Source organism: Larus michahellis, chromosome 13 (assembly GCF_964199755.1).
Source record: "Larus michahellis chromosome 13, bLarMic1.1, whole genome shotgun sequence".
In the NCBI taxonomy this organism is placed as follows: domain Eukaryota; kingdom Metazoa; phylum Chordata; class Aves; order Charadriiformes; family Laridae; genus Larus; species Larus michahellis.
The window spans coordinates 14,065,661-14,189,614 of NC_133908.1; the positions used below are offsets into that span (position 1 = coordinate 14,065,661).

At 46.5% G+C, this 123,954-nt stretch overlaps 3 protein-coding genes across 14 annotated transcripts; all 3 read left to right on the top strand.

The window, feature by feature from the left end:
- Positions 1–367: 367 nt before the first annotated feature.
- On the top strand, positions 368–88,279 carry KIAA1671 (KIAA1671 ortholog). Of its 11 annotated transcripts, none has more exons than XM_074606111.1 (13): positions 368–561; positions 22,547–22,682; positions 23,240–24,899; positions 26,094–26,187; positions 28,029–31,235; positions 31,965–32,087; positions 74,120–74,238; positions 80,308–80,563; positions 82,636–82,810; positions 84,173–84,300; positions 84,767–84,900; positions 85,076–85,158; positions 85,678–88,279. In XM_074606111.1, exons 3-12 carry the CDS (start codon positions 23,293–23,295, stop codon positions 85,152–85,154), a joined length of 5,922 nt encoding a protein of 1,973 aa, XP_074462212.1. In that variant the 5' UTR covers positions 368–561; positions 22,547–22,682; positions 23,240–23,292; the 3' UTR covers positions 85,155–85,158; positions 85,678–88,279. The 11 variants fall into 11 exon arrangements, with proteins under 11 accessions (XP_074462212.1, XP_074462214.1, XP_074462215.1 ...); XM_074606113.1 differs by having other exon boundaries at positions 85,865–86,817; XM_074606112.1 differs by lacking the exons at positions 368–561; positions 22,547–22,682 and having other exon boundaries at positions 23,150–24,899.
- Positions 88,280–93,435: 5,156 nt separating this feature from the next.
- On the top strand, positions 93,436–97,269 carry CRYBB3 (crystallin beta B3). Its single transcript, XM_074606159.1, has 6 exons — positions 93,436–93,549; positions 94,375–94,454; positions 95,818–95,936; positions 96,069–96,201; positions 96,321–96,463; positions 97,037–97,269. The coding sequence occupies exons 2-6, from the start codon at positions 94,380–94,382 to the stop codon at positions 97,200–97,202; spliced, it is 636 nt and encodes a 211-aa protein (XP_074462260.1). The 5' UTR covers positions 93,436–93,549; positions 94,375–94,379; the 3' UTR covers positions 97,203–97,269.
- Positions 97,270–99,851: 2,582 nt separating this feature from the next.
- On the top strand, positions 99,852–103,920 carry CRYBB2 (crystallin beta B2). 2 transcript variants are annotated; one of them, XM_074606158.1, is made up of 6 exons: positions 99,852–100,094; positions 100,941–101,016; positions 101,780–101,898; positions 102,753–102,885; positions 103,327–103,469; positions 103,606–103,914. In XM_074606158.1, the coding sequence occupies exons 2-6, from the start codon at positions 100,960–100,962 to the stop codon at positions 103,772–103,774; spliced, it is 621 nt and encodes a 206-aa protein (XP_074462259.1). In that variant the 5' UTR covers positions 99,852–100,094; positions 100,941–100,959; the 3' UTR covers positions 103,775–103,914. The 2 variants fall into 2 exon arrangements, with proteins under 2 accessions (XP_074462259.1, XP_074462258.1); XM_074606157.1 differs by having other exon boundaries at positions 99,868–100,094; positions 102,753–102,927; positions 103,606–103,920.
- Positions 103,921–123,954: the final 20,034 nt, after the last annotated feature.

The window sequence follows — 123,954 nt, forward strand, 5'->3', positions numbered from 1 at the left end:
GCGGAGGGGCAGGTGGAGAGGGGGGCGGTGCCTCCGCTGAAGGGCTGCTGGGCGGCAGGCCCCGCCCCACCCCGGCGGAGCCGCGCGGTCGCCATGGCAACAGAGGCGCTTCCCCGCCGGGCCCGGGGCCGGGCTGGCTGCGCGCGCGCCCGCGGCCCGGCGGCTCCTGGCGCCGGGGCGAAGGGCCGGGCCCGGCGCCGCAGGGCCGGCGGCTCCCGCAAGCCCGGGACGCGGCGGGACCGGGGCGGAACCGCGGCGGAACCCTCCCTTCCTTCTCCCACCCGCTGCCCGCTCCCTCCGCCCAAGCAGCCCCTCGCCCCCGGGGAGCGCGGAGGGGGCGGCCCCCCGCTCCGCCCCGTGCCGCCCCGCCCCCGTGGTGGGGGTGTCCGGTCGTAGCCGGGCGCCGATCACCTCAGGCGGGCAGGCCGCTGGGCTCTGCCGTCCTCAAACTTCAGTTAGCAACTTCCCCCCCCCACCTCCGCCCCCGCCCGGCGTTGCGGCGGGAGACGGCGCCGTCCCGCGTCGGTTCCCCTTGAGGGACGAGCCCGGTGCCTCGGTGGGGTAAGTGCCGGTGGTGGGCTCTGGTGAGGGGCGCGGAACAAAGGCGGCCCGGCCCGGTGAGGCACCGGGTGGGTCCGGTTCACTCAGCCTGAGGGGAGAACCGCCCCGGCGCCCCCCCACCCCCCTTCTCCTTCTCCCTCTCCCCCTTCTGAGGCGAAGCCCTCGGAGCCGGCCCGGGGGAAGGAAGGGGGGGGCCCGGGGCGGCGTTGCCCGTGGTGCCCCCAGGTCCCCGGCACCGTGTCGGGGGGACACATGGGGGTCTTGGGGTCCGTCAGGGCGGTGTTGGGCTGGCCTGGCTTCTTGTTTTTCACTGCGTCAGCGGCAAGGGCGAGGGGAGAAGTTGGGTCTTGGTGTGGGGTGGGTTAAAAAGACCCTCAAAAAATAATTTAAAAAAAAAAAAAAGTGCGCCCTTCGCACTTTTAATATTGGGGTCTGTGAGGGTTTATAGGTGGTTTGGCAGTGATTTTGGTGGCTCATGGGTCTAATGTTGTGCTGGTGAGCACTGCAGATTAGAGCCTTATTTTGTAATCCAAGATGACTTTTTGTAAGCGCTGCAATTATCTGTTCCCCTCTGGATTAGCGATGATAATGTGCTTGACGTTCTTAAACGTACAAATAAAGATGCTTCCCCCGCCTCTGCCCCCACCCCCCCACCCCGGAGAGTTTACAGCCGTGCCGACTACTACTTGGGCTAACAGCAGCCTGCAGAAGGGACACGGGCATTTCAGAAGTGCGGTATGTGACTCTCTTGTGCCTCGGACTTTAGGAAACGTATCTGCTCTCTAGAGTCAGGTCTAAGTGCCAGTGTAAGGTCATCACGCTGGTTCTTTTTAATTGCGGATGCACATACCGCTGCTTGTTGGCATATCAGCCCATGCGTGTGTATGTTTTTATTTTAGAAGCATGTCTGACATTTAGGTGAGCAGATTTGTATTGCCCTCTTGTGTTATGCAACTCACTTGTCCGTTTTTCTTCCGAACTCCAAATGTAAGTGATTTATCTGTGGACGGAGGGGTGTGGAGTTCTACTTAGGGGTGGAATTGGCCGATCCAAAAGATCCCATGGAGGTCAGTTCCCTGAATTTGCATGGAGTTCTGCGCTTGGACTTGGGAGGGAGCAAAATCGGGATTCTGAAAGGGTGAAGCTAATCTGTGAAATCACTTTATTTCCTGTGTGGTATTGTGTCGAGTCGTGTAAAAAGCTCTGCCTTTGTGAGTCTGTTTGCAGCATTGTTACCGTTCTTGCATTTCTCCCGTCTGAAGGTAGGAGATTAATCTTGTGGATTCAGGTATTGGCTTGACTTCTATTTCTGTGGCGTAATCCGTGTGATTTTGATTTGTGTGTGAGGAATGGGATTAAGGGAAATCACACTTGGCAGATGGCAGAGCTCTTCTATACCATTATGAGATATCGTAACCTTTTATTATACCTACAGCTTTGATTTTTCAGAGTGTAGTAATATCATTCTATTCAAGATAAAGTATTGCTTATGATAAAGTACTGGTGCTGCATTAAAGCAATTGCAGCATATAGCAATTGATGTTTTGTCAAAACTGATGCTTTATTCCATTGTGGTAATTACAGGCAATTTTCATGGTAGGCTGAAGAGGTAAACTATGTTTCCAGGGTAACCGTGAAGTTGTTTAGTTGCTTCAGAGGTACTTTTTGCCAGAATTGAAGGTTTTTGGTATTTTCTTCTCCTTGTCTCTCTTCCATAAAGTAGAAGGCTTTGCATCTTTTTAACAACCACATGAAAATACTGTTTTTCTTTGTTTTCCTGTGACGTTTTTAGGGTGTGGTAGGGAAGCAGACGATGTGTGGCAGAAACTCTAATAAAATTGCCAGGCAGTTTAATCCAGGTAAAGACTTTTTCAAAAAGAACTTTCAAGAATTTATAAACTTTTTCTTGGTAAGATTTTCTTCACTCTATGCTATGCCTGTTTCTGTAAAAATTGTCAAGGATATATATTAGCAAGTAAATCTATAAAGCCTTTCTACTTTAGAATAATTAAAGAGGTAGGAATCCTATTTAAATAGAAGATGTATCCTGTAATTCACTTTTGATAGGTGTATAGTTTGCTGAAAATATAAACTTCAGTCTGTTCTCTTTCAGATGATGCTCTGAATTTAATTCTAAGCTAAAAGTTTCTTTTCCAATATAGGTAAAGACCTAGAACCAAGCGACGCTACAGTGTCATAGTATGGAAAGTCCCTAAGAGTCAAAGTCAAAATCTAGGGCTATTTTCTAGTTCAAATGCTTGGCGTTTGTCACTTTATCCTGTCTCATTTTATATATGGTAGTAAACGACATGAATGACACCAATCCAAGATTTGTGCTCACGCTGCAATTCTAGAGGAGAAAGGGCAGAGTACCCATCTACGTTTCTCCTGACCTGGGCTCTGCATGGACTAGATACCAATGTATTAGGAAAAGTCTAATGTCTGATGACAAAACAGTTTATTACCTCTGATCATTGCCATAGTGAGAGCTATGTGTAGTGTTGATAGTGTTGTTTGTTGTTTTTTTTTTTTTTTTTAATACTGTTTCTAATCATGTGTAGCACTGTCACCTTAGATGCTAATTAAGCCCCTTTTGTGTCTGCAGACTCCTCTGACGGTAGTAATAAGCTTCCTGGATGCCTGATTTCTCCCAAAGGGAGAAAGAATTTCAGGGTCTAAAGACTAGGTTTGAAAAGTTTGCCAGCTCTTACTGGTCTCTGGATTAAATGTAAAATTCAGACCACGTGTGATGAAGCAAGTCCTGACCAGCAGGTGCCAGGTGGAAGGTAGATGGAGAGCTTGGGTATTCCACCTCCTGGGATTCTTTGCACAGCTCTGTGATTTTGCTTGGGTGTTGTCCTGGACTCTGCTCCATTCAGTGCTTCTGTTTCTCTGGCTACTAGATAATTTTGAAACCAGTCCTGTCACCTTCCTTCTCTTTCACGTGTGCCTGGTTGCTGTAAAGTAAAAAGTGAACTCGCTCTCCTTGGTGAAGAACATGTTGCTGGATTCGCTGCTTAGCCCTTTCCTCGGGATTAGTCTTTGTTTGATCTTCGGTCATGGAGCTTTCTCTCTTCTGGTAGCTTTTCCAAGTATCAGTAGAATCAAGTTGATAGAACTCCTGGTGATATTTTCCTCTTGTCCTTGAGTTTTCAATTATTGGTATGAAAACCTCCCATAGTCTTGAAAATTTCATTGTAGCGGTGCTTGTGGGGAGTACTCTGCAGATCGGGGACAGAGGACTCGGAATCATATTTGAGAGGATTACTTTGAGCATGTCGGTTAAGGATGCGCTACAGTGTGTACAGTCTGTGGAAAGCTGCCTCTCTCATGCCTTTGGCTGCTCACGTGTTTAAAAATTGTACCGGTTTCTTACTGAGGAGTCTCACATATCAAGATTTTTCTCTAAGACTTGGTAGGTTTCCTCAGGCTTATATTCCACAGAAATTGATAACTTGGTGATGCTCACTAGCCAGGGGAAGTTTCCTTTGGCAAATGAGTAATGAGTTTGTCATGATGAGTTGTGTGCTGTGTAGTTGTTTAAAAATGGGACTAGTAAAAGAGGGGGGGGTGTATGCATGTACACCTAAGTGCAAGTTTTAGGTGTTCTGCATCCAGCTACATGTAATGTCACTGTTCTTTTCTTATTTTCAAGATATTTCTTTTTATAGGATGTTTTTCCTGCATAAGGATACGAATAATGCTAGTTGTAAGTCTTTCTTGCACTTTCATAACTTGCTAAATTTGCATGATGCGTTGGTTGTAGGGAGGTATTCAATGGCTTTTCTGCTAATTTATGTTATTAATTTACTTTTTTAACGACCGCATAGCCTTTTGGGGCTCATTGTTCCATTCTTAAGTAGCAGGCAGCTTATGGGAGGAAAGTGCTATGTCTATTCAATACTGTAAGGAGACATTCGTGGAATAGATCATGCTGTATTCAGTGGGCTGTTTGTAAAAGCGAGACTGAAGTAAACTCCTTGATCCTGCAAGCCCAGGCACGAACCTTGCAGTGATGCTGTGAGCACAATCTGTATCACTTCTTTGTGCTTGATGCACAAGGGTGACTAGAACCTGAGAATGTTGCAATGTGTTAGGTGTGTTTTTTGTTTTGTATGTAGGAATTGCCCGAAGACATCATATGGGAAAAGCTACAACCTTTTTGCTTTTGCCTCAGAAATCAATTTAAATGAAGACTCCCCCGTTGCAGTAGTAGCCTTTGCAGTGCAAACCACCGCGTGGCCGTCTTGAGTTTGCAGCCAAAGAGACTGGAATAATAGTGTCAGGAGAGCTGTGGAATTCCCTCCACAGCAAACTAGTCTTGAATCCTAATCGCAACCTTCTGAATGACCGCAGACCCAGTAGATTTAACAGTTTAACTGGAAGATGCCATGCTCGATGAACTCTAGATGCACCTGCCCTGTGCAGTTGAATGTATAGACTTTTCCTAAAAATATACAGGAATTTGCTGTTGAGTTGCCCGTATACGTGCTTCCAGTGAGACGTGACTGTACGGGGCAGACTCTGAGGAGATACTCTACTTGCTGGATTGAAAGAGGTGAAAGAAGGTGTCTCTGTTTTTTTCCCTTGATTGACTTTCAGTAAGTTTGAAAGACGTACATAAACTTTTCTCTGAACTCTCAGGCCTTTCTTTTGAAGCTGTATTCTAGTAATACCTTTTATAAAAAAAAAAAAAAATCAAAATCATAGCAAGTCAATTACTGTTTGCCTTGAATGGGCTTCTGTGGGTGAGGCAGTTTTATGCTCAGTGGACATTCCATATCTTAGGTTCTGTTAACTGTCAGGAAAAACAAATTCTTAGGAAAATGTGGGTATTGAGTTTTGGCAAAATGCACTAAATTTAGCATGATGACTGTTCTATCTTTTTGCAGCTATTGGTTAAAAAATTAGTAATGTTTCCTTTTTTTTTTTCTTCTCATGAGTGGATATCAATTTACGCTCGTATGACCTGAACATCTGATGAGAAAGGGCTGTGTAGGTCTACTGGATGATGATTTTTGTAAGGCCTAGGTTTAAATAATCCACACTCCTTAAAAGAAGTATACTTCTGTAAAGAGCTTAATCTTAGATTCTTAAATCAAGGTGGCTTATTTCCTTGCTTCCTGCTGTCTTTGGTTTGTTCTGGAAATACGTGATGCTGGATCTTCTCAGGCAAGAAAGCCTTCAAACGGCTTCCTGAGCTCTTTGGGGTTATTTTTCAATGCATCTATATAAATAGGAGACTTTTAATAGATATTTTCACAGTTCTGTATACCTTACAATTTTGTTGAAACAATGGGAGATGAATTTTCTTTTTATACTCTTCATCTCTAAAAAAAAATAATGCTTGAGGAGAGGAAATTAATTTTTTTTCTTAGGCTTGTATGGTTGCAGTGATGCAATTTGAGCAGTATAGGACTACAGAGAATTATTATCCAAAATGTGGCTTGTTTTTGATTTGAGTCGTGTCCTACAAACATGCAGTTAAACACCCGTGGAGGGAGTGGGGGCAGATCTTTAAGGGGGCTTCTTTAAAGCCACTTAACAGAGCTGTTCATTAGAAGTTCTTATCAGAATTAAGTGCCAAAACTTTCAGTTTTGGGCTCTACTAAAGCTGTTGCATGCCTGAAAGAAGATAAGGGTTGGACTTGCAGCAGTGTGAGAACTGAAAGCTTCTTACTGTTGTAGTAATTATGAGTCAGGATGGTCATTAGCCTGCTGTAACAAGTAGAAAAAGATAACCAAACCTTCAGCAATTGAATTGTTATCTACACAATTTCACTTAGAAAAAGCATTCATGTGTGTTACAGCAGTTTCTTTAAAGAGCGTATGTATGCAGCATATGGACGGCTCTAGTTTTGGTGCAATTTTTACTTGTCTTATTTTACAGAATTAGCGTAAGCTTTAGCATGGAGTGGTAGGAGATCTAAATCTTACCCCCCCCCCCCCGCGGTGAAAATACCCCTTTAATTTGGTTGGGGGCTGGGGAGAGAGTTGTCATGAGCTGAGTGGGCTGTTAACTCCAGCTACAGGCTTGACCCAGTTACAGTTGGGCAGCGAGGTCTGCGGAGCTGTGGCGCGGCTGGGAAGCGTGTGTGCTCTCCGAGCTGGGCCAGCCCGCGAACAGACAACTGTGACTCTGCTGCGGGAGCAGCACTGGGATGCAAATTAGATGGATGGCAAAATCAGAGGAAAAAGTTATCTGCATTTTGTTGTTTAAAATACATAGGTTTGGCACATTGGAGAAGAGGTGAAGAAGTGAAGATACCAATGCCTTGTTTTGCTAGTTTAATAGTTAAAAAAAATTTTACCCTTCATAGTTTCTAAGGGTAAAAAGCTGCCAGTATTTTAGAGAAAAGCATGAAAATATGAGTATTCGTGTGTGCTTTTGCTGATGCAAATAATGTTCTTGCCATACACATCAGCCCCTTCTATTTATATTTTCATAGTGACTGTTTTTTCTGGTCTTAGTATTGGTTAAAGACATGCTTTCTCTGTCTTTCAACAAGTGTTATTAATAATATGAAGTTCTAAAACTTGTTATTCCTACTGTTGTAAAACTAGAATGATTTTTATTTCACAGCGTTGGTACAAATTTGAAAGACATAAATAGGAATGGAATTTAAGTTTGTCTTTATTCTGCTCTTCTAATGAGCTCAGACTACAGCTTGGATTAAGTCTGGCAGCTTTTTCAATTCAGCCGTAGTATCAGTAACTCTTGGTAGGGAGTGAGTTGTGCCAAAATTTAAGAGGGATGTTTATCTGCTGCAAGGATATTCAGCCATACAAGGCTTTCGATGGACAAAGCTGTCTCATCCATAACGAAAGTATTCAGCCCAGCAAAGCTATGATACGTTCTAAACAGGGCTGGAATTTCTGGCCACCATAATTGTGTTTGATATTTCATGAGAACACTCGGAATTCTTCATTGAACGAAATGAGCACAGATGCCTTTCTAAAACGGGCATTTATGCTAAAGTTGTGCAGCTCAGCTGGCTCGTTCCTTTACTTAGAGACCTTACAAGAAGTGTCATTTTTAGTATTTGTTGTCAGACAGTGCTCTTGCTGTATTGGCACTATTAAATGTCAGATATTAGTATAATCTGCCCTTAGAATGTTTTAAGCAACGTGATGGTTGCAGGCTTACTTAAATATCATCCTATTCTTGCAGCACGCATGTACAATGATACAGGGCTCTTCTTTTGCATGTTTGAGCCTACAATAGCAATTACGCCCAAGAAAATAGATATCTTGTTTATGCAAATAATACTAAGTATTTCTAAAGCATGTTTGAATTTAGGTATCATGTAATTCTTACTAGTCATAATGTTCAGTTTACATTCTTCACAAAATGATTGTTTTGTTTTTTTTTAAAATAAATCACTGCAGCTCTCTCTGTTTACTGCTTGCGAAGGAGAGATTAAATGAATTGATTTGATTACAGTAGAGCTTCTAGCAAAACTTCAGATATTTTGTTACTCTCCTAAATACAACTTTACCTAGTAGGAAAGATGGTCCCTATTGCTACGTGGTGGTGTGAGGCTGCAGGAGAGCTTTCCGTGTGTCTGACCCATTCTCACTAAACTTGACAGGGCAACGGATGTTTTCTTGACTTCTTTCTTAATATAGATGAATCACAGTACACATAGGAAAGACTCATCAATAGTTACAGATCAGCATTTCAAGAAGGTCAGGGAAACTGGTTTCTGCGTGGTGAGCATTATGCTAATTCAGTCGTTAAACATATTGGAATTGCGCTTCCTTTTGCTTCTGCAGTGCTTGCAGATTCCATCAGAGCCTTTGCTCTGGGCTTGGAGCACAGAGGGTTAGTTTTGGACAGGGAGAAGCGTTCTTGTGCGCTGTATTGTAATCGCGTGCAAGAAACGTGTCTGCAGATCTTGGTTTGAATCGAGTTCTTTACATGGAGTACTTGCTTAAATAGTGTCACTGTTGTGTCGGTGCTTATGCCTGAAGATGAAATCTAAGCGGATAATACCACGATGGAGAGGTTGAAGCTTTGTTTAAGATGAAATACATATTTTCCTCTCCCAAAGGCACTTTATACTGGGCTAAAAAGTTAGGGTGGACTAGCAGCTGTAATGATTGAATTCATTGTTTATGTGCGTGCAAAAGTGAAATGAGAGTGTGTATTGAAGCAAATGTGTAATTTGGGCCCCGTTACTGACACCTCTTACAAACAGTACTAAGCCTTTTGTCTCATATTTGGTTTTGAATACTAAGAGTGTGTGTCAGTATTGTTTCCTAACCAGCATGTATATTATCTTTAGAGATTATTTGTGATGCGTTAAAGTGTATGTGATATAAGTGTAAAGTAATAATCACACAGAGTCTCATGTTTGTTGATATTGGACTGTTGCACGCAATGTAAAAAGTAGTAATTTTGAATCTAGGTTTTTTGTACTGTAGATGTAAGGTTGACTAAGATGGTTTTTGCACAAGCTCGGCTTTGTAAGGAGCAGGTTAGTATATTTTTCAAATTGTCTCCAAAAGTCTTGTCGCAGCTCGATTGAGGTTTTTTTTTCTTTAACGTAACAGCTTTAATTCCAGATTAGTACACTTTCAAAATGCTAAAAATGCTTACGTTGAGGTTAAAGATCTTGCCATCTTTCCTGCTCAGCTTGGCTCTAAAAATAATTGTACTCTTATGTCTGTTATGTCCTTTCTAATAACACTGGAAAGTTGAACTCGGTGGTATTGCTCCTGATGAACTGGAAGCATCATTATACCTCGGGTCAGTTGGAGCCTTCCCACAAGTTCTCGGGGCAGGGCGACTTCTGCTTTCCTGCCTACCTCCTGCTCAGGGCTGCTGTAGTCTGGATTTTTCTTACTGGTTTAAAACCCTTATAAATTGCGGCCTGCTCCATTTTCTGCTTATGTTGGCTCCTTCAAATACTGTGAGGCAACCCTGTTGTGGAGATCTGCATCTCAGCATCCTGTTAATTACACTGGTTCCACCAGGACTCAGTTGCTGATGGGAGTGTGGAAAAAAAACCTGTGAATGTGGGAGGAGCACCTAAATCCAGCAGTTTGAGAACGTCTTTGGGAGTGTGGAGAAGGAGGTAATGAAGCAGATGACAGGATAGCATCTGGAGAGCTTTAAAAGCTTGAAAACTGATAACAGCACATATTGGAAGGCAAAGGATGCCATTTGGACACTTGGCCATCTGGCAGCTTCCTGCTCAGCTGCTCCTGCCTGGGGGGGTCAGTCTGAGTCCCTGGCATTGCTTTGAGCGTGGTGGCCACTGCCAGTGCTTGATGGGCTCTGGCTGTGGAGCTGTCTGACGTGTTTGAGACCAGGGGTAGTAATTGCTGAGGAATCGGAGAGAGTCAATACCTGAACTTGTCTTCAAAGAGTAACTAGAGAATGGACTGTTGGCCAGATTCAATGGCTCTGCCCTGGGTTACATGGAGAGCGCACTTTTTGAGGCATGAGTGTGTTTTTAAAACTACATAATTAACAGAAGGTTGTTTATAACTATTTAACCGATATTGGCTTTCAACCAGTGTGCGAGGCAGTGTTTGTACTAAGTTGGACTGGCTTTTATTAGGCATCAAAATCTGTAGGGTTTATCATTTTGCAGCAAAACAAACAAGACCATGCACTGTCTGAACATCGGGCAGTTCTGGTCAGGTAGATCTCTTCTCCCATACTATGTATCTGTTTTTCACTAACCCTGATTTTTACCACTTTGGCTTTTGACCCGAAGACTTCTGTGGAGGGGAACTCAGGTTGATCGGTGCCGTTCCTGGGCAGAATTTGTGTCCCAGTAGCTCAGATGTATCTTTTGTCAACGGTTAGCAAACCATGTTTGGTTCGTACGTGATGAAACAAAAGAAAAAAAAATCACCAGATCTTCTTCACTGAACAGGTGCCTGGTCTTCTGTTGGCTCATCAAGTCTCTAAACTATACATTACTGGAAACTGAAAATAAATAGTATTTTGTGCCTATGTCACTTCTGAAGCATCCTCCACTGGCTGCTGTCTCATGAAAGACGCTGGGATGTGTGGATCCTTGATTTCGCTTGCCAAGTTTGCCACTGACTTGAGGAAGCTGAAGACATATTTGGCCTTAACATGCAGCTCCTTGGACTGGCATGGTTTGATTCAGATGGAATTCCTTCTGCAGAAATTCTGGATCCAGTGTCAGTTACCTGTTGTTTTCATGTCAATGTCATGTCACTATTTGAATTTTCAGATCTGCAACAAAAAGGCCAGTGAGGGAGTCAGCTCAGCAGTTTCCCCAGTAGCTGCAGGACTTATTGTGCCTCTTGAAGTTGGTGAACGTGTCTCATGCCTTCCAGAGGCATCCAGCGGTGATGCTGTGAAGCTAAACCCAGGATCAGTTAGTCATGCTTTGCTGTGTGGCTTTCTGGGGGCAGGAATGGACTGGGAGCTGGGAGAACTCAGCTATTCTGTTTTTGTTTTGGATCAGATTTCAGTCAAAGGAACCTTCTTTGTAATAACTTTGGAAAGATGGTGTTTCTAAGTTCACTGTGAGATCATTCCTGGGTTACTAAAATGCTGTTAAAATCCCATCTTTGGCTATGCCCTGAGAAATTTGGCTGAGGCTGCTGTAATCCTGGTGTGAGTGTGGTTAGGTGGGTGTGATTTGAGGGAAGCTTCTCCGTCTGGATGCTCCCAGGCAAGTGAGTGCTCATGCCTAGGTTCTCACGTCTAGGTGAACTGTTGGGAACGTATTTGTCATCTTTCACTCCTGCTAATTTTTGTGAGCTCTAAAATATGCCTGTGTCAGCTATTCATTATGATCCTGCCTTAAAATGTCTATGTTGTACCATGTATTCTTTGACAGTGTCTGCATTTAAGTGGGTTTTTTGTTACTTTTTTAGCATCATTTTAATGTGTTGAGTGGTTGATTTTGCTGAATAACATTGTGTTTCTTAACAACAAGGTAGTAAATAATGGCTAACATGCACATGCAGGCCTTGTGCTGTCAGAATTCTTGGTTTAAACGTGCTTTTGTTCAGAAAGGGGAAGAAACGTAGTGTCACTGCTTTGACTCCTCACAGTCATACAGAACTCTCTGATGCTCTGTTCAATTTGTCTCGCTTTTGGAGGAAGAGGGAACTCTTTTGTGGATTGCTGATAACAATAACCTGCTAGCAGGTAACAAAAGAAACATACATACAAATTAGCAAAACCAGCCAGTGTTTCTGAAATGGGTAATTGCATTGGTGAGGGGAAAAAACCTGAGACTATTTCCTGCATATGTGAAAAGCTAGATGTGACCACTGAAGGAAAAATGGGAGCCTTATCATCAAGGTAGCAGCAGTAGCTCCTTTGGCACATAAAACGTTCTTCACATAGCTGCTTTTTTATGGGTATGCAGCTTGGGGCAGATTATTGATGCCTGACAGGAGGCAGCACCCTGCTGCAGCAATGTGTCCTACCCAAATTAATGCTGTGTTGAGTATATACAAGGAAGAGATCAAAGAGCTGTCTGAAAATTGTTAACAACCTGAGAGGCCAAAAGATTAATTTCAAAGTATGTAATTGTTTGGTAGAGCAGAGGATGACATAAGGGATTTTGGCTCACAGAATGATAAATGCCACCAAGTATTTTGCTTTTATGACAATATTTTATTTGACTCAAACTAGATCCACCCATCTCTCGCTAGTCTAGTAATTTTTTCAGTATTTATGGGATGTGAGTGGAAATTGTGAATCTGATGGTCGTGTCCATTCAAATGAGTTTTAATGGCTCCATCTGTATACTGAAAGGCATAACTAGAGTAAAATTAATCCAGTTGAAGACTGTTAATAATTGGTTTGTTCAAAATTGGGTCATCTTTTATGGAAAGCATTTGAATTGCTGCTATAGGAGCGACAGCTTGGGCAAAGGAGGATTTTTATCAGATAACCTATCCTGCAACATACTGAGTGCTGGGTAAAGTGGCTGAGACCAGTATTTTCCATGGTGTTGGCCTACCAGAACTGGTGCTGAAGCCGGATTTTCAGTGTGGTCATGCCATTGCTGAGGGCACTGGAAAATTTCCCCCAGATGATGCCAATGACATGCAAATCCAAGTCCAATTTCAATTCTACTGTTCCCTCCGTTTTGCCTTAAATATTTTTGGGTTATGGGGACCATGCATAAAAAAAAAGGGTCAGTCATAAAAACTCCTCTGTATTCACACATCTGAGAGACGTGTCGGGATCTGCTCCTGCTGGCGCACAAAAGGAGGTTTGTCAGTGAAGCCGGGGTTTGTCTTGGCAGTGCCAGCCCGCCCTGAGCCTGCAGACCCGGGGCTCGGGACGGAGGTGATTTCCCCCTTTCTAGGCAATTCAGTGTTATTTGTGCTGCCACCGTTGGTATTGTCAGCTGTTAGGAATGTTGTTAGTCAAAATTTACTGGATAGTGCCGACGGCTTTTTTTCCAAATGTTTGTACCCAGTGCACTTAGCTGCATTCTGTGGTAATTCTGAGGTGGATCTTGGAGAAGCAAAGGTTTGTGGAAGGTGTTGTTTTAGTGTCAGCAGTCGGTGTCCCTGCTGGCACTGCCTCTGAAAGCTGCTCCCTGGGACCACCTGCCTGCCTTGGCATGGGAATGCGGGGAAGTGAGATCAAGTTGTGGCGTTTATTGATGCGAATCTGTCAGTCTGTTGTCATAGCGTTTGTCTTTTCCAACAGTAACAGGGAGATAGCATTATTCTCCACTTCAGATAGGTACCGCCATGGTGCAGATCCTTAAGATGAAGGGACAGGCGTATAAATTGTTCGTTTGTTCATGGAACAGAATAATTTGTTCCTGGGAATCATCTGGTCCGACCCCCTGGTTAGAGCAGGGCTGGTTCAGAGTGTGTTTCTCCCATTACGCTGTAGTTAATTTCTAGAGAAGTGTTTGGGACAAGTATTTTGGGCTTGAGTATAGTTTCTTGTTGACCGAGCTAGGCTACATGCTTCTGTTATGACTAACACAAATATTTGAAAGGTAGAATGGTGGACTGAGTGGAGAAATTGCTGCTAGACAGTATTGGCTGTCCGTATTCAAGAAAACATGTTGTTAGCAGCAAAATCCAAAGCTGTTGAATGGAGAGCTTTTTAGCGTATTATTTTTAAGAAAGGAAGTGGAAAATGAGCTATTGAAGACATCAAATAGTATAGCTGTAACAGCTGAAGCAGAACATAAACATTTGTAACGAGAATAGGCAATGACAAGTTTCTTTTTAGCTAGGTGAAAACTTAGAAGCAGCATAATCTATTACAGCATCTTTGCTCTAAGTATTTCGTCTGTAGGTGGCACATGCTTTTTGTGAATGAGTCTTTTAGTTAGTGATTATGTAGCTCAGAATCTATCCTTCAAGACAAGTGCAGCTGTAAAACTAATAAAAGAGACAGTTTCCCCGGGTCAGTTGGGTTTTGCTCTTTAATATATGTTGGCGGTAGCTGTATAGTGGCCTGAGACAGCTGGCTTTGATTGAACCTTTAGGGTGAGAACAAATTTTAAGGATTAAAACAGAAGGAAAGCTGTCTTCCTTATGGAAACTCTGCAGTTTAGCTTTGCCCACGTGTTCTGTCTTAGAGATGTGCATATATATACACACACACACATATATACACGTATAATTTTTAATCTGTCGTGATTCTTTTTGGTCTTCTGTCCCATCGCTCTGTTTCCTTTGTCCTCCATTTCATGCGTTTGGGTTTTCTTCAGATGATGAACCAGTTGAAGTGGTCTCCTAGTGTGTTGAAAGTAGTGCTGCAAGGCCGCTAGCCTCAGATTTTCTTGAAGTCCTGATGAAACTACTTTATTCTTTTCTCCCTACGGTAATACCTTAATTCCTTTTGCAGCAATCAGATGGTTGTATAAAAAACATAGCATTTAAAATTAGTATTGGAGATTCCAAGTCCATCACAGAAGAACGCGGGCTGGTTATGCTTTCTGAAGGTGGTTTACCAGGCCAGGTCACAAATGCATTTTCCAGCACTGGAAATCCTGTTAGAATTTGAAGAGGAAGATCAGAGGATTATGGGCTTTGTCCTTTCTTACAGTCCCTTCTGACACAAAAGCACCTGCCGCGCATAAAGGCAAGCAGGAAATGTCTTCTCACATCATGCTATTTCTGTAATATAGTGACCTTCGGAAGCTTGGTTTCTATGAAATGATCCGTTCCCTCTGATTCCTTCCTGGGTGCAGAGGGTGATGTGTCAGGTTTATTTCTCAAGGCTTCATAGCCTTTGCTTGCCAGCAGTAGTTCTGTGAAGACACTTGCCTATTTTTATAACAAGTAGGTGGATTTTTATTTTTTTTTAATAAACAAAAGCCCACAGATCTGTTTCACTCGATACTTTGACTTGCGTGCCACTTGGGGCAGAAGCAGAGCTGTCTCTCACGAGTCGTGGGAGTGTTGCACCATTGCAGTTTCCATTAGTGTTGCTGGTTTCCATACTGGCTGGCAACCTCAGCAAAGTTTTTCTCTGCAGGGATTTTCTGAGGGGTATTTTAACTTTGCATTTGGTCCATGAAGTAAATAGTTTCAATGTCAGTGTCTGTGTAGTTTTCACCAGTGTTTTGGGAGGAAACTGTCCCAATGATACCGTTGCTGCTTATAAAGCATTTGCAGCAGCTGGTACCTCTGAAAGCGAGCGAAACAAAAAATCCAGAGGCAATATCTGTATTCTGACAGCTCTGAGATCAGAGACAGTTGTCCTTTGTCTTCCCTCACTGCCAAGAGGTGCCTACGTACAATTACAGTAAATATTTTCAGGTGTGGGTGGTCTCTAACCTCCTTTTACTGTTGAAACACAGTATTGAGCATGGTATTCTGTAGGGGAGTATCAAATGGAAGAATGCCAAAGGCTTTTTTTTCAGTCCTGTATTTGTATCTGTGCTGCAGACAGCTGGCTCATCCATCTCCTTGCTCTCCTTCAGCCGTGTCCATGGCGTGCCTGCCAAATGAGAGCATTCATGCTCAGAGCCGGAGCCTCTGGAGAAAACGCAGCCCTGCCTGGCCTCCGCGGGCTTCAGCTGGAAAGGGCTGGTCCAAAGCGCTGCCTGCTCGAGGTCGGAGGGGTGAAGAGCTACTTGATGTATTTCTGAAACAATAATGAACCAAATTTCACCTCTTCTAAACTAAGGTCCATACACTCAAAGGAGGTATAAATAAATTAGTATGTGATTAATATCATCGTATTCGTGATGTACAGCATAAGAGTAGGAAAAAGACATAGCTGGGGATTTAGCCCTGTTCCTTTAGAATCTACACAGAAAAACGTATTCTAATCAAAAATTTATTTTAAATACAGTTAAAAGTGAAGTTAAGCTTCCTGCAACAAGATGACCTTGTTGTTGTTCCTACAAATTAATTGGGAGGGAGTTTAATAATGATTCTAAAAAGGTTTGAGGATAAATTTGTCAGGTTGAAAACTGAAGTATCCACCCTCCGTTGTGTCAGGGATGTAACCCTGTTGACCTTTGGGAACTGCATATAGAATAGTGTTCTACCTGAAACAACCGAGTATCTTCCTGTAAGAGCCTTAGTTTGACTTCTTTTTCTTTTTTCGGTTCCATAGTCAATTTTTCTTGCTTGCAGTCAAACCTGATCATTAATATTTCATCTGGCATGCAATGCAATTATTTCTGGAATGTCTTTTTTTTTTTCCACATTAAACTGTATATAATGGGGGGAAGTCATTTGCAGGCCTTGTTTGTGGGTGAAATGCTTTTACGAGGATGAAACCTAAAAGAATATTAACAGGAGTTGAAGCTGACCACAAAGGCAAATGTTTGATGACATAAGCAAACAAAACAGCGCTTTCTGAAGCCTGCTGGGAATACTGACCTTCCACACAAATGTGCTCTTAGCCTGACTTCAGCCTTATCCAGTAACGTGAGTGTCATCCTCTGTTGGCAGAAATCAAGATTTTGCTTTTGTTCGCTATTTCAACTGCTGAAAGAATTGGACTTTCTGAAAATACCCAGCCGCTAATGAGCCAGGTGGAATCCCTCGTGCAGAATGCTAGCTGGAAATAAAAGATGACTCACTCAGGAGGGTGAGGATGCACAGCATCTGGTACCAAAAAATGATGATTCACCAACATTTCAAAGCATTTTTCCTTTGGTTAGGGTTTGTTCTAGCTAAGTCTCACGAGGCTTTCAAAACAAATTAGACCCTCTGTGAAACTGGGAAGGGAAAAGAGTTTACTCTGAAACTGTCAATGAGAGGGTTGTGGAGAATGAAATTATGGAAGAATGAGATGTAATGAGATAGTTGTACGGGTCAGAGGAAATGCCTAACGTGCTCTTTCAGCCTCTGTGCTCTTGGTGGATCTCTTTCTGAGGAGAAGACACCGTCCATGAGGCACAAAGAGGAAAAACCCTAGCCAAGAGTCTGGTTTTGACAAAGTTTATCTTGACAGAGAAGTAGTTGCCCTTAATTGTCTGTAGAACAATGGGGATTGCCCCCAAAACTCACTGTGCAGAAATTCGTGGAGATCTTCTCAGAGCTGAAAACCCTGAAAATAGGTGAGGATTGATAATAATGGCCACGCAGGGGCAAGTATGGTCTCGGTTGGTGTTTGGAGGGATCTCTCTTTGCTGGGAAGAATGGAGGGGTGATGGGCACTGTGTCCATCAGTGCTGTGTGAGGGGGAAGAGCAACAGAACAAGCAGGCCGATAATCCAGAGTCAAACTGCACATTTTTAAAGGGTGAAATTCTGAAACTCTTCTCTAGAAAAAAACTTTTCTTTCTGAACAGAGTGCAGACATGCTGCCGGACAGACAGTCCCAGCCAGGGATGTTACTGCTCACTAGTGGTGACTGTGATTTTTTTTTTTTTTTTTTTTTGGTAGATTAATCCTGGTTGATTGCTTTTTATACGTGACACACAAACATTGTTATGAAAACTATAGGATTGACAGCTACAGAAGCAGACAATTGCATATAATTTTTTTCACAAGTCATTCCCTGCAGACCGGTCTTTGCCTCACAAATTCAAGGAAATGTGGAGGATGACTCCCTCTGCCCCGCAGCTGTCACAGTGTGTTTCCGGCTCGGTTACAGACAGTTGCATTTTGCTGTTGAATCCTATTTTAACGTCAGTTAATGTGTTTTCCTAAACGATTGTCTCAATCAATTGATTGTCCTGCTACATCAAGAATGTCATCTTAGATTTATGTTGTCCATTATGGGGACACGTCAGCCTATTTAACATTGAATTTTTGGTTTGCTATAAAGGTTATTGCCTGTGTGGGGCCAATTTGAATTACTGAAGCTACTTGCCTGTAGTGCTTTATAACTTGTTACGCTTTTAACTATTTTACCTTGTAACATGGGTTAGAATATTTAATTTATTAAAATAATGGGTATTAAAATAAAGGTGTAAAGTTTTCGCCCCAGTACGGAGATGCCAGCACAATGAAAAGGAGAGTTGAAAATACTTGTGTTCTTTAGTGCATGTCTAGATCTCCGTGAAGCTCTAACAAGTGATGATAGTTATGCAATTGTACTGGCAATAGCAATTAGAGATTTACAAGTGCTTGTAAATGCTGCTATTTATAGGATGGGCACTTTATTTAACGAAACGCTAATCTTTCTCTGCAGTGGGAGAAAATGTCAGAGTGGAGTATTTCATCCTTGTGATGGGACTGGACTATAATATCCAAAAGAACAGTACGTTGTCCTTTAAAAAAAAAAAAACCCCAACAAACTAAAGGCTTCAAATAGGCTTGCACATGGGGAAGGGAGAAAGAATATTTTAAGTTTTGCAGTGCTTTGGAACATTAGTATGAAAGATCTATGGGGCTTTGCAGGTCACAAGATAGCTGTCTTGTGAGATTTGGAATATGTGTTTTTAGTTCTTAATGGGTTAACTTTAATTATTGAGGAGCAGAACAAGGGCCTTGTTCTACTGATCTTTTCACTGTGAATCTGGGAAAAGGTGATTTAAATTTTATTCCTTGTTCTTAATTTGTTAATAAATTTGTCCATGAATATTATTAAAAATTAGAGCCAGTATAACAGTATTTTTAATCTTTCTCTTTGAGAGACCCTGTGTGTCCTCTTAAATACAACTGATGGGTCCCATTTCAGTGAATGATGGTACTAATAACATGAATCAGGCTTAAATCCAAGAATAGAAAAAGCCTTTTTTTTACTGAATTAGCTGCATGATCTATGTAGTTATAAAAGTTCCAGAAGAGGTGGGTTTTTTCCCCTTCACGTTATTTTGACTGTGTTATAGTAAGTCTTATGTTCATGGCAGTATTCACATGCATGGTTAAGTTATTCTTTTTTACGTATGTGCACAACGAGTGATTGGATTAAATAAGAATTAGCAGAGCAGATCCTATCAGCAGCTCTCCAAGCGTTGTGGGAAGCAGCAGAAGGATGATTGCTTAGGATAACTGACATGAATTGCTGTAGACTGATGCCAACGGGAAGGAAAAAAAGAAGAAAAAGAAACCCCCTTTTTTTTAAAGACTGAAACATTCAAGACACTGGGGAAACCTTTTGTAGAAGGAATGAAATAAGTCTTGTATTGTTTTGTATCAGTGCGACACGTCTGGTCATTGCATTTGTTTTCAGTAGCTCCTGTGATACTGGCTTGCTATACCGGTGAAAAACCTGTGAGGCAAATGGTTATGTAGTCATTGGCAAAGCTGCCGATATCTTCCTGTATTTGCACACTAAGGGAGAATTTTTTTTATTCTGGTAGCAGATTTGCTGGTAAAGTTGTGACTAAAGAAGGAAAACTGTGTGGTTATTTGGTAGTTTTCTACTGGAGTATTCTTAGTATAAACAGACATGGATATTCGCTGTTGGAGCGGTGCCTTCTGGTTGCTTCCAATTTTATAAACTGGATTTTTATTGTTTTGTTTGTTTTTGTTTTGGGTTTTTTTTTTTTACTAGCACAGAGATTTTTCTCTGTGGAATTTTTATGCTTTCCATCCTTACAAAAGACAGATGGACTTGTTTATCTGCTGTGAGGTTCAAGGACAGATTATAGATTATTTTGCTTTGTGTCATTTAAAACATTCTTATTTATGAGCAAGGAAGTTGGCAATAATCACGTGATTCATGGTGGAAAAATTGTCTGCAGGCTGCTGCTCCTGTTGTCCTAATAGGCTTAAAGGAATTACCACTGATGTAAATAATAATTCTGTGTGCTGCTGGTGGGCAAGGCAGGGCAGGCAAACGCTAAATAGAAAGGGTGTGTTTGGGGTAAAGCCCTTCCCGTATGATTTTTTGCAAAAATAACCCTGTGAAGTGAATAATCCATTTTGATTACTAATGAGTAATGTTAATAATCTTTGTAAAGATAGATTGTTTAATTAAAAATCCAGACAGCACCTCAAGACATTAAGATTTTAAGACTCAGTTTGAGCCTGGAGCGGTGTTTGCGTGTGCATCTCTGTGATGCCTTGCAGTTCAGCCTGGCCCAGGAGAAATCACAGATGCAGTTGTTTTGAAGCTGAGGAAGAAGAGCAGTGGAGGAAGAGTCAGGCCTTCATGCACCATTCTTTCCATTAAAAGCAGGAAGAATTTCAAAAGATGTTTCAGTGCCTTTTGTAATTTCCTATGTGCACGCAGAATGCACCCCAGAACAGCCGAGGGGAGCGTGACCGAAGCTTAGGGAGCACGAAGAGAAACAGTGCCCAGAAAAGGTGACAACGTGGCTTGGGTGCTTTGCGGAACGGAGTGGGGACACATAAAGGACAGAGTGGCAGCGCAGCCAGCTCGGCGGCCACTGCAGCATGTGCAACTTGGCCAACTGTCCCTGAACAGGAAAGGAATAACATATTGTATCTGACGATGAGGGATTTACAACTGTAATAGTACAATTACAGTAGTAATACTAAATATTAATAGCATCAAAAATTCTCATGCAATTTAGTTTACAGTTGACTTTTTAAAATTGCCCAAAATTCTGCACATTGCCAACTTGACTAGGTAGTATTTTATTAGAGAAGCCTGTCTACACCAAGGTTTGTATTTCAAAACCAAGACACCATGTCTAGTGTATGCTACATGGGGCATTGGTAGTACGATTCCTCTTTACCAAATGTACTTTTTGAAGTTCCAGGAGCTTTATAATTTTCAAAATTTATAATTTTCAGAATTTTTCCCCCCAGATACTTTGTTCTCCTTTTTTTGAATACTTGTCTGGCTTTGGCCACATACCTGTTGCAGAGTATATCTGAGCAATAAGAATTTAACACCTGAAAACTGACTTCAGTAGATCGTGTAGAAAAAATGGGATTCTGCAAAGCTGAAGTGTAGGGTAATAAAACTAAGGAACAAATATCATCAGAATGGGTAAACTGTGGTTTAGGAATGTTGGCTGGAGCAATGAGTTGTGCGCTGTTAGCAAGGATTATGTCCCGCATTGTATACTCACTGCCTTGCGTTCCGTTGAGGATCAAGTTTTATTCCATTTAAGAAGCTCTGTGCCCCCTTCTTCTTTTCCAAAGGAAAAAACCCTCCGGAATGATAGGAACAAACATATTCTCAAATACTGCAAGACAGATGCTGGTTTTGCAGCTTAATTTTTTGCTTTGTGGTATTTCCTGTGAGCATCACCCTTATTTCAGCAAGTGTTACTATTTTGCTTTTAGAGCATAACTGCTCTTCACAAAAACCTTTGCATCCTTGGAATGCGAGAGCGTTTTAATCGGATTTTGATGGCGTTTCTTAGAATAAGGAATGGGAGAGGGAGGAAGATTTCATTAAGATCTGTGAGATTGTGGGAGGGACAGATTGATTCTGATAAGCTGATTGGGTTAGTGACTATTTTGGAAAGGAGAGGTCGTGGACTTGAAGGGGACTAGCATAGCGTGTAAGTAGTTGAGACAGAATTTCAAGTGGATTGAGAGATGAAAGGGAACGGGCAAGGTGAACGGAGTTCATTAGCCTGCCTGAGAGAGGAAGGGACAGAAATAAATCTCTGCAGTTTATGGTGCCAGTGTGGTGTTAGTCTAGTCAAAGGAAGCTGAAGGTGAAATAACCATTTTTTCCAGGCTACGGACACAGGAAGGCAATATTCTGTTTTTTGGTTGTGGTTTTTTTTTATATTCACATGCAGGAGGCTCCATATTCCACAGAATCTACAAATAGGCATATTTGTAGGGTAAATATACACCAGATTGGGCGAGAGGAGTCCAAAGACCTGCCCCTTCAAAGGCCACCCAAAAGTAGACAAGAGGGTGGCAACACAAAATTGAGCCCCGGAGTGAACGGCTATAAAATACAGTATGAATTTCCTAAGAATTAAGAGTACGACAGCTTTTAAAGGAAAAATACAAATAACGCATCTAATCTTACACAGTCACCCGCATCTGCTACAAAGCTGAAATATACTTTTTATTTTAAAAAATTCAGGTTACTTCTTGTTGCTGAAATTCTAATTCCTGCTGGTTTTCCCTCATCTCTGCAGTAAGAATATAATTAAAGCCAAAGCTAATCTCCTGCCTTTGTTGGCGAGATATTGGGAAAACTGCTTTGTCATGGTAAAAGTCATATTTTGATTGAAAATCAGCCTTTTGAAGGTCAGCGTCTCAGGTAGCATTTCACATACTGTTGTCACAGAAAGGAGATTTACAGTAGAAAGTAAATTACAGTAATTGAGATCACAGTAATACAGAGCTCGGTGTTTAACCAGTGATTGACAACACTTGAATCTGCAAACAGTAGTCACTGAAATGTGGTTTTGACAATGTTCGAATTTGGTCTGTCTACCGTGCAGACCAAGTTATTTACCCTTCACCTTTCAGTTCCACCTTTCAGGCTTTAGGTAATTTCTTGCTGATCCTTTAATAACTGTCTGAAAAAAAACCCCGCATTCTTTTGCTTTATACAGTTAAGTCAGGTGGCTTTATGCTTCAAAATAGGAGCCAGCTTTTTTTTTTTCCTTAAAATGCTCAGGATTTTTGTCTCATGTGATATTACCTGTGTGGATCTGGGTATGTGCCATACCTGAATCCGAACACTCTCTGTTTATTTGCAGGAGAGGTCTGGTCGGTGTTGCTGAAGTGATCGCTTTCCCCTGTTCTTAATGTCATCTTGGTGACCGAGATCTTGGTTTCACTATGAGAAGTGAATCGGGTTGTATGGATTGGTTGCAGCAGAAAATGCAAATTATGGTAAGCGGTAGCAAAGCTTTTGGAGATTTGTAGAGCATGCATTTATTTCCATTGTTTAATTGTAGGCCTTAGCTAATAGCTAACAAATCACTTTCAGCCATACCAATCTTGATATTTTTGTTCGTTTGAAAGTACATACTGAATGTATCTGGCCAGCTATTTCTACTGTAAAAAGGAATTGATGTTTGTATGTCAATGTTGAAATGCCGGCTTCAAAAAAGAAATTAACTTCTTTATTTTTAAGTATCTCAACCTGTGGAAACTTAATTGACTAATGGGAACTTGGTGCTGTGCAGATGCTCTTGTAGATTTTGTGATGTACTCTCTGGTTGGTAGGCCTAATCAATGAGTAATGGTGTTTCTTGCTGTGTTTTTTCTTTTTTTTAGATGAGGAGGAACAGTATGTCTTTCATTATGTGATATACTCTGTAAACAGCACTGAAAGGCACCTTAATCTGAGTTTAGCTACCTTATGAATTTAAATTAGAATTATGTTATTTGATGTTCCTGCTGACTCTACATCAATACTGGCATTTTGTTTCTTTTTTTTTTTGCAGATTCTTTTTCCTTGTTGGAATCTTTCAGTTCTGTTGAATGTGTAATTACAACTATGGCAACAAGAGTAGAAATAAATTCTACTTTGGCGTCTTTGACGACAGTACCTGACTTAAATGAAATCAGAAATGAGGATAAAGCACAGCGCGTGTATGTAAGTGTGCTTTCAGATGCAAGTAACAAGACAAAGGATGCTACAGCATCACTAACTCTTGAAGAGAAGAACAAGTTTGGGAGTACTTTGAGATCTGCAACAATGCCGTCGCTAGGATCAAGGCCAAGACTCTTCCCAAAGCCTTTTTCTAAAGAGAAATCTTCAGATACTTTTGCAAATGTAAAACCACCTATTCCGGCTTTCAGATCAAGTAGTCTTATTAGAAAGGCCACTGAGGAAACATCATCTGTTAAGGTATTAAGTGGAAATGTTCCTCCATTAGTAGATCAGAAAGTAATTGAAAATGAAAATAAGACTGGCAGTGAAGTAGTCACAAACATGACTTTCTACGCTGGTCCCAGTGCAAATACTGTTATTCTTTTTGAGACGGCAGGCACAGAGCAATCAAAGGTAAGCCTGGCCCAAGAAAAAAGGGCTGCTGATGACCACAGAGTATTTAGTACTATGCAAACAAAAGAGCTTCAGTGCAATGCGAAGCTGGAGAAACCATCTCAGCCATCTGAGACATCCAGGAATCCTGAAGGGTCTCTTCATAGGCAGATATCGCTTTCCTCCAGTCTTCGACCGGTCTCTTGGAACTCCCTCAAAACTGGTGAAAAAAAAGATGCTTGTGAAGTTAATCCAGGGGAGAAAAACAATGATGATGCAAATAATATTAACAGTAAAGTTGATTTCTCTATTGATGTGCAGCAAAGGCCAAAACCTAGACCAGTATCCGCTATTTTTTTGGAATCATTACGAGATCAAAAGCATCGCACCGTGGAAGCTTCTGAGGAAAAATCTCCTACAGAGAAATCCTGGGTTAGAAAACCAAGGCCTTTGTCCATGGACCTGACAGCTAAGTTTGAACATAAAGATCTTTCTTCTTGCAAGAAGACTTGTTCATCTCACGAAAGCAAGGAGAATGTATCTCTAATTTCTTTTACTGACGTGGGCTGTCATGATCAGTCTGAAATGGGGCCAAAAACTGAAGAAACTGAATTTAATAAAGACAGTTCTTCTAAAACAAATTTGAAGTGCAGTAGTCAGGACATTGGCATCCTAAATAATGGAAAATACATATGGGAAACAAAGCTTAAATCTAAAAGCGAACAAATTGAGAAAAAACCAGAAACAACGACTAACTTGCACAGTTCTGAAAGAAGCCATGAAACCACTAGTGAAAGCAGAACTAATAAGGGGGAGAAAGGACCGGATCAAAAGGAAACGTATTTGTTTCTAGGATGTGAAAGTCCTGCAGCTTCCTCAGAAAAAGAGAATAGTATTGTAAGAGGTAGTGTTAAAAAACACATTAGTTTGTTCACTTCAGAAAATCCCGGTACCTCAATGGATACAGAGCCGCTCCCATCAACTGCTGAGAAGGAAAACAGATGTGTGAGCATCCAACAGCGAATCAAAGAACTGACAACAGAAAATACGGACACTAAGCCAGGAAATCTGCGCAGGTCACTTCTATCACGACCACTTTCTGCGGACTTAACAAAGATGTAGGTTGCAGAGAAATTCTGTTTAATCCTCTTAACTTCATCTCATTCAGTAAAACTTGCTCTCTCAGTACAGTACGATAACTGATCATTTTGGTTCCACTGAATGTAATTGTTCTTTATACTATTATTCTTGAGCCCCTTTTCCACCTTTTCCTACACCCCCCCCCCCCCCCCCCCCCAAAAAAAAAAAAGAAAATTTAATGAAATATATCCAGACAACAGCTGGGAAAAAAAAATAAATGCTATCAATATTGTGGCCTTTGCTTGTTACTGTAACTATATATCTAATATTAAAATTTCATGCATTTTGAAATCTTGAGGTGAGCATTGTAGACTGCAAGCTCTTACATTTGTGAGAAAGCAAAAGAATGGTTACCGTGTCTTTGACAGCGGTGTAGAGTATCAGGTTTTCAGTCAGACAGGAATCTTATTTCGCTGTCACATTAAAGCGCGAAGATCTGTGATGTGTATGCTGCCCAAGCTGTGGCAATGAGCAGTGTTGTTAGAGTAACAGGAGATCTGCTAAATTTTACATACCAAAAGAAAAAAAATCTTGTGCAGTAAAAAGAGATTTGGTCCAAGAGAAAATGTATTTTCTCAGTACAAAGTTGGGTAATTGATTATTTAAAATCAGAAATCTGTTTGTGACATGAATGTTTGTATGCTTTGCAATATTATCTGAGGCTGTACGGCAGGGCTTGGTACTGGCCTGGAGGGTTCGTGTTCTGTATGTGATGGCAAAGGGATAAGGAAAGAAAGATAAAGGTTTTTGCAAAGCACGCTTCCTTTACGCTACCAGAATGGCTGCAGGAGATGTTTGGCTAACAGGACCTGCTTTATGAACAGTGGGATGGTAGAATTTTTCAGCAAACCTTGGTTTCTCAACATTGTGATCAAAATAAAGAAATTTAACTGAGGCATGAGAATATTAGCATCTCTTTCACTGTGCCTTATTATGTGTCTCTGAATCTTATGCTATACAATAAGCTGCATAACAAACCACTTGTCAGGAAACAGCAATCCTTTGGTGTAGATAAAATTAAACCACCAAATACAGTTACTAACTATGAAATAGTGATGTTTCTCCTTTAAGAAATATAATTTATTAGACATTTTCTATCAGCGTGCTTTGGTAGGAACGTGTACCTGCTAACTAACTGGACTAAAAGAAGTAACAGAAGTCTTTTGTCTTAGGTTTTCAAGTCCAACATCAAGCAGTGAAGCAAAGCCTGAGAAACCTGCTGAAAGTAGAAATGACTCTATCAATGAAACGCAAGAAAATCAAAAAGTAAGAAAATGGCATCAGCCGATGTGGTCTCCAGCTAGGTTTGCAATCCAAAGGCAGAGAGCACTGTCCCGTGTCCTGTGTGTCTTTATCAATCTATGACTTTAAAATGGGCATTGAGAGTATTAAGAATGACATAATCCGAGTAGGTTTACTTGTGCCAGTCTATCTTTAGGACACAGTGATAAAGTATGGGAGTTTCATGTCTGTTGAGTATTTAAAAGTTAAATATGCATGCCGCTAAATGCGTGCAGTGGTATAGAGTGAAAAGTATTTTTATATACTATTTTAAAGGGACTTTTAATGCATGTAAATCCATCGTGAATGGGCTGTGGCTGTTGTGGGTTTGTGCAGTGGTTGTCCTTTGTTTTCTTTAAGTGCTGCATTAATGTAGGGCATTTTTACATCTGAGTCACAGCTCCTTATTAAATACATGCTATATGTTTCATTTAGTCTCCTAAATAACATTTAACTTAGCAGTTTTGACAGTAAAGTATTATACAGAAAGTTCTGATTTGCTGTAAAAGCTGTGAGGCTGTCTCTGTTCCTAAGCAACGCTTCGGTGTTGCAAAACAGAACTTCTCTGCTGACATTTCTTAGTATTGGAGATTTAATATAGCTTTAAGGGTATTTCTTGTGAGTTCTCATGGCTGTGCTTTTTTCCTGTCTAGGTTTAAGATAGGAATATATGGTAAGGAAACTAGCAGCTAGATATAAAGTTTCTGTTGTTTAATATTACTTTTAAAAAAAGATCGATCTGTTTTAAAATGAGAATCTTCCATTAATGGAAGTGCTGGTTTCAGAATCTGATAATAAAGTAGGATTAAAAAAATTCCTTTGAATTCCTAGAAGAACATAGAGCAGGTTTTAAAATCTTTCTTTACAAATGCTTTTAGTGTTAATTTTATGACCTTCTTCAGCTTTTTTTTTTAAGAGAAACTTAAGTCAATTCCAAGTTTTTAAATTTTAAAACTTGAACAAAAAATTGAACTCTTGTACGTCGAGTATTCTTTGATTCTGTTTATTATTTGCATGCTGTGCTTTTTCAATTAATGTTATTAAAAATAACAGCTGTCAGATGCTAGTTATATTTCTTGCAAGTAGATAATAGTAAAGAATTGGCAAGAGATATTAATTCCCACTCTCTTTCATTCAGCTCCTCCTTAATATTATTCTTAGCTGAGCAGGTCCAGCTGTAAAACTTACTCAGATCTTCATATTCCTTGTAATTACTGACCATGTAACTATTTAGTTAGTGAACAGCTATGTTTGAAAAGACAGTTTTGACGAAATACAGTACATTGGGTGGAGACACCCAGGAGTTTAGACTTCCACTGAAGATGCTTCCATCCCTGTGGTGCTGCTCCGTGCTTTGCTTTTGAACTTGAATTTCTGTAGGGCTTGCAATGTAAACATTCATAAGTGTTTCTGTGGTAGCTGGGGTTATGAACCTGCTAAAGTTTTGTACTGTTTTTGCGTGCGTTGCCTTCTCTGGAGTACGATGTGGGTATAAATTCACTGCAGATTAAAATGTCTTGTGAAATCTGAGCTCAGGAACTCAGTGTCATGCATATCTCATGTGTCGACACTTGATACATTTCTCCTTTTTTGTATTAAAAGTAAAAAATCAAGCTATGAGAATTCTCTTACAGTCAAGATTCAGGAGCTGGAGCTACATGTTTGCCTTGGTCTCTGGATTTTGTGTTCAGGGAACATGGGTGTGTTTAACTTGTGCAGGGTGTGTTGCGCAGAGTAGGTACAAGCAAGTCTTAACATAAAATTTGTTATACCTCTCTTAAATAAACTTTAAATAAAATCTTAACTGTTGGAATTTCTTGTTCCAGAGCAAGGAGATCAAGCTTTCACATGGCACAGAGTTCACTGAAGCACCCGCTACTGGGAACCGTTGGAAACCCCGGCAGATTTTAAAAATAACAAATAAAGCGGATCAGATAGAGAGGAAAGGAAGCTTCCTTGGAGATGGTCAGCATTTTTCTCAGCAAAGTGAAAATCCTCTCTCTTTCACAAGCAACTTGGAAAAAAAATTAAAACCAACCACACCTGTGGAAAAGACCTACCTTAAAACTGTCCGAGCCACCATGTTTGACCATAATGTTCAGAGGCATAATGTTGCTGCCGACCACCCTGGAACTGATTCTGCACTTAGAATTAATAACGAGCTTGAGGGAAAGCATGATGTGGTGACTTCAGGGCACAACAGGCGATCATGGATGGGAGAAGCGGAGGAAACCACTGGCATAAAGAAGGAGTATCACAAGTTATCTGAGTCATTAAAACATACAGCAGATGTAGAAAAAAGTGGAAAACCAGCTTCTTCAAGTGAAGACAAGAAAATGACTCTGGGAATTTGCTTAGAAAAATCTTTGGTTGAGAAAAGTGAAAAACCCACTCCTAAAAATGCAGAAGACTCTCTAATTTACCAAAGAATAGAGCCGAGATACGAAATCTTTCATACATGTGGTGAAAGAGCTCTTAGTGAAGCCATTACAATGGCTCCTGAAAAAAAGGCCATGACACTCCGAACTAGAAAATCATCTGTGAAAGAGAATAAAAATGATGAGGATGTTCTACATGCTGGTCAGTCAGCTAGGACAAATAGTAAAACTCTCTACTTGAAAGAAGATAACATCGCTTCAGAAGCTAGAGACACAAAAGTTTTTACAAGCAGGTATGTGTCGAGAGAAACTACTGATTTTTTCTCCAGTGAATGCACTTTACCTGAACAGAAAAAGGACTCTAATAAAACTGAAGTGGAACCGATATTAATAGCTGAGAAAATACCTTATTCTACAACCAAAAGTAAATCTTGGGGAATGCATGAAAAAGTAAGCAAACTACATTCTGAAATTAAAAGTGATAAGAGCGAAGTCTCTTCCATGGATAAGACAGAGGTGTCTAATACGATGAAATGCTCTTCTGAGAAAAGGAGTTTCAGACCAGGTGGGACAGACAGCTATGAATTCAGAACCGACTTTGATCGTGAAGTTATTTCGACAAGTGCAAATAAACATGGGGCCCAGTCCTCTTCAGTGCTTTCAAGCGGACAATTTTGTGAATCTTCCAGTAGCTACCATCCTGATACAAAAGTACTAACCATTAATAAAGAGGAATCTAGGGCCTTTGGGTTAAGGAAAAGTCTAGACGTGAATTGCAAAGAACAAGACTTTAGCTTAGATATTACAGCTCGTGAGAACAACGAAAAAACCAGAGTAATAGATCCAGAAGAAAAAGTCAGGAGAACCAGAAGCAGCGTTTCTGACTTGAAGATTTCTGAAAGGTGGAGGAGGAGGACCTTGCCTCAGGATTCTGTCAAGACAGAGGAAGTCCTCTGGCTCATGCCTGAAAATATCAAAAGGCTGAGTCGGACAGATTCTTTGCAATTGGATGAAGGTTCAGTTAAAAAGAGAAGCAAAAAAGGGGTGGAAGGGAACGAGACAAACCAAACTGTTCTTGGCAGTCCTGATAATTACTTGAAAAATCAGAGTTCTGCCTTTGAGCCAAAGGCAACTTATTTTGCAGTGACTTATCAGATTCCTGGTAACAAAAAAGAGAAAAGCTTTGTTGGTACTCCTAGTGCTAGTGAAACTAAGACAATTTCTAGCTCAAGGGAGGGAGCAACAATTAATCTGGATCCTGTTTTTCCTGAAAAGTCCAAACCTTTATTGCAGCAACCAAATAAAAGTTTGACAAGTACAAATTGTAGAGAAGACTCGCAGGAAGTGCGTATCAACAAGGACTGGGTCAAAGAAGATGACAAAGATGATGTTTTTTCCAAAAATATTGCATTTGGTAATTTTCATGTATCTAGGAAAGATAACCAACAGTATCATGAAAGAGGCCTGGATCATTCTAAAGAGAAAATTATAGATGTTGATGCTTTCCTGTTAAAACAGGATCTGGAAAATACAGCTCAAACTGATCTCAAAAGTAGCAGAAGAAGTGTTTCTTCTTACCATGAACCCAGATCTCCCTTGCGTTCTGCACAGTTCCATAAAGACAGTGAACCAGGCCCCCAGAAAAGGAGTGAAAATAATTATGAGTTATCTGGAAGGAAGGCTGAGGACAGTTACAGATCCCAAATTCTTGATATTGATGCGCTTATGGCAGAATATAAAGAAGAATCGGCGAAGGCCAGCAGTGTTCCAGACAAGCTCTCTGAAGATCACAGTTCATTTAGTAGGGAGAAATCAAAGAACAAAAGAAATGTGTCAGATAGGACGACTTCTTCCTATAGCTGGAAAGAGTGGAAGGGATCAGATCACTATTCTGTTAATAACAAACAAGGTGACTGTGCAGAAGAGTACCACAGGTCAGAGAAATTAATTCTAAATGAAAAGAGCAAAGAGAAACTGGAATCCTGTAGCCCTGAATTTGATAAACAAAAATCCAAAGACAGAAAGTTCAGCCCTCCTTACTGGGGAAATCCTAGCAGCTTTTTTTCAGATAAATTTATAAATTCACCCGTGGAGTTCAGTAGGAAGAAAACGTTCATCGTTGATGAGGATGAAGAAGTGAACTTAACTTCCAGGAACCGAAGTCCAAAATTTGTAGTTGATAAGGTACAGCCTGTAAATACAGTTGGTACAGACCAAAGGCTGGAAGTTAATTTTACTTCTAAGTTGTCCATAAAGGCAGATGATGGCCTCTTACAGAAGAAGGTGGTCACAAAAGAACAGTTCTTGGAGGTGTCTCCGGAAGGTGACTGGAGCAAAAATGTAGCAAGGAGCTCTGTAACAAGGAATAAAGACACTGCGAATAAGACGACGTGTGAGAATGACTCTTCTAATCTGAAAAGTAAAACTGATTGGAAGAACTATACATCTGGTTTAGCAAGTGCACCCCCAGACTTAAGACGATCTTATTCAGAAAAGAGCCGCCAAGGAAAAGACAATCTACCGCTGATGCAGGAAGTGAGGGGAAGGAAGGACCTGTACCGAGCCAGGCAAAGCTTCCCCTTGGAAAGCGCGGATAACGGGTGGAAACAGAAGATGTCATCTCAGTCAGAGTCATTCTTCCATGAGGAGAAAAAGGTATTACCAAATGGTATCTAAGTGTGTCCTGTAACTAAAATTGAAAGTGAGGAGAAGCTTTTATTAGTCTCTACGTACTGATTTTCAGCATTAGCTGTGACTTTGCAGCAAGTGAGCAGACACATACTTTCCCTTTTGTGTTGTATTTTCTTGAGGAATTTGTATTGTCCTAGATGACTAGACTTTTGTTTCAAGTGTATAAATATTTATTGATGTTTCCATGGAGAGCTTGAAAACACTTCAAAATGTGTGCGTATTATTTTATTAATGCTACGAACCCAGGTTGTTAAATTGTTAAGTCTGCAATTTTATAATAATATGAAAAGTAGTAGTTTGGGTTTGTTTTATAAATTGTCAACAGTGATCGTTTTGGAGTTCTTTTTGTGTGGTTTTTTTTTTTCCTGAGGGAAGCTAAATTAGTATTTTTTTTATTTTTTTTTTTTTTACTGGGTGAATGGCCTTCATTTGTACGTGAAACTTTGCTGCTGATACTGACTTTGAAATGCATGTGATTCCTTTGCCATAGTGACACATTAACGCACGAAGGCATAGCCAGTTGCATGTTGATGGCTATAATGTTTTTACATTTTGTGTTTTCAGCCTTGAACTTCCTCTGTTTGTTGTTGGTTATTTGGTTTGTTGTTTTTTTTTTTTTCCAAAGGGCATTTTATATACATATGTATGCATATTCATGTATATGTAACAACATACATACGTTTATTTTTACAGGCTTCTAGGAAAGAATGGACCAAGCAGAGTTCAGACAAACCAGACGGAACGGACTTTTCGTTGGGCTCTACTCAGAGAAGCCACCACAGTTTTTATAAGGAGAGAAGGGCAGATAACTGGACGGTATGTTATTTTGGAGGAGGTTCTTGGGCAGGGGCTAGGGGACAGATAAGGGACATGCAGCTCGGCTTACTCCATTCAGCGCTGTTTTCCTTTTGGCAAATAGCCGTGAAAGAAAGTATGTGTCCTCCTAGCAGAAGGAGCAGATGCGCTTTCTGTGGAGTTTAACTGGCAGAGAACGCTTCTCCCTGGGATTCCACCACGCTGGTTTATGCCAAATCTTCAAACACAATGTATTAACCATGCAGCTTGTTCATTCTTCTTTCTAAGCAAAGAATTTTCATCCTGAACTCTTAAGATGGGTCTAGATCGTTATGGTTTTTTGTTTGTTTCTCAGCTTAAATAATGAAAACTGCTTAGATTCCAGAAATCTGTCTTTCTGAAAAATTGTGGGGACAAATAGAACCGTGTCATAGCCTGAAAAATCATGGGTTTAATTTTCTTTCTGTAAGCAATGCACAGTGAAGAATCACAGCTGACTCTCTTGGTAGTCTGATTTGTCTCTAATATGCATACTTTTGGGGTAAATTCCCACTTAAAGTTGTTGGGTGATGTTCTCCTAAGCTACACAAAGATTTTCTGACTTTAGTCCACAGTTGAATTTTATGTTGGGAAATAGTTAGTATCCTATGTCCAGATGTTGTTCTGAAATACACAGCAAAGATCTGGATCTTCCAAAGGTTAGGTAATGAAAGAAATATCAGTATTTTCTGTGGAAAAGAAAGAATTTGAAAACCACATCAACAGCACAGAACTCTACCATTTTAAGAGAGACATTGCTGCTGCCACTGAAATCCTTCCCTACTGGAAGAACTTGTTTTGAACCATTGTAAGCACTGCGTGGTTCTTGTTTTGTTTTTTAACCTTGTGCATGGAAACAGATTTGATGCACTGGAATGATACTGTAGTCATTCCAGAGTGCGCTCTTTTGTAACTCTACATGTACATATTTGTAATTTTTGAAAATCTGGACGTCCCACATCTTTTCAAAACTCTTCCACTTGTATGGAGAAGGGGTGACTGAAAGATGTTACTACACTGTCCCCCAAGGTCAAATCTCAGCAGTCCTCTTAGTCTGCTAGCACACTCGTGTGGTGACCGAATGTATTGCCCGCTGCAGAGATCCTGGTTTTGTAATTACTCATTCTATTTACAGCCCTTTAATAGAGAATAGACAAAAAGATAAAAACCGAAAGGAACTCAGTGAGACTTTTTTTTCCTTCTAGTGAAGAAAAAGAAAACTCCCAAACCTATAAGGATTTTGTAAATGAGTTTCTTTATAGGAGTTTTAGAAACAAGCTCATATTGTTCCAATTGTAGTCTTAAAACTTCATGGATGGTATCCAAGGGCTGGTATCCCCTTGTCTTTCCCATTTTTAAAATAGAATTCAGGTTGAATGTTCATCTTAAGGGGAGTTTGGGTTATTTGTGTTATCATTCAATCCCGAAAAGTTGTTATATGCCATCAGCTTACAGTGCACGTATGTGAAGATGTCGTTGACACGGCAGAATACGTGGGAGAAAAGTGCTGTCAGAAATAGTGCTGGGGTAATTGAGCTATTCGGGTAGTGTACTCGGATAAATATGACTGTTATTCTCCAACTTGGTTGTTAAGCGTAAGGTCACTCAGAATAAACCTTTAACTTCATCAAGTGTAGCCTGGAACAGGGAAGGGAAGCTGGCAGCTCTGCTAAAAGAGAAAACTCGCATGTCCAGCATCCACTAGAATTCAGTAGGATCCGAGTGCTTTACTCCTTTGTATTGCTTTGAAAAGCCTAATCGTGGTGTGTTTGTTGTTCTGCAGTGCCATGGTAGCAAAAAGGGCAGCCTGGCCTTCGTGCGTATAAATTGTGAGTGAGCAGGTGCAGAGAAGCGATTTTTACATGTGTTGGGACGTGGAAAACTCGCCATACTTTCATGTTTTCCAAAGCCCCACATAAATATCGCCGCAGACTATGTAGAACTGAACCATTTCTGCTGTCACCAAGGTTAATGCCTTTGTTTTCATTTGGAGAAAATGCAAAGACATTTGCTGTGCAGTCGCTGTTCTCATCAGGACGTTTCAATACTTCCCTCTGGTGGAGAGACACACTGTAGTTGTGTTTAGGGATGCGAAAGGTCAAGATAGATCCACAGGAGAATCACAGTTAAGTGACATTGCCTCTGAATTTGAATGCAACCTGTGTTTTGCTTGGTACATCTTTGAAAGAGGATTAGAAGGAAAAAAACCTGCCACTGTTTGTTTGAACAGTTTCTAGTTTTTCTGTTTAGTTGTGAACTTACTTTCCTTTTCTTGTGGCACAGTGACATACACAGAAGTGCTCCAGTACATATCACTGGTCGCTCAAGATATTGCTGTCTTTCTAATGTAGTGCTCAAAGTGACAATTCGCCACCTTTATCGTGGAATAATAGATTCAGATTGATTCACATTCACTACTAGTGTGATGAACTGTCCCGTAGTCTTTGATATTTGGCAAACCGACTTAAATGAATACACATTTGTTGTGTTATTTCCCTCTGCCTATAATAATAAACAGCTACTTGAATGAAATTTCCCAAGACAGCTAATGAACTCGGTTCTTATGGATGAACACAATTCTAAATGGAAGTAAGGTGCAATAGTATAATTTTACTTCTCAAAGTCGTTTCTTTGTGATTATATTCTAGGGAATCTACTTCCAATGAGGTTATTTTTCAAAACATTTTGTAGGACTCCTTTGAAATGAAACCATTACAATATCCAATTGACAGTATGGGATTGGTGGCTGAAATTGCGAAGGACGATACTCTTGAGATTTAACACTTATCTAGATTGCATTTTTTAGCTATTTTGAGCTTGTAATCCTTAAAAACAGAATAAGGCTTTTATAAAGATTCCAGTGTCACTGCTAGACTATGATCATCTGTGTTGTTACTATGGGTGGTACTTCTCTCTGTATGTATTTTACAAAGAAAATGTTCAGTGCTGTAAATACTACAAGGCTGGTAAAGCATCACAGCATTCAAAGAGGTGATGTTCCCCCTGGAAAGGAAATGTGTTCCGTGTTAGAGCAATAGCTTCCAGACTTCACCACCTTTGAAGATTGTGGTGGATTAATGACTGTGAATGTATTGGACTGTGGTAAATGAATGACTGGACGTATCGTACTACCAGTGGTTTATGTGCTGGACTTGGAGGAAGAATTGGGCTACAGTGTCTCGGTGTACTTTGAAAAAAAAAAAATCACGTGTTCTACAACCTCAAAAAATGTTTTCTCTCCCCATGAATAATAGAAACATCACAATTTGGAACTGCCTCCTTATTTATTTGGGCTGTTCCAGAATTGAGGATAACAAAGTCTGCATTTTAATGTGATAGTCTTTGAGACTGGGGAGGTGTCATGGTTTATAGCCTTCAAACTGGGAAGATCTTTGAAGACTGATGGATTTCCGAGTGTATATTTTCCTCTGAGGTCAGCAGCGTTACATGTCTTCTGGAGAGAGTACTGGAGAACATGTTATGATCTGCAAAACTGTTCCTGCTGTTGTGGAGTTGGATGTTTTAGTCTTCTCTTGGCTGCCTTTTGTTGAGATGTTGAGAATGTGCCTTGCGCAGCAGCAGCCAGCCGGAGAGCCGTGTCCTTGGCGTTGGGATCGGAGCTGGACTGCCGCTTGCTGGGGGGTGTGAGTGACAAAGGTACAGGTTAAACAGCAAAGCAAAATCTTCTAACTTATGATTTCTGTGTGAATATTTTGGCCTTTATTTCTATTTCTTTTGGAGATTAGAATAAGTTTATGATTGTAAGCTTTGTTGTTAGTATTTTTTAACAAGTGACTGACTGTATTATAAATATTACTGCTAATTGTTATGTAGTGCTTATCCCTTCTATTCCAACTTAAGGTTTTTTTTTTCTTTCCTTTTTCACTCTTTGATATAGCCTGATTCTAGTAAAGGAGGAAGTAGTTTTGGATTTAAAGACACTCACGTAATAGAGAATTAAGGAAAAGAACAGAATTTATGTGAATAAATAATTTCCTGTTTGCTCTGCTAGAGCTAATAGTATCAAGAAGATGAAACTTTTCCCTGCCCATTTAAAAATAATCACTCCCTCATGAAGTCAAATACTCTGTATGTTGTGCTTTAGCCCTGCCTGCATCACAGGTATAAAAATAAAGTTGTTCTTATGTTTGTTCCGGACAGCTGGGCTTTTAGCTGACAGAATTAGCCCCAAATCTCAGACTTTGTAGCAGGCAGAGAGCGTGTCTGCATGGCTTCGTGTGTGGCTCAGACTATTGTAGGGGTCTCTTCCTTTAGATCTTGAATGCAATTTGGGGGACTGCAAGCCTCTGCTGTGACTACCTGTAAAATAAAAATGCTCTCTGTTTGTGTAGCCCGTTGTAAGACTTGGGGTTTTTATGCACACTCTGTGCTCCCGGGGAGGGCACTGTCACTGCAGCGTGCGCTGGTAAACCACTTGCATTTCAAAAGATGTTTTTCTTTCATAACTTCTTGAGATTCCATCACAGCTGACACAGGTCTTTAATTCTCTGACGTTTGGTCACAAACCTCGATTCCTGATTAAGTCATCAAGACTGATAGGAGTCTTATGAATGGAAAACCGAGGAATGTGTCACGTGGCTCATCCCCGAAATAGAAGTAACTGCTCTTGCTCCGTTGGGCTGAAGGGACTGCACCCTCATCTAGAAACAGCAGCTTTAATGCAACTATGGTTTATAACCACCACTGTTGCTCTGTGTACTCAAAACTGAGCACTCTGGTACTAGAACTGGTGTAGGCACAAATCACTTTGAAGCCTCTGATCATATATTTTATTTATTTATTTTATATTTAACTTTGTTTTTTTCCTTTGGTGAGGAAAATCTAGTATCCGTAATGGTATCCGTATAGAGATGCACTCACTTGAGACTGTGATGTGTAGGTGGAGGAGGATTTGTTTAAGAAAATCATGAGCTGACTCTTAAAAATATTTTGGAAATTAACTGCAAGGGAGAGAAGATAAATATTTTATAAACATGTGCAGATGAATTTATAGCTTGGCTTGTCACAGTTCACCAGTTGTTTCCAGTTCTGGTCATGACAGGTCTGTCTCTGCCCATTGAAATGCAAGTGTTCTCATATTCTGGTTGTAGAAAGCTTCTAATATTGGGGCTTCACCCCTCCCAGATGGGAACAGACGTACTAAGAAACCATCATGTGCGAATTGTTCTGTTAGTCTAAAAACTGAATCAGCCTGCGAGAAAATGACAGAGTTTGTCGGCTGTACAAGGTGGCTATTAGAAAACTGGGGGCAGATTTTTCTTAAACACCCAGAACCAAAATTTCAAGCGAAGGAGACTGTGGGCTCCTGAAGGCTGTTTTGTGTTGCCTCCATGTTGTCATCCTCCCTCGGAAAGGTGAGAGCTGGGACGGGGGAAGGCAGTTGGGGTCCTCCCTGGACTGGCTCCTGTCATTTCTCTCTCCTTTTCCATCAAAAAAAAGGATGTAGGTCAGAAAAGTAGGAACAGATACAAGTGTTATGATTCTCGGTTTTGCTTTTCACAAAATACCTATTACTGTTTGGTCATTTAGCTCTGCTTCCTATTTCTGAAAACCGCCCCGAGGAGGAGGATGACCCAGTGTTGGTTAATAACTGGGTCTGCTCAGCCTTTCTTCCTTTTTTGGTAGTATTTGTTTGCTGGGAGCATTCCAGTGCTTTATAAAAAGACACTTTGTTGTGTCTACTTCTTCTCGTTCACAAAAGACATTTTTATATTAAAAGCAGGAGCTTTTCTTCCATGTATTTCTTCTTTTTCTTGTACATTACCATAAAATAAGGTCAGCTCATAACCCCGACAACTGCGGTGGCATTAATAGTGTTTCATAACCCAGCCTGCAAAACAGAGTGGGTTTAGAAGCTTCTCTTTCCTTCCAGATGAAGGGCTTTTTAGCGTGCAACCCAAAGTACTATTATTAATTCTAGCCTAACACAGTCCGGATTACCGAGATGGGAGAAGTCAGAGCAGTTAGATGCTAAATAACAAGTGGTTAAGTCACATGGTGCCGGTAGCTCAGCGACTGCTTATAAGTAGCCACAGCATCTGTTAAAGGCACAGAGCTCAGCGTGGTGACGTGGGGCCGGATACACTGACACCGTACATTATTCATGTTGCTTTTAATTGCTCCGGTCTGCTTTTAACTTCTGCTGGAGGCGGGGAAGAGCGGAGAGGCTGACTCTTAACGAAGATGGTTTGGCGTTAACTTTGTTCTGTGGAAGATGGAGTATTATTACTGTCCACGTTTGCTAAAGTTGCTGCAGTATTTGTGGGTAAGTGTACTCTTTAACTGTGCTTACCAAGTTGAGAAGGTTCATGCGTAGCAGTGGTTTTACTTTGCAGTTTCTTTCTGAATCGTAACATTAAGCTTGGGATTTATCTTGGGCGAGCAAGGCTATTTTATCTTTAATACTCACTTAAACCGAGGAGACTTGCAGACTACTTGAACGTGCCTCAGAAAACCCTCTTAGTAATTGGAATGTCTTCCTTGTTTATGTCTGTCTAACCATAGGAGCTGTAGTTTTGCACACTGTGTATTAGAAATATTCTTCCCCGTTCATTTAAAAGCTATCCTTGGACTCTGGAGACTGCTGCTTCCAGAAGCACCACTTTCCCTGCCGCTAGCCAGAGCTGCTGCCTGCTATTTAAGTAAAATGGCCAGTACTGATGGCTTTAGAAGTGTGGATTTTTACAATTCCTTATTTATTTTTTATTTGCCTGTTAATAGGTTTCGCGGGTCTCAATGAGCACTTCCTCTTCCAACAATCCTTAGGGCCCTTTTCCATGAAAAGCTCTTTTTAACAGGCTGCTTTTGCTGTGCTAGTCTGACAGCTTTCAACAGCTACTTTTGCACAGTGAATGTCTCTTCACATTTATAAAAGATGAATTTGATTTTTAAAGCCTTTATGAAGAGATGCTGTATTACTTTGAACCTAATTACTTAATGTTTTAATTCCTTCTGTGCTAATCAGATACCAGTTCTCATTTGTTTGTGGCGTTGTCTGCATTAATTTAGCAATTTTCAGCTGTAAATTCAGTATATAACCAGCACTGACACTTTAAACCTTTTCACGTTAGCTGTTTGCTAGCGCATTTTGAAACTGTAGCGAAGAGTTGGCATCCCTCATTTCGAGTTTAATTTTACAATCCTTGCCTTGTATATGCTGTGATCAAGTGAGATGAGTTTGTCTACTGTCAATTTTTTTGCAGCTGGGAGAGGAAAATAGTACTTGAAGAACTGGGCAGTTTCTTAAAAATCCTTTCCTGTTGAAGACTGTAGTACTGTAAAACATGGAAGTCCTTGGAAATTTCTTAAGGTTTTTTTATTTGATTAGCTAGATTTTTAAGAAGCAAGCTTTCTTTAAATTGCACATTAAAAAATTAGCATGATATATCAGACTTTAGTATGAAGAGGAGGCAGATGTTCTTCGTGGTTTGCCAATGTGAGAAGTCTGAAAGAGATCTCTGAATGCTTTTGCTTTCATGTATATCTGGTTATTTTCCATAAGGCCAGGAAAAAAACCCCAAACTTTCTGATCAGTCCGGAAGATCACTGGGATGCTATCTTATATTTTTAGTTTTAGTCTGTGACGGAAGAGGTATATTTTCTGTGTGTATGTGCTCCTTTAGAGGCCTTGAAGTATTTCTTAGGCATTTTCATTGGTATACGCTCCTCTGATATGTTTCAAGAAAATATTGGAAGGATAATTCTGATATTCATGGTATTAAATATATATATAACAAAAGAAATTTCAAGGGAAAAGCACAGCTGTGCCTTTTGTCACTTTCTGTGTTGATGTTACAGCTGAAGTCTACTAAGGAGATATTTATCAGTTCTCTCTATTTATAATCAGGAGTAACCAGAGATGTTGGGGTTAGTTGTCAAGCTTTGTGTTATTTAATCTATCTTGGGTAGCTAAGATACTTTTATTCATTAGGTAGACATACCTACCTGAAGAAGCTATATCTCTTAATTAAAAAAACTATAATGAAAATCCAGTTTTTAAAGCTACTATTTTGAGTTACTGATAGGTTGCATCTCTTCTGCTGTGTATTTGTTTTACTCCTACACAGTGGTGGAGCTGTTGGACATCAGGGGACCCACTCGGTGCCAGCTATCTGCGAAGTAACTTGCTGATTCCTCTTCTGATCTTTGAATAGGATATGTATTATTGTGATGTGTAGGAAAGTTGTTAAAGGAAATCCTTGTAGCATTTTGTGAGCACAGCATAGTTTGTGGTCTGCCCGAGTGTGTGTGAAATGATGACTGTCCACCGAGAAGTCTGTGTCCTGTAGTCAGGGCTGTTGAGTGATAGCTCTAAGCTTCTGAAAAGTAGTCTTTGTGCCTGGCAAAATGTTTTGTTCGGTAGGTTGTATTAGATGCAGGCAGAGTTCTGCCCTGTAATTCAACCTTGAGCTCCCTTTTCAGTTTGAGTTGTAATAATGAGGAGAAGAGCAGGCTTATCAAACCTGGATCACTTGCAGTCTTGATGAGGCGTGCTGCAGGACTTGGAAATACTGCAGCTCACTCTTGGCTGGCGTTTTCTTTAGTGTAACACATAATACTGAAACAGGCATTACTGGGAAGCAGGTTTTCTGATGACAGAAGATGGACTAATGAGAGCTACTGAGAACTATTGCTGTAACTGTACCAACTAGCAAAAAAAAAAAAACCAAACACAAAAAACCCACAATAAAAGAGGAAAGCCAAGACTGCTGATAGCCCCTTGCAGATTGCTACATAAGGCTTTTATTTTTATGAGTCTTCAGGATGGGTGTTCCAGAATCCAGAAGTTCCTGGCTGGTGTGATAACAGTCTGGTTTTGGTGAAATTAGTTCAAGTTTCTTTGACAGGGGGAAGAGCAGGACTCTTAAACACCACTCTGTGTTTGATTTGCTCTTAGTAAATTGTCTCGTCGTGCCCTAAATGTGCTCACTGTTGGTTGTAATTTCTCAGAAGTTTGTGGTTTTGTGACCTCAGCAATATATCAATCCTTCTTTGATTCTGACCATTCAGATTGTAGATGGCATGAGGTATAACCTGTACGGCATACAACTGAGCTTTTGCTGGTGATAGGGGAAGAAGGGTCCAGGCTGCCTCTTAGGTCTGTCTGCAGCCCTTGGTAGGACCACCCATGGTTGGCCCTGCCTTCGTCTGGGTTTTCCCGTAGGCTGCTGGTGGTTCTCTTCTTCCTGGCATTTTCAGGGCTGGCTGTTTACCGTCCAGCTGGTATGAGCACCGATTTCTCTTGCTGCCTTTTCCATCAACCTGGAATCCAAACTTACTGAATTGCTTTCAGTTGTATTTTCAGTTTCGGACGGTATTTGTTATTTGAACCCCTTCAGTCAAACACTCAGCCGTACAGCAGAGCACTGCGCACTAATCACCAAATGCATTGTGGTTCTCTGTAGTTCTTCAGCTGAAATTCAGAGACTGAATCATAGCTCTCTGTATTCCACGTCATCACTTCCTTCTCTGCTCTGCCATGTACCTTCCTCCTAGCTGTGATCTTTTCATTGTCTTAATTGGTTAATTATTGTAATTATGTACTAAAGTGCCAGTCTTTCAGTGACCATATGTTACATTTGTTATATTTTGAGTATTTTGCAGGGTACATGAGGTATTCATCATCCCTTTCCCAGCTGGTGAGGAGCTTTGCTGCAGCTGATGCAAGGTCTGACTTGCATAAGAAGTCCTTTAAGTGCAGCTCAATAGTCTGTGGTCCAGCTGCTTGCATCACTCACGCTGTCGAGCTGGTCAGCAGGCCAGGTGTGCAGCCACAGAATGAGGTTTCCTGTTCCTTTGCAATGCCCTTTGTCCAATAACCAGCTTTTTTGGCTTGTTTGTGGACGCAGCCACTAGTGGAGCGCTCTCAGTTGGTTCTGTTCCTGTCCTTAGCCATCTCAAAGTTGTGAGCAATTCTTGCCCTGCCCCAGGGCATTTTGTGGGGTGCTCCAGTTTTGATGATGATGTAATCCCTTTTTTGGTGTATCTGAGGCTACTGGAGGAGCACACTGATAAACAGTCCTCTGTGTCACAAGTAGGACCAGGTAACGTAAGCCAGCTCAGTGAGTGGAGGCCAAACTTCTTGCGGTGGGGGCAGAGCTGGCAAGAGGTAGGAAAGCTCTGGATCTGCTCCAGAATAGGTGCTGAAGGGAAAGAGTAGGAGCCCTGGCTGATTTTGAACAGGCGCCACAGTACTAGTGGGGAGAAGAGGGTTGGTGTCAGGACATGGACTGTGTTAGGTGCAGTTTTTAGTGCCTCGGTCAGGAACCAGCTGCAACTTTGATGGTTCCTTCTGCTGAGCCATCTTCAGAATGGTCCTGGCTGATTTGATGGTCTAGTGGGAGGTGTTCCTGCCTATGGCAGAGGAGTTGGAACTAGATGATCTTTAAGGTCCCTTCCAACCTGAATCATTCTATGGTGAGTGAGGGACCTGACTCAGAGTGCCGGCTGGGCTTCCAGCTGTGCTGCTGTGGTATTGGAGACAGCTGACAATCAAAATCTTGGGGCTTGGTGAAGATTGCCGTTCAATTCGGATAAGACAGATAAAGCGTGATGAGAGAAGACAGCTGGAAGAGCTGAGAGCAGCTACCAGTGACCCTCTTATATGAGAGCGTACTGTAATCTCTAGTGAATATGTGGTCTTTCTCTTGACAGCCCGATGTTGGCCTGGTCTCAGTTCCCCCACAGTGGTAGATGCGTAAATCCTGATGCCTCATAAAATGGATAGTTTCATTAGTTTCAACTGAATGTGACAGGAAAAGCATCTGGGGCAGGTGAGTGGCTCATGATGCCTTGAAAACATGAAAACGTTATAGGAATGGTCTAAGAGTGGCCTTGGCTCCACTTGAACAAGTGGCAAAAAGACTGTGGCAGACCAGTGTCCTATTAGCAGCTGAGAATCTCTCATAAATCTTGTAGCTCTGTGTTATACATACATAATACTGTCATGCGCAGTTAAAATCAAAGCGGGCTCCAGATTCATTGCTCGGTTTTGGCCTTCTGGTATGGATGTGGTGGTGAGTCTCCCAAGCGTGCTAGGTACTGTTCTTGATGAGCTGTTTCTTTTCCGTTTTGGCACTTGTCTCTGTTCAAATAGCAAACAAATGCTACACGCTGAAAGCATGCAAAAGAAAACAGCGTGTTTTATGTAAAATGTTATCCTGCAGCACTGTTATGGTTTCAAAAGACCTTCCTATTCTTTATTCAGTCGTTAAATGATAATTTCAAAATCAAAAGAAAACTGGAGTATTTCAGTAAGAAGTAAGATGTAAAGTTTGTTTTGACAAGATTGTAGTTGCTACCTTTTAAGACTGGTTTTGATACCTCTTTATCAAATGACTCCAAAGGAAGTGGCGGCTGGTTAATAACCACGCTGCCGCGGCGTGTCACTGCGATAGCATTTTGATGGGTGATGGAAGGAAACCTTAATCACCGGCCTGCTGCGTGCCACGGGTAATGGTTATCCCTGCTTTAAGGGAGGGAGGGTGTTCTGTGTCGGTGTTGTGTGGCTTCCCTTTGTGTGCACTGCCTGGGGATTTCCTGTGCTGCTGTTCTGTTATGGGCTTTACTTTTGATGATGAGACAATCGCATTTCCGGCATATATTTTTTTTCAAAGACTCAAAAATCCCTCGCACCCAGGTAGTGTCTGAGGTATATCTGCTGGGCTGACGTCAGCAGCTAAATCTTCCTTTACAAATAATCTGAGTAAACGAAGCCCTGTCGCGGGGAAAAATCTGTTCGGAAAGGCGTCTTCCTAATTTCTGAATGCTGCTGTGGAAGAGGAATTCTAACTTTTGTGTCACTGTTAAGAGCAAGCAGCCAAAACAAAGCCGGCGGAGGCAGCCCGTTGCCTGCGGGAACGCGAGAGAGTGCTGTTCAGCCGCGGGAGCGATGTGCTGGCCCGAGGCCACTCGTCCTCGACCAGCTTCCGAGCTCGCACAGGGGAAACAGTGCAGAATCCAAGGCAGTTTGTTATAATTAGGTGTGGTATTAAGTTTAATTTACCATCAAATGCTTTTATGAAATAATGTATTCTAGGTTAAGTAACATGTAACTATTTGTAGACCTGGTAATTTTTTTTTGGGTAATGACTGTGTCATTCCAGGCTCAGAGCAGCTGGAATTAGGGGACTGTCCGCCCCCGTCCTTTAATTTGAGTCTGAAGTAGTGAGTATGCTCCTGACAGGCGTCTGAAGTGGATTGTTAAACCTCATTTGTACATACAAAGCAGAGGTAACTTCACTGCATCCCTACTAATATTTTGATCTCAAGTTGTTTTGACTCAGTTCCTGCTTTCCCATGCTGTTGTCCATGTCGCTAATGCTGGGAGACAGCCAAGTTCCCACTATTGTTCCTGTTCTTTCAGCAGTCGTGAGTTGTTCATACAGCCGGTGCGTGTTTACTGTACTGAAAGGAAACAGCATTTTGGAGAGCAACTTGAGCATGGTGAAAGTAGTTCTTTGTAGCGGCCTTTCTTCAAGATACGACAGGACTTTGTACTGTAGTGCAAAGCCGCTTCTAAAAAGTAACTTAAGGTAAATCTTAAGCGTGAATGAAGCTTGGAAAAAATGTATTTGGTTTGGTGATTCATGGTTGAGGCTAATCTATACTGCCTTCCTTGATGTGGCAGGTATTTATTCTTTGCTAACCACAGTACATATTTGGCAAATTTTGATTGCTAGGGTTGGTGACTGCAGATGTCGGATGAGACTGGATTTATCTCTGCATTTATCCCAGAATTCAGCAGTATTTCACAGGTTGGGGCAGGGAATACAGCAAATCTAGTTGAGAATGCAGAAGGAATGTCAGCAAACCAACCTTTTAGCTCCACAGAGTACCAGACCTGGCAGGAAATAATGCACTTAATCTAAAAAAAAAGTAAGCAAAGGCCAGACCTGTGCCAATCACCCTGATAAGCAATTTAAGATGTAGCCGCCTGCAGCGTTGTGGGGCTGTTCTTGTACCATGCCAATGCTCTGGGCTGCAGCAAAGTGTGATGGCTGCCTGTGGCTCGGTGCAAGCCTGAGGTCGGGTGGCTTGTGGTCCCCCGCAGTGCATTGACCGTGTCCCGGGGGACATGGGAGCATCGGGCTGTTGTGTGGCCAGGCTGTGCAGCCACCCTCCCGTCGGTGACGTGGGGCTGACATGCTGGGCACGGGAGGAGGAGGAGGCAGTAAGAGCAAAGAGTCCAAGAAATAATGGAACCGCGTATGCACACAGTGTTACACAGCGATAGCAAATAAATGCTACTGCGTTTTTCATAAAAATGGCATGTTGCAAGATAAAATGCATGAAGGGCGTATTGTATAAACTTCTGCCTGATATTTGTTCTACTTACTGCGATCAATAAGTGGTTGATGTAAATGAAAGACATGTGGAATAGTGTTTTGTGGGGAGAAAATAGAAAGAACAGTCAGGCACTCGGTGCTTCCCAGCTGTGCAGTGGGAAGGTGATGTAGACAGTTGTTAGGCAGCGTGTCATTATGCTGAGAACAGCTGAAATGATTTCAGATGCAGTTTTACCTTCCAGCTTCTTGTTACTACTCTTTGAAGAAGGAAATCCCTTGCACCAAAAAGCATGCTGTTCCTTCAGAGTGTTCTCTGAATTCTGAAAGTCTGATTTGATCCTTCAGTAGCTGGAGATTACCCGAGCACCCTCTGTGACAAAGAGAAATACTACCACATTTCTTCAGGCAGACGGTAATAAAAAGTTCCATATTTTATCACTTTGAAAAGGATGACAGAAATGCAGTATTTAAGAAATAGTAAACTTGGCATTTGCTGACTGATTTAAAAGAGCAGTCTGCTTTGGCGCAAATCTAACTCTTCAGAGAACACATCGTTCCCCGGTACAGCATGCAGTTTGTCTGTCTGTCTGTCACTTCTTGAAATTGGCCCGGCTGTGTTTGCTGTGGTTTGAATTGCCCGTGCCGACGCTTGGGAGCGCACCCAAATGGACCCTGACTTTAGGTATAGTGTTACCAAGCTACACTAAAACTTGTGAGATTCGAGGAGACGTTTTCTGACTGCTGGAACCTGCCTAATACGTTATGTGTGTGGGCCAAATCCTGCTTCCCTAGAAGCTCAGCTGTACCCGAGAGAAGAGCTCTTCTCCCATAAGGGGTTACAGGGTGGGGATGACAAACCCCCTCCGGGCTCCATACCGGGGCTGATGGCCTTGGATGAAAAGTGAAATGTTGGCTGAGCTGTAACGCTACCAAACTGCTCAGACAGCATTTAGCGAGGTGAATCAGAGCTTCATGGCAAAACTTTAAGGAGATGGAATGAAATTGGTGAATCTGGCGTTATCCCTGAAGTCGGATTTTGATGCCTTTGCAGAAGGGTGGTGGTGAGGTGGAGTTCGAATGACTGCTCGTACGCAGGCCTGAATTGACAGTAAAACTTCATATCAGTCAAAGAGGAGGAAATACTTTGAATGTCTCTTCATATTGAATTGTCCTTTGTCATTTGCACGTTATTTGACTCACTGTTATGGGAACAAGAGATTTCCCAACCCCTCTTCTTCCCGTTACCCTTTTGAGCAGAAGTAGCATGTTTCCATGCTTGTTTTCTTGTACTTCACTTACCTTTTTTTCCTGTGATAAAAGTTTAGCTGTTGGAAGTATTTTAGGCCACATTCTGTCCTCAGGAAGTCTCTGTTAAAGATGTTTTGCAGTTACCTGTGCTTCATGTATGAGTCCATTGGATCAAGCGATGGAGAAATGACTGTTCCCATGTTGGGCTTAATATGAGAGCCCTGGCTCTGGAGCTGCTCGGTTTTGCCGGGGATCCTGCACAGGATCCTGCTGAAGCTTTTGCCCGATGGCTGCCCCGGCGTGGGGGGGACATTCCCCAGCTGAAGATGGGGACCTCGGGGAAAATTGGATCAGTCGCGTGTTGAGATCATGTATTTAATCAAAACAACAGAACTGCTCCTGAGGAGGTTTGGGCACGTTTGCAGGGAGCATGTGGTGTTCAGCCTGCTTTGGATTTGTTTACGTGCTCATATTTTCATTTCACCGTGCAAATAGCTTCCTCTTCTTAGGGATAAGTTTCACATTGTGTTTCTTGTTGACATTGGATATCTGCTCTACTGTAAGATGGCTCCTGGTTTTCCATAGCATCTTTCTTGGCGATACAAAAGCTAATGCTTAGCTTATTGCTAAGCTTGTAGCTAATTTGTTTGTAGCCTTCCACCCACATTGGAGGGAATGGCTAGTATTTTTTATGGCAACGTTTATCAACAAAAGACCTTCTTCCTCTGGATTTTTATTTGTATCACTGGAAAAAATGGTAACAATCCTTCTTTTGCTTGGCTTGATCACTTTGACGTAAACAAATGTAAAGAAAATGTTTTTAGTACTTTCCAGAATATTTGTGCTGTAGGAATTTCCTGTTTCTGTTTTGTTTTTCAGTTTTTCCTCCTCCATTGAGATGGAAGGGAAGTGCTGAATGATTATGTACATGGGCTTTCAAACAACATAGTGTATTTTTAGCTTGTTCCCTCAGCTTTAACGTTGATAGCTTTGTCTTATACTGAAACAATTCAAGGTACAAAAACTATGCATGTTCAGGACGTTTAATGGGGCCTTTCTTAAGTTCAAGAGAAACATAGTTTGGGGGACAAAAGAATTAACGTTTTCCGACAAACTGATTTGGCACTCTAGTTGTTGCAGTTATTGCTGGCAATCATATTTAAACTTAAATTGTTGAAAAACTTATGTTAAAAATTATATTTCACAATTACCTTTGCTTACAGATTTTCATTAATCTTGGAATAATTGCATGCTACTCTAAAATATGCAGAATTCTGGACAGAGAAAAGCACGGCTGAGTTCCTGCTTTGATTACAAATGAAATGGGAAACCGCAGTTCTTTCACTGATCCCAGCAAGGATGACCATGGTAGTAGAATGGTAAAATTATTCTGGCAGGCATAAACAAGCATGTGGAGTGTTCAGTCATGAAAAATATTAATGCGTTTTCTTTTATCCCAAGTGTAGTTCTGTAAGGAAAACAAGGAATGAAAATTTAAGGTTTTTTTTTTCTTCTTTCTTCTTTTTTTTCTGCACTTTCTTCGGATGAAAGTGCAGCTTTCAAGCGTGTTGGGAGCTTAATAAGACCCACTCTGTGCCTCTGCTTTCACCTGTTCTTGCCCCTTACGTTATCATTTTTTGATGTAAATCTGTAAGAAGGGTAGGTATCATACTTAAACGTGACTTTTCTTAAATGAGAATGGAAGGCACAGAATTTTATCTTACTGAGGTGATAGTGCTGTGATTTTTTTTTTTTATTGTTGTTACAATGTATGTGAGTGTTACATATCTTTTACAGAAACGATAAGACAAGTCTACCCCCAGCTATTCATGATCTAAAGAATGGGTGGCAGCCACGTGCTATGAGGGAGCGTGTTGGGAAGGGTGGTGGTAGCGGTGAGGGGGACGTGGCCGAGAGCTTACGGAAGCGGGCAGAGCACGTGGCAGCGGGGGACCAAGTGTTCCTGGTGAGGAGAGTCAGGCCGCGGGGTGGACTTCAGGCAGATTAGATGCGTTCGGTGTCTGACCTTCTTTAGCAAACATTGCAAAATGTTTCTCTGTGATAAAAAGCTTCATTTCATATGCGCTAACGTGCTTCTTGCGTGAGAGGGGGAAAAGATGAGGTCCCAGCAACATTTCTAATCTTTTTGTTGTCATGTTTGAAGCGTGTGGATGTCTGTGTGTTTCAAATTTATTGATCAGACTGGGTCACTCTGTTTTTTGGTTTTTTTTCTGGTTTTTTTTTTTTTTTAAGATTGATGAAGAAAAGATGTTAAAAGTGATACTCTTTGGATATAAAAGCAGTTTGGAACCTTGCACACGGAAGCTTAATCAGCTGCCCACATAACATTTCAATAGCTTTTCACAATGTTATGTTGGACAATTCTGATTGTGTGCCACAGAGAATGTTTTATTTGTCAGAAGCTGTGGGTGAGACGGGAGTCCATGTTCAGGCATAAGCTTCAGCTTTAATAAATTACCACTAGGTAGGTATGAGACAATTACCCCTTTAATGTTCCTGCCACCTTGTTGGGGTTATAGAGTGTCAAGGATCTCCCTTATACTTGTTTCCGAATCCTCTAATTCTCTTTAGAATTGGCCATTTTAACCTTTACTTCCTCAGCAGCTGATGCATTTTTCTGCTTGTTTTCATGCTTCTAACTCCCAAGCCGTTCTTACCGCAGATGCATGTATACGGAGAAGGTTGGAATGCCCGCAGCCAAGACAAATGATACAAAATGGAGTGAAAAAAATTTCCTTCCCCCTCCCCAGATGGGCGATATGCTGCTTGTGGAGACCTTTAGAAACAAAACTCACATTCTGCAGTGGGGGAGAGAGGAGCTGGACTGCAGGCGAGGACCGGGGCCCCGTCCAGTGGGAGCCCCATTGTTCTCATCCAGCGCTCAGCCCGTGCCGAGCCCGAGGAGCTGTGTGTCTGCTCTCCCCTTCTACGCTGCTCTGGGAACGGCTCATACCTGTTCCTTCTGCTGGCCAGGAACATTCCGCTGATGGTGTACGGTGACCTGAGGGCTTTGGGGTTTTTTGTTTCATCTTCCACTTTGGGGGGTGTGTGTGTGTGTTTGTTTTTGTTTTTTTTTAAATTCACTGCCATTTTGGCCTTCCTGCAGTCTAACCAAGTCTCTTTCTGTATGAGACCTGGAGAAAGGATATATTTTTCTTGTTTTGTTTTTCCTTGTTCTTTTTTATTGTCCTCTCTTAGCTGATATTCGAGAAGATATGTGCAGTAAGCTATTTGGTTGTTCGTGTAACCTTTTCAGAGTATATTCATTTCTATTGGAAAAGTGGCAAAACCTGTGCCGTAGGTCTGCAGGGAAGTTCCCCCCCTGTATTCACTTTCTGTGGCAAGGAATGTTCTTGTTGCCTTTCTGCCCCTGCGTGAGGAGAATCTGTCGTGCTTGTCATAAAACATGATCGTTTTTATAATGCTTTTTGTGCTTTGTGAAGACTATCGGGTTAGCACACTGCAAGACAGAGAATAAAGCCTTACCCTACCCTTCTGTGCCTGGGAGCTGGGCTGCTCTGGATTGTCGTTTTCCCCTTACCCTGGACGTATCACCTGGAGTAGGCAGGATAGCGTGATGGTAGCTGAGTTCAGCTCTGTTATTTATCAAATAAAAGTAGTAATACTGCAGGTGAACTTCAAGAAAAAGGCAGTTGTGGAACAAGGATGTGCAGCGTGTGGGTGGCATCATTTCTGTTTTCAATGGCTGGCTGGTCAAAGCGATTCAGTCCTCTCCTAGAGCCAGCACTGCCACCGTTCCGCTACATTGCAAGGCAGGAGATGAGACCGTGATGGGTATTTGTCCCGATGTGACATGGCCTGTGTGGACACTTGCGTACTGGCGAACATGATGTCTTCAAAGGAACACAAATGAGCTTCTTAGCGAAGGTTGTCCTAAAGCAAATTTGACTGGATGGTAAATAAAGAATTCTTGTGTCCTCTTCCAGATCAGATGAGACTCAGGCTTCAGAGGCAAGTCGCAAAGTCAGTTTTATTACATAAGCCTTTTTAAAGAGCAAAATGAAATTTCTTGATACTTAAGTACCGTAACCACAATCTGGAGGAATAAATTAAAGTATTTGTCTGCAAAGCTACTGGCACTGAATTTCAAAATGTAATTGTTTTTTCCATGGTTGAGATGCAGTACTTCTTAAAGAAATCGGTATTACTCTGAAGTTATTAGTACCCCTGTTTACAATAAAGATTTTAAAATTAGCCATGGACTACATTGATGAGATACTTTATGAAGTGTTTTAGCACCTTTCTTTAAAAGCCTCTTGTATTCATGTGTGCTTGTGTAAACTTTCCAAACGTTGACCCAGGACCTGTTGCTACTGCAGTCTCGCCTTGCCCGCTGGTTTGTGAGGCATTTGGGGGCTTTTAAAATAAACTAATATGAGAAAAGTGTCTGGAAATGGAACTTCAGTTTCTGTTGTAGTTGGCGGTGTATATGAGGGGAATGCCTTTATTGTCAAGTTCTATGCAACTTGTCTTCAATTCTGAATAAGCATAAATTAAAACTGTTTTAAAACTGAGCTTAATTTGCTTAGTTTCAGTAGGAAACGAAAGTAGGAGTAGAAAACAAATATTTAGTGTAAATATTGAGATACCCAGTGTTACAGGTTACAAAAGAGTTTTCACTGTATATAGACACTGTACAAAGTCCTTCTGCGAAAACATTCCATCCATTCAACTATTTTGGGGTGTGTTTTCTTTTTCTTCTGACCATAGACTGCTTATGGTTATTGTGACAAGTGAAACAGTCCAGGCATCTGAATGAATTGGATTTATCGTACTGCCGTGAAAAATTAAAAAACAAACAAACCACAAAACAAGCAAACGAGGTAAAACCACTAAGCTCTTTCATCTTCGGCTGTGTTAAGTTTCATGGGGAATCTTGGATTTGAGGGATGGGAAAGCTGGGTACAGCTTTACAGGAAAAAAGGATGGAGTGAGAAGCAAACTTACAGCAATGATTTCCTTAGAGTCCACACCATGGAAATTATTTCGTGTAAAAATCAGAGAGGAAGCAAGGTTTTTGTTGTCTTCAGAGTACCTGTGCAGCGGTGTTGATGTTGTTGAGGCCTGTGTCCTAAATTTGTCCTGGTATGGCCATACCGGGTACCTGCGTCAGAGCTGGTGGTGCCCAGCGTGTTGGAAGCAGATGGGGAAGGGGTGAGTCTGAAGGATATTGAACTGTGGAGGAGGTTTCCTCACCTGCAGCAGGTTGTTGCCTGGCTTCAAGATAGAGCTGGATGCCGTGGTGTGAAATGCGTCATCTCTCTCTTCTCTCTCAGAACAGACCTTGATTTTTTTTCTCTTCTATTTCCCCTAGACGATGCGTGTCACAGCAATCTTCTGCACCCATGCACCCAGCAGCTTGTTAGGGTTTTGAAATTATGCTGCGTTTTGAGCTCTGTCAAGTATAAGCTGGTACAGGAGCCTGAACAATCCCAGTCTTTTGTTCATGGACCTCAATGTAAGCCTTTTGTTGAACGTAAGCTCTGTGTTAATTATTTTTTTTTTAAGCTTAAATGAAAGAGATTGCTATGTGTGATGAACAAAGATCAAAATTAAAGACTTTGTGCAGCAAGACTGTTCTATGAGCAGTTGTGACAGCTCCCTGACAGTAACAGAGGAAGTGTCTTTAATTCTCTACGTCTGACTTCTTGCCAGTGAAGTGAGATTTAACCTGGCAGACAAACTGAGACAGTTTTTACCCATAAATCTGATAACCTGACTGAAACTTGCGCATTTTTCAGTTTTCCCCAAATCCAGATATTCTACAAAATGTACCCAGGGGATCAATCTTTTCTTGTTTGTGTAACAGCAAGTCATTTTGAAGAGAAAGGGGGCGTGTGAGAACTGGCATGTAGATAGGAGCATTTTAAAGAAACCAACTTGATATACAAACAGTTTTGTTCTTTGCATGTGGAAAGCAAAACATAGAGTGTATCTGCCCAGGCTTTTACCAAACTCTGTGTTTTCCCAAGTTAAGAGTGTTTTAAAGCAGTTCTGTTGGTCTTGGTTTGGAATGAAAGAAAAAAACCAAAAACCTTTGCTCCAGCTGTTGGGCTTTTGTGTCTCTGCCAGATGTGCAGGGGCAGCGGAGCGGTTGGGGGGTGGTTCGTAGGGGGAGCGGAACCTCTGCAAACTGGCAGATCATTGGGAAGCCTTGAGAATATTACTTGGCGTTTCAGATGACAGAGTACTAAAGTGTGTCTTTTTTACTTCAAACGAGAATTTGAAGGTGACATGGGACAAACTTTTATTATGTGATGTTACAATATAAGAAATTCAGCCTGTAGTTAGGAATGCTTGCTAGTCCTTCTTGGAACATGACAATTCAGATGGCAAAATAGAGAACACAGAGGCAAAAATAAGGAGGGTATAAAAAACATAAGTTGTTTTGTAGCGTCTGAGGAACCCAAGGAGTAATTGAGTCTGGAGCCGTGTAGCTAAGCTCGGCACAGTGCTGTGTCTTTAAATAGTCTGTAATGTCAAACACAACAGGTTAAATTAAGTTCTCTTACTAATGAAACAGAAAGAGGGCTGATGTGGAATGCAAGCCCAGAACAGCCTTACAAGGGCAGGCTTTGCTCCTCGGTGGTTGCTGAAGACTGAGCGTAATTGAGATGGACAAACCAAGAGCCCCAAGATGGAATTGAAGCTGTCGTGATCTTTGCAAGTACTTGACCATGATGCTTATTTGCATGTGGGATGATGACTTGCAGAAAACACTTAAGAAATGCATAAATTATTAACAATTGCCAACCGAAGTGGAGTGATGGGGTGTGAGGCAGGTAAGCGTCAGCAGAATGGGTTTCTGATTGAGGGTTCCACAAGGGAAAAGCAGTGACTTTTTTTTCGCAGTTAGTTTAAACTAATGTTGCCCATCCTTCTCTGTCACATCTGCTTTGCTGACAAAGGATCATCCAGTCTGGGGGAAAACTAATCTCCAATATCCTTTTGATAGGTCTTCAGCTGGATGGTCTTCCCAGTTCCATGCACGCTAGTGGTGGGTGGTGATGGGGCCTTTGCTTAAGACCCCGTGGGCTTGACCGGCTCACGCTCCTCATGGGCTGTGCTGCATGTTCCGCCTTCCTCTCCTGGTGCGTGCATTGTGCGCTGTGCTACGTAGGCCTGTTTTTCATCTGACCTTCCAATCCTATGTAGTCATTAGCATAATTGTATGTATTTGAGAACAGGTAAAGCTCAAAATGCGCTGAAAGAAGCTTTTGGAAAATATAATGTAACCATAGAATTTTGTTTTCTAACGTAAAAGGGAAAATAGGGATTGTTACTTCTTTGCGCAGGATTGTATTTTTGAGTTGTAAGTGGAATAGATGTTAATAATAAAAGTATCCAGCGATGTTTGAATAACGAGGTCCCATTTGCCACTGTGGTAATTAGTCATGCAGTGCTGGTTAGCAATGTGTGCTTTCTGTTTTCTGAAGCTGCAGACCCTTGACAGATCCGGGGTGGCTGCGGCATGAGATAATCACTACGTGTTTTTCAAGGGCAGAAGATCGGCTTGTGCTGTTCTTGTTCAGAAACAAACCATTGCTCAGCCAGAAAGACTGCCGGACCGGAGTGGCTGGGAGACAATTATAGAACATCTGTATGGTTTGAGCTATGTTCTGTAGGCTGAGAGTTAGAAAAAGATACGTGAACTCGCCAGAGGAGAAGTAAATAGAGCCAGTGTGTTAACCCACATGCTGTTGTTTAATTAAACTACAGTTGTGAGCTTTTGCCAGCTGGGAAGTTTGTGCGCAGTCCTACAGAGCATCATGTGCTGGGGAGCCTTAGAAAAGAAATAAAGAGAACGAGGTTGGTGTGCTCCCCGGGGAGCCCAGGCTTTCTTGGTCCGTTGTGTGTTCGCCCGCAGGCAGGAGATCGTGTACGTGGCAGCGTGTTCTCTGAAACCGGTACTCTTCTGTGGCTAATAAAGTGCTTAATCTATTGTGAGCTTGATTTATGTCTTTCAAAATTATTTTTAGTGGTGGCTTGTTTTTTCATGCAGGTGGAATCTCACTTGAATCAGAGAAGTCCAGAACATAATTCGCTACTCAGCTTCTTACAGCTTTTGAAAACTCCGTCCTTTAGACTTTTCAAGTATCTCCAGCTTCGGTTGGCTGATGTAATGGGGTCCTCTGAGGTTTCGGTGGATTATTTTACTTACCAGAATAGAAGGGATACAAGCAGTCTGTTTTAATAAAGTAGAATAACCCTCCTCACACAGACAGACTGCACAGATCAAGGCAGAGGTCAGCACGTTATGCTTTTGGTGGGGAGCAGTGAAAGTAAACAAAATGTATTGTGAAATAACCTATCCAGTGAGAGGTATTTTTGAGGACACTTCTTCTGTGTAATTGATATACAGATGCATTTTAGAAAGGAATATTCATACAAATTTTCTTAAAACTTAACCCATTTTTTCGGACCTCAGTTATTTTTAGATGGATTTTCTGAGGACACTAAGTTTGACCACATAGTCTGTGAGTCTCCTGGCAGCTGCTGAACTCCGCCAGCTTTGGGATGGAGCTCAAGCAGGAGAACATGCCGTCACTTACTGCATTTCAGCTGAAAGGGTGGAAAAATCTCCACCCATTTGAATTTCATGGTGAAAGTGCATCTGATTATCTTCTAAAACGTTTTGCCATGATGTTAATTGAAGTGTAAATCTAAGCAACGATTTAGATGCTGAGTATACTTAAATACCTAGCAGTATGTTCATGTGATAGCCAGAAGATACTAAATTTAGCGTTGTGGATAGACTCAAATCATCAGTTTTACAGTCTTCTAAGGACAAAAATGGTAAATTGGGCATAATATTTCTCTTTTAAGGGGAGGTCTGATAAAAAAGCGAAAAACATTCTCTAGTGAATTTTCAGATCCTTCAAGTCACGTACGTGCGTGAGAAATGCTTGCAGCAAGCTGTAAGAAAGCCGCCTTCTGCGGATGTTGGGTTGAATCTGGTTATGTGAATCCTCCCATTTTGTGGCAGGCGATACACCAGAAGTTTGGTTAAATTCCAGTTCTGCTGTGCCCGGGGTGAAGGTGAAGGGACTGATGAGTAACTTGCGTGGCAGCTACAGTCCAGAGCTCTGGGATTGCTATTTTGGGGGGGCTACTGAATCAGACAGAGCCTGAAACCATCTAAAATAGCAAAGTGCCTCATGAAGAAACCCTGCACTGCAGCAAGTACAGAGCTGCACTTGCAAATGCACAAATGTTTGAAATATAGAGCTTAGATTAAACAGCATAAAACTGGGTAATAGGTCTTAAATTTCAACCTTAGATGCAGGATCTCCATCGCTCATGAAGCATTATCCATAACTGTGTCAGAACAAATTTAAAACTTTTTTTCTGTTTCCTTAAAAATATAAGAAACAACCAGCTCTTGGGGCGTCTGATCAAAAGTATCTTTCCATTTCCATACAAAACCAATCCAGTAGCTCTTTAAAAGAAGAGCTATGTGAGGAAAAAGGATTTTTCTCTATTGGTTGGATTCCCTTTTAACACTGAGAGTTTTTGTTAGGCTGCTAATTTGAGAATGTTCAAAACAAATATAATGTATTCAGAAATGAAGAGTAAGGTATGGAATGCTGCATTTTGTTACCGAAGTTTTTCTTGGAGATCAGTTACAGATTGGTGGAGTTCAACTCTAAAAGCAATGCTTGAAAGGCAAGACACCCCATTTCCTCAGAGCATCGTATGCCTCTGTGCGTGTTTGCAAGTAGAATTCTGATACAATAAAACTTTACATGAGAGTCATTTCATAATACATTACCTAGAAATTTTTCATTCCATTAAATCTCTTCCTGAAAGGTTTAGGGGAGGAGAGGATGATGCAAGACCATGGTACTTTGTATGGCAAATTAAGCAATAGCAACAAAAAAACCCCTTGAATAAACAAGAAAGCGAGCAGCTTTCAACATGCCTTTCTTACCTTCGTTCCTGTACCTCTCTTTCACCTCAGTTCTAAACTAGTCACATCTTGACTTTGGGCACCTACTCGTGGTTATTGATTTAAAACCGTAGCTTTTATTTCTGCTGCCCTCCCAAAGGGGCTGTTTCCAGAAATTCCATGACCGGTGACATCTGACTGCTGAGCGTTACCTGCTTTTATCCCTGGGGTCCTCTTGTCACCCCCACCCATTTCAAGCTTTGCATTGGTGGTCTCCCAGCCGCTGGGGAGGGAGCAGCGTTGGGGAATGACAGCAACAGTTGTTAACAGTGTGTGAAAGTGGGGGGGGGGAAAAACCATGCTTCAGATTGTCAGATCTGTTCAGCTTAGTTTTGAGCTTCTGGCTTAATCATTGTCTTGCACTGATATCATAGTTGCTAACTTGAAAGTACCTTGTTTGAGTTTATAATGGTTCAATTATGCTATTTATAAGTGATGTTGCTACCCACATACCCCATCAAACAACGGGAATGGGGGTAGGCTTTGTCCGAACAGGAAACCCTTTGGTGTCGGTGTAAAGCATTCCCTGGCAGAGATGTTGCTCCCCTTTTCCCAAGGAAGGGTTAAACTCAGTTAAGTACACGTGACATATGCAAACTATGAATCATTCCAATAGATCTGTGCAACTCCTGCCTGCTTAGGCAGCAAGCAGATGCTGTTCCCTTGGTTGCCATGGTAACCCTGCCTGTACTATAATAAAGCCCAGCCCAGATCCTTCCTTAGGCAGATCTCTGCGGTGCTTTCACCTCGCTCATTGTTTCCTCTCCGGAGCAGAGGCGAGGCAGGGACGGAGAGGAGGGAGTAGGACACCAAAGGCAGCGGCAGCTTTCGCCGGCGCGTCACCTCTTGCGCCTTGTTCGGGGAGCGTTGGGAGCACGGCAGACCTTCCTCCTGAGGCTGTGATACCCGGCAGCTTCTTCCCAGCGCGTCTCCAGATTGTATAAGGAGAGGAGCAGGCGTGCGCAGCGGCTTTGACAGGCGTGGGGAAAAGTCTCTGCGCTGGCTACTGGTTTCCCAGCGTTTTCCCATTCCCAGCTACATTCCTCTGGTATGAAGCCCCCCTTGAAGCAGAGGAGCTGATGTCACGCAGCAGATCTTCTGGCAGGCTCTGAGCAGCCACAAGTCCGGTCTTGAAGGCAGCGGCTTGACACGGTTCCCCTTCAGCTTCAGCGTGCCTCGGAGCTTGTGATCTGCATTTCTGGAAATGAGAATCTTGTAGGATGGTGCTGAAGACGGGGAGACCGGTGAGGAGGGGATTCTGCCCATGCTGATACCTTCCTGCAGAGTTCTTTGGGAAGAAAATAATTTGGATTTATTGTTTCAAGGATCTAATCGTCTTGCTGCTAAATGGATTGTATAGAAGCATCAGAACTTTGTTTAATGTTACTGTTACCTGAAAAGCTGCCGAGCCAGAAGAATACAATTTTTTTTATCCTTCTGATATTTACAGCAAAACAAAAACTTGGGCTTAAAAAGGGAGTTGCTTTTCCGGCTCTGAAATGAGACAGTGAGAGACTAATTCTGTGCTTGTAAGTGGACTAATTTCAAGTGACTGTGTCAGGATTTAAACCTTGATTTCTCTCTTTAACATGGCTGAATTAAACATATTTTGATGGAACTCTGGAAACCTGATTGTAAGTAGGAAAAGTCTTTTCTTTTTTCCTACTCAACAAATACCAGTCTCCAACCTCACATATCTTTTGTTATTTAAATATAGAAATATGCTGGTGGTTACAGTGTAGTACTATTTACATTAGCTGGAAATACTTTATAAGCGGAGTCTTTTTTGCAAATTAAAATCAGGGTTGTTAAGGAGGATATATTTTACAGTAATTGCTGCTGAATATTGATTTCTCATCTCTGCTGGAAAAAAAAAATGGATTACCTTGGAGACAAACTGACAGTGGCACAAACTCACATGACCCAGTGGATGGGTACAGTGCGGAGATCCTTACAGGAAGCACTAAATTTAGTCACTACTGCGGTTGCTCACGAACGGACTAGCGGGGAAGGTGGCAGCAGGACTCCCTTCAAGCGCACCTCCTCCTTCAGGCACTTTGCGTCCCGGAGCAGAGAGTCCTTCCGAAGGTTTTCAGTGCGGAGTCAGCAGAGGTTTTCCTCTTTGAGGAAGAGGCAGCCCAGTTCAGAGCCACCTGAGCTTGTAAGCTATACACCTTTTTGAGACTCTCGAGGTAGATAATACAATGCAAAAAAACTTGCTTTTTTTGCAGCGTTTCATCTAATAAAACCTGTATTGTGTCTGCTTTGCAATTTAAAAATAGCCCCCGAAACACTTCCAGGTAGTGGTGTCTGTCTGTCTGCTCCCAGCTAGTTTCTTTCCGGAGCGCAGGTGGATATTTTCATCTGCCAGGGAACGCAGTTAATCAAGGTTTTGGGAACGGGGGAAGAATGTTGTTGATCTTTGTTAAAGCAACACGGTAAGGTAGGACAAATATTTGTGTAAAATTAGAAAAAGGAAGTTGGTCTGAAACTGCACTTGTGTCGGTCATTTCAAACACCACAGGTCAGTGTGACTTTAAACACACATCAGTATTTGTGATTTTTCAGTAAAAAAATGCCTGAAGCTTAATTTGTAAGAAGACTTAAGCGTTGTCACTCTGTGGTCAATAGTGAATGATCGTTACTCTCTCCTTTTGTTGAAAAGGAGGTGTTTTATCTCAGAATGATTGATACTTTGTCATGAAACAGAAGTTGGACGACCAGTGTGACGTGTGGGGGCCGTAGTGGGGCGGAGACAGGGTGTAATTTCATGGGACCAAAGGAAAGGTGAAGAGCTCCTGGTTCACCGCGGCTGTGTGCCACGCAGAGCCCCCTCCCTTTCTCATGGAATGCCTTTCCTAGTCACTAGGTTATTTTCAGGATGGACGGTCTGTATTAAATGGCATGGCAAAGTGTGGAGAGAAGCTCCTGAGCGGCTCTTCCAGCTGGGCTGGGCTCTGCCACGCTCCTTGCGGGCATTATTCGACACCCCTTCTTTCTAGTGCCAGCAAATGCTGCAAAGCAGCAATGTTTTTAGGTTGTTATATGTGAAAGGTAAATGAAACTGGTTTATTCTGGTTTATTTCATGGAGAGGAGCCTAAACTGGTGATTTGAGGTGTATTCGAAACTGATGATTTAGGACTGGCCCTTGAACTACGGGAAGCGGGTTGTCTTGAGTGGAATGGGGACCAAAGCCTTGGTACCAGTGTGTGGGTAAATCCTGAACAGCTTGCTCTCTGAAGTGGCCAAAATGTTTTGGGGTTTGGTTTTTTTTTTCCCCTGTTGTTTTTTTTTTGTGTTGTGTGGTTTGTTTTTGTTGTTTTTTTTGTTTGTGTTTTTTTTTGTTTTTAAACCAAAGTGGTTATTCACTGTATAGTATAAATACATAAAGTTCTGATGTGGCCTCACGGAGGTTTGTTCACTGAATGACTGAAGGTAAAGTTGCATTCCTTGGGCAGGTGTGGCCTTTGTGTATGGGCTATTTCCAGTGCTTTTTATCAGTTACGGTTATGGCATTTTTGTCCTAGCTTGCTATTCAGCTCCTGTTTGGCTGTACTGGAAAAGAAAATATTGTCAAGTGAGCACAAAAGAATGGCAAGGAAAATATTTGGTAACCACTGTTACAGTGTTGCACGGGGAAGTTCTGTGGGGTTTTCTTTTTTTTTTTTTTTTAAGTGGATATTTTAGATTTATTAGAATCATCTGAATAAAAAGCTTGTTTAAGAGAAGTGAAGACTGAGAAAATGGAAATGTGGGACCTGCAGAGGCAACTGTACTACTGTCCTTACAGTGCACTGCTTACGGAGCAGAAATCGTGAGACACAGGGTGACCTTTCTGGTTACTTCACCGGTGACAGCCCCTGGAGCTGCTGTTCCTCTGCTTCAGCAGTAATTCTGCGTGTGCTTGGCTTTATGTGTGAATTTGGTTTAACCTGTGCTCAAGTTTAAGATCTCGGCACTTGTAAAAGTTTGTAGTTTGTGCCATTGCGTCTTCCACAGAGCGACTTCTGAATACGGACCTGGAGCCGTTATTGTTTTTTATCTGGCTGGAACAGGGTCCTGGTTTTACTTAACTCCTTGGAGCTACTAACATTTTTCTACAAAATAACTATGGAATAAGTATAAAGCACATAACTCACCATAAACTGACTTCTTTGTTGTTTTGGGGATGTAGAGTAGTCACTTGGCGCTGATACTTCAGCGATGCAGTTTTTAAACAAGGACCCGCCGGGCTCACAGGCTTGGGAGCCCACTGTTGCCGCTGGCTTTTATACGGTGGCCTTCAGCTCCTTCTCTGCTGGCTGAGAACTTAGCATTGTACAAGACCAAGAAACTTGTCAAAACTCAAGTCAAACAGCGCAATTTAAGATAATGTGAGTAAACTTAGTGCTGAGGTTGAAGATAAGTGGTGGTGTGAGAGTGCATTCCGCTGCATCGACATAGCTGCCTCTCCCCTCTCATGACTCTGATGGACTTTCAGATTAAATACCAAGAGAAATAATAGGTTAGAGTTTGTGTGGGTCTCCTGTCACCGCTTCAGATGTCTTCTAGAGGAATTAAAAGTATTGTATTTAAAGTATTCGCCCATTTATTTGTATATCTGTGACTTTTAAAAAATGCTTAGGCTGAAAAAGTGTCTTGTTTTCTGCTTAGTTCTGTACTTACGTTGCCATCCTACGTTTGTAGCAGCTTTTAGGGCACTGGCCTGAAGCTGCCTGCTGGAATCCAGTGGGAAAACTCGGGGCTGTTCCACAGGTCTGACATAAGTGCAGTTTCCAGTCTTTTTAAACGTGGGGAGACTGGCAGGTCAGCACCTTATTAATAACATACTACAACATATTTTAGCTGCTGACTGCTGTGGGCTATGTAGCTGGGAAAGGGCTCATGGATATCACATTTTTTTCTGGGCTGTAAGAGAGATTTTTATCCACTATAGAGGAACTTTAGGATTGGAGTGAAAGGGATTTGACATAACTGATTATTTCCTTGCTGGAGGTCATAAAAGTAGGAATCAGGCTGCAAGAGAGAAGAAATAATTTTCTTTCCAAACGCTTCTGTCTAACAGCTGGGGGATTACGTATTCACTTTGTTATTCTGTTCGTACCTTGTCATATTTTCCTATTTGATGTCTGGCAGGGCTGATTTCCTGACCCAGCTCCGTCTCTGCTGCTCGGTGTGTCTCTGCAGCGCCACAGAGAGGGGGTTCTGCAGCAGATGCCTGAGGAAGGGCGGCTGGGTGGATGTACCCGACTTAACATGTGATCCTCTAGCTTTTATGTGGGACCCAGACTTTATACTGTTTGCCTTAAATTACACCTAGATAAATAAATGTGTAACACAGGGCAGTCTGATTCTGAATCTAGTGAAGGTATAGCCATGTTTTTAAGAATTCATAGAATAGTTTGGGTTGGAAGGGACCTTTAAAGGTCACCTAGTCCATGCCCCTGCCATGAGCAGGGACATCTTCAACCGGATCAGGTTGCTCAGGGTCTGTCCAACCTGGCCTGGGATGTTTCCAGGGATGGGGCATCCACCGCCTCTCTGGGCAACCTGGGCCAGTGTCTCACCACCCTCATCATGAAAGATTGCCTCCTTATATCTAGTCTAAATCTACCCTCTTTTGATTTAAAACCATTCCCCCTTGTCCTATCGCTACAGGCCCTGCTAAGAAGTTTGTCCGCATCTTTCTGTCTGTCCCCATCTTTCTTCTAAGCCCCCTTTAGGGACTGGAAGGGGCTGTGGAAGGTCTCCGGAGCCTTCTCTCCTCCAGGCTGAACCCCCCCAGCTCTCTCAGCCTGTCCCACAGCAGAGGGGCTCCAGCCCTCCCAGCGTCTCCGGGGCCTCCTCTGGCCCCGCTCCAGCAGCTTCGTGTCCTTCTGCTGTTGGTGCCCCAGCGCTGGAGGCAGCACCGCAGGGGGGTCTCCCCAGAGCGGAGCAGAGGGGCAGGATCCCCCCCTCGCCCTGCTGCCCACGCTGCTGGGGATGCAGCCCAGGATAATTGCTGAAAAGCTAGGACAATCAAGGGATAAAATGAGCCTGAGAGCTAAAACGAGCTTGAGAGCTAAAACTAATTTATGTTGTGGTTCTCAAAGCAACAAGTCATCAGTCAGAATTTAATAGTCGCAAATCTGTGAATCACAAACAGGAGTGCAAGAATAATTTTTATTTTAAATAGCTTCTCTGGTATATTCAACAGCACACTGTTTGGAAAAAGATCATTTTTTATTATTATTTTTTCCCTGTAGTACTTCTATTAATTTCTTCATTCAAACAGAATACTCTGTCACTTGTCCTGCCTTCATTCATAGCCCAAACCCCTGTTTCCTTACCAGTTGCTGTTTCCCAGCAAGCCTTTCCCTCCTCGCCTTGCCTTGCGGTTGGCTGTTCGTGTAGCCGTAACTTCAAAGGCATCTGTTCTTTCCGTTTCCACTGAAACAGGATTGAATTGGTCTGAGGTTATTTTCTACAGCTAGATGTAATACAGTGTTCTCATACTTAATTTAAGGAAAAAAGGTGTCACCATGGACTGAAGAAACTCTCTGGCTGCTGCACCCCCGAATGCCTGGGCCCTGCTGTTGCAGGTCACGGGTACTGAGAATTGGCGGCACGTAATGACACGGGACTGATTTTAATTGCATCGTTATTCTGGCATATTATATCAGATCTGGGAATCTGTAGCTGAGCTTGCAGAAGTTTTTGCTCTACAGCAAATCCTTTTAAATGGAAGTTAATTTTTCTCCCAGGCGTTTTTATTGAGGCTTTTTGCATTTTTTTCATCTCCTATCACCAGCTTAGTGTCTTTGTTGTAATAGGAGCAGAGATTCTTTCGTTAAACATTGTCTCTGTTTTAATCATGGTAATATCAGTCATGTTTCAATTGTAGGTATGGTACCTGGTTTCACAGCCAACACCATTAGTTCTGGATCTTGAAGTTTGTTGCCGTACAATAAAACCAGGGTAGTTGTTTAATACCCTCAGCTCCTCAGCTATCCCCTTCCACCGCTGAAAAAGCATGGCAAGTTGTTGCTTTATAAGAAGTTTAACTACTTTTGGAGTGCCAGCGTGAACAACAAAGCTGTGGAAAACCTCAGAGGTGTTCCAGGTTCTTTGGGAGACAATTTTGAAATAGAAGAGAAACGATTAATTCTGTGGCTGCCTGGGCTGCGAGTGATCCGCGTGGTTTATGTGAGTTGTTCTGCTCTGTGTTAAAAATCACACCAAAGCGCATTTAATTGTGTTTTGTTTTCTGTCGTCCTGGTCAGTGGATGAAAATGGTCTTTTCATTCAAGCTTGATCTGACAGCATCAGTTATTTTGTTGGGATTCAGTTTCAATGTCATTCCAAACTACAGGTGGAAATTGAGTGTATTGTTTGACTGCAGGAGTCCCAGGCGTGCTGGGAGGGCGCTTAGTCCTTCAGAGGGGTTTTGTTGCATCCTACAGCCCTTTCACCATCGTCCTCTCTACTAGAGGCTGAAATTCCCATCTTGCTGTGGTTTGGAGTTTGTTTTTTTTGGTGTGTGTTTTTTTTTTTTTTTTTTAAATCTTCAGAGATGTTTCTTTCTAAGCCGATACAAGCTCTCACTTTCTCCTTTTGTGGCCCGTCCCTCTCTGGTGATGAAAATCAGGTGAGGGACCAAGAGGAGCGTTGTTAAAACCTGGTTGGAATGATACGCGTGCCGTTCACCTGCACGTCGCCTGGGACCGGATCTCTGCTTGTAACAGAGCATTGATCTCTGCTGTCTGGTTTGATTTTACCTAAGGTTGGTCTGCAAATGTTTGTCCTTTATGGTGAGCATCCTTCAACAAACAGTAAAAAGAAATCAAGACAAATTGGCTTTTTTTTTTTTTCCTAAGCTTGGCTATTTTGATACAACAAATAATTGCTGAACTACTTTGTCCTAATATTCACTGAAAGCCCAATGAGTTGCTCTCAAAAATATCAATGAATATCAGCACCATCAGTGAATGGAATTTTATCTTTAAATTTCTGGAGAGCTGTTACGGTAGCATGAAGCAAGTTTGCAGAAAGCAAGCTTTTAAAAATGAGTTGTTTGTCTTGTTTCAGGATTGGGAGGGGGAGGAGTGACGCTGTTCAGTTTAATTAATGAAGATACAAGGGCCAATACTGAAACAGCTCATGCTTTTTCATTCTTAATAACTTTTCTTTGGTTTAACAGGCCATGAACATAGCTGGCAGCATAAATCTGGGCCATAAAACTGCAGCGATGGGTGTTTAGTAGACTGCCTTTGTTGTTCCCTTGTTATTTTGACAGGAATAATCACTTAGACGACTTTACTCTGTGATTTTATTTAGGCTGGCTGCAAGGAGTTGATTTTTGCCATGTTCTCAGAGCATAAGAAAAAACCATAAATATATTTACAGCTTATCATTTTGTACTCGTTCACCTTGCCTCTTTTTTTTTGAAGCACAAAGTGACAGCAGTTACCTTTCAGGGGGAAATAAATTGCATGAAACAAAAACATCCCTGAACACAACTCGATATTAGCAATCCGTTTTTATTGAAATATTGTGGTAGTTTCAGGAAATACTAGTGGCGTTTCATTGACCTGTGTGTATTTTGACCGCTCTCCTCTAAAACACCTCCTGAGTTGCCTGAGATTTTTGTTTAAACGAGCAGCGCACAGTTTCCAAAGTCTGTGTGTTTGTTAGTCACTTGTTGTCAAGAAACCCCATCGCTTTCTGTACATCTTTAAGTCTAGACTTTAAACTAAAAAGCCTTTTTCGCCAGGAATGTTTGTTTGAAGTTTAACTTGTGTCTTATGTGGAAAAATGTTAACTGTGCAGAAGAGCTGTGAAATAAAGTATTTCAAGTAGGAGGTGTTGATTCCCAGCATGTAGCTTTTCAAAAAAAGCAAATCTATTCACTTCCCAGCATAACAGTATAAAATCGGCGTGTTCCGGCTTGTGGCTCTTGCACTGTTGAGGATGAGGGATCCTGTTCAGCTCCTAGTGCCAACTTCTATTAATGCTGATGGGAGCCGCCTGTGCCCTCTGGGAGAGAGGGGATTCCTCAGGCTCTGAGGTGGGACAGCACTTTCCTGCTCAAACTCTTCCTGACGGACAGGCTGGCATGTCTCTGGCTCCCATCCTCCGGGGTTTGGTTTCTTGGGGTTTAATTTCTTTTTTAGCTTGTCTGCCTAAGGCTGAAAAGAAAATTTAATATGTTGACATAGGAGGGATTTTAAAGATGTTCCCAACTATTGCTCTGTTTTGGTTTTCTACTTTCCCACCTCTCAGAGGAAGAGCTGTCACGGCTCGCTCAGCCCTAGCAAGGTATATATTTAGAATTTGGTTCTTGTCTGCTTTTTTGCACATCAAGTCAACCTCTGCTCCGTCTTCAGCCTTGTGCTGAAACCGCATGATACGTGCGTGGTGAGTGTTCGCAGCAAGTCATAGCATCTCTATGTTCAGGGTATAAAAAAACCAACAAACTCTAAATTGGCTTTGAAATCCTGAATGGAACGAGGAGGGTGACTTCACGGAGAGTCACTGCAAAAGCAGTGAGTAGATTTCATTGTGTGATTGTAACCAGATTCCTGGCAAAATTAATTTAATCTGGATTAATTTACCCATGTTCTGGTGTGACCAGAGTCAGCTCAGGGTAGACTTTGGGTCTCTCTTTGGTGCTGCTGCCTTTGCAGTCGTGAGTCTCTCAGCTGGACTTGGCTCCCGAGAGGCACGGCATAGCTGGGAGTTAGGAGTGAAAGGTCCGTTAGTGGAGGAGAAGCAATTAGCTAAAGACCAGCAAACAGGGCAAGTCATTTTATATGTTCAGAAAGTGTGGAAAATGGTGGAGTTCGGAGAGCTGTGGTAGTGTTCAGCCTCTTGGGGGTTCGAGTTTAGGCTGGAAAGGGAACTGGGAGCGTGCTGTTTGAGCTTGAGTAAATCATTGAGCTTGCTGGCAATGATTTCCTCTGGCTCCCCTTTTGCTGTTTACAGTGAACGTTTTGTGCCGGTGCGGCCAGAAGGAGCCCTGTCAGCTCTGCGCTGGCCCGCTTGTCAAATCAGCTGTAGGTTTTAGGTTTGGGTGTTTTGATGAAGGTGAAAATTCCACACCCCGCCTCCCCCCCCCCCCCCCCCCCATCATAAGGCATGTATGCATTTCAAAGGGTTATGCATTGAACCGAACCAAAACTAAATCCATTGTATTTAATTCAAATATAGAATCATAGAATGTGTTGGGTTGGAAGGGACCTTTAAAGGTAATCTAGTCCGACCCCCCTGCAGTAAACAGGGACAGCTTTAACTAGATCAGATGTATTGAAGCAAAGAGTTTTGCTTCTGAGATTAAGGCTGGCTTTCCTATCAGCAAGGCCATAGGACTAGTGATAAGGTCTGTCGTGGGTGTAGCAGAAAGCTTTTTAAAGGCGAGCAGCTGAGCTAAGAGCATACATGGGATACAGCAGCCTGGGCTGTTCTCCGCCTGCTCCAACCCGTTCCTCTCGGGTACCGGCTGTTCACAGCTCGCTCTTGGCATTTTCTCCCTCAGGTTAGGGGCTGGAACGGACATTTGCCTTTCCCGTTATTTCTGCAGCTGTGGGTCTGCTTTTCTGCATTTTTTGCCACCTTTTTCCAGGGGGAAGGGGTTGGGATTCAGGCCCGTGCATCAAGCTGGGAAGCTATGAAAAGGTGGAGAATTAAACCAGTCACCCTTCTTAAAACAACTTGTGTTTCGTAAGGTAAATGTTGTCAGCTTTTAACATTAGGAATATAATTGGTTGTTGCTTATCATATCCCGGTGGAAGAGGTAGAGAAAACACATATGGCTGAGACAGCCCCGGGTTGCATAGCAACAGCGAGGATGTAGTGGCTGATATCATTTATGGGAATGTTTTATACCGTGGGCCTCGATACGTACTCCACTGCGCATGGAAAAATTAAACATTTATGATTTAAGGGTTTTTTGAGTTGAGTGGTGTAGATCCTTAGGATGTAACGGTGCTAAATCTGCTGTGTGAGTGCTTTCGGATACGGGCTGGGGCAGTTGGGGCTCACTCGCGTTTCCCCATGGGTGTGCAGTTTGCCATGTTAAACTGGCTTGTCCTCGCCAGCCCAGGAGGGCACTGGGGCTGGTGGGGTGGTCCTCTTGAGCAGACACCAAGGCTGCTCACTGCTGTCTCCTTACCCGCTGGTGGCCGTGGAGGTGGCCTATGCAGTAATAAAAAGACCTTGAGGCTATGAGATTGAGTAGGCCTGGTCTCCAGGGTTTGTGAAGTCCTTGCTTGGTGTGAAGGTATTGTGCTGAATGGGGTATTGGACAGGGCTGAGGAATTCATCCTCCTCCTCGCCTCTCTGTGCCCGTGGGTGGAGCCTGCACTGGAGGTCTCTTAACTTTCCTCATCAGTGAGGTCAGAAAGAAAATGTACAATTCCTGGAACTGTTTATCTGTCCCTGCAGCATGGAGGGTGGGGTGGGAGGCAGAAGGCAGCACCTTCTGCCTGCAACGTTACACTAAGGCAGTTGCTCCTTCCAACAATTTGTTTAAACTCTGAGCTGGTAAATCTTCTGGCCTGGTTGCTAGGAAGGAACTGGAGCGTTGGTCTTGAGCCATGACTTACTCCTTGTGGGCAGCACTAATTCGCCGGATAGTAAGTATATATGGAAATTGTAGGATGCCGATTCCACTGTTAGGCTTTCTACTTGCTGTATTGGCATTTAGATACTTAGAAAAAATAGTATGGGTTGTGAAATGTTGTATAGTTTCTAATGTCCTCTTTTTGTGGTGGCCTTTGTTGGTTGGTTGGTTCTTGATAATTCTGTTAGTGCTCCAAAATATATAGTTTACCTTTTAGGAGTAATCCTTAGAATCATTAGAATAATTGTAGAAGAATTCAGGTTAGGAAGGACCTCTGGAGGTCTTCTAGCCCAGCATCCTGTACAAAGCAGAGTCAACTATGAAATAATAGAATTAAATTTTAATAGAATAAGGTGTATTGCCAGCTTCCTGGCATATTGCAGGGGAACAATTGGGACGGTTTCCTGCATTTGTAAGGACTTGTAAACTCTCCTTAAATGCAGTGTCACACTTAAGGGGCAGGGGAGTTCTGAATCTGCGCAGCTTGACCAAACTTCTGACTTTTTTTTAAATAAAAAAAGGAGAGAGAAAAAGAAAAAAAAAATGCTTTTCCAAGAAATCAGCAAAAACTTTTCTCTTTGAGTTTCATATTAGCAAGGCATATGGTCAAAACTTCATTTCATTGTGCAATTACCTATTCATATTCAATTTATGCCAGTAGATTTTAACTTTAAATTTTTGCACTTCAAGCCGTGGGGTGTCATTTTGGCTGTCTGATGTCTGGGTCTCTTTTGCAAACAAAGATATTTTTGAAACTGTCTGTGCAGATTCTGACTCATGATCTCTTTCAACTGGTATTCCTCGTATGCCAGGTCTTTATTTCACATCAGTGCAAAAGAGGTGTTCACAGAAATGTATGAATTCATTCTTAGTTACGGTTAATTTCTTGTGCTGGTAGGACCAATATTGTGTGTGCATCATTTTCAGGAACTGGAAGTTGCAGGAGTAATCAGTCCTGGACTATTGCCAAACCCAGCTTAATTCCAAGGGAGCCCTGAAAGAGGCATAATCATAATGTCTCGTTCTAGAAGAAGAACTAGAGGCAAATCAGTATACAACTCGGCTGGTTTATTTCATGTGAAAATTAAGTTGATTTTTTTTTTTTCCCTGGCTACTGTTGTAAGAATTATGAAGTTAAAGATCAAAGCGCGGAGAATTACAGCATTTAAATACTGGATTGAGAGTAGTATTTATTTGATTGGCGAGATTTTTCTGTGATTATAAATAAGAAAATTCCTAATTTAGGTTTATCTTGTGAGCCAAGAAGAGACCAGACTCCTCTTTTTACCGCCTCTTTCCTTTGAAATGTCTTGTTTTACTGTATCATAAATATTCTGTTTATTGAGGCAATGGCTGTATCTGGCCTAGCTCCATGTCTTGTATATCCCTTCTTTCAACTTTGGTTTCCTCTTCCAAGGGATGAGTAAAGCAAGAGAATGGATCACAAACGTTAGCACAAGGTTGTTGAGTTAATAATAATTAGTTAATAATGGGTAGTTGTCTCTTACAGGAAAAAAACGTTTCTGTTCAGAGCAGATCTGTTCTTAAGAGCAGAAGTCACAGCCGGATGTGTCAGTTCTTTATCTTGCAGGTTCTCTTGTTCTGTGGAGCTTACACATTTAAAAAAAAAAAGAAAAAGAAAATAAAATATTGTTTTGATCTACCTGAAGAAGTGAGCTTTCAATTAGGATTTAGGCTAGGGAACAAAGTATGAAGCAGAAACTGGTTGTGTTTGGGAGCAGTACATGTCAGAAAGTATTTCTTCTTCCAATACTTGGGTAAAAACTGGCTTTAGTGCATCCTGTTGTGCCACTGGATGCGTTGCAAGCGCTACGAGGCAATAGGTGGGGTGCTTCCGTCTCTCTCCTGCGGGTTTCTGTAAATGGACGGGATATAGGGCACTGTGGGGTGTGTGATATAATGGGCTTGTGACAGACCTGAAAACTGTCACCCTAGTACGTTCAGTAGATCTTGCATTGTTTTCCTCATCTGTCATATGTTTTAAAGCTTTCGATTTGTAGTCCCAGTTTGTTCTTCATTCATGCTCTTTGTCTGTAACACCAAGTTGTTCCAAGGAATATGTTCCTGCCAGAAAATGCAAATGTGTCTGTATGAGCTAATTGGAGTTGCTTGTGTCTAAAAGCATCTCAGCCGTAAAAAACAGTGGTACATATGTATAGTTCTCAGAGTATTTGTGTAATTTTGGCTGGTATTTAAGAACCCAAAAGTTTCCTCCGTTTTTTTCTGGATAGCAGCTATTAAGTGCTATCCAGAGAGTACGAAGGCTGAAAGAGGATGGAAGTAGAGAATATCATCCCTTTTTTTTTTTTTTTTAATTAGTCTCTGCAGTGTTTTTAAAATAAGGTTATAGTTACTGAGAGTAAATATTTGGAAAACAAAGGGAATGAATTTTTCCCAGGCACCTCCAAGGTCCCAATGCCCAGTGCTTCTGTACTACCAGATTGCCTTGAGTCTTTCTGGAGTGCGGTAAAGGTGATACAAAAGAGATCTTGAAAAGAAAAGCTAAACCTCATCATTTTTGCGCTTGCTAATAATCGCATACTGGAAAGAATGATTTTTTTTTTTGGGGGGTTTGTTGTTGCTTCCTTCGTCAACACACGCCATCTCCTCCAGGCTGCAGGGGCTATAGATTGCATTTCTGCGTCACCCTCGGTGCCCCCAGCTGACACCTCCTCCACCAGCTGGGGAGAGAATCGGCTCCTCGTACCTCTCCCCTTTTGGGGTGAAGTTGGTGTCTTTCTTCTCTCGGCTCGCTGGCCAGGTTAGCGTACCTCGTTAAATTCTCTGCTGTTCTCGGCTGGTAGGAGCCAGAGTCTTTAGGAGGAGTGATCCGTAGAGTGATAGGAGGAGTGATCCGTAGAGTGATAGGAGGAGTGATCCGTAGACTTGAAAGAATGTTTACTTTTTCCAGCTAATCATTTAGCCTATTAAAAAGCATGGGAAAGATGCACAGTCATCTTCTGAACTAAGTAGCTTCCTCCAGGAGCAAAATGCAGTAACATTACTTGATATAACACAGTAATCCCTTCAAATTTGGAGTGTCTTACTCCTTATGTTTAGACTTCTCAGTTTGTCGTATTGAATTTAAGTTCACAATGTCTATGGAAGGTGTAACGTTATTTCTTTTTCAGGCTTGTTTTGGTTTTAGGGTAGAGAATTGCTACCTGAGTGCTCACTGTGTCATTTTGGTTCTAAAACCGCATCTCAAAGGTCAAACATATATAACATCAAGTAAAATGTTACTCGAAACTGAGGCATATGTGCTGATCGGTTTGTCTGCAATGTAAAATTTTATTAAGAACTACTGAGCCTTCAGATAAGTGATATATTTACATCTAAATTTCTTTCCCATTGCTACCAAAATGGTATTATCTGGGTTGTGCATGTTTTCTCCTTACTACCATTGCACTCATGATAAAACTGCATGTTTTATAAATGAGGTCTCCTAAATGCAATACACAAAGTCGGCTTTTCTGCTGCTCCCATTTTGGTTTCTGAGCTTTTGGGACTCTATTTTCTAGTTAGAAACAATGGGAGTAATTGCAAGTAGTAGAATCTATACCATGTGTGGAGATAATGTTCTTCAGTTGTAGCTGGTGGAAAATACTGCCTTCCAACAAAAAGGGTAACGTGCTCGTGTCTGCTGGGTCATCCCTTTGTGGCAGCGTTTCCCGTGGGTGTCAGGCTGGGGGGGTGACTGCGCTGCCACCAACACTGCCAGATGCTGCGGATACGAGCCCTTAATAGAGATGCAGCTTGTTCTGCGCAGAAAGTGGCAAAAGTTGATAAAGACACATAATATGTATTGATTACAAGAATGCGGTAGCTTGTAATATGAGACTGGGATTGCAAAAACTCATAGCGGGCATCAAGTTGAAAAAAAAAAAAACCCACCCTGAAGTAGCGTGTATAGTAGGGAGGAAATTGAGAATAACAATTTGCATTTGTTAGTGGCTCTCCTGGAAGTGAATCAACTTGCCCAAGGTTACGCGGCCACCAAGTGACAGCAGGAGGCTGAGCCCAGGAGTGTTAGTTTAGCCCCCAGTGCGAAGCATGGAATTATGAAGCTGCAGAGGGAATTTGTGAAAACCCAAACATACGCCTGAGCCCAGGAGGAGGAAATGCCCTGTGGTTTCGAAGAAATAGAAGATTATTTCCCCTGCACTCACTTAGCTGTTAGAAGTGTATGCCTTGCTCATGGCTGAAAGCTTGTACCTGGAATGGACTGAAAAATGTAAGAATTTAACTTACCTTTGGACATACATGTATATATCTATATATAAAATGTAAGAGGTACTACCAGTGAGTTATTAGGCTGTGGGAACATCTGGAAGTTGAAGAGCAGGAAACTTCTGGTTCTTGTAATGCACAAACTAAACCCCCTGTTTTCCTTGAGTATTGCAAACTGAGAGTTTTACTTTGTCTAGTAATGGTGCATTGCAAGAGTTGGAATAAATGGTGGAGCCTTTTGTTGTTTATTTTACTCAGCGTTAAAATAGTCCCCTTTGAAGGCAGCAAAGAGTATGATAGAGCTAGAGAATGGCAATGGCTGATAGTACGGCTGGGGAAATACGCAACTGGTTACAAACGATGCAAGGATTGTAGGACAACTTCAGTAGCCGAGTATCAGTATCGGTGAGTTATCCTTAACGTCAATATTTTTATAATCTTAAGGCAGCATTCTTTAGATTTACAAAATTAAGGACACAAGAAAAAGTGCGCTCTCTTTTTTTCCCCAATAATATTAAGGAATCCCATTTCATTGAATATGGTTGTTTCTTTGTGTGAAACAGATGTGTTGGTAGTTCCCAGCAGCAGGGTCTGCCCGGGGGTTTTGAGGCGGGGTGGGGGTGGTGTTTATCTTTTTTTCCCCTTTTTTAAAAAAAGAGAAAAAGCTGAGGACAGGTGGAAATCAGTGTAATCTGCTGTCAGATGAGAGCTTCATAACCAAAGTTGATATGGCACTGAAAACCATACTCGTATTTGTTCAGGATAATGAATGCGAAAGGGGCCAACGCTTAATTATCCAGGCACAAGGTATTATTTCAGTAAGTATCTAACTTCAGTGCGTAACTCAATACAACTGCGAAACAAAAGGTGCGACAGTTCTATATTCTGGAGCATATTAACGTTGTTCTGCTGCAAATCTCAGGTGCCAACAGCAGCTGAGCCACTTCTCTCCCCGAAGGGGAGGGGTCCTTAGATGCACTGTTTCCTTCTTATGAAAGTAGTAGATCTAGGAAATAAAAATAGTTACTTAGAAAATGAAAGGTCGGAGTAGAACACAGGAGGAAAAACGTCGTGGTCTGTCCTTCTACGTTGTGCATTGTGTTTGAACTCTACATTAGCACACATTAATTTGTCAAAGTCTTTCTAGTGTCTGGCACTCGACTTATTTATTTATGCTTTTTATTTTGAATGTCTTCCAAAGAAAGAGCTTAAAAGAAAAAAAGTTCCTTTTATTAAACCCAGGAAAAGAGCAGTAGAGTTGATGTTTCCCTTGGGAGTTTGCATGTAATCCCCAGCAGAATTCTTTCTGTTTATATAGATGCTTCTAAAAATTTTGTGCAGTCTGAGGTAAGAATAAAGTTAAAGCAATGTGGAGTTACTAAAACCAGGGAGTCTGTTCCTCCCTGTGTAACTGCTTATTTGCCCAGGAAAACAGTGCTCGTTTTATAGAGAATCATTATTCTGAGTTCGTAGCCGTTTCCGTGTTTAAGTTTATTCCCTGTTTTATGTTGACCAAGCTTAATTGGTAGATTCAAAACCACCATAGCAAATAAAATCTGCCGATCACTTAGCCAAAGGATGGAGGAACGATGAAGTATTTCCGTTGTTTCCTTGCAGGACCAGCTGAAGCAGTGCTTCTCCAGGCAGCCCCCGGGAGCGAAGGACACAGACACGCTTGTGCAGGAGCCCGACAGCCAGTACGGCACCTGGAATGAGCAGCGGCACAGTGGGGACAGGTACGGCCAGCGAGGTCCCCTCTGCCATCCTGCAGGCTTGTCCTTACCGGAGTCACCACAAGAAACCATTGGTTTGTGCATGTGTGCACACGTGGGCTCACGTATGGGGTTTTTTTTGAAGTTGCACGCTCATTTTCAGTGGCTACACAGTTTCTTTAGCCTATAAGTGAAGAAATATTTCTTTAATATCTGCAAATTGCAATAAGGTTTGAAACTTAAACTCCATCCTCCAGTGAGAATGTAGCATCACCACTTTTAGAAGCAATGACAAAATGAGCTTGGACTGGAATAGATTTAACAAGTCCACTAGTACATGAAACATGAGTTAGACCTTATTTTTTTTTAGTGCTAAAATGGTAGAAAGAAGATATGGGAAAACATTTCCTTTTTTTTTTCCCCCTCAATAATACACCAAGTGGCTTTGACTAGATTAACATAGCTAGTAAAAAAATCTTTTTTTTCTGCTTTGTATTTATGTGTTTGTAATTAGAAATGTAATTCTTAATTATTTAAAATAATTAGAAATGCACATTTTCACATTTAGAAAATGGTTACCTGCTTGTGTGCTATGTGCCTCTGATGGGTAGAACTAGGGTTGTAGGAAGATGTTGCTAAAATTGCCCGATTTCTTCCCTCTCAGGTAGGTAAGGAAGTGTCTGATTATGGTTAGACAGGGTGCACTAACAGCTTTGGGGTTTGTTTTGGGTTTTTTTGGTAAATTGGGTCTCTCCAATACCAAATAACATTGCCTTAAAAGGACCCGCTCCAACAGCGGGATGAATGCGGTCACCTCTTCGTGTGTCCTGATAAACCCCGGGGTACGATCTCCACGTCTCACAAACGCTGGAGCTTTTAGTGTGGTGAAGTGGAGGACGAAATGGAATACCAGTTGAATGAAGGATAGTGTTCTGTTATTAAAATGATTTAATGAAATAAACCTAGAGCATTAAAGTGTGAGGTTTTATATAACTTACACCTGTTGTGTAAATTATAGCTTGATCTCCACCTACAATACCCTATCTGCTCAGTCTAGTGTGAAAACAGCGTTTTATCTGGTTGTTTTAATGCTATACTTGTTGAGATCTTATAGCAGACATTAGTGTCAATTACGTTTGGTGTGTTCTGCACTTGAGAACTGTGTGTTATAAATATTTTATTGCTTATAAAATCAGGGTAGCTTTCAGCTTGAGGTTCGGTGAGCGAAGTGACAAGCCAACGGTGACATCCAAGTCTTCTGCAAAATTAACTTTGCTTTCAGTCTGTTATAGACATTTTCTGAAACCAGTTTCCTAACAAAGGTGCTTGTCTCAGGATGCGGTTTCAAACCTGGAGGATTCTTCCTGGTTAGAAAAAAATCCACCAAAAACTTTTGGCTTATTGAAGTATTGAGCTCAATCCCCATGTCCTGGAATTTTGTTTCCACTGTAAAAAATGTTTGTTTCTTTTTCTTTTTTTTTTTTTTTTACAGTGAATTGATGACAGTAGAGTGACTTTTCAGCATTTTGCCACCCTCTTGCTCTGGTACAGCTTGACTTCTGGTTCATTGCGGGAGAATTATTGGTGTATTAATTCAAGTGCTTGTAGAGCAATGAGAGTCACGTATTTTTAAATATTAAATTTATAATGGAAATCTTCCTGAAATATACTGAAACTGCATTGTGTTTGCAGTTTATTTTTTACGAGGTAGAAGTCAGGCCAAGTGCAGGCGCTCTCCTCCTCCTGCCGTGGCTGATCCGAGCCCATCTCTGCGTTTGGCCACTGCCGAGGCCGCCGTTGTCTCCTCTGCTGGGCCCGGAGGCAGGAACTTACGGGAGACTCTGATAATCCAGCTTTCCTGTTTTGCCTGGCTCGCTTCCCTTACGCTCTGTATCTTGCTGGCTGCACAGCCCATGGGGTTACATTCCTGCCGCCCCCCCAGACACCCTCCTGCCTGGCCTGGGGCCATAAGCTGAACCCACGGAGCCGGGGGGAAGAGGCACCCCGACTCCTTACCTGCGTCCTGGGGGGGCACCTGGGAGCCAGCGGGGAACACTGATTGGGGGGGACACAACAATATCCCCAGCTACTGCTGCTGTGTGGGAGAAACTTCCAGTTTCTGGTATTTTCCAGTCTTTGAGTCATGAAGTGATTATTTTAGCCCCTTTAGGAGTGTTTCATTAAGGCATCTGTGAATGAACTCATTTTCGCTGAGAGAGGAAGTGAATTTTAAAATAAAAAGCCAGGACTACATGGCAACAGGACAAACGTGGTCCTTTTGCTAGATAAGCTTCTAGGAAGGTGGAGGAAGGATCGTTTTCAACTAGAAGTTAGTCACCGCTGGAATAAGCGTAAGGGGCTGCCCTTGGCTGGTCGCAGTGGGCCTTGGCAAATAACTTCTTAGAATGGAAGGAGGTAATTTAATTTGGAGGCGTTAATTGGATTTTTCTTAGCTTATCTGAAAGACTTTATTTTTATTTTTTTCTCAAGTGCTTTAGTAAGCTTTTCCAAGTTGACGTCATAGAAAATTTTTATTTTCTATGTCTTTATATGGAAAAATGGTTCCCTTTTACAGAAAAGGAGCTGTGGTTTTAAGTGTTGGATCTATGCAGCACCTGGATCTGTACAGCGCTGGCTTCATCAGATTTTTAGCTATTTGTTTCTTAAAAGCTTTGAAGCTTGTCTACAACAAAGGTTTAGAAAAGAAAACCCACTCTAGGGTGTCGTCTACCTGTAACGGATGGGAATCTGCAGTTACAGAATATAAAAGGGCATTTTTAAATGGACATTATTTCTTGCGTGATGCCCCAGGTAGTGAGAGTAGTAGCAAGAGCCGCCTTTTGATTCCAACGCTTCAGCAGCGTAAAAAGCAGGATTCCTTTAATTTTTGACTCCTAATTTGACATGGCAAAACATTCTTTATGGCCTCTTAGCACTGTCTTGCTAAAATGAATGAAATTTAATTGCAATTGAAAGTGAAGATTGAAGATTGCGTATTTGTGATAACGATTCTGCTGCTATTCGTGTGCGCTACACGAAGGGTAATTGTCAGAGAAGCGAGTATCTGTAGATGCCACCTGTTGAACATTGTTGGTAGCTTACGGATATGCTCATGCAACTTGAAATCTTAATGAAGTAACAGAAAAAGATGCATAATACGTTTCAGCAATGAGAACTGAAAACATGTTTTAAATTCCAATATTTGACCACTACTCTGAAGGGAATTTTCCCCCTAATTTGCCGTTCAGATGGAAAGAATCCACTGTGCATAACGAAGCGTTTGTGCTCAAGTTATCCTTGCTGTGTTTGGTGATTAACTGTGCCACAGTGTTTAGCGTGTAATGATGCTGTAATTGTGCAAGAACTCGGAAGGAGAATCCATTAGAAAGGTTTGTGTATTAGAAACCACTGATCAGTGTAAATTCATCTCTATTTCCATCATCGCTTACTCCCAAATATTTCCATTTGAGAAACTACACTGGGTTGTACTGGCTGAAGCCCTAGGATGTAGAAGGGAAGCGGCTTCCTGGTATATGCAAATCAGACAGGATCCTTTTCATATACATTTTAATTTCCGTGAAAGGTGGTAAGTCAGCAGATTGTCTTTCGTCTCTACATTCTTCCATATTCTAGTGGATCTAAAGCCTAACGCTGCGGATACCATGTATCATTTGAACCAAAAATACTAGACAAAAACTTCCCCCTGGAGCTCATTAGTACCGTTTCTTAATTATCCTGGGGCCCAGTGCTGGAGGAGGGAAGAGGCATTCGCTCTCCTCATGTGCTGGAAACCCTCTGTGCAGCGTTGGCTCTGCCAGGCTGGAAATTATATCCTGTACTGCGGCTTGATAGAAAACTGCTATTCAGCAGTAGGCTCCTGAGTGTTTTCCTCCCAAGATTGCTATCGCTGTGGACTCTACCAAATACTAAGGTCTATTGTTCAAAAAGTGTGCTTATATTCATACGTAAATGTGTTAGAACAGTTTTCCTAGATACTTGCTCAAGAAAAGGTGCTTAGTAACAAAAGACACTTGTTAAGCAGGGAAAAAAAAATCCCTGAACTCCTTAAATACTTTAGGGTGTTTTTTTGTTTTTTGTTTTTTTTTTTTTTTTTTTAAACTAAAACCTCCTAAAATGAGAAGCAGGACAGCCCTATTTTTACTGACAGTAGAGTCTTACTGTATTTCCTACCATCCCCTATGTGACAAAGGGGGACGCGTAACTGTGCAGCTTTCAGTCCTGACACTACAACTCATTTCTGTTAGTCTAGGCCAAGGGAGGGGATTTCTAGGGGTGTGCTGGGAGCATCGCAGCACTGGGGTGCAGGTCTCCCCCAGCACCCCAGGAAGGCTGTGCTGTAGAGCCCTGCCTTAGGGTGCCACCTGCTGCCCACCCTGCCTTCAGCTCCTCCTCGCAGCCTTGAAAGAAAAATACTGATCGATGGGATGGATGGGCAACTCTCTTCAAAATATACCTGAGATATTATACCCTGAGATAAAACAGAAGCTCTTAAGGAAATGATTGGTTCAGAGAAGCAGTTCCACAGTTGCGTAGGCATCTCTCAGGTTAGTTTCCACGCGACGAATGAGCGTGGTGAGGGAGCAGAGGGTGTCTGTCCCTGTCACCATCCCAGTCCAGAGGCACTGGCTCAGCCTCTCCCCTGCAGAGCTTTCTGCAGTGATTTCCAGCCCTCCTCTTGCCCCTTTCCGTCCCCTTCCCTGCCACTTCAGTCTTTGCCTGTTTTTAAAGTCACCTAGTGGGAAGGCAGCAGACCTTCAGCCTGGCAAGAATGAATCCATGAGCCTATAGAGCTTCGGTGTGATCGTGTTGTGGCTTAAGCACTGCTGAACTTCCTGAGCATCTGATCCGCCTAAACTAGCCGTGTCCTCTCTCCTTTTTCACAGCTGGGCAATTATGGTTCACTGGGTTACTGTTGCTTGTGTTCTTTGTCACTTAAGGACCAAAACTAGAGGCAATAAGAAAACCAAAGTCTAATACAGCTCCAGTGGAGGAGCTGCTGATCTCAGGATAGCACCAACAGAGGCGCTTCTTTCTGTCAGGACACAAGGGATGCAATTTTTAAACTCTCATGTTTATTAGCATCTAAAAATGGCATCCTGAAATGTTTAAATCCTCTGCGCTGCTGAGGATGCTTCAGTTGCCCTGGAGTCCCGTGGAATGGAGCTTACACCTGCCGTTTGCTCTGCAGGGAGCACAGACTGTGTTGCAGGAGCTGCCGTGGTGGCTATGGCCATTCCCAACGCACTCCCATTTCCTTCAGGTCCAGACGTGAATACACAGCCTTGTTGTGATTTCAGAAAAAGTGTGCAAACAATTTTTGTATCTACTATATATAAAAAAAAATTTACGAATATGTAATTATAATAATATAGTAATTGTAGGTGAATATAAATTAAATATAATATAAATATACATTATAAATATATGTATATACAAGTGCCCTCCTAGGGAAAAGATGGGAACGTGAACAACAGAGGTGTTTGTAAGGTGTGCTCGTCAAAGGGTTGCAAATAGCTTGTAGTGTCCTGCAGGATTTCACTTACAGTAAAAGAGTATTTATTGCTTTGTATTTATAAGCATTTATTTGTATTTGAGATAGTTTTGGATGAGCAAAGAGGAGAATGTTTCAACAGTTTTCTTTGCCTGAGGCCTGCAAACAGGGTATTACCCTTCGCAATGTTTCAAAATGCCAAAAGTGTGAGGTCTGCTGCTGTTATACAGCAAACGGGCAAATTTAAGCAGCTTTTAAGCAGTTTGCTGTTTTCCCTTGTCTCGTTTGCGTATATACGTTCGAAGGGGCCTTTGTGCTGGGGAAAAGAAACCCCAAGCAATAAAAGCGTATTACAGTCAAATTATTACAGTTTATCTGCATAAATCCAAGTGGGTAACAAGCTGCGATAATGGCAGTGATTCACACCTTTGCTGCTGGTACCTCCTGCCTCCAAAGATGCCTTTGTTTCTTGTAGCTGTAGTTTCAGTTCTGCCTCTGTTTATCATCTGCGTGGTCTGCGCTCTCCTTGCATGGATTTGTTTACCCTGAAGTCTCATAGATTTTGTTTTCTTAATTTGCAGCTTTGTGCCCGAATCTCCTTCCTCGGAAAACGATGTCATTTCGTCGAGAAAGCAACCTCCAAATAGCCACCCGTCTTCGCTCTCCTCTCAAACGGAACCTGCCTCCCTGGTTGATCACCATGACTTCTCAAAAGACCAAAGGAGCACGAGTTTGGACCGTTCCAGCACTGACATGGACTCTACTGATGGGACTGATTTGCCTCCTCCGGGAGACACCTACCCTGACGAAAAGACCACTGATTTCTCTTTCATCGATGTAAGTTACCGTAGTGGGAAATAGAAGTTCTCCTCCTATGTTAACTACGTTGTTAGTGCAAAGCACTATCTTCTGGAAACTTTGCACTCAAATCTTCCTCTGCCTTTTCTTTATCACATTGAATTTTCCCAGCTGACTTCTTGCCTGAAAAGTTTAAGATCAAAGCTACAAAGTTCTTCTAGTTCCTGCATGCTTAGGTTCTGAGAGACTCCAGAAAACCTGTTGGCCCCTGATAATGTCTGTCAGTGGCTTAATAAAGTTGCTGTTTCTCTTTCTGCTCCTCAGTGAGCTGTAGCAGCAGTTAAATGTCTCTGTGAACATTGGAAACATAATTAAATAACGCAAATAGCTAGTGACTGCCGTGCTATAAGCCGTGCAGATTTAAGGCTATAAAGACATTCACTAATATTTTTCTTATATACAATTGATCTCTTTCTGTAGTAGCTTACAACTGCATTTTAAAGGATTTTTTTCATACTTAAGAATCTTGCGTATAGTATAAGAACAGTAATTTCTGCCCATATGCAGTTAGGTGAGGTTTAGTGTTCTCTGCGAGCACTAACACAACTGCAGTTTTTCAAGTATAGCATCTAGGAAGAACTGGTTTTTCTTTAGTAAGAGTTGATGCACTGTTGGTTTGGTTTTTTTTTAATTATATCTAATGGCAGATTTATTGGTAAGTGCAAAATTCCCAACTTAAATGACTGGTGCAGCTGCTAGGAAAGTCTCAGATATATTGCTTCGCCTGTCAAAGTGCCATAACGCCTTCTGAAGGGAGGAGTAGGCGGCTCTGTAAGAGGTGGGAAGGATGCAGGCAGGTTTGTGCTGGAGACCGCGTGGTTGGTCTGGTGCAGCAGGATCGACTGTTAAAATCCCAGCTGCTTCCTGCGTAGGCTGTTGGAAAGTGCCTCCAGCCAGCTCTGCGCTCCGCTGGTGTTGCCACCCGTGGGGAACCGCAGAAACCTGTGTTTCACCAAAGTAGATGCTGCTCTCGTCTTCCCGCCCACTCCGAAACAGGGGCCACGTTTGGTGGTCCGTTGCTTTGAGATCCCTTAACTGCATGTGCCTTGGCGGGGGTGTCAGTCGTTAATCCTTTGGCGGGATATCCCAAGTGCACTTCTTGCTCTCTGGGGGAAGCATTAGTAGCCCCTCGCAGCACGGATGGCGCTTTGTCTGTCAGTGCTTCTGCAGGAGATGGTCCTGTGTTGTGCTCTTCCCTGGCTAAGCAGGTGTCTCTTTAAAACAGCTAAAGGTGTCTCTTTAAAACATAAATAGCTTCAAGTACAGCTGGCAATATGCTCTTTTAATGACTAGTTTATTCCTGACCCGAAATCTCTTGAAAAGAAACAAAACTACATATTCTAAAGAAGGCGAGGCTCAGTGATGTTTGCTGATTACAGGAAAGTCTCTAACAACAAATTGCTTTAAATAAATAAATAAATTACAGCTCCTTCTTTTGCTCTGTGAATGTTATTGCCTTACCGTCACGCGCAGAGATGGGTATGTTTGAAATGACTGATCACACAAATTTTCTGAATGCCGTGACACTTAATTTGCAGTTTCCTTCGTGCTGGTGAGTGGCTTGAAATTGCAGTGGATGGCAACCCGGCAGAATATTGAAATCACAGCACTCTGCTGCAAGAGAACTTTGTGTAGTTGCTCTTTTTAGGTACCAATCCTCTTATTGGCCTTCAGGTGTTACTAGCTAGCAAGGCCTGTACTCTTAAAACAATCTAGGAACGAAAAGTCCTATTTATTGCAGTTATTTTTTTTTTTTTAATTAATTTAGTGAAAATAATTTATGCAGATCAGACATCCACAGCCAAGAGAGATCAAAGAACCAGCATCGCACCCAGTTAGCCACAATATCGCATATCCTCATCGTAAATTCTCTTTAATATAGTTTTAAGTAACTACAAGAATAATATTCAGGCAAGTATATATATATATATATATATAGTTTAATTAAACTGAATGGGTTAATGCGTTAAAGTAGATTGGGAAATCATTATGGAGGAGCTGACTTTTATTTTCAGGCTGGTTGAAAGTAAAGGCTTTGTTTCTTTTTATAGCAAACCACCGTTCTGGACTCCAGTGCGCTGAAAACTCGGGTGCAGCTCAGCAAAAAGAGACGCCGTCGGGCTCCTATTTCCCACTCTCTTAGAAGAAGCAGAGGGCTGGAGTTTGAAAACAGGTTTTCTTTGACAGAAGAACCAGATAATACCTGGATGTTTAAAGATTCCACAGGTATCCCTCGATTGTCTGAAATAATTAGTCGTAATCAACTTGGTTTTAAGGGCAGGAATTGCTAAATGGTATGACGGATCTGCAGTTGCATCGAGGTTTAACAACAGCTTCCGCTTCCCACCTCTGGGTCATCCTTGAAATCAGGTTCTCCCCTCCATTCCTTGGAGCCTTTGGAGTGGGGGAAGCCGCAGTAGCCAGACCTACAGAAGACTTTAGCTTCTGGATGCTGACTTAGGAGAATTTTCTTTGCTGATAAAACACAGAGTTTAGAAACTGCTAGAGTTGGATGCATTCTCTGGCATGTTCTTTATATCTAAGCCTGTGTGTTATTGGTAAGAGCAACTCTAAGTGTTCATGTTCTATAGGTGCTCATAAATACTCTTTCTTTCTAGCATCTGTGAGGACTACAGGACTAAAGAGGCCTAGTTAAGGACAAATCAACTCCTTCAAATCCATTCTGTTAAAAATGTCCCCCTCCTGGTCTGTGCTGTTCCTTAGGATGCAATAAGGAAATGCGTCGGGCATTGATAATCCTTGCTCATGGAAGGGAATGAATGGCTTAATCCTCACACTTATGGATCCATGATTTAGCTCCTGCAGCACTTTGGTGCTGTGGTGATACGTCCCTTTTGATATTCCCTGAGCAGGGAATTACTGGTGTTGCCGCCAGTTCTTTAGAGAGGCTCACGATGCTTTTGTAACTGAGGGGCCTGCCATTTCTGTTTTCCCTTAAAGCCTGTGAATATAGGGAAGAATGTGTAATCAAACCGATCTCTCCTGTAGCCGCCTAATCAGTGGAAAGGTTGTTATCTGTGGGGTGGTAGTTTTGGTGCTGGTCTAACAGACGTAAGATATTTTGAAGACTTGCCTTGGTAAGAAAAGCTGTGCTGGAAGCTGGAGTGTAGTTATGGACTAAGGACCCAGGGCACGAGAAGGCAGCCACAGCGTTGCCTCTGCCCTGTCGCACGCAGCCTTCTGCCGCTCGGCCGCTTTGTGTCAAAGCCCTGCTTTGAGCAGGGAGGGGGTGGACCAGGTAACTTTCAGATGTCTCTTCCAATCTAAATTAATCTCATGCTCTGTGATCAAGTGAGGTGTTTAGAAGCAGCAACATTCATTAAATAATTAGGAGTACCTTCTGCTGCCTCCTCTCCGTCAGCAAGATACCCTTCTGTTGCTGAGTACGTAGTATGTGTGTTGGTTTGATCTCTACTGAAGCATTGAACTCAGCCCTGTCGTGTGTTAATATCACTTTTAATGTGTTTTTGAGTGGAAGGAGAGATCTAGAACAAGGTATAGATGAAAAGCGTGCTGACGAATATTTGGGGTTTTTCCCCTCTTTTTGTTTTTTTATGAATTAATTAGAGGAGAAGAAAACTATGCAACAGGAAGATTCTGATGAGGAAGAAAAGGTACAGCATACTACCAGATCGTCTTCTGTACATGCTCAGAGACTTCCCGTGTTTCCAGGAATGGACCACTCTGTTCTCAAGGTGAGCCGAGGCAGAAGACAGCAGATGAGAGCCGGACTGATTCAGTAGCTGCAGCTGCCCTCTAGGAACACAGCTAGGAAATGGTGCTGGGGATGACAATGTCGTCTGGGGGACGTGGGTGTGATGTGCAGAATTACCTTGCGGTTATCTTCCTCGCTTTTAACTGTTGGCTGGAAATACGAGCAACCTGGTCTGGTGGGAGGTGTCCTTGCGCAGGGCAGGGGGGTTGGAACTAGATGATCTTTAAGGTCCCTTCTAACCCAAACCATTCTATGAAGTGATTTGGAAAAAAAATTAGCTTCGCAATAGCAAACATGCTTTCAAAACTGCATGTAAGTAATCCCTTCACTGATTTCAGGCATGGATTTTTTTGTTTTTCTAAATCTGGGTGATTTGGTTTGCATTCCAAAAAAAAGTCTGAATGCTGGCTTAAAAAGGGAGTAATTCTCTTTATTTTTATATCTAGGCCCAACTGCGGAAAAGACAAGAGTGTGAGGGTCCTGGTGAAGTAAGTTCTGCTCAGCTCTTCAAATCCCCGAAGCCGCAGCTGGGAGCTCCTGGTGGCAGAGTGCTGCCCTCCAGTGCCGAGAAGGAGGACAGGTGAGAGATTTCAGATGCTAATATTTTGGTGGAAGAAAAAAATAATACAAGTAGGTTTCCCAAGGCTGTAGGGGCAATTGTATATTTCTTTGTTTTGTTTTTTTTTGTTTCTGGAATGATTTTTCATAATTAAAGAATAAAGAGTATTTTGGGGTTTTTTTTTAATATATCTTAGGTCAGAAGAAAAGTCTCCCCAGTGGCTGAAGGAGCTGAAATCGAAGAAGAGACAGAGCCATTATGAGAATCAGGTTTGAAAAGGTACCTTCTGATGGAAAGAGGGGCTTTGATGGGTGACAGCGTGTAGTGACAAAAACACACATGGAAAGGGTTTCCTTAATGTGTCAGTAGAACAACTCTGTGAGCATCGACATTAACGCAGGCTTACCGTGACGTGTGCACCCAGGAAGGTAAAGTAATTCTGTGTTGAGGCGGAGCAGTTTTTGGAGAAGCGACGTTTTCATTCACAGGTGATACGGTTTCACCGATCCTCTGCAGATAACTCGATTTTAACAGCCCTCTGTGCTGCGATTTCATAGTGCTTCCGTCAAGCAAGAATGAGTGTCACTGGGGGTGGCGCACATTTTGAAAACCTTGGTGTATTTTGCAGTATTCTGGGCAGCTCTTGAGCATTTAGCAGATTAAATAGGGTGAGACCAAGCTGACGCTACGACAGTAACGTGCATTTGTGGGGGCTTTCCTCGAACACTGAGAGGGCTCTGGCTGCTTTCTTGACCGTGTCGTATCATTACTTCAGTTCCTTCTGTTTTTTCTTTCCAGATAGCGATCCTAACTAGAAGAAGATAAAGAAGTTTAACAGAAGCCTTAACTCATCTGAACCTAAAATTCACATGTCATGTTGCTGCTGTTTGCTTCCTGCCTCAACTGCTGTGTGCATGGTGCCTTCCTGTTTTGTGGAGAAAGCTGCTTAATATTCATACTCAAATACAAAGCTGTATCTTTTCAGATATGGGAGGATCGTCGCTTTAGACCTGCCCGGAAGAAAAACCGGTGGTTCATAGTTAGCACTTGAGAAAGTCGTGCAAGACTGTAATATTTGATCCAGGAGTGCTGCGCACCGGAAAAGTCCCCTGGCCGTTGAACAAAGACTACGTTTCTACATCGGGGTTCAGCAACTCAAAAGTCTGACTTTTCGTAGAGACGTCAGGTGTAAGGCTGGGCTTTGTGTTTGGTTATGAAAATAACAATTTTAATCAAATTTATCTTTTTTTTTTTTTGTGGAAAAAGAAATAGTAAGCTCCTATTTAGAATGAAGTTTGTGGAAGGTGAGAGTGAAAGAACAAATTACGTTTACTGCCATATTGAAAAAGGAAACTTGATTATTTTTTGTAAAAGGTATTTTTGATTGGCTTATATTTACATGTGATCTGCTGACCTAGCAGATGAATATAATTTTTAGATGAACAAAATGTTAACTTTTGTCACACTTGAAATGGTATATTCTGTGTTTTGTCAGCATGTGGAATAATTGCTTCATTGGAATGTCTTTCCTAAAAAGGATCAAGCAATAATGTCAACCAGTTCTCTTTAAAAAAAAATAAAAAAAAAAATGTAAATACTGTTTTTATAACAAAAAAGGAAGGGAAGAGGGAGGATGTTACACTCATATCAGGGTTCCAGTTAATTGTTGAATGTCACTTTAATAGCAGTTTGGATAGTCCCACTTCATATTTTTATTCGTTCATCTGTAAATACCAGGTTTAAGTTTTTATTTTTATGCTGATTTTGTGGGATAGCCTAAATGCGATCTTCAGTTTCTCAGACGATTTACTTTTCTTCTTTTGGTAAGACCGATGTTATAATAGTGGTATAGATATCTCATGCATAACACGGGTGTTATGAATATCACTAATATCTCAAATATGTTAATATCTTTGAATACAGATTCTGAAATATCAACCACGATGTCCACTTAAGACATACTTTATTCTTTCCCCAATTAAGTGCTCTTTTCAGTAACCCTTTACAAATGTAGCCCAACGAGAGAGGTTATTCTGTCGTGTCAGTATCCTCTCGACTCGACTAAGAAAGCGGCAACGTGGAAAACCGAAGCGCGACCGGAGCCCGCTCTGCCCCGGTGCCCTCCGGTGGCGCGGGGCTGGGAGGGGGGTGGCGGCGGTGGCATCCTGCTCCTCGCGTTGCACTTCCCATGCCCTGCTGATGGGCTTTTCTAGGTATTAAAGATAAAGCACCAGCACTTGAACTCAGTTTCCTTTTTTTTTTTTTTTTTTTTTTTGTCTTTTTTATGATCAGCGTTTTGGAAAGCTTGATTTCCGTGGGGTTACCACAGTGGTGCATCCGCTAGCCAGAGTGGCATGCCTGCTCTGCTGTCTATCAAGCTTGTAGCTGCCAAAACCGTGTGCCAATTCTTCTTGTGGAGGAGTCACAGCTGAGGTGATTTTTAGTCCCAGTCTGCTCGTAGGAAATAACAGCAGTATGTCAGGAGACAAGTCCCATATGCGCATCTCTCTCTCCCGTACTTAGTTCCGATAGCAGCTCCCGGTACTCAATGGAGATGAAATATAAAAAAAACCTTCACTTGCTGCTTTGCCCTGTTTCACATCAGAGCTGTTGCCACCATTACCGTTTTACAGCCTCTTCTGCTACCAATTAAGAAATGATGACCCCAGAGTTCTGCCCAGCGGTTCGCCCTGTGGGGCTTTTAACCCTGGGCGGCGGGAGCTGGAATTGCGTTTGAACGCGGTTGACCAGCCTGTTAAAGAGCTACTCTTACCTAATTTAAAAATGCTGCACATATTTTTCTTCTTCCCCTTTCTTTAGATGGTGGTGGAAAAGGCGACACTTTAAGATAAGCTTTTGCATATGCATCTTTCGGGATATTTTTTTTTTTTTAAATGGCAGCCCTCGAGGGTACCATCAGCTGTATCCCACGTGCGACACGCGCGTGTGGGTCGCTGCTGAGCAGCAGCGTTCGCAGGTGTGAGGGAAGGGTGAGGATGGCTTTTCTGACTCGGATGAAGTGGGGCTTACTTTAAACAGTATCTAGAAATCGGGTAAATTTCCCCCCGCTTACGAGAATATTTACACAGGCTTTGATTTTTTTTTTTTTTCCCGAATTCAGCGGGTTGACAGTGTTGCGTTACCAATAGTTGGAGGATTTACTGGGTCTTGGTCTAATAAATGAAGGCCAGAAATTCTGTAACTGTGGTGTTTGCTCTGTGTTTGAGGAAACTGAGGGGATTAATGCTAGGTTTCCACAAAGCCCTTTGAATGTGTATGCATTTCCACATCTGCTTGGACAATGCACTGAAACTTACTGTATTTAGTAGTTTAACCTACTACTGAGAAATGTTTAATGCTTAAATGTCTAATTAAAAAGCATCTTTAGAATGTTGTTGAATGGGGAAGTGTTTTTTCTGCTCTATCATTTCTATGTTGTACATGGATTAAATATCTACTCCCTTCTCTTCAGGTTATCGCTATGTAATAAAAGATATATAAATATGTTATTACTTCTTAAATGATAGAACATGCTGTAATACACTTTATATAATTCTATTTTTAATTCCAAATAATGCTTGTTTGAATTTTTTTTTACGCTTTTGGTGCCACATCTTTTTTTTTTTCTTTTTTGGCTGTTAATGTGAGATGGGAGCGAGCTCTTACTTTCAGTGCTTTCTTCAGGTGTTTTCACGAATTACTGGCCGCTGCCTTGGAGCAGGTTTTGACTCCGGTCCGAAGAGTGTCTGAGTAATAAGGCAGGCGCTGGAGATGCTGGCGGTGCCCTCGTCCCTTCCCTTACCGCTGCCCAGCTTTTTGTGCTTGCTTAAAAAGCTGCATCAGTAGAGGAATCGTTTTTAAAAGTGAAAGGATGCGGTTGGTGGAATTTAGAAATACTTCTTTTCCGATTGCACTTCTCGTTATTACCAGAAATCCTCCGGTTTAGTTCGTCACTTGGGGCTTTACTCAGGCATTCTGTTTCTTTTTATTGGAATCCCCAGTCGTGGATTTCCTCCTTTCTGTTTTTCTGTTGGCAAGCTCACCTGTTCAAGGCCTGTGTAGCTTTAATCCGAGTCCTCCGCTGCTCAGAGTCTCGCTGCTTTGGTTTTACTTCCTGCGGAGAAAGAGGCAACGCTGCTGTTCTGCGGCCTTTGAAGTCTGAAACCTTCTCGTAAAGTGGCCCCAGAGGAATGAACCCCCCACCTTTTCGCTTGCACAAAAGTTTGCTTCATCCTATTACTTGTTTGCAAACAGTTATTGGCAAACTTAAATGCACCGTGTGTCTGGTCTGTGAATGCAAACTCTTAATCGTCCCTTTCTTCTGGCGCAGCAGCATCAGGTAGTTCATAACCTTTAGCACTTGTGCAAACGCCGAAATACGGCTCCCGTCTTAGGTATTAAACTCAGGATGTGGTTTGGTGTCGAGGTGTTAAATGGAGAGCTGATTTACCAAAATAGCTTAGTGGGGATTGGGGCAGTTCTAAGACAAATATCACATAAATAGTTTTAAATACAATGCTCTCGAGGTCTGCGCCCCAGTAAAAGGCATTTCTGTCTCTACGCCTTTTTTCCTCTTACTATGAACAAACCCTGGAGCTGATGCTGCAGTATGGTTGCCCTTAGTGTTACTGCAGGTAGGAAGCGAGAGCACCTTGTCCTGATGTTTAACTTGATCCTGTGGAGCCGGAGGAGCTGCGTGTGCGGACCTACGCCGTGTGTGTGTGGTACCCTGCGTGCGGGCAGAGCGAGTCCAGGGAGGAGAGCGGGATCGCCAGCCCGGACTGGGCTGTATCTGGTTTGTGACAAATTTAAAAGTCAGTTGAATGTGGGATTTTGGGAGACAGCGGCGTGTTCATAGAATCATAGGGTTGGAAGGGACCTCTGGAGATCACCCAGTGCAACCCCCGGCCAGAGCAGGGTCACCCAGAGCAGGTGGCACAGGAACGCGTCCAGGCGGGGTTGGGATGTCTCCAGAGATGGAGACTCCACCACCTCTCTGGGCAGCCTGTGCCAGGGCTCTGCCACCCTCAGGGGAAAGAAGTTCCTCCTCATGTTTAGGTGGAACTTCCCATGCTCAAGTTTGTGCCCGTTACCCCTTGTCCTGTCCCCAGGCACCACTGAAAAGAGCCTGGTCCCATCCTCCTGACCCCCACCCTTTAAGTATTTATAAGTGTTGATAAGGTCCCCCCTCAGCCGTCTTTTTTCCAGACTAAAAAGACCCAAATCCCTCAGCCTTTCTTTATAAGAGAGATGTTCCAGTCCCCTCATCATCTTTGTAGCCCTTTGCTGTCCCCTCTCCAGCCGTTTCCTGTCCTTGAACTGAGAAGCCCAGAACTGGACCCAGCGCTCCAGGTGTGGCCTCCCCAGGGCAGAGCAGAGGGGGAGGATGACCTCCCTCCACCTGCTGGCCACACTCTTCTTGATGCCCCCCAGGATGCCATTGGCTTTCTTGGCCACAAGGGCACATCGCTGGCTCATGGTCACCCTGTTGTCCACCAGGACTCCCAGGTCTCTTTCCACCGAGCTGCTCTCCAGCAGGTCACCCCCAACCTGTCCTGGTGCGGGGGGTTATTCCTCCCCAGGTGCAGCACCCTGCACTTGCCCTTGTTGAATTCCATAAGGTTCCTCTCTGCCTAACTCTCCAGCCTGTCCAGGTCTCTCTGGATGGCGGCACAGCCTTCCGGTGTGTCAGCTTTGTGTCATCGGCGAACTTGCTGAGGGTGCACTCTATCCCCTCATCCAGGTCATTGATGAATATATTGAAGAGGACATGTGTTCCACACGTGGTGTGGTGGAAGGGCTTTGCTGACCATCGAACCTCGAACAGTAAAGCCACGCTTTCTCCTGGGATAGCTTGTTTTGCTGGGAGATGGGGAGTTTTGGGGTGCTGCCGCGTGGTGTGGCTCTTCCCCAGCAGATGCATCCAGGTTTGGGAGCTCTGGGAGCGGTGTTTGCAGCACCGGGGCTGCTGTTGCCCAGCCAGCCCCATGAAAAAAACCAAACTATTCCAGTAAAAACGCAGCGTTGTGGCCATAACTGTGCTCGCGTGAAGAAGACGCTGTTGGCCAGAGATGGCCGTCTTCACCTTCCTGACGGTGTGGATGCAGCAAAGCAGCCTGCAGCCCACCCCGGGCCCCAGGGCGCGAAGGATGTGTTGGATAAATCGCCCCGGCCGCTGCCTTCGGGGGCAGTGCGAGGGGTGGAGGTGTCACTGTCCCCAGACAGAAATGGTGCGAAGGAAAAGTTGGTTTTCTCATTGACTTGAGCTCTGCGCTCATGAGAGCGATCAGCTCCGTTTCCTACATCCTCATGGGGATTTAAGGAATAAAGGTGGGCTTTTAAGCAAGACGGGGCTTTTATGGCAGAACCCAGCCTCCGTGGAGCTTTAATGGGGAACTGGGGGTAGGGTTTTCTGAGGTCTTTCACCTGGGACTGCAGCGTCCAGGAACCTCTGGTTGTGGCTGCGCTGGTAGGAGCAGAGGGGGTGAAGGGTGGGTGTCCTTTCTTGGGGGGGGGGGGGAGAAGCCGCCGCGTCCCCCTCCCGCGGCCGTCCTCTTCGCTCAAAGTTATTCTCACAAAAATAGCATCTGAAATAACTTGTTTCTTCTGGTGGGCTTGGAGAAGGAGGAGGTCTAACGGCTTGCGGATTTTTCCTCTTTCCATATTAAACGTGACGGCATCAGGCCTGTTTGTGAAGGAGCTATTGTGCAGATTAAAATTTTATATCGTTGCACGTAGCCTTATAGAGTATGTAAATATGGGTCACAATAAACACATTGTGCTATAGAAAATATTTTGTGCTCCATGGTTTCCGAAGTAATAAAGATATTCTGGCTGTTGTGTAATGTACTGTACAATTACGATTCAAGTTGAGCTTTACCAGACATTAAGGAAAAAAAAATAGTCTATTTTCTAACACTGTGCTGTCAGCATTTCTCAAAGGGATTTAAGAGGCTGACACAGTTAAGGGAAATTGAGTTCTGTCGGGAAGACAAATCAATGAGATCCAGTGCCCCTTCTGTCGTGTTTTTGCAATGGCCTTCGCCGAGGGCAGGCTCCCTGCGCTGGGGAGAGGAATGTTCGCGGGAACTGCAGCCGCTGCTGAGCGAAGTGCAAGGAATGGGCTGGTAAGAAAAATTCTGCATTTCTAATCTGTCGAAAACAGCCGCTGTTGTGTTTGGTAAGAGAGACAACTTAATCCCTTCCACGCTCTCCTTTGAGTCCTCCTTCTGTACAGAAGAGATTTTTATATATTTTCCGGGCAAGCGGCTTCATATTCCAAGGAAAGATGAAAATGTGAAAAGGAGCTGCAATAAGAACGGGCTCTATCAAAGCGCTGGCCGCGCTGGGCTCTTTGGTTGGTACGAGTGTCATTTGAACAATGGCAATAGATGAGCTCGCCCTGAGCTGCGCTGCCAGCGGCACTTCATGGGTAGCTTTACATGGCGAAGACCCTGATCCCACCCCACCTCCCCTCCCCTTCGTGGGAGCCGTGCGGCATCCCAGGGGTGGGCTCCGATGTGGGGAAAAAACCAATGTCCATTAGAGGACTGGCCTTGGGGTATCCCCCCGCGGCTTCCCCAGGAACGTCGGTGCCGGGCTGGACGTGAAGAACCTCCCCGTGAACAGCTCGAACGTGCGGTACCCTACGGCAAATTGCAGCAGAGAGCTCCATCTGGCGCTGCTGCGGCCGGGACGGGTTTCTGGCCATCTGCCCATCCCCCCAGACTTCCAGTTTTGTCCAAGCCGGCCCAGTGGAGTCGCTTTTTGACAATTTTGGTAAATGCTTCATGTCTAGTTCTCGGTTTCAGGCTGAGGCGCCCTCAGAGAGGGTGGAAAACCCTGCAAGAGCGGTACTGGACGGAGATGCGGGTAGGTTGAGCGTAGCTTAGCGTCCAGCAAAGTAAAATGCTCTCAGGTGGCACCTGGTGTGTCAGGATTGCACTTCCCCCCCCCCCCCCCCCGTTAAATCATGCTTTCCCTGTAGAGATGGATGGACCCGTGTACAAGGCACTTGGCTCCCAAAAGACCCTGTCAGTCCCCTTGATCCCAGGGGATCCGTGCAGGCGTGCTCCCGGCAAACTGAAGTGCAAAGAAGGAAAAAGGCCTCGATGGCGATAATGTTCCTGAGAAGGGTCAACGCTGGGGCGAGAACCCAAATCTTGAGTGCCGGCCTTGCCCTCTTGCCGTGGTACCATCTGCCCCCCGTTCCCCGCAGAGCTCCCGGGAGCTGATGCCGACCCGCGTTTCGTCTTGCGTTGGAGCCCAAAACAAGCTGTAAATATTTTGCCTTTTTTTTTTTTTTTTTTTTTGCCCCCCCCCCCGCTTTGTGCTGCACTTGATTTCTAGGCTAAACCCTCCCGTTAACTGCTGATGGGAGAGTTTTCCAGAGAACCTGGCAAGAAGCAGCGTGAACGTGCTGATGCGAATTTCGACGTTAATCTTCTGTAAATCGAGTGGCACATTTTTAAGGGCCAGCCGGGAGAAATCTGAATAACGTTCCCATCGCACGCTGCGAGCCCCCGCTATTGAGATGAAATCTCATGGATGGAATTCAGTAGACGCAGCTGCTGTATCAGCGTCCAAATAATGTGCTGTTCTGTTCAGAAGCAACCCATAAATAGCCGGGCCGCCCGCGCCGGCCGGCAGAGCGGAACCACGCCGGGAGAGGTAGCGGCGGCGCTGCTTGGACTGGAAGGGGCTTTAAAAAAGAATTAACATGTCTGAGTCGAGGTCTCGCTGCAGCGAATGTTTTGCTAATGCTTGGCGAGAAGTGGTGCTGCGGGGCTTTGGTTAAGGACGCCGGTCAAACTGGGGTGGTTTTTTTTTGTTTTTTTTTAATTCGCCTCCTGTGAACCTCTCGGCAATCCCTTGCGTGAGCGCGGGGAGAGCGAGGCGGGGGGAGGCGTGTTCGGATGGGGTTTCCTTGTGGAGTCGGAACTTTGTGAGATGTTCCTGGAGAGCAAGGAGAGGACGCTCGCCGCCCTCCCACCAGCCAAAGCGGTGGCATCGGCTCCAGCGGCCGGGATCCCCTGTCCCCCGGGACGCTGGGTGGCGGGAGCAAGGGAGAGCCGTCAGCTTTATGTTAGCGGGGGGAGATGTCAGCAGCTGGAAGCTGAAACCCAGCCAAATTCCTGCTGGAAACAGGGGGACAGGCTTTTAGACACGAGTTTAATGAGCACCTGGGCGAGCTGCCTGGGGTCAGAGAGGGACCCGTGTCACTCGGTTCGGTGCCGGGCCCCGCGGTGATGGCGGGGTGAGGACGCAGGGCCATGGGCAGGAGGGAGAGGAGGATGGGGAACCCAGTGCTTCCTTCTGGCCTGGACATCCCTGGGGATTTACAGCCGCTGCACTCGCGGGAACTGTGTTGATTTTGGCTACCTGTTCCCATGCCTGCTTCATCGTTCGTGTCTTATTAAGTATTTCATACTTTAAAGGCTGATACACCACGTTAAGGCGATTCTGTGTTAACCTCCTACAATTTGGGTTTTCCAGGCACAATGACTGAGCAGCAAAGTCCCCCCGAGCAGATGGCGACTGGGGAGGGTGCTGGCGAGCGAGTTGGCAATTACAAGGTATACGGGGGGCAACTGGTTACGGACTTTGGGTGATGCTGCAGGTCACTGAGCGTTGCAGCGCGCACGCCCCGGGCTGGTACCAATCTGGAAGCGCTGCGGGTTGTACCGGGGGAGCAAGCAGCCCCCGGCTCTCCTGACGCAGCAGCTCGTTAGCGTCGCCGCGCTGATAAATCCACTTCTCACCCCCCCCCCCCGCCCCGAACCGAGCCGTGTGGGGCTGTGGGCCGGGGAGCGATGCTTCGTCCGGGGAATTTGCTGCTGCCTGGCAGGAGGAGACGCTGCTCGCTGCGTTTGCGGCTGCCAAGTACATTTGCCCGCCCGTCTGCTGCGCAGCTGCGTGATGTTTTAATCCAGGAGATAAAGCATCCCGTCACGGCGGGGATCAGCTGTAGGTTTAAGCAGTGAAAGTCCCCGGGTATTTTCTTTCTTTTTTTTTTTTTTTTAGGTTTTAATTCCTACGCTCCTGGGTTGGTTCGAGGTAAATGAGCTGCGGGCGTTGCAATGGCTGCTGCCCTCCCCGCAGCTCGGGAAGCCGGGAAAAGCCTCTCCCGGCCGGGGAAGGCTGGGGGTGGGAGTGATTTGCATCCTGCAAATGGGGTAAAGAGGTGCTGGGAGCTTGGGCTGTTTATTGCTTTGGGGCGGAAAGATGTTCCTGAGGACTGCGGGTGTCACCTCTGTCCCTCGATACCTCCCCTGTCACACGGTGTCCGCAGGAGGCTCTGCGGGGTTCCAGCCGGGACCCCTTTCGGGCCGGCCCGGGGGGTGCAGCCTGGCTGCTCCGCTGACCCTCCTGGTCCCCAGGTTGTGCCGGGCACCCTGGGCCCTGCTCCCCGCCGTCCTCCGGCCACTGGATCCGACTCCTCCTGCGGCTCAGGCCAAAGCTCTGCCCCAGGAGGTGTTGTGGTCTCTGCACCTGGGAAGGTTTCGGTGAAAACACTGAAAAAAGAGCTTGTTCCAGGCCAGACCAGGGGAAAGAATGGATCTGGAGGGAGCAGTGAGAAGGAAAGGATGGGCCATGGCTGGGCTGGGGGCAGGAGACCACAACCCGCATCCCTGGGGGTCTCTTAGCACAAACCCTCTGCGTTTTCGATGCTGTGTTTCATCCAGTCAACTTGTTTTCTCCTGTCACGGATGAAATATCAGCTTGTGTTTTGCCAAGCAAACATCTTCGGCCCATACACAGCTGCAGAGCGAAGCCCTGGGGTGGTGGGATCCGGCTCTGCCGCAGGAGAGGAGCGACATCGGCGCAGGGCGGCAGGGACGGAGGGGACGTGGCTGGACCACTTTGCTCTGCTGCTGCCTGCCTTTGCCAAGGGGGGGGTCCTGCAGCGGCAGCTGATGGCATTTCTCCCTACCTTAGATCACGATCTACGAGCTGGAGAATTTCCAGGGGAAAAAGTGCGAGCTGACGGAGGAGCTCCCCAGCATCACCGAGAAAGAGCTGGAGAAGGTGGGCTCCATCCAGGTGGAGTCTGGCCCGTAAGTCCGGGATGTGGAGGACGGACAAACCCCAGGGAGACAGGGAGAGCATCCCCCTGCAGCGCTGCCTCGGGATGGGGTGCTCCCCCCGCGGTGGGTGGCCGTGCCGTCCCCGACCCTCTGGTCCCGCAGGTGGCTGGGCTTCGAGCGGCAAGCCTTCGCCGGGGAGCAGTTCGTCCTGGAGAAGGGGGACTACCCGCGCTGGGACTCCTGGTCCAACAGCCACAACAGTGACAGCCTCATGTCCCTCCGCCCCCTCCAGATCGTGAGTAGCAGCTGCGTTGGGGTGTCTGGGCCCCCCGGGACAAGCAGAGTGGCCTCAGCGATGGGGTCTGGGGGGTCTGGGGTCACGCAGGGAATCCCCTGACCCGTTCTTTCTTGCAGGACAGCCCCGACCACAAGATCCACCTCTTTGAGAACGTGGGCTACACCGGGCGGAAGATGGAGATCGTGGACGATGACGTCCCCAGCCTCTGGGCCCACGGCTTCCAGGACCGCGTGGCCAGCGTCAGGGCCCTGAATGGAACGTAAGGATGGTTGCACCGGGGGCATGTGGGGACACCCCATCAAGGTCCCGTCCCATGGCGCTGTGGTTTGGTCCCCCTGGGGTGGTGGCAGGGATGCCTGGCACAGACGCTGCAGCAGGGATGAGGCAACTGTCCCCATGATGCTGCTTGTGCCCGTCATGTCCCGTGCTCCCTCCCCACCTGGCCTTTCCCTGGCCCGCAGGGAGTGAGGGGGACCAAGGCAGTGTCACCGGGGCCGTGTGACGGCTCCTCGCCATGACCCAGGGCTCTGCTGGGCACCGCCGCAGGAGTGGTGGAGCCATGGCACCTTCTCCGCCCTGGGGTCCCCAACCCCTCCCGGCACGACGGCATTTCCCAGCCGGGCTCAGCCTTGTTGCGGTGACACGGGGTGGTGATGGAGCAGTGGCCCTGGGCAGCGCTGCAGAGCATGGCATGGCTGCGGCGGGCAGAGGCCCTGCCAACCCCTCTCTGGGGTGGTGGGAGGATGATGCCCACCCGCTCCGGGGGGGACCTGCCCACTGTGGGGGGCTGCAGCTGGAGCTGGTCCCGGGACACTGCCTCTGTCCCCCGCAGGTGGGTGGGCTACGAGTACCCCGGCTACCGGGGCCGCCAGCACGTCTTCGAGAAGGGCGAGTACCGCCACTGGAACGAGTGGGACGCCAACCAGCCCCTCATCCAGTCCGTGCGCCGTGTGCGGGACATGCAGTGGCACCAGCGGGGCTGCTTCGAGAACAGCTGAAGGACACCCCAGCCCCGCGCTGCCCCCGCTGCCGGGGGGGGGCTGACATGATGCCGCCAGCTGAGGCCGTGACCTTGGTGGTTTTTTTGTGCAAAAAAACTCAATAAAGCTCTGAGCTGGAGGCTGCCGGGGGCCTTGCCTGGTGCTGGGCTGGGGTTGTGCTCGTGGGGGGGTGCAATGCGCGGAGACGTGGTCCAGGGGATGGTGGGACGTGGATGGGTGCCATGGCAGTGCCCCCAGCAACTGCCGTGCATGGCAGAAGCGGGGAAAGCGCGAGTATTTGCAGTGTGACGTAAAGGCTGCAGCTTTCCAAAACTTGTTCCCCCGGCGGCGCCGGTGCCCTCCGGGAGGGGAGGTTTTTCTCTGCCCCTTCTCAAAGCATCTCCCCGGGCTGGGGGAGCTCTGCTGGTGGCTCCTTCCTCACTTTCCCCAGCCCTGCCCGCTCCGCTGCCGGAGGGCGTCCAGCCCAAAGGGCACGGTGGTGGCCGGGGGGTCCTGGGGGACACGGTGGTGCCTGGGGGCTCCTGGGGGACATGGGCAGCCTCGGGAGCGGTGGGGCTGGGGTGTCCCTGGGAGCAATGGGGATGTGGAGAACGGCCGTCCCCAGGCCCTGCCAGGTCTTGTGCATCCCAAAGGGGGACTCACCCCACGGGGTCAGGGCTGTGTCCGGCCCCAGCACCCTGCAGACCCCCCAGCCCGGTCCCAAGGAAGCTTTTCCCCCCCGTACCCCAGGTTGTTGCTCCCTGGGGATGATCTCTCACACACGGGCAGCTGGTTTGGTTGCAAAGGCGGGGGGTAGAGACCCCTCTGTGCCACGCGCCCCGAGGATGCTGGCAGGGAGCTGGGCATCCCAGCACTGCGCGGGGGCACAGCAGCCGCGCTCGGGGACCACCCGGGGCTGGTGGCAGAGACGGGAGATGGCTCGAGGCTGCCCGAGCGCTTCGTGCCGGTCACCGAACAGCCGCTCCAGAGTTTTTCTTTTTGGGCCTGGGTTTGCAGCTACTAAAGGAGATTGTGTGACCCTGAGCGGCAAAAGCTGCTTCCAGGCCAGTCTCTGGGGCTCCCTGCGGCATCGCCACCGCCCGCGGCTGAGATGAGCTAAAACCAGCCCGGCAGAGCCAAGGCGGGGGGGAATCGCAGCCTGGCAGGAGCTGCGCCCAGCACTGTGTCTGCCACTCGCAGGGGTGTGCGAGGGGCCGGGATGTGCCGGATGGCAGCCGGGGGGATGCACGTAACCTGCGCTGGGTCCCGGGGCAGGTCCACGGGGGTCCTGGGCCGGGGACCCCTATGGATCAGCCCAGGAAGATGGGGAGGGCAGTGGTGGGATCCCTCTGCGGTGCTGCAGCGGGAGGCACAGGGGATGGAGAAGGATGGCGGCAGGGCTGGGAGCGTTGTAGCCGCTTGCTCACAAGCCCCACTAGCCAAACCTCTCCGTGGCGTGCTGTGACTTCTTGCGGAGCTGCACGGTCACCTGTGGCCCCCGCAGCCCTGCGAGGCCCCTTCACCCGCGTCTGGGGCAGCTGCAGACCGTGGGGACCGACCCCTTGGTGTGTCACTGCCAGGGCAGGCTCCGGTGGCAATATCCCGGGGGAGGTGACCCTGTGTGTGGTTGTTCTGAGCGCTGGGTCTGGGGGAGCGCCCGGAGGTGCTGTCGGGGTCGGGGGGAGGCTGCAGCACATCTGCTGCGGGACCCCCAGGAAATGCTGCGTGCAGAAGAGAGCTGATGGAGGCCACGTTAATGCCGTGTGACGCGTGCTGGGGTGACGACAAGGGGGGGTCCCGCTCTTCTGCGGGGTGAGAGGGGTCTGCAGGTGCTGCACAGCACCCGGGGTGCCTGATAGCTGGGTTGTAGCGTGTCCCCCCCACCCCGGGAAACTCACTTTGCTGCAGCCACAATCACCCCACAGCCCTGACACGTCTCCCCGGGTCGGCCGGCAGCAAGGTGCCAGCGAAGGGGTTTTGCTGCTGCCCTTAACCCTCGGCTCGTCCCCGGGCGGGGGCTGCCCTCACTGGGCACAGCCCGGCTATGGGGACACGTCCCAGGCTGTGAGCGCCCCCCACGCTGACCTCGGCTGTGTCCTGGCGTGATGGAGGGGCCGCCGTGCTGCGGTTCCTGCAGCCCCCTGGGGCTGGGACGCTTCTGGGATCCCAAAAGGGAGGGGGATAACGGAGGAGGACCCCAAGGCCTGGCATCCGCCTGCCCCCACGCTCAGGCTGGGGATGCTGCCCGGGTGCTGCCCCACTTCACGATGCCACCGGGACCAGATCCTGCTCCTGCCCATCCCCGAGGCCCCGGGTCGGCTGCGGGAAGGGGGTCCCGTGGTGTCCCCAGGAGCATCGCAGGGTCCCTCCGCGGCAGCACGGTGTGGGGTGCGGGCGCTCCCTCGCTGGGGATGCAGACGGGCAAAGCCAGGCGTTTACCAGTTATTTGAAGGCTCGTTTTATCGCGCATGGAAAGAGCCAACTTCAGCAGTTTTCGGCAGTCCCAGCAGCGGGGCGGCTCGCTGGTTTGTCGGAGGGATAAAGTCTCTGGCTCCAAAACTCCTGAAGCAGGGCTGGCGGGCGCTTTGTTTGCAAGGGCCAGTCTGGGTCTTGGCATGCATTCGGCTGATGCATGCAAACTCCAAATCTCCTTGCCAACAAACCCAACAAAGCGGGCGACTCGAATGTGAAAGCTAATGAAATAACTCCCCGACTTGGTGTTTGGGGAGACAAAGGCTGCAGCCGATCAGCTGACCTTGGTTTTCATTGGGTTTTAATCCAGCATTCTCGCTTTGAATCATGCTTTAACTATTTTGTAAATAGTTTTGGCACCATTCTTCTGCGGCTCGGTATAAATTCCACCTCTCGGCCCCAGCCCTTCACTGGCTCAAGCGGGTACTGGTATAACTGGTAAGACTTTTCTATTTGTTGTCCTCTTTTTTGCCCTTGCCTCCTCCCGACCCCTGGTGCCGTTGCTCCGTCCCGCGGCGCCGGGCAGAGGTGCGGAGGTGGCAGCGGGGTGCGGGCATTCGGCGGGGTGAGCCGCGGGGACAGTCCTGTCCCTGCAGCCCAAACCGGGTGGCCAGCTCAGGGGTATTGCCACCTGGCCATGGCTCTGTTTTTGTTGTATTGGGAAAGAGCCATTTTCACCTGGTTTGGAGCCTGCTCAGACACTGGGGGTCCCGCTGGGATTGAGGACGAAGGTCCTTCGTAGGGACGACCCTGCACATGCACTTGCTTGACTGGAGGTGATGGTGGGAGCCCCGGTGCTTCTCCCCATCACCTCCTTCAGGCACCCGCATGGGACAGGGGCTCCTCGGCTGTCACTTGCTGAGCAGGGACAGCAGGAAAAACCTCAGCCGCAGGGGCTGGGCTCCCCCAGGAATGACTCGGGAATGCCCTGGGCTCACAGATCCCCTTATTCCGGGCTGGAGACCCTTTGCAGGTCCCATCATGGGTGGGACCCGTGATGCTGGGACCATCACCTGGGCTCCTCCTGGGCCTGAGCCTGGGGAAGTTTGCCCCACGAGCGAGTGGTGCCGAGCAGCCCTGAGCGGGAACTGGCCCTGGCAAACCCGGTCTGTGCCCACGTGCCACGAGCCTGAGCCCCAGCACCCCTTTCCATGAAGCTCAGCAGCAGGGAGCAGCCAGGGGCCAAGCGCCGGGCGGGCTGTGGGGTACGGACGCGGGGTGGTGAGCATGGTGCCGGCTACGTCCTGGGTGGCAGCTTGTAACTTTGTGAGTTTTCCTCCCAAGGCAGCAGACAACCCAGCTTATGATGGCTTCCGAGCACCAAATGCCAGCCTCCAAGCAGCAGCAAGCCAGCTCCAAGGTTGGTGTGTGGCTTCTCCTCCGCTCCGTGGTGGGACTGGGGCACCCTCGGTCTTACCGAGCACCCAAATCATCCTCCTGGGATGTCCCGGGACCCAGCCGGGCTGGGAGCAGCTGAACTGCCGTCACGCAGCCCCTCGCCGTCACCCCGCCGTGCTCCCGGCTGGTGCCGAGCGTCGTGGCTGCGGCGCTGAGCCGTTCGCAGAGGGACGAGGGGTGGGAGATGCACGGGATTTTGCCGGCATCCCACGGCCCCGGTGCGGGTGGAGCGGGTGGGAGCGGATCAACTCCTAAGCTCTGCAGACACAGCAGATCTGTCCCCCGCCGCCCCACTGACCCATGAAATCCCTGCTGAGCTGGCGGCGCTCAGCCCCCGGCGCTGCCCCGCTGCCTCCCTCCATGTGTGCTGGGTGCCCCGCTCCTTGTGTCCCGCTGGCGGCCGCGATGCTCGAGCCGCAGCCGCTCGGCTGTTTGAAGCCTGGCGTGAGCGCAGGCACCACACTGCGAGCAGCACCAGGGCGCTGGGCCAGCGCCGGCAGGGACCCGCGGACATCCAGGAGCCAGAGCCGCGTGCTCAGAGGGATGGAAGCGTTGGTCCACGCTTGCAGGATGGTTAAAAGCCGCTGACACGCAGGTTTTGGGGGGCAGCGTGATGTCTGGGCTGCGGCAGATGTGCTGAGCCAGTGGCTGGGGACGGTGCGTGCCCGCCCCCTCGTAGTGCCAGGGGCAGCGTGTCCCGCTCTGAGGCCCCCGCTCTCTTCCAGATTGCCATCTTCGAGCAGGAGAACTTCCAGGGCCGCTGCCATGAGCTCAGCGGTGCCTGCCCCAACCTGAAGGACGCCGGCGTGGACAAAGTGGGCTCCATCCTCGTGCACTCCGGACCGTACGTGCTGGGGGGGCTGGTGGGGCCACGGCGGTGGGCGGGAGGGAGGCAGGGGCTGGGATGTGGAGGGGGTCTCCCCTCTGTACCCTGGATTTCACCCAGCCGACGCTGCTGTGCTGCTTCCCCACCTCGCCCCCGTGGGTGCCCGGTGCCGGGGGATGCCAGCGGGTGAGCAGGGGGTGACAGGGTCCCCTGGGTGGGCTGGTGTCCCCCAGCCCTGCTCGGTGGAGGGGAGCTGGAGGGGTGTGGGCATGGACAGGGATGGCGGTGTTACCCCAGTTTGGTGCCCTTCCCTTTGGGCACAGGGACAGGCGGGGATGGCACCCCCTCGGTGGCACCTCCTCTCCCCATCCTGACCCCTGCGTGTGTTACTCAGGCTGGGGGCTCTGGGCAATGGGGAGCCCCTGAAAAGCATCTGGGGAAGTGCCGGGGCGGGGGGTTCCCTGCCCGCACCCCATGGCTGGCAGCGCGCTGCACCCAGGAACAGCAGGGCAGGAGCACAGCCCCATCGGGGACGTGTGGGTGATCCCGTCCTTCTGTGGGTCCCTGGTGACCAGGGCTGGGTGGTCACCACATCTGAGCAACCTCACCGGCAACGCCGGCGCTTCTGCCGTGCCGTTGCCAGCAGAGACCCGGGACTGGCCGTGCCGTGTGCGGGCCGGGGGCATTGCTCTGCCCGCTCCCACCCTGCCAGTGCGCACCACGCTGCTCCTTTCCGCTTTCCAACAGGGAGCAGAGGGGTCTGCGCTCTGCCGGGGGGCACGGGCCGGGGCTCAGCCCGAGGGCGTTTGCCGGGGTCAGTGCGGGGGTGCTGCTGCCGCCCCGACTGAAGCTCGTCCCCTGCTCTCTTCCAGCTGGGTGGGCTACGAGCAGGCAAGCTGCAAAGGGGAGCAGTTTGTGTTTGAGAAGGGGGAGTACCCCCGCTGGGACTCCTGGACCAACAGCCGGAGAAGCGACAGCATCACTTCCCTGAGACCCATCAAAGTGGTGAGAGCACCCAGACAGCCACTACCCACCCGCCAGACCAAGGTCTGCAGCCAGAAGTCTTCCCCAGCCTTCCCCCGCCCTCCCCAGCCCCGTGGGCGGAGGGGCACCCCCTCCTGCGCACCCTCGCCCCAGCCCTCGGGGCCCGGGGAGCCGGTGGGGGGGTCGGAGGGAGCGTGGGGACGGGGGCAGTGGCAGGTGACCCCAGAGCGGAGGACGTCTGCTGGTAAGTCTGGCAGTGCCCATGCAGGCGCCGGCTCTCGGAGCTGGATGGAGGGATGCGGAGCACCCCCCCGGCATCGGTGGGAGCGGCGGCACACGGTGTCGGCCCCTCGCCTCGGTTTCCCCATAGCCCTGGGCTTTGCCCCCCCCTACCCCTCACCCCCTTCCCAGCCCTGGGTGCCGGCTGCCGCTGATGCCCCGTTTCTGCTCTCCCCGCTGCAGGACAGCCAGGAGCACAAGATCGTGCTGTACGAAAACCCCAGCTTCACCGGCAAGAAGATCGAAATCATAGATGACGATGTGCCCAGCTTCCACGCACACGGCTACCAGGAGAAGGTCTCATCCGTGCGGGTGCAGAGCGGCACGTGAGTACCGGGGGGTGGCGGGGGGACCTGCGTGATGCCGGAGCATCGCGTGGCTGAGCAGCCTCGGCTGTGCCGTGCCGCGGCTGCTGGGCCGGGTGATGGTGTGTGACCCCCCCTCCCATGCTTGTTTTGGCAGGTGGGTGGGATACCAGTACCCTGGCTACCGGGGCTACCAGTACCTGTTTGAAAAGGGGGACTACAAGGACAGCTCAGATTTCGGCGCCCAGCACCCCCAGATCCAGTCGGTCAGGCGCATCCGGGACATGCAGTGGCACCAGCGTGGCGCTTACCACCCCACCAACTAGAGCCCCCGGCCCACGCCGGGGCGCGGGGAGCGGAGCAAGCTTTCCCCCGGCCGCCGCTGCCCCCCCTGCGGCCTCGCCTCCCGTCTCCCCCCGTGTGATGCACGCCGCTGCCAAAGCAACTGAATAAAGCTTGGAGTTTCAAAGTCACGGCTCTGGGCACTTCATTCCTGGGGGGGTCATGGGGGGAACCCACCCGCGGGATGCCCATCCTGACCCCGTGCTCCTGGGCGGGGAGTGGGGGGCTGTACCCCCAGGGTCCCCGTGCTGCCCGCATACCACCCACTCCTCACCAGCGGCATCGCTGTGGTCACCAGCCGGCACCGGCAGACCACCAAACTGGCCGGAGGGAGGTGAGCCGGGGGTCTGGGGGTCCAGCAGGAGGGACGGGAGCTGCTCACCTCCTCCGCAGCCAGCACCCCTTGGGCGCGGTGGGATCCAGTATGACCATGATGACTGTGGGGCTCAGCACTCTCCTGGGGGACACGGAAAAGGGTGAGCGGCTCCTCCGCAGCCACACAAGAGCATCCCCAAAACGCCGTGGTGCCAGGGTGGATGCACCGAGGGTTTGGGGGGGTTTGCCTTCCCAGCCAGGATGCCTCCAAGCCAAATAATTGTTTTAATTATTAAGCATAATAAGCTTTAATCAGCAATAATGCTTTATTTTAGCATGAATAATGCTAAATAATGCTTTAGTTATTCGCATCGTAAGATGAGCCAAACGAAGCTGCCGAACACCTGCTGCCACAGAGGAACCGCAGCCGCCCCCTGCCCGGGGGGGGGCTCGGCGGGGCGGTGGAGGTGGCGATGGAGGCTGCTGGGCTGGCCCCGTCCCCTCCACCGGCAGGACGCAGGGGTGGCAGTGGCTGTGTGTCACTGCGGCTTGGTGGTGCGGGGTGGCTGCGGGGTTCGGGGGGCTGAACGGGTCGGGGGGCTGCTTCCCGGAATCCCAGAATCCCAGAATCCCAGACTGGCAGGGGTTGGAAGGGACCTCTGGAGATCATCCCGTCCAACCCCCTGCCAGAGCAGGGTCACCCAGAGCAGGTGGCACAGGAACGCGTCCAGGCGGGTCTGGAATGTCCCCAGAGACGGAGACTCCCCCACCTCTCTGGGCAGCCTGTGCCAGGGCTCTGCCACCCTCAGGGTAAAGAAGTTCCTCCTCATGTTTAGGTGGAACTTCCCATGCTCAAGTTTGTGCCCGTTACCCCTTGTCCTGTCACCGGGCATCACTGAAAAGAGCCTGGCCCCATCCTCCTGACCCCCACCCTTTAAGTATTTATAAGTGTTGATAAGGTCCCCCCTCAGCCGTCTTTTTTCCAGACTAAAAAGACCCAAATCCCTCAGCCTTTCTTCACAAGAGAGGTGTTCCAGTGCCCTCGTCATCTTGGTAGCCATCCCCAGTGATGGGTGTCTGATGGGACACCCCGGCAAACTCCGCGCTGGTTCCTCTCCCGTGCACCGCAGCTCCCGGGGAGCGGGCACCTGCCCGCGGCTGCTCCGCTGCAGCGTTTTGGCATGAACACCGGCAAAACCGGGAATCGCAGGGAGACAGGGATGCGCTGCCCTTCTCCCCATCACCTCCCACGTGTGACCACCCCAGCGGACGGCGTTTTGTCCCCTGAATCCTCCGTGTTTCAAAGCCTTTTCCGCTGCGCTCAGGATGACTGAGCCTGGCATAAATCACCGCGTTGGCAAGGCCCAGCTCCACCGGGCGATAATCTGAATTAATCATTTGCCAAACGTTGCTGCGAAATGCCAGCTCCTCGGCGAGTCGTGCTTTGGCAGTGCGCTGCCGCATCGCCTCGACCCAGCCGCTTCCCAGCGAAAATCTCTGCGTTTCCCTCGACGGGGAAAATTCAGAATGATCCCAGACCCGAAAATTTCTCGTGAAAAATGGGGGTTTAATGGAAGTAGCGACGCGCGCCCCTCTGTGCTGCTGACGGGCGGGTTCTGCCTCGCCTGGGCGTCCGGCCGTGAGTCGTTAGTGGGAAACGGCATCTTCTGGGGGTGCAAACTGGTGAAATCAGCAGCGAGGTGGAGAGCAGAGACCTGAGGTCCCTGCAGCCAGGGAGGGGGCGGCCCCCTCGGGGACCGCAGAGCCCGGCTGTGAGCAGTGGGGGGGTCCTGGGGGGAAAAGCACCGAAAGCAGAAGAGGAAAATGTGAATGAGCCCAGAGGCGGCTCATGTGGGGCTTGTCAGGGGGATTTCCTCATCTGGCAGCTGGTTGCACTCAGGTGGGTGCCCTCAGCTCAACCTGATGCGGCTTCAGCTCTGCTGGGGTGGGTTTTTCCACTCTCTGACCCCAGGCTGCTCCCCGGGGCACTGGGGACCACCACGCTGCCCCAGGTGCCCGTGGCAAGGGGACTCAGTGATGCCGCAACCCCCACCCCGGCGTCCTGGCCGGTGCCATCACCTCCCCAGGATGGGACTCCTCGTGGCTGGCCATGAGCTTTCGTGGCTGAGGTGGGAGGAAACAGAGCGGCCGCAGCACGAGCAGGACGTGACCCCCAGGTGGGTGCTTTGCCCCGGTGGGTGGGCTGCACCCCGCTTGCCGTGGGGCGATGGCAGCGCACCGGAGCCGGCGGTTTCTGCGGGGGATTGCGTAGGAGGAGACGTGTTTTCCTGACCGAGCGAGGGCTTCTGTTATGTGGCAGCTGCTCCTGTTCTGTCTCGGTTACTCACTGGTAACCGCATCCCCAAAACCTGCCCTTGCTGAAGGAAGTCACATCCCGTCCTGCAAACGGCGCTGCCGGGTGTCACCGTCTTTGGCCGGGCTGGAGAGGTGCTGTGCCAGCACAGAGCACCGCGCTCCCCGCTCCCCGCCATGTCCCTGCTGCCCGCGGAGGGACCCCGAGCTGCAGGGATGGCTGTGGGGCATCATCCCTCCCCCTGCCACCGGGCCACCGCGGCTGCCAGCTGGGACCGAGCATGGACACGCTGCTGGCAGGTCCCCAGCTCTCCTCCTGGGGGGGCGAGCGGCGTTATTCCCTGGTCAGGCTCCCAGCATCACTGCTGTTCCCGGCTGCTACGGGTAGGGATAGCTGCGGAGAGAGCCACCTCCCCATCTGGCTGCGATTTTAAGCAGACACGGATAACGAATGGGAGACCATCTGCCCAGGCAACCCGGGCAGGGTGGGCAGATCTCCCAGTCTTCCCAGAGGCAGGGTCTGGGCGGAGAGAGGCAAAGAGCCGGGTCTGGTCTGGGGAGGGCGAGCAGAGAGGGGGAGCGGTGGCAGCCCGTCCCTGCGGTCCCCAGGCCCTGGGGCAGAGCGGGTCTGGTGTCACCCTGTGCCAAACGCCGAGGCGGGAGCTGTCAGATGTTGGGACTCTGGCTGCCACCCAGTTTGCCCAGCGGCTGCCGGCAGCGCTCAGGAGGTGATGGCGTGAACAACCGCTGCACCCTCTGCCGCCGTCCCCGGCCGTGGCGCCCAGCCCTGCCCCGGGGGGGGGCGCAGAGGACAGGGCACGCCACGAGCCCCTGCCGTGGCACAGGGTGGCTGCGCCATGGGAGCAGGGAAAGCCGGGGTTCGGCTCTCGGGGGGCAATGCCGAGGCACCTCCTCCGAGCTCCTCTCGCAGGGTTCCTTTTTCACCCTGTTATGGCTTTCCCAGAGGTTTGGATACACCCCACCGGAGCGTGGGGCTGGAGACGGCAGCGTGGGCTGCTCGCTCCGTCTCCGTGTCCTCCTCTGGGATGTTTCCTCCTTCCACCTCCCCTTCTCCTTTTGGAGAAACCGTAGACATGGCAGGACCTGCGGGGGGAGCAGAAATGGGAGGCTCGGAGGCTGTTTGCCGAGCAGCGAGAGCCACTGATCGGCACGTGAGGCTGCACTGAGCTGCCGAGGAGCCAGCGCCGGGTTTGAGGGTGAAGGCGATTCATCGGCGCGAGCAGCGTCCTTGGCTTTTGGGGGGGAGTCGCCACCATTGGGAACGTCACCACTGAACCCAGGGTTTCGGGAGACGTGATCGCTCCAAAGGTGCAACGCTCGGCACGGCTGAGCAGTCGCCGTTGCTGGCTCAGAGAGAAACATACCGGGATATTTTTTTTTTAATTTTTTTTTTAATTATTTTTTAAAAAATTTTATTCAAAAGCACAAGATCGCCTCCTTCCCATGCGAGCTGGGGAGGTGCCATCTGGCACGCTGCTATCCTGCCGCTCACCCCCCTTATTCCCGGCCACAGCGACCCGGTGTCCCCGGCCACCCCAAACTGTGTCTCTTGGACATTGTCCCTCCCCGTTGCCCCCCCGGGCCTCGCTGCGGGGGGAGGAACAGCGGGTGCCGTCAGCGGCGGTGGCTGGTGATATTTCAGCAGTCCCACGGCTCTGCCGGCGGGTGGGTGGTTTTGCTGTCATGCCAGTAGACGGGAGAGCTAAAGCTGTTCTCCAGACTGGCGAAGTATTTTAATTTTTTTTCCTCCCAGCAAATACTGGCTCAAACCCCTCTGCCATCAGCCCCGCTGGGTTTCGGCCCCCCTCGGGGGGTCGTTCCCGCCGATGCCCGCGGTGGCTGGGGGACGTTCGGTGCTTGCGGGAGCCGCAGGTGCCACCGGGCGGTGGGGACCCCCTGGGACCCTCTGCAGGTTCGTCCCCCGCAGCGAGCGCCGGCAGCCCGGGATGTGCCCCCTCGGGAACGGGAGCTGCCTGCAGGGGAAAACACAGCAGCAATTTGCCACGGAGTAATTAATGCAAGAATAAAAATGATGCAAAACGCCGGTTAAATCACCCCTGAGACTTAGGTGCCTTTTCCTCCCTATTCTGTTTTTCAACTTGAGCATCGGCCGCTGTCTGTCCGTGGAACGTGCCGTCATGGGGGACCGTGTCGGGTGCGGGATGGGCTGGCGAAGGGGAAGCAAATGGGACGAAACGAGATGAAAAAGCGCCCGTGTGCTCCCGCTGGCTTCCCTTTGCCTTCCCACCGAGCCCAGCGGGGGCAGCGGGGCAAATCCCCCTTCCCGCGCAGGGTGCCGAGGCCCTGGGAGACGCGCCAAGGTCGGGGAAATAATTGGCTAAAAAAACAAGAGTCTTGAAAAATATGAAATGTTTATTCTTAGTCATAGCGGGGGGAAGTTTTTATCTTATCTGCAGCCTGGATACTTTGGGTATTGAATGCGCCTTGCCAACTGTTAGGAGTTTACTGCGGGTTTCACAGATTTTTGTCCTTTGAGAATTATTGTTGCTGTGTTTAATTCTCCAGCTTCTGGAGCCACGTGATTACATGAGATTCTCAGCTCAGATTTTTTATTTTTCTTTAAATGAAATTGAGCCTCCAGGCCCATGTTTGTGCATACACGCACACCGTAGCCACAAATACTAAGGGCTTAAGAATGGAAAGGAAAAATAAGCAGGAACCCAGCATATATTATTAAAGCCTTGTGGTTTTCAGGGCAGATTTGTGATTTATCAACGCTCAGCTGTGGCGTGTAGAGTAGGAAAGTAATCTCACCTCTGATTAATGCCAAAGCTGGGAGGAGAGTGAAATAACCCGGCGTTATTTCTCCAGCCGAGAAGAGGGACGCCGGGCTCCCGCTGTCCCCGGGGCGATGGGGAGCAGCGGGGCTGGATGCTGAGCTCCCAACAGCCGCTGCTGCCCTGTTTTCCCGTTCTTCTGATTAGAGAAAACACCTGGGGTGAAAAAGCAGCCACTGTGAGCGAGGGGACCTGCTGCGTGGCGGGTCCCTGACGGTGGCCGGGAGGACGGAGGGGCCGGGGGACGCACACCGGGTGCTGGCACCGTGCCGCATAGTGAACAGCACGTCCCTCCTCGGCTTCTCTTTGCAAAATCCCCCGCTCACAGTGAAAAATTTTTAATGCTCGTATGTGAAGAGGGGGCGGGGGGGGGTCAAGTGATTTTTTTTTTTTTTTTTTTTTTTTCCATTTCAGGCTCTGAATGCTGCTGCCAAGCCAGAGGATTAGAAGTGGAGAAGGGAATAAGCCAGGACTGATGGCTGCTGGATGCCGGCTCAGGACCCGTTAGCATCCCTGGAGCCATGCCAGCCCGGAGTACGGCTTCTCCCGCCCGATGGGGGGCCGTGCGGGTCAGCGGGGGAGATCTCTCGTATTTATAGGCAGGGGTAATACCAACTCCTGTCCGGCAACTGGTGAGACAAATGCACCTTGATGACCTCGAGGTACCTGGGGCTCTGCCCTGTGCCGCCGGGAGCAGATGACCGCAGCTGATGGATGCTCTTGTCCGGAACGCCAGGCTCCCACTTGCTTCCCTGCTGCTTGGTTTTTGTTCCTAACATTAGTGCAAAGAGGGAGGCAAAAGGAAGGAAAGAAAGCTTTACAGCTTCCTAGGCTTCTCTCAGCAAGTAAAACTCCTGTCCAGCTGAAATGCTAATTAAGAAACATCACTTCTTCAAAGGCCAGAATTGGAAACAGCCACATGGAGACATAATGGGATTAAAACGTATCAGGGGATTAGAGCAGCAGTTAGGACTCAGCGACGCTGCTCCTGCCCCGTGTACCACACTCAGTCGCTCCGTGTGTTTTTCCCGACGCTTGATTATGAAACGCTCAGGACAAAACCGAAATGCTTTAATAATATGAAAAGCCAAAGGTCTGCGCTGGGAAATAGCGAGTCGGCTGCAGCCGAGGGCGAGGAGCCTCCTGTGCACGGCCGCAGCGCCCAGCCCCGACCCCCAGTGCCGTACCCTGCCGTGGGACGGGGCTGCGCGTCAAACGGCCTTACCCAAATGCATCGGAAAAAAAGGAAAACATTGGTTTTCCCTCCGGGAAAGTGGTCGGGGCATCCCCGATTGCTTCCTCGTCCTGCCGCAGCTGACAGTTAAACCCCGTTGATGGCCGGCAGAGGCGGCGTGACCCATCCATTGTACCCACGCGCCCGACCTGGTGTCAGCGCTGCCGCCTTCGTGCAGGAACCGGCGGCTCGAGGTGGGTAACTGGGATATCAGCAGCCAGCGCCGTTGTATAATTTGAGGCCATAAAAACCAGCGGCGGGGGTCTCGCGCTTTCAATGTCACCGCGGAAAGGCAAAGGAACTATTTTCAGTGATGAAAACTCCTGGGCAGCAGAAGTGCCAATTAGGAAACATCTGTTCCTCATAGTCCAGGCAGACTACGAGCAAGCACATGGCAACATAATGGGATTAAAATATATCACTGGATTATGTTGGTGCTGCAAAGATCAGCTGCTGGGGATGTTCTTATGAAACCGGGGAAAAAAATGGAAAACAAATTTCTCCCTTCAGGATGGTCATAACCTCTTTTTTATTTTTTCCCCGCTTTTTTCTTCTTTCTTAATTTGTGCCTTACGTAACGTGCGGGAGCTGGTGCCATACCTTCACTCTGCACGCTTCACTTAATCTAAGACGACAGGCTGCGCTGGGCTGAGTTTAAGCAATTTTAGATGAAACGGCCACGCGAGCAGCTGGTCCCCCCTGGCCCCCGGGCGCTGCCTGCGCGGTGGGAGGCTGCAGCCCCTGAGAAATGGCTTTACCTGGCGGGATGAAACGGTGGCTGTGGCCTCTGCCACCTCTGCGCGGCCCCTGCTGCCGCTGGCGGGTCCGGAAGGTGCGGAACGAGCAGGATTCAGTCCCTGGGGCAGGGCGATGCCGTCTGCAAGGGGCAGGAGTCAAGCAGCGGTGGGAGCCTCGTGCAGGAGCGGGGTCTGTGAGCATCCCTGGGGTGTGAGAGGCGCTTCCCCTCGGGCTTTGTCCTCTGCCTGTAACATTTGGCCCTTAGAAAAAACACTGAGCGAAGCATTAAGAAAGAGAAAATTCAAGGCAGGGAGAGAAAGATGATCTGAGCAAGAGAGAAACCGGCATTGCGTCCCATGCCCCCCAGCTCGCAGCAGCCAGCCCACCTGCCCCATCCTGCACACGGGGCTCCCCCATCACTGGGACCCCCGCACGCGGCTCGCGTGGTTCGGGGCTCCCCATCCCTCCCGCACCGCGGCTGACCCACCACCAAAGGGTTTTGCGCAGCACCGAGCAGTGATTTCCAGCCATCAGACGCTGCAAACACGGCAGACAATAGGGACATTCTTCAGAAAACCATACAAATAACACAGAAAGGCGCACACACTATTTTGGGATGCTCATATGCTCTAAGGCAAATGTCGTTTACATGTAACATCCATTTAGGGAGCCGAGTAATGAAGTCGTGCATCATAAGGAGGGAACCGCTCGCTTAGCAACCTTCCCATCGCATGACGTCTTCCCTCTGCAGGACGGGATTGCTCCTTCGACAGCCAGGAGAGCAAAATGCTGCTCGCAGCTGCCTTAAGAGGCATTTCTTAATTGAAAGACACACCAGCTCCCATTAACATCAAGTCCTTGATGCAGGCTTGCGCCCCGAGTTAGACCCCAGGCAGGCTTTGTGCTACAAGGGGCAGTTTGCGTCCTGTGAGCTCTGATTTACGCCAGGACATTGGTGTGCTGCCTTCTCGATGGCTTCCTCTGCTCTTCCGTGGGTGGAAAGAAGCCGGGGTATGGTGGGGAGGGGAATGGAGCCCTTTTGTTTCGGGGACTGCACGAGAGAGCTGCGATTTCAGTTCCCACCCAGAGCTGCCGAGCGCTGCGATGGCTGGCGGCAAAGGCAGCAGCTTTGCTTCGGGGAAGCGCAGCTGTAAAACCCTCCTGACATTTTGTTCGTGACGAGCAGCTTCGGAGAAGCAGGTTGAAAACCAGCCCCTGGTCTCTGTCTGCCGGTGCTGCTCGTGCCACCGCAGATTTTGGCTGCCATGTGCCACGCAGGGACGCGAGCGGGCGCAGGGGTGCGCTGGGTGCTCTGGGTGCACTGGATGTGATGGTGCTCTGCGTGTGCTGGGTGCACTGGGTGCTCTGGATATGCTGGGTGCTCTGGATGTGCTGGGTGCTCTTGGTGCATGGGATGTGCTGGGTGTGCTCTGTGTGCTGTGGGTGCTCTGGATGTACTGGGTGTATGGGGTGTACTGGGTGGTCTGGGTTCTCTGGATGTACTGGGTGCTCTGGGTGCACTGGATGTGCTGGATGTGCTGGGTGCCCTGGGTGCTCTGGGTTCTCTGGGTGTACTGGGTGCTCTGGGTTCTCTGGATGTACTGGGTGCTCTGGATGCGCTGGGCGCACGCCGGCAGCAGGACGGCGGCAGGGAGAGAGAGGACAGCTGTATCACATGGCGGGGAGTGTCTGTCCTGGCTCACTCCGAGGTTTCCGGATGATAAGCAATTAAGGGAGAGAGATTTACAGAAGATTAAGTCAGAAGGCAAAGTCCATTATCTGCCGAGATGAGCTCTGAAGGAAGAGGCCGTGCTGAACCGGGACTGAACCCTTTAACTGTTGAAGTCCCTTTTGACGCGGATCTGGTATCTGAAGGACAGTGGCATCTCCTGCCTGATGGAAGGATGCCGACACAAGGACCACAACAGGTCCACGCGCTGCCTTTCCCTTGCCCCTGCAATGGCATTTTGGCACCCGAATTAGCCCCGATTCTCTTATAACGGCCTGGCCGCACGAGAAACGTGAGCATACGTGACTGCAGCGCTTGCTTGAAGTGCTCTGTACCTGCTGAGCGCAACGCGCCTGCCGCGCTGTGGCTCTCACCCCCCGAAAGCAGCACGAAAGGTGTTACTTGCTGAGTTTGCGATGCATGCGCCTACACAACAGCTCTAATTAATAGCTCGCCTTTTTCCTGAGTGTGGTTTAGAGGCATTTAGTCCTTCTCTGCCCAACCCAAGCAGAAAGGAGCTTGTTGCTTTTAGTGTTTAATTGAACCAAGTGTCTTTTCTACATCCCGTGGTGGTTTGGTTTGCTCTTAGCACAGTGCACGGTAATGACTGCGACGTTCAGAGGACAAACTAAATTGTCCTGTAGGAGAGGTGCTTTTTACTGGTGCCATGGGCCAAGCTGAGCTAAAGATGCTAAATCCACGGGAATGCGTCTTAGCAGAAACATGCTTTTGAGGTCACTGACAGTTTATTCACTGCGCTTTTTTGACACGCAAATGTCTCTGTGAAATGTCCCTTTTTTCCCGGGCAGGCTGTTTTTGGGATGCTACAGTTATCTGCCTGGATGTCCTGATGGTCCCCACCCCCGGGCAGTCCTGCCGCCGGCTCCCGTGCACCCCTGGGCAAGGTGGCCTCGGTGGAACCATGTTTCCTCAGCTGTGAAATGAAGGTAATTTGCTGGTGTGCTTTACAAGGGCATGGGGAGGGCAGACTAATTGTTTGGCATATGGGGACGGCAGATAGGATGGGTTATGATCCTGCAAATCCTTCTGCACCGTTGTCATGCACAGTGCAGCGGGAGCCAGCTTCGCTCCGCAGCCATCCTGGACCTTGCCCGCGGTGTCGCTCCCGACCGGGCGTCCATGGACTCGGGTGCCGGCACAAGGGCAGAACCAGCGTCCTGGGGCCAGCAGGGCTGGTGGCTCTGGGGGCCTCACGGCTGGCACGCAAAGGGCAACCTGGTCTCCAGCATCCATGCATGGGGTGATGGTGCAGCAATCGCTGCCTGCTGGAGGCACCGGCTGCCGCACGTACCTTCGGTGTCTGGATTAAACCTGGTACCTAGAGCCTGAAAATCTGCTTAGGGGAAAGCTGACATAATTCTCTGTGCTGCCAGGACGTGCGCTGCGGATCGGGGGCAGATCCCTCCATCCTCTCCTGCTAATCCCAGGCAAGTGCCTGTGGACGGTGCTTTACCCACAGCTGATACAGCGGGACACCCCTTCGCACCGTCCCACAGCCGACGAGAGAAAAACCCTCTTACGGGACGACATCAGGTGCCTGCAGATGCGCAGTGGATGTCCCCAAAATGGCCAGCGTGCCCACAGCCCCCGGTCATTCCCCGCAGCAGGGACGTCCCCAGTCGCTTCGCCCCATTAGTCCCTGGGGTGCGGGACTGGAGCCACACCGCAGTCTTGCTCCCCGCTGGCTCCTTCCCAGTATGGATGATTTCCTGAGCATCCCCTTGCCCTGCCGCCAGCACCAGTCCCTCGCCATCCCTGTGATGAGCTGTGCCCCCTCTTTGCTGGCCCATCGGCTTGCTGGGGCGCTCCTTCCCCTCGCTCCGGGCCAGTCCTGGGGATATTTGCTGCAAAATCAGGAAGTCTGGGGGCAAGGCAGCATACTTGCCCATGCTGGTGGCTCTTGGGTCACAGTGGGACTGTGAGGCTCCTCTGGGACCTGGGCGCTACCAACACCCAAGTAAGTTGTCACTGCCATCTCCTACCAAACCGGAGAAGGCAGTAATTAAGGCTGCTGAGCACACACTTCTTCCAAAATTACCTCATTTATTCAGAGAATCAGATGCCGCAGTCTTTCATGGCTTCTTGCGAGGCTTGGATCTTGTGGGATGCGAGGGCTATTAATAGGAACCAATCTTTCCCCTTCTTCTCCTCCAGGCTAAAGGGAGAAGAATTCAAACAAGGGCCCCTTTGATGTGATGGAAGTGCAAACAAACTCCATGCCATTTTGCTCCCAAGCTGGCAGTGCATTCCTGCCCCTTCACCCCCAGTTTTTGGTGGGGTTTGCCTGCGCGAGGGCTGGATCCGCAGCATCCGGGATGCCCTGGAGCCGGGTGGCTGAGGTGGAGGAGCAGCCCATGGCATCGCTGTGCTGTCACGGGACACGGGAAGCACCAGGTTGGTTCTGTTTTGCAAAGAGAATTGTTTTCTCTCACTGAAATACAGAGCGATGCAGCCAAGTAGAAAAATTAACAGTGTAATGGCTGGCTTAGGCAGAACAGCGCGATTTCCCTTCTGGTTTCCTGAGCAGCCTCAGAGGAAGGACTTTTCCCATGTAGGTTTTAAACACAATGCCCAGGTAAGAGGAAAGGAGGGCTGAGACACAGGCAGTGAGGAGGAGGAGGAGGCTGGGGCAGCCTGGCTTTCCCCCATGTCTTGCTTCCTCTGTCGGTGGCTGATGGAGATGACCCTCCTTTCTGATGGAGATGACCCTCCTTTCACGCCTCTTTAATTTGTGGGCATGACAGCTGGTGCTGCAGGCAGAAGGCATCCCTTTCCCGCTGGCCAGGAGGCTCCTGCCTCCAGCAAGATGTCAGTGGGCGAGCAACAAGGGCAGAAGCCGAGCAGGGCCAAGCAGCAGGGAGATGCTGAGCCCCACGCCTCGGCTCCGCTCTGCCCAGACCAAACCCGAGGTGCCAGGCTGGGGGAAAGGGGACATCCCGACTGCTGCGCACGCGTGCTGGCACCGCAGCTCCACACCCCGCTCCTGGGCGAGACGCTGACGCCTGGCTCTCGGTGCCATGCAGCTCCTGGTGTCACAGCCTGGCAGAGCCCCCCCAGCACCGGGGGACGCGCCGGCACGGGGGTGGCTTGTCCACAGGGAACCGCGACTTCGGCTTCTGCCACCGCGAACCTTCCACCCGACACCGCTGTCATCCGCGGTGACATCAGGTGCCCAAGGGCAGCTTGGAGACCAGACGTGTAATATTGGATTCGGGTGAATGATCAGCCAGGGCAGCAAATGCCAATTTGTGTGCAAATAGACTCTGGGTACAAAAAGCCAGGGAAGAGTAATAACTAGAAAGCGTTTCCCACATAACTAGAATTGTTTCCAAGGAGCATATTTTGAAGGTTTTCTAGCAGGCTGCCTTGGCTGGCTCGTCGCAGGCAGCCTCGCTGGCACTCCGGGGGAATTTTGGGAACCAGCCCCGCGCCCTCCGGCTCCCAACCTGCTCCCGCCGCGCTGCTGCGTTCGGCATCGCCGCGGGGCTACCGCTGGCCCCAGCGAGCCCCACGCCCTCCCACGCCTGCCGGAGGTAACGCTGTCCTTCCGATAGACTCTGGCAGCAAAACCGCCCTGGCGCTGGGGGCTTTTTTTATCTTCAGCACTACACCATTTACCTTCCACAAGATGTTGTGACAGAATCCGAATTACCTCGTGCCATTTCAATATCTGCGCAGTTGTTGGTTTTCCTCCTTCCATCCCTCAAAATTTATAGCTAAATGAGTCAATTATTGATTATTTTTTTTGTGCGTTTTCCTTTATCAAGTTACATTCAAGCCAGACCGTGGAACAGCGAATGCTCCATGGTTCCCTCTTGACATCTGTTTGTCTAATCAGTCTGTACAGGGAAAATGCTTCTTTAATGCCAGCTGATATTAGCTCTCCCGTAGAGTGCTGAAGGGGGACTCTTTTTGGGGCTTTAAGATATTTGCTGTTACAGTACTCCTTGGGTTTATTTGCTTTAAACTGTAGCAACATGCTCCGTTGTTTTTTAAATCAGGGAGATCTTGAAGAGGGGTCAGTTCTGAGCTGGGCAAAGGATGGAAGGAGTGGAGGAACCCAAGGACCGGGGGTCTTCTACGACCCCAGGATGAAGGGGGCGGGTGTCTGCGGGGGTCACTGCCCCACCTGTAACCCCAGGGACAGGGCTGCAAGGAGCCTCTCCAGCAAGATCTGAGCGAGATGCTCTTGCAGAGGAGCACAGGGTGGGTGCGAGTGGCACCAGGTGATGCTGCTTAAGGAGCAGAAATCAGGGCTGGGGATTAATCCAGATCCCTGGGTCATCCTTCCTCCCGATGCAGGAGGTTCAGTACCACCAGTGTCGTTCCTGTGCCTCAGCTGGTTACCCCGGGCTGGGCTGGTTTCAGCAGCTCTGCACAGGGGATGCTGCTCCCGAGCTTTTTAAGCTTGCACTGGCCAGGTCAGGGGCATGCTGGCTTTTTTTTAGACGTGGGCATGGTGGGGAGGAAAGTCTCTTCATGAGTTGGAACTGCTTACATTTGACCACTTTGTGTTCAGCCATTTTTCAAAATATCTCAATAATGCAGGAATTCCTGCACGTGACGATTTATTCATGCTTTAGCAGCCCCGAAAGCCAGTCGTATCCTGGGCTGCATCAGGAGAAGTGTGGCCAGCAGGTCGAGGGAGGTGATTCTCCCCCTCTACTCCACTCTGGTGAGACCCCACGTGGAGTACTGCATCCAGTTCTGGAGCCCCTACTGCAAGAAAGATATGGATGTGCTGGAACGCGTCCAGAGAAGGGCCACAAGGATGATCAGAGGGCTGGAGCACCTCTCCTATGAGGACAGACTGAGGGAGTTGGGATTGTTCAGTCTGGAGAAAAGAAGGCTCCGAGGAGACCTTATAGTGGCCTACCAGTATCTTAAGGGGGCCGACAAGAAAGCTGGGGAGGGACTTTTTAGGATGTTGGGTAATGGTAGGACTAGAGGGAATGGATTAAAACTAGAGATGGGTCGATTCAGACTGGACGTTAGGAAGAAGTTCTTCACCATGAGGGTGGTGAGACACCGGAACAGGTTGCCCAGAGAGGTGGTGGAAGCCCCATCCCTGGAAGTTTTTAAGGCCAGGCTGGATGGGGCTCTGAGCAGCCTGATCTAGTGGGGGGTGTCCCTGCCCATGGCAGGGGGGTTGGAACTAGATGATCTTTGAGGTCCCTTCCAACCCTAACCATTCTATGATTTATAGAAAGTTCATTTTTAAATCACTGTGTAGAGTAAAAGAGGGCTGAAAACTCAACTCGTGTCTCTTACCTCTCCCCAGCCCTGAGTTGCCCACTAGCTGACAGTGGGATTGGAATATTTTTATTATCCAAAATGAAGAAATCAGTCATGTACATAACTTTAGACCTGCAGATTAACTTTGTGAAATTAATTGTTTAAGGTTTCAACAGTTGACACTCGAGCTGTAAGGTGTAGGTGATTCGATCCGATAGCCTCAGCCAAATGTCCAGAGGAAGGGCTCAGCGTGCAATGATGTGGAAGAGAAATGTCATCTGTATGAGCAGGCCTGAAAACACCATTTCTGTGAGTAAACCCCGAAGTAAAAATCTTCCTTTGGCCAGCCACCCCCAAACCAACAGGCCAAGGTGCCCCTCGGGGGCTTCCGGCTCCTAACAGCTCCTGCGAAGAGCAGGCAGGATTTCAGCTGGCTTCCATTAAACTGGGAGAGAGGGTGGAACCGACTGGGATGCCTCTTGGTTTTGGGTTGCTTTATGACCTTGCCTGACATCCATAGTGTGTTAAAAGATTTGTAGGGCTCCAGGTACATGATGGGTCTCCCCAGCTTGTGATACAGGCTGGTACATAAACCATCGGAGCAGCAGCCCCTCTGCAATGGGGCATTTGGACTCAGTCACAAAATAGAGGTTTACTATCGCTATTAATGACCATTAATGGTTATTAAAGAGAGCGAAACTGCCAAAGTGTCAGCCCAGCTGATGGGTAAAGGCACCAGCTCACTGGGACCAGGCAGGCTGGGAATACAGAACACAAATGTGCTACAAATGCACTACCAGGAAAAAAGCACCCGGGGTCGTGGTGGGTGGCACGCCAGCAGGATCCCCATTGTGGCATTTTGCAGTTGTCCTTTTCTGGTGCAAAAGCCAGGATCCCCATTTACGACAGATGTAGACTGGAATATCGTCTTGCAGCCCAGACGGTGCATGACATTAGTAGCTGTTCGCCTGCTACAGAAGAGGATTATTACTAGAATTAGTGCTGATGTACATGGACCGTTCTTCTGGGGAGGGAAAAAAAAAAGGAATTTGCAGAGGATCCTTTCTGGCTTCTTGTAGTTCCCTGCTGAATGGCCAGCACAACAAATCAGAGTGGTTGTCACTGGTGTCCAGCTGTGCCCTGGGGTAAGGGCGCTGCTGAACCCCCAGCAGGATTTGTGCCGTGCTGGGTGCTCGGATCCGTGCGTTCTGCTTGGCGGCACCAGAGACGGGCGCTGCCATTTCGGAAGATACTTTTCTTCCTGCAGCCTCACTTCATAATTTGGGCAAGCACCACGTGTTTGTTTTTCCAGTCCAGTGTTGCCCAGAAGCCACTTGCAAGAACTGAAAGCCCCCTGGGGTGGAGCATGGGCAGGATGGGTCCCTGCATTGCTCATTGAACACACAGGCTGATGGCAATCCCACGAAAATCAGGCTGGAGGCTCCCACGGATGCCAAGATGAGTTGGATCAAGCCAGTAAATCCATCAGAATTGGATCAAGCCAGTAAATCCATGCGTTGGATCAAGCCAGTAAACCGATCATAAGCCATCATCTCCTGGACCAGGGTGTTCTTCGCCTTTGGGGAGCGAGCCCGGTTAAACCAGAACAGCAGGAGGTCCAGGTATCTGGGGTGCCATCAGTATTGGCCCCACCAAAGCCAATGTAGCCACATAAATCAACATCTGCCCAGGATTCGGGCCCCAGTTTTTATGAGATGATCTGTACTGGAGAATGTCCTGCGTGGCTGGCAATCGAATTAGCGAGGGGCCAGAAGAATGCATTCTGATGTTGCCATCGTCTGAATTAGATTCGCCTATTTCTTCACAATTTATTTTGATAAAAAAACAAAACAAAACAAAACAAACTGCTGAAATCATTTCACTCAATTTCAAAGGGACACATATTTCCTCCTGGAGGATTAAGCCAAGCCAGGAGCCCAGCCAGGCGCTGCCGCCGTGCAGAGCAGAGAGGAGATTTCCTGCCGTCCTCAGCGCAGCCTCCGCGACCCGCTGCCCCCGCGACGGACCATGAGACTCTTCGAAATTGCGCCCGCGGGACCAAGTTTAAAAAATTGCAGGAGACTCCGTGAGCGCACCTGGGGCACATCTGCCCGGCTGTCGGGCAGCCGTGGAGAAAATAGCAGCCTGGGATAGGGAACCGGCAGCCTGGCAAGGCACGGGCTGAGGAAGGAGAGAGACAGCAAACAGGACATTTCTATGTGGCACGTCAGTTTAAGCAAATGCGGAGAGGAAAAAGTCTGAAAAATATTTTTATTATAGTGGTGAGAGAAATGGTGTGAAACAATTGCAAACGGAAGGACCCGTACCTCTCATGCCTGTGTTTTCTCATGCGAGATTTAAGACGTTGCATGACTTCCAACTCTGCTCTTATCTCTGTCCACAGAGGACATTATTATTACTAGTCAGACTGTTCAAATACAAATTGATGGCAAATAATATTTTTCGAGAATTTAATTGCCATTTGTTTCCTAATTAAAACCTAGCCTCGTCGTGTCAGCTAGTTCCAAAAAGGAATGTACGAAAAACTACATTGAGTGCTTTACCCATCAGAGGTGGTCGAAGTACCTTCGTTACGAGGATCCAGGAGAAAGCTGGATGAATTTGTAGAGCATTTCTCCAGGAGGCCAGAGCTGCAGCGCTCGTTCCCCTCCTGAGATCCAGCGTGCCTAATGCAACGGCACTGCGAAGGCGGAGGCTGTCTTCTGCAAAAATTGCCCCTTCTGGAATAGTCAGTGAATAAACGCAGCAGCAGAAATGGCCATTAATTACTCTATTTGTTTTCCACATTGCCTCTCGCTGCTTATTAGCGTAGCGTTAAGGAGACGGGCCGCGGCTTCAGTCCCGCTGCGGGCGCTGCAGAGGAATGCCCGTGTGCGGGGTCTGGATGTGCCTCCTGCCCCGCTCCGCACCCCGCGGGTGGGCAGAGGGGACAAAGCCACCCCGCGCATCCCAGAAGCGCAACAGCCTGTTTCCTTGGGACTAAAAACATCCTTCTCCGCCGTGTCCCGCACGGCTGAGCACAGGAGCGGTGACTCTGCACCTTCTTGTCTCTGCTGGAGGGCAAGATTGGGAAAAACACAGCAGACTGCCTAATTTTTACTAAGAATAGTTTGCATTTATTTATCTCTTTCTCTCCTCTGGGCACTTTACCGTTGCTTACTAATGAATCCTCACACAACCTCGTTAAGCAGGAGCCGCTGCTCCGGTGCTTTACCTCCAGGTAACCCTGCGGTCGGAAGCTGATTTCAAACACTGTGGCGTTCGGTGGAGGCGGCGTGGGGATGGGATTTCTGCCCTCTCCCTTTAGCCAAGCGCGCCGTCGCACCCCAGGTAATGCTGCCAAAAGTCAGGGAAGCAGCAAAATTAACCTCTCTGCTTGGCTACTAGACAAACAAGCCAGGGAGAGTGGGATCCCAGGGGGATCTGTCACCAATAAATACATCATCCTCTCCCAGCGCTGCTGAGGAGGAGCAAGGAACGCAGCAGATTTTTGGCTGTTGGGTTCGCTCGCTCTGTAGGCAGCAGCGTCCCGTGGAGGGAACTGAGGTAAACACTGCTTCATGCTCTTAATCTCAAACTATGTGCATTTCTGGTAGTATATCAGACATATTTTTAAAAAAACAGCATTTAATAATCTTCTATGTGAACATTCCCCTCAAGAGGTATATTGCTAGCGTTTAGCCATGCATAGCAGCAGAGATCTTATTTGTTGTCAGATAACAAATAAATTTGTTGTCAAGTAACCTGCCAAAGGTTCGAGGGCAGCAGGACGAACATGTCTCTGTCCTGGTGTGCCGTTTTGCACCGTTATTTTTGCACCATTATTTTTGCACCATTATTTTTGCACCATTTGATGGGATGGCGTTAGTATAGGGCGCACACCAATAAATCTACTTCAGACTCGCTGCTCTCTGTGGTATCATCTGTCATCCCGCGAAGCAGAGCGGTGCAAAATTAAACATTTAAATCTTACACAGATGGTAGGAGAAACTCGCTCCTCGGAAGGAAGGAGCAGCAAGAGAGGAGGCAGGGTTTCTTGGCGCTGCGATGGATGCAGGCAAAACCCTGCGCTCCAGCCCAGACAGGCCTCGAGACACGTTTAAATTGATTGAACGGTATCAGTCAGCATCCACTGAAATGTCAGGAGATACTTAAGTGCATTCAGAGCGTGCGTGAGTGGATCATATTCTGACCTCTGCTAACCCCGGCATCGATTAATTCAGGGTTTTCTTTACCTAGGGGAATACACACACACAGAGCACTGTTTATAAACACCCACAAATACTACACACAAACACTGAAACCAACACACACTGCATAAAACAACACACACACACACACAAAAAAAAAGCAACCCCCACCTGGAACACACACAAACACTAATCCTGGGATACAGCCGAATGGTAACTCGGGGAACGGGACTTTTCCGCAAAGGGATGCGCAGGGGCGGCTGCAGGGTTGTGCCACCACCTCCCGTCGCACTGCAAATACGGTTTTTTTCAATAAATGGTGAAGAGAACACCTTTTGTTACAACCCACTGTGGTTTTGGTTCCAGCTGCTGGCGCCACACCGGCCAGCACCAATGGAAACGCAAGGGCAGAAAGAAGTTGCTTCTTAACCGGGTTTTTCTCTTAGCCATCACCTAGGAATTGCCACCAAGAATGCCTCTGAAGCGTACGTTACACGGAGTAAAAAGGAGAGCATTATGAATCCTAAGTGGCATTTTTGGGGCTGTTATTATTATCACCACCACTGTGAAGTCATTTAAATATTTTAGGAAACGAAAGGGCCTTCTTCGGCAAGGCAGTGCATGGCTGTATGTGCCAGTTCGGTTCCACAGACAGCAACGGGCGCTGGTTTAAATCAACATTTTCAACAAAAAGCGGGTTCTCAGATGGTTCATAACGAGCTGCTCGGTGGCCAGCCCTGGGTTTCTCTGTGCTTTCTCCTCCCCGTGGTGCGGCGGCATCGTGATGGTGGTGCTCAGCATCACTATCAGGTCAGCGCCCGCAACCTCCCTGCAGCGCCGTTCCTTCTTTTTGCACCTTCACATTCCGGGAAACGAAAACCCGCTCTCTCCATGGAAATACCTGTGAGTGGTGAGGGACGGTGGGGCTGCGGGAGCCGCAACTCGGCTGTCACCTCGGAGGAGCCGGCAAAACGCACGCGTCTGCTCACGCAACCAGGCCAAGGATGCGGCCAGGCTGACAAATGTTTACTCCTGGTTAAACAAATTAAAATATCCCTTTTAAGAGTGGAGCCAAGCAGTTTTGGACCCATCATGAGGCAACACCAGCTTTTCTCATCAAAACTCAAACATCTTAAAACTTCAAAATGAGGTGCAGACCATGGGTTTTGCCTTGGTTGGTAAATGAGCGTGCTACAGCACGGGGCACCGTCTACACTTATGTATTTACAACTAATCAGGCAATAATTCTGCGAGCATTGATGAGGGTGCACAGCTGTATGTGCCGGTTTGGCTCCACAGACAGCAACGGGCGTTGGTTTAAATTAACATTTTCAACAAAAAGCGGGTTCTCAGACGGTTCATAATGAGCCGCACGGTGAAATCCTCCCAGCTGTATACTCTACCTACCTTTAATCAGATCATTAACTTTCACAAAGATGTAGGAAGGAGGAGTGGCGGCACTTGAAAAGAGCTCAAAACAAGCTGAGTTTTAAACTTCAGACTTGTCATTGACTTAGCCTTTCATTGAGCCAATTATTTATGACATATT

What these genes read in the sequence shown, in the direction of transcription:
- KIAA1671 (XM_074606111.1), top strand. Translation starts at nt 23,293, where the DNA reads ATGGCAACAAGAGTAGAAATAAATTCTACTTTGGCGTCTTTGACGACA. An exon ending in TCTGCGGACTTAACAAAGAT is followed by an intron (nt 24,900 to 26,093) that starts GTAGGTTGCAGA and finishes CTTTTGTCTTAG; the next exon opens with GTTTTCAAGTCCAACATCAA. An exon ending in AGTGCCGAGAAGGAGGACAG is followed by an intron (nt 84,901 to 85,075) that starts GTGAGAGATTTC and finishes AATATATCTTAG; the next exon opens with GTCAGAAGAAAAGTCTCCCC.
- CRYBB2 (XM_074606157.1), top strand. Translation starts at nt 100,960, where the DNA reads ATGATGGCTTCCGAGCACCAAATGCCAGCCTCCAAGCAGCAGCAAGCC. An exon ending in ATCCTCGTGCACTCCGGACC is followed by an intron (nt 101,899 to 102,752) that starts GTACGTGCTGGG and finishes GCTCTCTTCCAG; the next exon opens with CTGGGTGGGCTACGAGCAGG. An exon ending in GTGCGGGTGCAGAGCGGCAC is followed by an intron (nt 103,470 to 103,605) that starts GTGAGTACCGGG and finishes TTGTTTTGGCAG; the next exon opens with GTGGGTGGGATACCAGTACC.
- CRYBB3 (XM_074606159.1), top strand. Translation starts at nt 94,380, where the DNA reads ATGACTGAGCAGCAAAGTCCCCCCGAGCAGATGGCGACTGGGGAGGGT. An exon ending in ATCCAGGTGGAGTCTGGCCC is followed by an intron (nt 95,937 to 96,068) that starts GTAAGTCCGGGA and finishes CTGGTCCCGCAG; the next exon opens with GTGGCTGGGCTTCGAGCGGC. An exon ending in CCCTCCGCCCCCTCCAGATC is followed by an intron (nt 96,202 to 96,320) that starts GTGAGTAGCAGC and finishes TCTTTCTTGCAG; the next exon opens with GACAGCCCCGACCACAAGAT.